We start from the raw sequence: 140,269 nt of genomic DNA, 5'->3' as shown, positions 1-140,269 counted from the left end.
TATAGATAACAATTTATTAATAGCGTTTCTTTTTCACTTATAAGTTCTGAAAACATTAAATGGAGACAAGAAATACACATCATGCCTGTTCTAAATAAACATTTGGAGCTGAAAATCACATCACTAACCAAACATGATAATTTATTTATTTATTTTTTTGATTTTTTTCCTTCTTTATAATGTCTTGATAACTAAAAATCATATTATCTCGTAATGTTTAAGAAGACTACGATATTTTTTGACAAATTTTATTTAACAAAATTTGACAAAATTAGTTTTTTAGTACACGATTATAACTTCTTTTTTCTTTTCAAATTATATCATATATTTCTTTCGACCATTAAAGCGTTGCTAGATATATATTGTCAAAAATTTATCAATAGAAGTTTGTTAAAAAATAATTTTCCCCTTTAAAAATCAATAAAATTCATTAGACCTTTTGCAATTATTCTATAGAAGTATCAACTTTTTCTCCATCATCTCTTCCACCTTTTGCACATGTTGGTCTCAAGAAACTCACTTCTTGTTTGTTACTTTTATGGCAAGAAAATGTGAGTGAAGATTATACGCAAAAACGTGAGGCGTTGAGGGAGAGTTGCCACAGTGCCCCCACGCAATCCTCACGCGCACCTTTCTCACGTGTTTCCAGTTATTTCACACGCAACGCGTTACACGCTTCTCAAAACCCTCACACGTGCGTGGTACCTTTCATTATTATTTTTTCTTTATCTTTTAAAACCATCAATAACCAATAATAATGAAAAAATAAATAAAAATCTTACGTGGGAAGACCCGTGTAGAATCGGCCAGGAAATAATAAAATGAAATAAAAGTGGAAAATGAAATCATGGGTTTTTTCCATTTACTTTTGTAAAAAAATAAAAAAAAAATTCAGAGAAGGAGTGAAAGCAAAATTTCTGGGAAGAAGGAGAGAAAACCTATCTAAACCCGCACAAAAATTAAAGGGAAGAAGAAACTGTGTGAGAGAGAGTTTGTTAAATGTAATTCTCGTGAGAAAAATATTTTTGAGAGATTTATCATTTCGCGGCTTCAGATCACAGACCTAGAAAAATTACGTGTTGATGCGCTAATTTATTATTGTTCATAAATGTGAGAGAGGATTGCGTCAAATCCTCTGTAATTTCGTTTTGCGTATAACTTTGAATTCGCATTGAGTCAGTGGTCCTTGAGGATACTCTGCGTCTGATTTTTCTGTTAATTTGAACAGAGAATTTTCGCGACTGGAAACGACGTCGCATAAGGCACTTTGCGCTTGATTGCAATATGCCATGGCTGAACCTTAGGGAAGCCTGTACAATGCGACCAAGGTGGCTTGGAATATAAAGGCATGTCAATTCATTTATTGTTAGGGTTTTTGGTTGTTATTCAGATTTTTTTTTTCATCAATTTCTTTGGTTGTACTTCTGTCCGAATTTTGTTTTCCGTGTTGCATCGATACTAGAACATTGGAGAGGTTGGATTACTTTTTGGCTGTTAATTCAGTGTATGTCTGTTTTAGGGTTTCTATTTGTCAGTTGAATGGATTTTGGGATTTGGAACAGATTTTCGCTTTTTAAGTCATTGGTTGACTGACTAGACTTACAGCATTTTTAACTGGTGGCAACTTGGCAATCACTGATTTACTTTTATTAATGATTTATATTCATGCTATTTTTTCTGTTTGTAAGTGATAGTTGTTAATGTGGTTTGAATTTACTTTCTAGATGACATCAGTACGGAGAGGAGTTTTCGCATGGAAGAACCAAGAACCGCAGTATTGAGTAATCATGATGTTCAAGAGGATATGGTGAGATACACAGGGTAATTGACAACCTGTCCTTTGTTTATTGCAATCAGTTATTCGTACACATAGTCTAAAGAGCAACCTCTTTTGGATCACATTATCTGATAAGCCAGATTTCTTCTTATGATTTTCTTCTTCTTCTTGTTTGATGGGACAATTGAACTTTCTTGATTATTCAACAGCTATATATGAGTATACTGTATATGCTCTCATCGTGGTGAATGACATGTCTTGGACAGTTGTTGCTTTCATTATGTTTTCCTCTCTTAATTACTGATGCAATATAAACATTGAAACCAACCAGCAATCTTCTTCCATTTCTACTATTTTGTGACGGTTGTTAATTTTTTAATTTGTAGTTGATGTAAAATAAAGACGAAGGAAGACATTTTGTGCATTAACTATCTCTTCTTGAAGCAAACTTATAGCATTGTCGTATGTTATTTTAATTAAAAAAAATGAAGAATGAAATTTATAATTTTTTATATTTGTTGTGAATTGTGTGTTTTGATAATTTTTATTTTGTAAAAGTGTCACGAAGTCATCTTTTTGTTTAGCTCAAATTTAGCCTTCTATCTCTACACACAAAAGTTCTGGTCACATTGATGTATGGCAAGGTGGGTGGTTCTTGCAAAAGACTGTCATGGCAGGACTTAATTCAGTTTTAGTTATAGGCCTCATTCTTCCTTCCACTTGAGATTTTAGAGAATTTAGTGAGCCTTACCCTGCTCACTGATGTATATATTGTATAAAAAGGAGAAGCCTACAAGGGAAGGAAGAGAAGGAAATAGGGTAAAGCCTATGACTCTTCTAGACACCGAAAAAACATATTTATAAAAGCTGAACAAGATAAAAGCATCATTTTTGTAACACTTCTGTTTAAAGAAGAGTCTAGTAATAGAAGATTACGTTTAGTAACCACTAAGAAATATGATTTAACCTAATTTAAGAAGTTCAAGTAAAACCGACCAAGACTGAGGCATTACCTCAGATGCTACTCTAATCTCAGCATGTATGAGAAAGAAACCTGATAAGAGTGGTAGGGATAAGAATTTCAATGATATAAATTATTTCCTGACAGGCCAATCAAATACACTTCTTTACGGTGTCCCAATTGAACATGATTCCAATGTGTTTTGTTTGGGCAAATCATCCCTGGTAGGGGCAAATTTGCACCCAACATAGAAAAAGTAGTTCCTGAGTATTAGATCGATAATGTGTTGGGTAATGTGTAGTGCAACTTTTGTGCTTGTGATAAACCATTGCATTTGTGTTTATCGTTGTCAATGTCATAGTTAAAGAGTAAAACTTTGACACTGGACTGTTGTAGTCTAAAAATAATCAGAAACTAGCAAGAGCTAAATTGTAAGTAGTGGTAATCTAAATTGAAGGTAATATTTTTTTAATCGTGCCTTGTCTAGTTTAGGTATCACTCGAAGTGATTTCCATGTGTTTTGTTTAGGCAAATTATTCCTCGCCAAATATGCACCCAACATAGGAAAAAAAACAGTTGCTGAATTTCAATAATATTTTAGATAGATAATACGTTTGGATAACATGTAGTGTAGCTCTTGTGCTTGAAATAAACAATTTCATTTGTGTTTCAATGTTTCAGTTAGTGTAAAACTTTGACATTGAACTGTAGTAGCCTTACTCTAAAAAGAATTAGAAACTACCGAGGGCTAATTGTAATTTGCGGAAGTCTGAATTGAAGGTTATTCTTTAAATCATGAGTTGTTTATTTTAGGTATCCCTCAAATGTGGAAACAAATTGGACAAACATTCTATGATTCAGAAAGCTGATATGAGACTCGAATCAGGGACTTGTAATGTTTGCTCAGCTCCTTGTTCATCTTGCATGCATCTTAACCGAGCTCTCATGGGGTCAAAGGTCAAAGAATTCTCTGATGAAAACTCTCGCTTAGGGGAGGGTAATCAGTATTGTGAGGCTGATGGGTCTTCTCCTGGGAGCAGAGCTTGCGAAAGATTGAAGCATGCTAGCGATGACACCAATTACAAGCCTAGTATTTCTTCAACTCATGATTCTCGGTCTGAAAATGCTGAGAATGGACAAGCCTTATCTGAGAAGTATCAGGATTCCAAGTGTTTAGAAAGTCTTGACGATATCACTTCTTGTATCAGTAGGACCAGTAATGCTAATTTAGGGAGTGGTAGGCAACAAAAAAATACAGACAGAGTAAATGTATCCTGTAGTTCGACTTTAGTTAGTCACTTAGAGGCAGAAGGATCTGGACACGGGCCATCTGTTGACATGTCTGGTTTGTTAGAAGGCTGTATGGAAAATGTAGATTCATCATTTACCAAAGAGAGAGTACCTATTATTGCTGCTGATGCAAAACCTGTGGCAGATAAGGAAAACCTAAATAATAGTACAGCCAAAGTTTCAGTGGAAATATGTCCGAAGTCAGAAGCAGATATGGGAAATAATGTTGACGTTGCTAAAGATGAAGATCGTAAATATTCAGCGCATGATGGACTGCATGAGAAGGTCGATGAGCTGATTAAATCATCTAGCAGGTCTGAACCTCAATCAGAAGATGAGGGTGATGAATCAGATGTTGTTGAGCATGATGTGAGTGCATTTTCTTTCATTATTTTAGTTTCTTTCCATCAAAAAGTAAATTCAACGGAGATGTAAATGGGAGAAGTAGAATGTAATGGCTTGAACTTGAATTAAGATAGATATGCATGTGCATAATCTTAATTATTTTCGAGGCTTGGGGTAATGGCAAACAATCAACTCGGTTTATAAATATTCCTCATTTTCCCTTTTATTCTCTTTCGTTACCTGTTTTTTTTTTTTTCGTTACACACTTCTTTGATGTTGCTCACTTTGCTTTTCCCCTTGTAATTGACTTGGAAATAGGTAAAAGTATGTGACATCTGTGGAGATGCTGGTCGTGAAGATCTACTTGCCATATGTAGTAGGTGTAGTGATGGTGCAGAGCACACGTATGCACAAGATCCTTCTATATTACCTCTTCTTAGCTTCTATAATATTTTACTAAATGGAGACTTAACATTATGGTATCTTTGAATCAGCTACTGCATGCGGGAAATGCTTGTCAAGCTCCCGGAAGGTGATTGGTTGTGTGAAGAATGCAAGTGTGCAGAGGAGACGACAAATCAAAGGCTGGGTAATCTTGAAGTTCTTTGTATACACCATTTTTTATTTGAAAAAAGTTGTGCATGGTATTTAAAAAGAGTGCCATGCCTTCTGTATCCTTTTTTCTCATGTGCTAACAGATTTGTGAAATTATATTTTGTGGTTTAGTTATTGAAGAAAAAAATCTTCATAAAGTTATTTCAGCTTCACAAATTTCTGGAAAAAGACCTTCTCAAAGCATGGAAATAGCTTCAGCAGCAAAAAGGCAAGCTCTTGAATCGAGCACAGGATCACCGAAGGCATCAAGCCCAAAGAGAATAGTCTCACTCTCACGAGAATCATCTCTCAAAAGCATGGATAAAGGAAAGATGAAGTCTGGGCAACAGATCCCCATGCGTAGCCACCTTGGTGGCGACAATGTAGACCTTGCACGGTCCCTTTCGACTGGCCCTCGGAGTCAAAATCCAAGGAGTATGGTTATATTTGACATCTACTGACTGAACTTCATTACTGTATTCTACTTTATTTTATTCATTCCTTATAAGCGACCTTGAATTCCATGGCAAACATATCGATGTCTCCAATTTCCTTGAGTTTCACCTTTTCATTTATTTATAGTATGATTTTTCTGTTTCTACGAATAGGTACATTGTTGAAGTCCAATTCATTCAACAACTTCAATTCCAAGCCTAGAATCAAACTTGTCGATGAAGTTGTTCCCCAAAAGCAGAAAGGGGGTGTCGAACATATTTCTAAGTATATTGAGACAGTTGCTGGGATGATGAGCAAATCAGTGTCATTCAAATCCTCACACTTGGGGCGTTCAAATACTAATGATTCAAAAGTTAAATCAATTTTTGCTAAACCTGGAATTGTTCAGGATTTGAAACCATCGAGACATACAAAAGAATCGGGTTCACTTGACAAGAAATTTCAACCTAAGATTGATCGACCTGTCATTTATTCAGCTACGGTTAGTTCTGTTGTTTCCACGTCAAAAGGTGATCATAAGCTTGCTCCTCATGGTGAAACTGCTAAACCTTATACAGTTGACAACAATCGAGAGTTTAAGGTCAACCAAGATGGAAAAGTACATTCATTATCGAAGTCTATGAATAATACAGGCAGTAGAAGCCCAGAACCTCAAGTTAGTTCAGGTGTGAGAGTGATCTCGAGTGGAGACATTTTATTTCAGTATATTATTGTAATATTTCACCTACTTTTAGCTGTTTTTCAAATTTCAGTTTTCTATGTAGTAACACCATTTTCTTTTAACTTTCTCTTATTTTAATTGTAGTAGGAGCATCCTGTGATGGATTTTTGTTCTTGGAACTAGGTGGACTATGTTTTCTGCAATGATGGTTTCTTATTTAGTTATTGTTTGGATTTTGCAGATAGAACATCAACCAGTGTTGATGAAACTCAACAGGATAGGATGCCTCGATCACAGGAGACTGTTAATCAGGTTGTCAGAACCAAAGATAGTTCTAGTGATCATGTGAGGTCAGGTGTTACTAATGCTTCAAAGAGTTCATTCTGTCGTAAATGTAAAGATTTTGGCCATGCTACAGAATGTTGCTCGATTAGTGGTACGCTGGAATTTGGTCCCGAAGCATCAGTCATTACTACAAGTAGTTCAAAAAAGGATATGCATAAGGGAAATAGATTGAAAGATGCAATACAGGCAGCTTTGCTTAGAAGGCCTGAAATACACAAGAAGAAAGAAGGTCCTGATGAAACTAACGAGTTTCCTACATCAAGCATTGGTTTCAAACGTGAAGTCAATTCTGAGAACCAAGTGTTGGTTTCCAACACAATGAAGAATAGTATATCTGCTGAAGAAACCAATGTGAAGCAGGAAATTCTTGAGAGTTCTTCATTTGAAACCTCTAAAGGTCCATCTGCTAATGATCCGAAGCAACTTAAATTTTGCCAAACTGATCTCTGCTCTCAGCTGAGAAAGTCAGAATTTGCTGGTCTCACTTCTGGAAAGCCTGTAGTGAGAGACTTGCCAAATAATGGAATGGCGATTTCAAGTGTTCTTTCGAAGATGTCAGTCATTCCGGAATATGAGTACATCTGGCAGTATGTAACATCTTGTGATGAGCTAGTTTGTCTTCTGTTTTGGATTGCTTTGTTTACTCTTCATGGTTTGCCATCAAATGTGTTTTATGAGTTTTTTTTGTTCATGCAGGGGTGTCTTTGAAGTGCATAGAAATGGAAAGCCTCCGGACTTGTATGCTGGAATTCAGGCACATTTATCCGCATGTGCTTCTCCCAAAGTTATTGAGACAGTAAAGAATTTTTTACCTGAAGTTTCCCTAAATGAAGTTTCTCGATTGAGCATATGGCCTGCACAATTTCATCAAAGTGGTGCTAAGGAAGATAATATTGCTCTTTACTTCTTTGCCAAAGACATTGAAAGGCAAGAATATGAATATCACTTCACTTGTCTGTTGACAGTAGGCATTGAAATGAAAATATAATTCTTTGTTTCCTATCATGTAAATTGTTTACCATTTCTAATAATTTTCTATTACAGTTACGAGAGACACTACAAGGGTCTATTGGATCACATGGTTAGAAATGATTTGGCACTTAGGGGGATGTTTGATGGTGTTGAACTTCTCATATTTGCATCCAATCAGCTTCCGGAAGATTCACAACGTAAGATATTATTCTGGACTCTTGCTAAACAATTCCTGAGATCATGGTAACTTAGTGAATGATGTGTATGGCTTTGGTGTTGGGTTGAAGTTTATGATTGCATTAACTATCAAGTTCTGTAAAAATTTCTTTCATGTGCAACTTCGCAATGTCTTTTACAAAGACAATGAGAATTGTATCTTACGAAAGAGTTTGCTTGCATCAGTTTTATATATATAATATAATATCAGCAAACATGTTTTATATTGTATTTTAGAGTTTTTGTAATAAATGATATTGCTATTTTTCGAACTTGGGTGTATTTATACCTGATGCCAGTTGATGACATCCATTCATTTTGAATCAGAATTCTATATATGTTGGAATTCTAAAACCAACTCATCTGGATGAAATAGACGTGAGAAGGTCGTAAGACAATATTGCTTTATACTGAATGTTGTTGTCGGAGGCAATGATTTGTTGCTCTAGTTGGCATTAGTTTGTTGATGGTGTTGTGCTTTGTCCTGTGAATTTTCTCCCTTTTGATCATCACTGGGTTGTGCTCAGTATGGGTTGTTTGGCAGTTTACTTGGCTGAAAGTATAAATGATCATCTATGTAACAAGGTTTTCCAATAAGAAATATCAACAGTTTAAACTGTCTCTGCAGGTTGGAATATGTTATTTTTTCTATGGGGTATATTTAGAGGGAGGAGGATCAGTCATTCAGATTCCACAAAAAGTGCATGTATTCCCAGTTTGAATGTGATGCCAAATGAGAAGGATTTTCCATCTGCCATTATGACTTTGTCTGAAACTTGGTGTTCACCAAGACGCATAGATGAAGAATCCATTGATCAAGGTCACAATATGCCATGTAAGAATTTTGATAGTAAGGGAACTGTGTTTGGCCAGACACATTTGGAATTGCAAGTAAAGTTAGAGAGACAAGATTCTAGAGTCAACACCAAATCTACATCTGGGACTCAGATCACCCGTACGCAATTGTGTCAAGAAATGAATTCCACTGGTTCGTCCCTGGTAATGTTTTTATCCTTATATATCTTGTTTGGTAGATTCAAGACTTTCTGTTTGCTATTTGACATAAATCCTTTTAAATTGTGATCTGATCTTGATATGTAGTAATTATAAGTTAGAAATGTTATTTTTATTTTCTGAATTATAGACTTATGTACTGATTAGTTTTTGATAATTGTTTTTGATGGTTCTACAAGGAAGTTAAGAACGCAAGTTGTTAATTATATACACTTGCCAATCATTCAACTATGATACACAAGGGGAGATTAAAAATAGCTATAGTAAGTAAAAGAAGAAAATACTGCTATGAGAGATGATGCTAACCACTTCTTAGAAGGAAAAAATGAAGTTGTAAATGTTTTATAAAATCTTAAGTCCTGCTACTAGTCATCTCGTTTTTTTAATGCTATTGGTATTTGCAGGGAGATAGCGAACCAGAGCATAAACGGTACATACAGTCTAAACCTCCTGAAGCAATGGGAACTAGTGTAAGTAGAAGGATTGTGGACACAAAAACTAATCCTGATATTTCTGGTAAGCAAGAGACCTCTTTGTCTTCGGAGATCCCTTCTGTCGTTTGCCAAATAGATACTGCAAGTAATATCATTAAGGATAAACTTTTAGAGTATGATGAGAATCAGCAAAGGCCTAAAAGGAAACAGTTGGGGAATGATCTCAATATTAACGAGGAGGCACCGGGAGAGCTTGATTTGGAAGAGGTCAACTTTCAGGTACCTACTGATAAAAAAATTAAGAATATAGATCTTTCAGATACAGTTCTGGATGCTTCTACAATTAGTTGTCGGAAACGTCCTTTGAATGAGGTAAATGGCAAATTGGAAGACAGAGAAAGTAGCAAGAAGCTGCAAACAAGTTTGGGTGGAGCTTTTGGATGTAACGATTCTGCTGGAGCCAGGGTCTCTTTTAATGGTAGTTTCCCATCACTAGTGAACAATCTTGGTTCCTGTTCTTCGGCTTGCGATGAGAAAATCATCCACGAGGACCTAGGAACGATGGAGAGAACCTTTTTTCCAGTGGACACTCGTAATAAACATAACTCGGGGATGGTTGTGAACAGAGATTCACTGAATGGGCCTCGTGAGTACGTGGACCAATTTGAAGTTGGGATTCCAAATTTGGAGCTTGCTTTGGGGGGTGAAACGAAACCGTCACACAAGGGTATGATGCCTTTCTTTGTTGGTGCAGTTGACAAGAAAATCAACCCAGAAAAGACTCCTGATATCGATATCGAGCGAGACGATGAGAACGTTGCTGCATCTCTTTCCTTGTCACTATCCTTTCCATCTTCAAGCAAAGAACACATGAAACCAGTTAGAAGAGATGAGACTTTGCCCGATGCGAAATCTCCGTTTCTTCTTTTTGGGAGATTCACGGACAAATAAATAAACATGCTGCGTTGCTATTTCTAACCATGTACATTATCTTGTTCTTGTTCCAGATGCCTTGGATAAAGCAGCCATATAGCACATCTCCAGTGAATCCCTTATACAAAGAAGAGACGTCCACCTGTTCAGGTACCCGGCTAAAATAAGCTTTCTTTTCTTTCTCCCCTTTTGTTAAATACTTGCTTTTGTACTTTCTTTTTGGTTTCAGAACGCATAGTTACGGCTGTTTGTGTTTGTATATAGAGAGAATTTCAGCCGTTATAATTTCAGAAATGTTACTAGGAACTTGCGGGTGGCTATTTTTATGACATGGTTTCCTTTGTTCCTGGCTTCATCACTTCTCTTTTCTCTTTTCATATTCCTCCTGCAGTTAGATCATGAATTTTGATTTTCTGTTTTGTTTGATTTTTTTTTGTACCATTCTTCTACTCTATCTTCAATAGATTTGAGTTTCTCTTGTCGAAGGAAATAAAAAAGAACAGGCAATTTGGACAAGAAAAAATCAAATTTGTTGTTTTCACTGGTCGGCAACTCTAAAACAATTAAGTGACAATTGCAAACAACAATTACATAGCATATATTAATCACCCACAAAGAAGATTTTCCATTGAAAACATTCTAAAAACTTGTAAACAATGTTAAAGATTACTAATTTGTTATCAAATAAAAATTGAACAAAAGTATAACAACAATCACAACCGTCTTTAACTAATTAGGTCGCAAGCAAATGGAGTTTGAATTGCATGACTCTATATGTGTGCGTTGATATTCTTAAGTCACATATATAGATTGTTCTACTGTGATTGATCTTTGTATTTATTTTTAACATCCTCTTCATTGACCGTTCACATGTGTCTACAAATTTGTAACTTAATAAAAAAAATTCATAATGATAATTATATATATATATATATATATATATATATATATATAATTTAATAACACCACACAAAAAAATTAACCTAATATTAATTTCATTGATGAATTAAGGTTATAAAGTATATTTATTCACAATTACATTCCATAATTTATGTATGAGAAAAAAAGACATATTACCAAACACAACTTTAGTTATATATATATATATATATATATATATATATATATATATATATTTTGATGGGAAGTCATGTTAAGACAATATAATTTTTAATATTTTTTATCAGCATAACTTTTAATGTGATTGGATCTGAAATTATGTTACTCGCTCATAATCTTAGTTCAAATTAAATAATAATAATAAGCATAATCATTATTGTGTTTGATCCGCGTCACTTCTCTCCTTTTTAGATCAATACAACTTTATCCGAACATCATGCTATACATGCATATTTTTTCACATCATATTATAAGTATGACTTATCCAATTTTTAAAATTTGTTTATTTTGATAATTTTATAATATATTAACATAATGAAAAACCCATATTTTAACATGATACATAGAAATATATAGAAAAGGTAAAAGAAAATATTATTAAAATGTTTAAACAGTGGTATTCACACCACTGTCTTTTATTTGTTACATAGATATTTGTGCCTCAAGCCCGTGTTAATATTATCCTTGGAAAGAAATGTCAGAAATACATGTGAATCTCTGCATTCTGCTGAAGCTTTTTGTCTCTTATCTGTCATAAATGTGACATCTTGATGACAATTTTCAGACAACTGGGCTCCTTCAATATCACGAATGCATTCTTAATATCTTCTAATGGGACCTCATGGCTCCATAGTTCTTCAAGAGGGAATTCCTGTAAATTACCAAATTTATCACTACCATAATAAAACATGCAAGAAATGATTTAGAAAAATAATCTACTTTAATTAATTAATTAATTACCTTTTTCTGGCTTTTGTCAACTACTATGGAGAGATCAGACCTAACTTTTAAGCCCCCAAAAACTGAACCTTTCAAAGTTCTACCCAAAAGAATGGCTATGAGACCCAATGGGACAGTAGGTTCTGCTGGTATTCCAACTACTACTGTTTTACCCGTTCCCTGCATGTACGGAACAAATAACTTTAAACACTAAATACAAAAAACTAAAAGAATATAACAATAGTACGTGTACAATCATCATGGTTTTTCAAGGAAATTCATACAAGAGTCACAATAACAATAAATGAGACTTAACTTATAAGGTTGACATCCTTAAGAACAATTTACTGCATGCAAATTTCACTTTGATTTTAAAAAGATAAATTAAATTTAAAATTCACATTTTAAAATAATAAACTTGGGTATTTGCTTTTATAAAGTATTTAATTTTATCATGTTTAACAAACAAAGGAAAACTTAGATTCATATTTAATTTCTTCCGGATCACGATTATGAAAAGATATTTGATGAAAATAACCATTTTTGTGGCTTCCAATGATTCGGTAAGCATAGGAGGAATTCCGGTGCACTCAAAGGAATAATCCACACCCATTCCACCAGTTGCTTCCTTTACCAATTCTGAAACAGATTTAGCAGAATCACTTGGATTTATGAAGTGGTTCATTCCAAAAGCCTCTCCTTTTTCCCTCTTCTTCTCGTTTTTGTCAATTCCAATTATCTTAGCTGCTCCCATAGCTTTGGCTCCGCTTATAGCCTGCAACACCATGTCACTTTCACTTAATCACAATTCAAGCTTCAAACTAAATCAGATAAAAAACTCAAAATCCAACACAAAACTTTATGCAGATTTTTATACCCCTAAACCAACAGCACCAAGACCCAAAACAGCTACACTGGACCCACTTTCAACCTTGGCTTCTTTCCAAGCAGCTCCATACCCAGTTGAAAACCCACACGAGATGAAACTGGCATGGGTTGGATCAATGGTTGGATCAACTTTGAGAACGTAATTGACATCACTAACCATGTATTCTGACCATGTAGCACAACTTAGAACATGGTACAGCCTCTGTCCTCTGATGGACATTCTTGAAGTCTCATCTGGTAGTAAACCAGTTAATCTCACAGGGTTTGTCAGACATAGATTGGTTTTTCCGGAAACACAATTCTCACATGTTTCACACTCGCCTATGTATGTAGGGATCACCACATCGCCCTCTTTAAGGGTTGTCACTTGGTCACCAACACTCTCCACAACACTGAGAAATTAAAACAAACACGTAATCGACAGAAGATACAACCCAAGAAAAATGAGCATGAAATCGTGAACATGAACATAACATGTTACACAGTGTGGTGTTTGTCGAGCTTACCCAACTCCTTCGTGCCCAAGTGCTCGAGGAAATTTCATCTGCGATCAATTTGTCAGTGGAAGAAAGATGAAGAAAATAAAACTATACTGTTCATAATTGTTTTAAAGAAAAAAAAAAAACAAAATCAGACTCAAACATGGGATTGAAGAGACTCTGACATGTGGGAATCCTTGAAGGCTTGTTATGTCTGTGTGGCATAAACTGGAACAGAGCATCTTAACTCGAACTTCTGTTGCTTTTGGTGGATCAACCTGTATCTCTTCTACTGTAACAGGTTGACCTAATCCCCAGCATATTGCAGCTACAATCCGAAAACCAAATTTTGTACATTCATAATCCAGAGAGATAGAGATTACGAGCTTTGCATAATTAGCAAGGTCACTCACAAGAAAGATGGAACAAGGTTGAAGATGATACCTTTGCATGTTACAACCTGCGGGATTCTTGACATTGTAGATTAAAACACAATCTCGTAATTAAATGAAACAAATGCTGTTCTAACTTCTTCTGAGGGTGCTGTCTTGCCCTCTTCTTTATAACACAAAAGGGAATAGCTGCCACAGAGACTTAGATGAAAAAAAGAAAAAGAAAATTATTTAGTAATAAATTTTTACTATTTTCTCGCATGTTTTTAAAACTTAAAAATAAAAAATAAAAACCACTTAAAAAAATATCACATAAAATCATAAAATTATAAAAAAAATTGTCCAAATTTAATAATTAAAATATATTGTCAATTAAAAAACAAAAAAACAGCTCAACACAGTTACTTTTCTGCTGCTTTTCTGCTTTCTGTTCGGCATAAGTAATTGTCTGGTGAGTAAATCCCATCCTTATCTTTGTTGGAGGTCTTTCGATTTGGACAAGAAAACTTTGTTGCATATAATAGCACAATATTTTTTAAAGTGTTAATTTTTAAGTTTTGAAATATAGAAAAATAAAAAAATATTTAAAAAATATCATTTTAAATTATAAAAAAATTATCAAAATTTAATTATTAAAATATCATTTTTTTTTCTAAATAATAATATATAAGTATATAATAAATACAAATTTTCCATGTTGATTTTATAAAATTAATTTAAGTTTAGAAACTTATAATATATAAGTTATACTTAAAAGAAAAGATAATGGAAATGGAAGAGTAAGGAGGACGAAATTTATATCAATTTTATTTATGATCTTATTGATATAATAAAAAGAATTATTATTATAAATTATTTTAGTTAAATTTAAATTATTATTTTACAAATTTACTTGTATTATTTTTAACTTTGTTAATTATATAACATTAGTATAACATAATATAATACTTTTTATTTTTTTCTTATTAAGGGATATATATATATATATATATATATATATATATATATATATATATATATATATATATAATTAGGAATATCCATGTTTGTTAAAGTTCTTCTCATGGTGATGGAAGAGTACACGTTTTTTTGTCGTAAATCCATGTTGATTCTTCTTTTCAAATGAATTAGTACAAATAGAGTACATCATCATCACCTTTCCATCTACAATAAATACATAGAAACATAGGGAGCATTAGCATTTATGAAAATTTATTGTTAATTTAACTAAGGTGATATATGAACATAATTTTATGATGTGTGAGAATTGTGTGTATTTGATTCACGTGATCATCAAGAACTTGTGATCATTTATGCTAAAATGAAAAAATAGAATGAATAGTGAGAAGAAGAAAAAGATTGATTTAAAATGGTTTATGAAGAGTGTACACATTTGACTTAGGTGATATGTGATAATTTGTAATGATTGTGACAGAGAAAATAATGTGTAAGATAAAGAGAAAGTGATAGAATTTTATTTTACAAAGTGATGTCTATAAATATTGATTAACCATAGTTATTCTTAAACAATCTTATTTAAAATTAAAAAAAATAATATAAAAATATTTACATATATCTATAAATATTTATAAATATACAAGAATTCTTAAATATTTCTTCACATATATCTAATAAATAATAGATTTATTTTTTTAATATCACGAGTAAGCCCAAGCATCACCCATTCCTCCACCAATTGCACTTTTTAGAAAAGAGTGGGTTTTAGTTAGGGATGACAACGGGTCGGGTCGGACATAGATAGTGTCTACCTGCAACACGACCTGCCATAAAAAAATCTACCCGCTACCCGTTTATTTATCTGCCGGGTATCAGCTTAAAAAATATTCGCGAATATTTTTAAAATCTGCAGGTACCCTTGGATATCCGATACCCGCAAATATTTAAAAAAAAGTATATTTTATAAATTTTTTAATATAAAATTATAAAAATAAAATATAAATTAAATTAAATTATAATTATAATTATAATTAAATTTAACATAATAAAATATACTGTTAATTTTAATTTTAATTAAATTAAATTTAATAAAATATAAATTAAATTTTAATTTTAATTTTTTTGCGGATAACGGGTACCTGTGGATACGAGTAGTATGATACCCGTACCCGACTCGTTTATAAGCGGATATTAAAGTACTCGCTACCCGCTACACGTGGATAATAAATACCTACATATAGTAACTATGCGTCGTAGATTTTATCCACAAATATCTGTAAACAGGAATATTTTTGCCATCCCTATTTCTAGTCTTCCCTTTACCTCTTCCCTGTCTCTATGCAAAAGAACAAAATAAGGTCCTTTCATTAATGGAACAAATCACGTGGGTCTCAACCAACAACTATAACTGCACCGAAAACACATTTATTTTATCATCAAATCAAATAACCAAACTGATGAGTAGAGAAATTATACACGAGAAAGAGTTTTAAATAAAAATATTAAAAATTATAATTATTCTCTTTAAAACTATGAGTTATATGGAAAAATAATTTAACTTGTCCTTTTATATTTATGTGGGAAAATTTGTTAATTAGTTTTGCTAGCAATACCTTATGAAAAATAGTTTAAGAGAGTATTGTTCTTTTAAAAAAGAAAAAATAGTATAGGACCATTTCAAATTTGTAAAAGTAAAATCATCCCAACCTTCCATAATTTATGTGTGAGAAAAAAAAAGACTTGTCGCAAAACACAACTTTAGTTAAATATGTATTTTTTTTTTAATTTGATGGGAAATCATGTTAAGACAATATAATTTTTAACATTTTTTTATCAACATAACTTTTAATGTAATCTGATATAAATTTGTGTTATTCGGACGTAATTTTAGTTCAAATTAAATAATAATAATAATAATAATTAAACATAATCATTATTATTATGTTCGATCCGCATCACTTATTTGTTTATGTAAACAATTTATAAGATCAATATACTTTATCCTAACATCATGCTATACATGCATAATTTTTCACAACATATCATATAAGCATGACTTATCCAATTTTTAATTTTTATTTTATTTTGATAATTTTATAAAAGAATTACAGTAATATAATAAAAAACAACCCATATTTTAACATGACATGATACATAGAAATACATATATAGAAAATTTAAAAGAAAATATTATTAAAATATTTGTGAAGCTTTTGTCTCTTATTCTGTCATTAACGTGTCATCGTGATGACAATTTTTAGACAATTTGGATCCTTCAATATCTCAAATGCTTTCTTTATATTTTCAAATGGATTTGAATTTGGATTTTCCTTTGAGTATTATCACTAATTTCTCGATCCGACTCAATCTTCAGCCTGATCCAACTCATCGATATTTGGTCTAGCCTAATTCAAACTTTGGTTTAGCTTATCTTGACCTTCGACCCTACCTACCTGGCCCAATTTTACTTTTGATCTAACTTGATTGAATCACACGTTTCAACCTTGAACTTGTGGACTTTTTTTATTAACGAATGAGCAATTTCACAATTTGAAAATTTCTATTTTTTTAGTGAATTTTAAATTTTACTGTTTTAATTATTTGAAATACATTTTTAAAATTTATCAATTTTAATTTTCTCCTCCAAACAAATAATTTTCCTTGAAAAAAAAATCAATTTCTCAAAATAAATTAATTATCTTCTTAAATTACTTTATCTAAACACATCATAAGATCTGAAGCATTAATATTGTTACGTGAAAATAGAAACAATATTTCAAAGCCGAATCTACCTCCATGAGCTCTTAACTCAAAATTTTGTTATGAAACCTCTTATAATCAGGATGAAGGACAATTTAAATATACATAACAAATGTAATAAATGGTACAATTGGTTTTTTATGCAACAATTTTTCATGGTGTGAATTTCGTATTCTCTAATGATATTGAAAGAGATAAAAGAAAATATTAAGAAAAGAAAAAAAAATGCAAAGCATAAAAGAAAATTGTTTTTTGTGAAGGAATAGACAAATGAAGATATATAAAGAAAAGGAAAAAGAAAAGCATTAACATAAAAACAACACTGTTCCTCGCTCGGCTATACAAACACAGACTTTAAGGAATGAAAGAGAATTATCAACATCGTCTTTCTTCCGCCTTTCGATAAAACGAGGGTTAAATATGTTTTTTTAGTGAAATTTTAAATTAATTTATTTTAAAATTTTGTATTATTTTAGTCATTTATTTTTTGAAATATGTGAATTTAATTTTTTTAATCAATTTTATTAGGTTTATTTGATATTTTATACGCATTTTAAGATTGTAATTAAGTTGTTAATATTGTTTGACAAGTTTTATCTTTAATTTTAAGTCAAATATTATTATGAAATGCGCTTGAAATGTCAAATAAACTTAACAATATTTGATTAAAATGACTAAATTCAAGTATTTCGAAAGATAAAAGACTAAAATGGTGCACAATTCCAAAATTAACTAATTTCAAGATTTACTGAAATGACCAAAAACATATTTGATAACAAAATTTTCAAACTCAAAAAAACAAACCATGAAATCTTAATTACAATCTTAATTATGGTACTTTAACATACATTGGAACAATATTCAATCTTAATATTATAAGATTTACATCGAAATATTTTTTTTATAAAAAATTAATATAATATTAAAGATTGCCTCAGATAAAATTAAATATATTTTATCTTTATATAAAATATAATTTTAAAGCTAAATATTTTTAAAAATTAATTTAAATTAAAAGGATATTAAATAATTATTTTAACAAAATATCTAATATGATAAAAAGAAAACTTTTAATACTTACGAAATTCAAAAGTTTTTAAAATAATACCATTTACCAACAATATAAAGAAGGTTAAGTGGGACCAATATTAATCAAAATAATTATATATACAAAAAATTTGCAATCGTCAATTAAATCCTTATAAGGATGTTGACAAAAAAAATCATTATCCCCAGCATCAATAACTTCACCTAATACTTTTGAGTTATTAAATACTATTTAATGTTAACTTTTTCTACTAATGATAATAATTGAAATATTTTATGAATTTTTTTTAATAAATTTAAACTGAGTTTGTGAAATGAAGTATTTAAAAAATAATCAGTTTAAATCCATTATTATTTACCTAAAGAATAATAAGATTCGTTCTATTCCCTCCACGAATTTTACCATGATGAACAACCGCGTCACATAACGGTAGAAAGCGCCATACCCAAAAAGCAAAAAAAAAAGAAAAAAACAGAAAAGGAAAAAAAAGAAAAACCTAATCGCGATCCTAATTTCGCAATTGTGGCATAGGAATGTCCTCTTGTTTTCTCTTTCACCACACAAATTCCCAATTCTCACTTTCTTTTATCGCACTTCTTTCAATCGGAAACTAGTTATTTTTCTTCAACATCAAGCGTGTCTGTAGTTGGTTGAAGCATTGTGGTGTTGGTCTGGTTTTGGTCTCCGAGGTTTGTGTTGGATTCCGATGAATTATGTAACAGAAGGTGCGCATGTCGACCACGTTTCCGTAGCACATGGCTGCTGCTGCTGACAACACCAACCCTCCAAAGGTATTATCACTAATCTCCAATTTTCAACTTTCCGTTTATGCTATTGCTGTATTTCATTCCTTGAAAATATTTGAGACTAAAGTTAATTTTTACCCAAATTTGTTGCTGGATTCTCTTAATTTGAAAATGGACACTTTTATTTGAGTTCATATGTGTTTCTTTTTTTTTTTTTCCTTGCACCTTTCCTACATTGTTTCAATTTGATGGCGGCGGAACCCTTTTGAGACTGGGTAAGAGGAATTACATATATCTGAGTAGAATGTAGTTGGGAGTTGAGAGGAAGGAAAATATTGAATAAAATTGCTGAATTGAGTACTGTATGTGTTTGATTACTATTTTGGTTAATAGTTAAGTTTCTGGCAGATTGAAGTTGTGGGTGAAATTGATATGGGAAGTGCTGTGGAAGTAGGTTTATGTGTTAGTTGGTTGCTTGGTTGTACTGCTTTGGAGCATTTTATGAGATATGTCTATCACACTATGCACCACGGTATTAGAGCTGATTTAGTTTTCTTTGCTTTCTTGAAACTTAAAAACTCTGCCACTCTCATATCTGTTCTTGAAACTATCTTACTGTGGCAATTTCATCAACACTGTGTGTGACAAATATGTTAGTTCATGAGCTGGAAATGTTTTTTTTTTGTGTTCTTCATTTAGGATTATTACAAATTGCTGGAGGTTGATTATGATGCAACTGATGAAAATATCAAATTAAATTACCGAAGACTCGCATTGGTTGGTAACCTATCTTTTTTTATAGTAGCTCCCACAATTCTATCTCCTCAAATTTTCAAACTGAAAATTATTTTACACAAGTTTCCTTACTATGTACACATGATTCAATACATTTGACAGAAATGGCATCCTGACAAGCACGGAGGTGACAATGCTGTTACTACAAAATTTCAAGAGATAAATGAAGCTTACAATGGTAAAAGATATACATTTAGTTTTTTCTTGTAAGCACTAAGCACATTATTTAACAAGATTTAATCTCCTGTCTTCCACGATCACCCTTATCATTACATATCCCAAAAATGGAATAGTTAGTTTTCTATCTTCAAGCGAATCACAATATACAAATGGTTAGAGTAAAAAGACAATTGGTTGTAAATACAAGGATTGTGGTCCTTCATTAGTTTGGACATGAACTTTCACCTTGTTGTCAAGCTTTTCTGCCCCTCAGTTTCGCTTGTTATGATACTACTTAAGTACTTCATTTCATTAGTTATACTCTTTTGTATCTGATGCCAACATAACTTTGTAAGCTTGCGAACTTAATTTACTCTTCTTGGTGATTGAAATGTTGAGAAGAAAGAAGGAAATCGCATATTCATTAACATGTTGATGACAACATTCAAACCCGAAACATAATTGAGGAAAACCCAAGTTATATTATATGTTATATGTACTTCCCATCTGTTTACCATTGACATATGATAAACGAGAATGCTATTTTATACATATGATATAGTGTAAATCAACTATCAACCACTTGAATTTATTTGGCAAAATGTGTTTAGATGAATGCTGAAATTTACAGGATTCTCAACTTGGCTACTTGAACATTACTAGCAAACTCAATTGATTCTGCAATGGGAATTAAATTAAACTTAATGAATAGGTCTCTTTGTGGTACTCTGTGGATTATTTTACTCTTAGTGCCACAAAATTTGACCTAGAGCTTTGTCTCTTCTGCATATGGTTACGGTGTAGGAAACAGCTAGCAGCTGCAACATGATAATCTTAGTTTTCTTGTTGACCATTGTCTTTCTTTTTTACATAACAGTATTAAGTGATCCTGCCAAGCGTTTTGACTATGATTTAACGGGGATATGCGAAATTGAAAAATATAGTTTACAGGTATGCAACGTAAACTATCATCTAATGTTAGTAGTCATTTACTTAAACTTGTTTGTGGTATATCATCTTGAATGATGACTGTTGTACTCACCTTATGTGGCCTTTTCTCTTTGTTGCTGCACAGGAATATCTTGCCAGATTTAAAGGCATGATTCTTACCTGCAATGGACTTGGTATCAACCAAACAGACAGATGGTAATGTTACATTTGTTTTTTCTATTCCCTGTCTTTGTGTTCTCCGTGGTTCAATTGTATGGGGGTGGGATTCACCAGCTACAATATCTCCAATGTAAACATAACATGGCCTGTTGCCACGAGGAATTTTAAAAAGAATTGAACATAAATCTGTTTCATGTGGAAATCTGCCTTACTGTAGACATCTGTATAATTGGTTCTCCCTCCGCAACCACTTCAACTTTATTTTCACTTAAGCCCAACATTCACCAGAGGCTCTAAAGTCAACACGGTCTTTTGGATGTCGATAAAGGTTTTAGTCACTATGTGGAACTGGGTAATGCTATTCAAGTGATCAAGCACAATTAACTAAAATCTGACATAGGATGTAATAAATTCAACATAGTTGTACTAGGGAGTGTGATAATTTTGGATGCTTCAGCTTTAGGTTATGAGACTTAGTGATCCAGCTCAGTCACGCATTACCTTGAACATTCAGTTGTTCAAACCGCGATAATGTCGCACTAATTTCTTATTTAAAAAATTTTCTTAGAAGCTATAAACAAGTTCATTTGAAATGGGAAGTTAGTGTTAGAGTTGACATTTGTTGAGCTTAATAACTGTAAGCTCAGAATTTCCTGCTGCCCAATTTGTGGACATTTTTTATTTCTATTCAATGTCTGCAATTTTATGTCAGCATAAACTTGATGTAGTTTTAACAAGGTTACAAGTATTCAATTCAACGGGGAACAGCTTTTGGAGAATTCAGGAGACATTAGCCTTCTTCTGTTGGATTCTGTCATACCACTATGTCTTGGGTCAAAACACTTTGAAACCCAAGCTTCTGGTTTTTCTATATTACCTCACATACCAACACAAAAGCCCTTATTCATGATTTATTAATAAATAAGCCTTCAAAACATCAATACGTTGAAATGACTTTTTTTTTGCATGAGCTGTTCACATCCTCGAAAAGCCTAATTCTGGTTTTTCATTACCTCTACCGAGGCCCCCAAGTGAACATAATAAAAATTTGTAAATGAACGTGTACTGTACTGTATCTGATGTCGGGTTTATTTGCTTATTCTATTCAAGTCTATTTCTACCTAACCTAAACTTAATTTTTATGCTATAATGCAGGTCACCCCAATTGATTGAAAATTTTGAATCCCTTGATAAATAAGGTTTGTCCTTCTCCCTGTTGCAATTTATTCAATTTCCCTTTATTTTATCACTGCAACTACACATATCTCTATAGATTAATGGAAGAACATATCTAACAGGCTTCAAAATCTAAATTTCATCCAGCGGAGTTACGAATAAGGATATTTAAGCGTAACCATGATCTTGATTTCCACCCCTCTCGGTTTCACCGAGATTTGAAACCTCCATAATTGACAATGCAACTCTGCTTGAATCATACACACTGTAATATTTAGCTACTTCAAGTGTACTTTTAGAATGAGCTGTTATGACGAACCTTTACGTCAGTGTTGTAGTTTTGTTTCATGCCTCTTAGTTTGTTGACTAGTGAACAATATACTCTTTTCTTTATTTGTATATTAAATCAATTAACTTTGTAAATGGACTTGGTATTAGTCAGGGTTAGAATTCTGAACCAGTGCATGCCCATATGAATAAAAAAGATCACTAAAATAAGGATCTTAAATGGTTGAATGTTTATTTTTTTTTATGGTGTGTAATACTAGTAAACAAAAGCGACAACCAAATATTCATATATGAAAGATAACGACTCTCAACCATGAAAATGTAACCCTTCAAATTAAAATAAGTTTCTGATTGGAGGTGGTGCCTATTGTTCTTGTCTTTGGTTTTGTTGGGGACCATTATATTTATCACTATGTTGTCCTCACCAACTACGATACAATTGAAAAAAATGCTGCGTAGGACTCTTTAACCTTTATCGTGTTAGATTTTTGTTTGAAGTAGGGTTGTGGAATAAATATATAATATATAATGTTTTACAAGTGAAATTCATTCTGTTCTTACAAGACAACAACAATTTTTTTTTTCTAAAGGGAAAAAACATCGATCATTGTTAGTTTTAGTTTTGGTCGTCAAGGTTAATCTTCAAGTATTGTTCAATAATTGTGGCTTGCTGTTGTCATGCTCAATTATTTGAGACTGCTTTTAAAAAACAATAAATAGTGGGATCACTTTAGCTATTGATTACATCGTCAAGATTCCATTGTTAAGATTCCGGTGAAATCAATGATACCGAATTAATATATATATATATATATATATATATATATATATATATATATATATATATATATATATATATATATATATATATATATATATATATATATATGTTTATGTTTAAAATATCAGGATTAGGAGATTCACTAACTCACTTGTTTATAAACTTAAATAACATTTTCATCTCTCAAGTTTATGATTTTTTGTGTACGTTTTCACTAATTTTTTTTCCCTTATTCTGATCATAATTTTTTTGTTTTTTACTTTGGTAATTGATATTCCATTTATTCATTATGAGAATGTCAATACTTGAATAGAACTATCGTGTAGTTTTTTCATTTAGTTCTCAATGAATTTTTATATTATTTTTTTTGTCCTCTAAAAGAAATTCATTATAGTTGTCTATAAATTTTTTGTTTGTTTTGGTATTTATCCTTTATTAACATTTTTAAGAAGTGAATTGTTCACTAAATGACCATTAAATGACATTATTTACAATACATTAATTAAACTTTTTTCTTCAAACAAGATAATTTTAAAAAAATATATGTATCAATTGTACTAAGTTATTGGCATAACTGTAAAATGTGTCAATAAATGAAAATAATAAAAAACAAAAAAAATTATGAAAGACCAAAATAAATGAAAAAAAGAATTCATTAAGGACCGCAAACAAGGGAAAAAAATGAGTACACGTTACTTAACCCAACCGAATGCATAGGTGTGTTTTTTCAATTGTTTTTTGTAAGGCAAAAAATAATTAACATAATAGAAACAATATATTTCCTGTTTGGTGAAGATTTCCACTTTTATTTCTTTTTCTTTTTTTAAGTTTTTCTCAATGAACAGAAACTCAAAAAGTTTGAAGATCAATAGGTATATGGTTTTTAACAAGAGCATAAAATGTGTCAATAAATGACAGTAATAAAAAATAAATAAAAGCTTTCTGAATGACCAAAATGAATAAAAAAAATTAGTAGGGACCCCAAACCAGGGAAAAATGAATACATGTCTCTTAACCCAACTGATATTTAATCTCCTGAAATCAGTAAACAGTAGGACTAAAATAAAAATAAGTTTTTTTTTTTATGAAGAACCCAAGAGAGAAAAAAATCATAAAAACCACATGCAAATATGTAAAAAATAATAATTATTCTGCATCATATCCTTCTTCTGTAGTGTTCGATGCGATATGTTCATTATCTTATCAGAGAGACAATATAAAACAATTTTCAGAGAAATTGTTTCTGCAAGGAACTATAATTTAATCAGAGGTTACACCATACACCACGTCTTTCAAAACAAATCAGTGAATCACACTTTAACCAGTTTATAGAAAAAAAATACCTCATCCTACTCAAAAATTCTACAGAAAAATGAATCAGCCATAACATCTCATACTTGTAAAACAAGGGTGTTGAATTAATCACACAAAAAGTAGAATCACAATACTTCAAGAAAACTTGTTTATCTTCTTCCTCTGCATAGAATAATACTGTTAATTATCAGTTCCTTTAGATAACCTTTAGTAATCAGAAGTCTTAAACAGAGTTAAAATTAAAATTACTCCATATTAGAAAGTTTGCAGCATAGGAACTGAATTGCCATAACTAAGAACTCAACAATAAACACAAAATTTCAGCCATGTAGATTCATATTCATTCCTCTCTGTTTCTCAGAAGCTTCAACTATTATATTGAGTAATATCAGTAGCCAGCATATTCTCGTAATCATCATCATCATCATCAATTCATCGTAGTATAAGCACACATTCCATTGGCATAAAATAAACACAAGAAGAAAGGGAAAGAAAATACAAGCATTCTCAATTTGTTTTCCACTTTGCAAAATGCAAAAACATAACATAACATGTAATAGTAGTTGTAGTAGTAGTATAGTCCCACCACTGATGAAGAGAGAAAATTGCATTTGATACACAGAACATGATCTAAACATGCAAAAGATTAACCTAATCAACCAGAAGGTACATAATAACACCACAAGGAGAAAAAACCCTTCCTAATTATTCATTTTAGGGTGTGTGGGTGAGAGAGATATATAGAGAAAGAGAAAGAGAGAATGGAATGAAACTTGTTCTAATTTGCGGCCAGGAAAAAGCGAATATGATCGAGAAAGGTCAAATTTTGAGGCCGATCCTTGCGCTTCACATAACCAATCGTCTCTTTCTGCGAATAACATCTCAACCCTCGTTTCCCGTTCTTCTTCCACATCTCCATCGCGTAGTTCCTGTGTGCATAATACGCCTCCCCGCACGTTACCTCCGCCACCGTCTCCCCCTCCGCCTCCTCCGCTTCCTCCGCCTCGCCCTCTCTCGCCGGAACTACCTTTATCGGGAGACGCTCGTAGTGGGCGCGTGATGTCCCCTCCAGTTCGTCCATGCGAGCGAGGCCGCGCGTGGAGACAGAGTAGAGCTCCCCGTGGACCGAACGACCCGACCCGGGAATGTTGAGGAGGAACGGGACCCGGTATGGCCCGCACACAAGAGGGTATTTTCCGGCGCTGCGATAGGTTCCGACGAAGGAAGCGTCGCCGGTGCGGATAAGGTCTTGAAGAAGCGGGTGGTTGGAGAATCCTCTCTTGAGGGTTCCGTAGGTGAATATTAACGTTCTCTCTCCGTCGCCGTTACCGTTAACCTCTCTTTCTCTTTCGGCCACCATATTTTCAGGAATTGAAATTGAGCCCGGAAGAGGAACAGAAGATTGAATGGTAACGATGTAAGATTCACAACTTCCCTCTTTTATAGTCCCATCTAAGTTTTTTTTTTTTTTCTTTACTCTTTTTTTAATATTCCTTTTTCCTTAATTTTTTTCGTGCCTTTAAATCAAGAATCTTAGGATCAAAATAAAATAAAAAAATAAAAAAATTCATGCTCAAATCAACGGTTATTCTGCTTTGACACACACACAAAAAAAAAAAACTTAAATATTTAATGTCTTCACGTATGTCCAATCAAATGTACTTTCATGCATTAGACAAATAAAAATAATTAATTATGGTGGCTTGTTTAATAAAAAATACAGAGTTTTTGAGAAATAGTATTTAATACGAGAACCTAATAAAGTACTTTTCTTTATCATCCTTTTGAAACTGTTCTGTCATTTAATGTCAAAATATAATAATTTAATCTAACCACACTTTAACTGACTCGGGGTTAATACATTTTTAATAAATAAAAATACAAAAGATAATTTGAAAATGTTTAATTACGATACTGAAATCTATAATGAAATATAAATTTATAACCTTTTTTGCATTTAAAAAATTAATAAGAAAATGCAATATATTAAATTAATCACTCTAATATTTCAATTTTCACTTCAGAATTAATATTATTTATTCCTATAAATAAAAAACTAATATTACTCAAATTAAATTTCAACTTACTAAAAAAACATTACTAACTTTTCAATCAATTCAAAAAGTATAGATTTTTATTTTAAAAAAAACTAATTAATTACAAATATATTATTCATTCTATATAAATATTTTATTTTTAAAAATTATTTAAAAAGAAAAACAAAGATTTGGAATTCAGTTCAACATATCCAGACATTTTTTTGTCAAAAACAGGTTTATTTGGATAAGTAATTGGGTTTTTGAACTTGACTATGATATTTTAATAAACTTTTTTTTGATAAGTTTGTTTTTTAATATACATCAAATTTTTTCTTCTTTTTTTCAAATCACATTAAACTTTTTTTATCTATTAAAATGTTGTCATGCATGCATCATCAAAATTTTATCAATAAAAAACTTTGTTAAAAAGTTTTTTTTTTTTTTTAATTTTCTTTTGCAAAATAGGTTTCGTTTGGAAAGAGAAGTAAGAGAAGTATTAATTAATGGGTATTAAGCTCTATGATTGCAGTAATTGAAGTGAAAGTGGTGGTGAGGTGCATGAACTCAGAAGAAGAAATCACATGGTTAGGCGTTTGGAATGTGGCACAAAACGTGGCAAAGGTTTCAGAATCGCTTTTTCTTTTCAAGAATCAGAAAGATAAAAGCAGGCACAGCTTTTTTGAAGCTGGAAAAGGTGTTCTGATCAAATTTTCTTTGCATTATTTGGTGATTTGCTTTTGCTTTTGGTACACAAACCGTACACAAAAATCCAAAACATAAGAACGGAATCCGTACCTGTACCTTTTGCACATGTGCCATATCTGCCTAATGCACTCTTCCCTATGTTGCGTTTTTTTAATATCTTTTTCTAGAAATCTTTGTGAAAAAAATTATTGATTGATTAAATTATCTTCTTTTTCTTATTATTAGTTTCACTTTTGGTCTTGTCGTTATTACTTTTACTGTTTGCAATATTAGTGTGAACCTATCAATGAAAAGAAATAATAAAATAATAAAGATTTTTTTTCTCATATCTGATTCCGAACTACTGTTTTAAATCTCAGCTTTTATGGCCTCATGTGTGTTTAGTTCGGCGATGAATAATTAATTTCAGGTGAATTAATTTTTAAAGTTAGTTATTTTTTATTTAATATGAACTTTTTATTTTTTAATTAATTTTGAAAATCAAACTAATTTTGCATTAGAAAATTAATTCTAATTAATTTTACATACGTAAAACCAAACATACTCTACAAATTTTAAAAATTTGTTTCCAAAATTTTTGGGAATATATACAATCCAGAAATCACTTGTATGAAAAATAAAATGTTATTTTGAAAATTTTGGAAGTGCAGGAAAAAATTGTGGGGTGCGGAATTTAAAAGCCATGAAGGAAATGCCCACTAACCCAACGGAGTGGGCCATCGAGTGAGGGGAAAAACAGAAAAATTAAATTAAATTTGGACTCAAATTTTAGCATTCGCAGCCCAAAAGCATGATCGTCCCAGCCCATAACAATCCATTGTATATACTTGAATCCATAGGCTAATCTAGCAATCTCGTTTATATCATCTATATTATTATTATTATTATTATGATTTGTCTATCTTCATTTAATTACATAATTTATTAAATTTAATATTTGAAAGAAAAAAGTTGGATTAAACGCATCTAAAAAAAGTTTTTTTAAATCAACGAACTAAAATTTACATTAAAAAAAAATCATTATTAGAAAAACAATTAACTGATATGAAATGAACATCTCTTCCTCATATTGGACGTATGATAAAACAAAATACTTTATTTTAACATGGCCTCTAAAGCTAAATATGTCAAGTAATTTTCATTCTACCAAATAATAACATTTGCATTATATTATTTAGTATATACATACTAACTTATCATTCTAATAAAAAAATAAAAAATTACACATTATATTTTTTGAAAAAAAAAACTTTTTTTTGAATTTTTTGTTATTAGTTTGATAGATTGAAAACCCTTAGAAAAATTAGTTAAAAAAAGTATAAATTCGGGTACCCGACCCGCAAAAAGTGAAACCATACCCACAATACACGGGTAGTAAATATTGGTCTTCTTCTCTTGTCTTAAGTCCTAAAACCCTACAAGTTAGTTCAAGAACTCGCCACTCAGCGGAAACAATCTTCTACGACCATTGTCCGCAAGGTTCGCAATAAGCATCGTATTCATTCACCAACGTCCATGCTCTCTCTGTTTTCTTTGTAATTCAACGTTTTTATGTTCATTTCTATTTGCATCTAGTTTAGGGTTTTTCAAGTCTTTTTTTGTAGTCGAAGGACCCAATGTTTGGGTCGCAGATTCATACTAGTTTTCCTCACCTAATAACTGTTTGGTATTTATCCATTTAAATATTTTTAGCTGCCTTGGTCTTTTCGCTATGTTATTGTTGTGTAATTTCTTCGTGCTGGCTAAATCTGCATTACTTAGTATACTCTTTGATGCTTAACGGAGCTGTGTAAATGGATGGCAGATGAATTTCAAAAACGTGAATGTGCCTAAAGTTCCTGGTGGGGGAATTGCTGCTTTGCTCAAAGTTAGCATCATCGGTGGGATTGCTGTGTATGGGGCTGCAAACAGTTTGTACAATGTTGAGGGAGGTCATCGAGCCATTGTGTTCAATCGCATTCTTGGTGTCAAAGAACAGGTTACTGCATAATTGCTTTGTCATTGGCTTTTTAATGATTGGGTTTTTGTAATGCAACTAGTTATGACTTTCTATGCTTTTTGCATCATCTTTAGTTCATGTCTGTAGTACTCTAATGAAAGTATTTTTCTCCCAAGTTCAGATATGGTGTCAACTGTCAACTTTGGAAATGAACTTGGAATCCCTTTCTTGTCTTTCTTTGGCTTTTGTAATGGCCTCCACCTCCGGGGTCGTTTGAATTCAAAGAAAATGCATTACCCAAGATTGATCTCGCTAAACCTTTATATTAAGATTCTATTAGGGTTTTTGTTCATGAATGTAAGTATTTTGCTATGTTGGTTCTGGGGCAGAAGTTTTCCTAGATTTAAGTTGACCTTCTTCTATGAAGACTTTTTATCTCTGGCAAACAAGATAAGATAATGCTTCTCCAAAGTAAATCATAAACTTTTGTTGAAAACCTGTGATTTTATGATATTCTTGTATTTGGGTTTTCTTGGCATCCTGATCCTGTAACACTTCTAGTGTATGAAGGGTTTCAGGCTTATGGTTGACTAATAATCTTACTGTCAAGCACGTACAGTGTCTATAACGTTGTACTTTTGAGGTTTTTATATTTAGACCGATAAACACTCAGTCTGTGTTTATTATATCTCATTTTGAAGAAATAGTCCTTTAATCTTTTGGTTCGAAAAATTTTAAACCTTAAGTTAAACCTAAAATAATCACTTCCCAAACACACAGGTAGACCTATAATGAATAGGAATTTTATTGCGATTAACATATGAATATAGCATGCCTCTTGAATGCAGGTCTATCCTGAAGGGACACATGTTATGATTCCTTGGTTCGAGAGGCCTGTGATCTATGACGTTCGTGCACGACCTCATTTGGTAGAGAGTACTTCAGGGAGCCGTGATCTCCAAATGGTAAATCTTTTTATCTGTTCTTTTTCTTTTCTTATTCTTGGAGATATGACATTTCAGTATGCTTGAATTTGTGGCTGCAAGGAGTCAAATAGGTTTTTCATTATCCTTTTTTTATTCATTTTTTTACAGGAATCATAGTGCTATGGTCTGTTTATATGAAAATCATTCCTCCTTCAGTGAGTTGTTGAGTGTTGGCAACTTGGCATTAAGAGTTTATGTCTTGTGTTGTTCATTGCTATCGGATACCTTACCATTTACTCATTTTCTTAATTCATGTTTGAAACACTTAGCTGAGTTTTTTTCGTACATTTCACCCACTTCCTCCTTGCATGTTTTGTTCTTCACTTAGTTCCATTATATTTGAACTATTACGCTCTATGACCATGATATTATAGTTTATGGTAGAAGAGTTAACACTAATTCAGAAAGATCATGACAATATATTGTCAGTGCTTACTCTATTGGCGTATGCACAAAATTAGTTCACTTTTATCTCCTTGTGTTTTTTGTCACGGCATACTTCATAGCACTTTGTGCTACCATTTATTTTGTCGTAGGTGAAAATTGGACTTAGAGTCCTTACACGCCCTGTCCCAGACCAATTACCGACAATTTATCGAACCCTGGGTGAGAATTATAATGAAAGGGTGCTGCCTTCTATTATTCATGAAACTCTCAAAGCTGTAGTTGCACAGTACAATGCCAGTCAGCTCATTACTCAGAGAGAGGTAAATATGTTCATAAGTTCGTTTCTCATTTACAACTAATTGAATGCGTGCTCTGTTCTTCTCCGTTGAAGTTTGTATTGTATTCTTAGGAATCTGGTAAATTTACCTTTTGGGATAAGTATGAAAACGAAATTATAACCTTATAGGCGGGACTGATTGTTTCTAGAACATACTGTTTTACAGACGGTCAGTCGAGAAATAAGGAGGATATTGACTGAGAGGGCCTCCCATTTTAACATTGCTTTGGATGATGTGTCAATCACAAGTTTGTCATTTGGGAAGGAATTTACAGCTGCCATTGAAGCCAAGCAGGTTGCTGCTCAAGAAGCTGAAAGAGCTAAATTTGTTGTTGAAAAAGCTGAACAAGACAAAAGAAGCGCTGTTATTAGAGCTCAGGTAAATTGAGTTGTCCCATTTTTACATTTGATTCGATTCTTAATATTTCTACGAGTGGCTTCTATATTTTTATAGTTTCTGAATCTGGACCAAACCATACGAATTCAAAGGAAGATTGATATTGTGAATGGTACTTGTATCTAGTTGTGAACATCGACACCAAGGAATATTAATAATTTTTTTTTCTACTCCCTTCAGTGTCATGTTCTTTATAAAATTATCTTCAATGGTCCTATCTATTGAAATTCGTTATGCATGAAGGATATTAAACCTCCCTCTTAGAAGTAATTCCTTTTAATATGATACCGTACTACTTTTTTCGACAAATGAATACAGACAGCTGCATTTACAACTTCATTGGCTATGTGTATAACCTATTCCTTCCCTTCTTTTTGACAAACAGGGTGAAGCCAAGAGTGCCCAGTTGATTGGTCAAGCTATAGCCAACAATCCTGCATTTATCACCTTAAGGAAAATTGAAGCTGCAAGGGAAATTGCTCAAACGATTTCACATTCTGCGAACAAGGTTTACTTGAATTCTGATGATCTCTTGCTCAATCTCCAGGAGTTCACTTTGGAGCCCAGTGGGAAGAAGAGATAGTTGCGAGGCTGAATTCACTTCATTACTTTAACCTCTTTTTCCTTGTACCATACTCATTTTCACCTGCATTTGCGTGTTATCAACTGTTCAAATATGAGATTCTCTGTCACAAACAGAAATGTTGACAAATTACATGGCCATAATCATTAAATGGAGCAAGCGAGATCGAGGAGGTTCAATCAGGTTTTAACCGTTTTCAGTGGTTCTGTTATTGAATAGTCTATCTTTGATATTGATTTTTCTGTGGCTCAGTGAGTCAGTTTTTATGAGCCACTGTTGACTTGATTTCTTGACTCTACCGCCAAAAATTGCATACTTGGCTGTAATTGTGGTGCTACAGACCCTCTTGAACAGAATTTAAATTTTGGTAAAAATGCAACTTATGTGGTTTACCTGTGGAATAAATGATGAGAAGAAACCAGAACAATCCAATTTTCAGAATGTTATAACTTTTAAGGGGTTTATGCTTTTTTCAGTGTTTCGAATGTTGAATTACGTAATGACAAGACAATGATTATGTTAATTAATTTGTCATATATTTGAGCATTAGTTAATGATATTTTAATGTTATCTTAAATTGTGTTCTTGAACGACAGCATCTATAACTGCATCGTAGTGCGTGAATTATGAATTTGATATTTTATTCTTTTTCAATTATAGTTTATTGGTTTAAACATATTTCGTGTTTTTAAGTGAATGATGTTTTATTTCAGTTCTTAGAAAATTGAGTAATATCTTGTTTATCTCTAATTCTTTTAACTATTAAAATTTTGAAGTTACGATTTTTTGTTTCTAAATCTTATATTAAGATGGATAAATTATATAACAATTTAGAAAATTATTAAACAGTAAACAGTGGTGAGATAAAGTGAATATTATTAGTCAAAAAAAATTAGTTATAAATAAAAATAGTAATTTCAACTCTTTCTTTCAAGGATGATAACTTAGCAATGTGTTTTATTCGGAAGACCCACTTCATAAAATGGCGTTGGAGTAATTTTTTAATTTTTTTCAAATGATTTTTCATTAATTAAAATTCATTTAGATCTTTCTACTTAGAGAACAATAATCACCTATTTAATATGTACTATACGAATTTTATAGTAGAAGTGCCGTCATAAAGAATCTCTAGTTAACATCTCTTAACCCGATATTGCTTAGGATTTAAAAAGCAATAAATTAATTTTGTCCTAAATATTTCAAAATTTATTCAAAACTACGCAAAATAATATCTGAAAAGAAATATAATGTACTGTGAATAATATCTGAAAAGAAATATAATGTACTGTGAATTAAATTTGATGTGTCTGAAAGTTTCATAGCTCTTGTTTGAATTAAGAACTTGAAAAACATAAGTTTTAGTGTGTGGTGTAAAGTTAACCGATACAGAGTTGTTGAATTAAAATCCTCTTATAATTGAAATAGCTTCCTTTGAAACTGAAAGTAGAAAATCTGTGAAAGGTTGATGGAGATGTTCTTCTGTAGCAGCCATTTTCCTCAACCTTCTCAAAACCCTTCTAATTTGCTCCTTCTTTCAGGTCCTCCTTCTTCGTACGTCTTTCTCTCTCTCTCTCTCTCTCTCTCTCTCTCTCTCTCTCTCTCTCTCTCTCTCTCTCTCTCTCTCTCTCTCTCTCTCTCTCTCTCTCTTCATTTTCCATTTCTAATTTCTTGTTTAAATTCTTACCAATGAACGAAGGAATGAATAAATGTTACGTTGAATAATGTTCAGTGGGAAAACTTCTCTGCTCTTTCAATTTGCATTCAATGTAGCACTTCACTCCCACAACGTCATCTTCATTTCCAACCGCCAAAGATTCGATTCCAAACCCCCTTTTCTTTCGCAGGTCACGTATCTCTCTTCTCTTCTCTCTCACTTTTTTTTTTCTTTTCATTTTTCCTAACTCGCTCTTTTCTGAATTTCAGGGAATTGATCCATCTTCTCATGTCTTCCACCGTATACAAATGAAGTATCTCTCCTACTTTATTCATTTCTATTATTTCATCATCATAATAATACTCAATTTTGTTTGCCTTTTGTTCGAGGTACGTGAATGATGATGAAGACATCAAGAAGTACTTTGCTGCCTTCCACCTGTATGATACATTGCCTGCAGCAGTTCTTATTGATGATTTTGGTGATTTCTTTGACGACAAGTAATTTTCCCTATTTCTGCTTTCTACCGCTTACCCTTTGAATTCCTTGTTTTGATTTTGGTTTCCGTTTCATCTTAAAAGGATCTGCCAACAACGATATTGTAATCCCCGCGGACGAGACATGGCCATGGTCAAGACTCTAGCCTTATGCCACAATGCAATTACTTTCGCAAAGTAAGTGTCCATTGCTATTATTATGTTAACAATTTCAATGAATATTACTGCAGACAACTCAACTCAACTCAGTATCAGATTTTTAACTTGCACATCACATAATATGATTGTGAATCTGTGATAATGAATAGGGTCTCTTTCTAAATTCTGTGGCAGTCAAAAAGGGTCTTGCAAGGTTGTGTTGTCGGATACTCATACTCACCAGAGAGACTCTCCAAGGTTTCATTTCATCTATAAGAAATGGATACAAACCACTTTTACTATTCAAGGTTAGCCTAGCTGCCTCTCGTACCAGGCCTTTGAAAACAATTAATCAATTCATGTGTTTTTTTGTTGTCATTGTATTGCAGAAGGGGATGTGTCTGGATCATTTATTCTGAAAGATAAGAGTCATTCACCAACCGATCACAACACAGCTGTGATCAAAGCTGCAAAGTACTCCATTGCTCTTCAATATCTGGTTTTTGAAGGAGTTGTTGAAGATGAAGTACAATAGATAAGTTACCTTTCCCCCACTTGGAACCGATTGATACATGTAACCGTGTTGTATATTCTCTTGGAACATTTAACAGTGATAATCAACAATAAACTGAACTTCGGAGCCTGCATCTTCATCACCAGTGTCAAATCTTGGGTTCTGTTGCATCGGTTAATTATGAAGATCAGAAAACCCTGGCTAGGTATCGTTGCTGCAAGTGTTTACTATTTCAATACATTAAACAAAAATGATTTGTGGACACTAAAATCTATTTGATATCCAGAAAGATGAAATATTAGAAAGAAAAGTGGAGGAATGATAGGTGATATGTTGTATGTCACAGGAAAAAATGAAAAATATTAAGTGTTTAGAATGAAAAAAATGTTCGTGCTGTTATTGTTATACTTTAAAACATCATGCAGGAAAACGCAAAACTTCAAAGACAATTATTGTTCATCAGAACCGGATTATGGTACCAAAATGCTGTTGCTAAAGTCAGCTTTAGAACGGTCTTAAGCAATTTTTTTTTTCAAATTATATTGATTTAGCATCATTTTTTTTTGTTTCTCTCTCCTAAAAAAAATATGATTTAACTAATTTAATGATTTGGAAGAACGAATTTCATTCAAATTAAAATTTGAGTTGAATGTATAGATTCAGTAAAACTGAGTTTATAAAATGAAATATTCAAACACAAGTTATGGTTTCTCATGTAAAAGTATTTGATGTCTCATTAACTAATAATGCACAACCAAGTACACTTACCTGAAAGTGATTGTTCACACCAATAAAAGGAGTAAATATGGTATTTCATTCCTATTTCTTATATATGCATAATCAAAGAAATCACATCTCAAACTCTTGTCTTCCACCAAAAGTACATTTTTAACACTATCATTATTTTCCAAATCAATGTGAACAAAAGGAAATTGGACTTTCTTCTTGCACCACCAAGAAACAATACAACATTGCATTCTAAAAACAAACCACCGATCTTATCTAAATCATTTCTTCTGTCTTTCTCCAAACAACCAATTTTTTCATATTTCCCATGTTGTTTGTCCATTGTGGCATAAATATATGTACATATTTTAAAATGTGGAAGTTATTATTAGTTACTAGTGAGAAACTGGTATTAAACTATATAAAAATTTAACAAATTGTTTCATCACAGAATAAACACTCTTAAATATTAAATATTCTGTTGGAAGAAAAGAAACTTTGCATGTGGACATGACTTGATTAAGTTTGGCAAAATTGTTTTGTGATAGGCAAACATGGAAGAATGAGTTTATAACAACGTGGATGTAAGATGAGTAATCTATTTCAAGAAAATAAATAATAAAATTTTATATATATATATATATATATATATATATATATATATATATATATTACATAATGTGAATGATTAATAATTGTCTTCGTATCAAAATAGTTAGTTTGGATTAAATTAATATTTATTTAAAGATTTATTAAAATCTTGTTTATGTTGTTAAACCTTTAAACTTGTATTTTCTTTTTTTAAAATAACTCTAAGTTTTATAAACAAAATTAAAAATCTATAAAAAAAATATCAATTGCTTTATTTGTTTGAAGATCATAATTAACTTACTATTATTATTATGGTGATCATTATTTGTATAAAAATGGTTGCTTTTAATAACATTGTTGCCATGCTAATCGTGTTATTATTTATATTGTAACTGTGATTATTACGATCGGAACTGGAGTTTCTATTACTATTATTATTATAATAATTGCCTCTATGAAATAGTAATTATTACTATTAAAATATGTTATCATAACAGTAAAATTATGACAATTTTTATGATCATAGTCACCATTGCACCTATATAAAAAATGTGCCTTGATGATGGATTAGCACGTGTTATATACTTGTTGTGTAGGTCTTCTGATTCAAACAAACATGAATATTTTCAAATCAGAAAATTTACTAAAATTAACAAAAATACACACTTTTCACTTCAAATAGAAAGATTATTAAAACAAAAATAAGTTTGATATAGATTTTTTTTTCTTCTTAAAATTACATTTTATGAATACCCATGTAATCTCATCACCATTTCAAACAGATACGACAAAATAAATTTTATGTCTAATAAAAGTTAGACATTATAGCAATGAGAAAAAACTGTACGAATTTTATTTAACCAAAAAAATAAGTCAAAGTCATATATATATATATATATATATATATATATATATAATTGTGCTGGATTATCAGAATAAAGGGCAATGCTTAATTCAAGCATGAAATTTAAAATTAATATGATATAGATTCAACTTTGCTCAATTATTGGACTGAAAAAACTATTGGAAGAAATTTGAAAGCTAAGGACAGTGTTTCTCTTATATAGGTATACAATTCAAGTAATTTAAATTATGATTTCGATTTTGTTTTACATAATAACATAAATGGATATTTATTACAGTATAATTTAAACATAAGTTATTTCTTAAATTGAATTATTTTGTGAGAAAAGTTTCCATCATTGTGTTAATACTATATAATTTAGGTTTTAAATATTTTACTTTTAACTTATGAACACTCGTTTCATATATCGTTCTATTTAAAATATGTTTTATGCATTATTAATTTTGAAAAAAATAGAAAAGATAATAAAAAAGAAAAAAAATAAGGGAAGGTTGGTCCTTAGTTTTCACTCATACTATAAATGAGATGATTTTAATAACTGCTTTGAGAATGTGAAAGAAAGGGATAACACGGTCCTCTTCTTTTATATGTCAATTAAATCTTCATGTGTGAAATTTGTTTGAGCTTTATGAATTTTTATGGGAGAAAAGTCTCTATGTATATTTTATTTATTTATATATATATATTTATATATATATATATATATATATATATAAATAAAAGCCTTAAATACAAACTATTTAATGTATCCAACAAGCAATTATGAAAGGTAGACAAAATGTTATTGCAAATAAATTTAATAGGGGATGGATAAAGTAAGATTTCAGATATTTTTAATTCACGTGATGTCGTATATTACTTTCGTTAAAACTTATTTATTAATTAATTAAGATAAAATTTCTTATGTTCACATTTTTTGTTTTCAAATAATTATTCTAAATAGATAACTCTAATAAACTTTTAGAAAATTTAATTCATCCACAGAAACATATCATTATAACATTAAATTAGTGGAAAGTCATCCTAACTCCATCTACTTCACAAAAACAAAGATTAAAAAACCTCATATATAATATATTATTGACTTAATATTTATTAATTTATAGTAAAAGGATATAAAAAAAAAGGATAGATAATCGTCTTAAATTTTAGAGAGGATTCAGTTTAATAAGAGGATCATTTATAATAAACAAAGAATAAAATATTTTGTTATATATATATATATATTATATATATATATATATATATAACTAATTAATAGAATTTGAGTTAAAATAGAAGATTTTTTTGTGTGCATATTTGATCATATATTTAGGAGTTGTTTGTTATCTAACATAATACTAGCAAAATTAATTTTATGTTATTTTGGACAAAAAGAGTTGCATACTAATTTTTGTTGTAACTTTTTAATAAAATAACTTGTTTTTAGTTAATTTTTTTTTAAATTAATAGTATAAATGTTTAATAAATACTGCATTATTTACTATCCAATCCACTAAGATGAATATCACGGAAAAGAAAGAAAAAAAATGTAGTCCAAATCAGGTTTAGGTCGAAATCATAAATATTCTTATTTGTATTTGAAAGTCAACATTACAAGATATTATATTAAATAATGTATTTTCTGACACCTTATAATTGTTTCATGATTAAAATCTAGATATAGTAATCATTAAATATTTATATTTTCAGAGATAGTTCAGGTTTTTTTAGTAAATCTTTCTCACTAATTACTACACTTCTGAAAAGATAATTAATAATCCTGTACTGTACTAATTATATTTGAATTTGAATAAATAAAAAAGGTAAGTAATCGAAAAATATATATATTATTTACTAATAAGACTGTATTGGAAATTAAAGACAACTTTTCATTTAAATAAAAATGATTTAATTTTTTGGCTCAACACACTCAAGTTATATCACTGTAATGTAATCATAAGATATTAAAAAGAATAAAATAAGTTCTGAGGTCCAAAATTAAAACACAAATATTCATTGTACACAACACGTTCTCATCACGGAATCAATTAAATGAAATTGTGATAAGATATGGTTGAAAGATAGTGACACTAAATTAAAAATAGATCATCATTGAATTACAAAAACTTCAATACCAATCAAGTATGACATTCCTACACAGTACAACACTTCAAATTAAAAAATCATCTTACCAAATCACACCAAGAACTCAAAATTTTCATTGAATATACAATAATTACATTTATAAATTTATATATTATTTTTCATAAAACAATTCTAACTAAAAGTTAAATTGATTCATCAATTCAATCCAAATAATATATATATATATATATATATATATATATATATATAATATTTGAACCTGTTTATAATATATGGTAATGATTGAAATTTCAAATTTGCTGAATAACAATTTCTACATTTCCTGTATAAAAATCTTCCATGATTTTAGTATTAAAAAACATATAAAAAATATTAAACAAAAAATATATATTTAGATTGTCGTTGATTTTCTAAGTAATATGTGATTATTGTAGGAAAATAATTATTTGCATAATATAAATATTATGATATATTGTATGAATATAGCATTTGGTAAATGTTCTTATCTTCAAGTACACACAATAGTCTTGTATCATTTAAAAATGAAAATAAAAAATTAATTATTTTTTAGTTTTCAATCTTTGTAAATATTTTCAAGGACAAAATGTGATGAAATTTTAAATTCTAAAACGGACGACACGATGATTAATTCTAAGAACACTGTATTGATACGTGGAGGACGATGTGACTCAATAAAAAGTGAGTAAAATTTATTTATTTAATATTGTATTTAGTTTTAAATATGACTAATACGAAAATAATTTGATCACAAAAAATAAAAAATAAAATTGGGAATAATAAATTAACGAATAAAACGGAAGGTGAGGTCACGACATGAGTTCCTTGAAGAAGACGCATCCTGGTAGGTCTGGGTTCGGAGCGAGGTTTGGAGTTTGAAGAAGTAGAAGAAGAAAAGAAAAGAAAGATAATAAGCACTTGGCACTTGCATAGCTTTACCCTCCATCACCCGCCACTACAAAACTATGCCCCCATTTCCTTCTTTCAACCTTTTTCCTTCTCTTTCTCTTTCTCTCTCTCTCAACTCTACCACTTCCTAACTTAGACAAAAAAAACTTCTCTTTTTCTCTTCTTCTTTTCACCTCAATTCATCACTTTCTTCCTTCTTCCTGTGCTATGATAGGGTAACTAACTCCCACCATAACACAAATCAACGCAACCCCAGAGGAATTATATATGGTCAGTACTCACACCACTCAATCAATGCAAAAATATCAAACATCCAACCACCCATTTCATGATGTTTTTTCTTGTTTTCATGTTTATGTTTTTTTTTTCTTCGATTGTCTAAAATTTACAATCTTGCTTCTGTTTCTGCTTCTGGGGTGTGGGATCAGAGAGGTTTCAATGAAGACCATGGTGTTGTGGGCGGAAAGGAAGAAGAAAACGTGTGGCCCTCGTGGCTACGGCCACTTCTCAAGACGAGTTTTTTCGTTCAATGCAAAGTTCACGCAGATTCCCACAAGAATGAATGCAATATGTATTGCTTGGACTGTGTGAATGGAGCCCTTTGTTCTGCATGTCTTGCTTCCCACAAAGAACACAGAACAATCCAGGTACAGTGTTCAGCTGAAAAGAAATTGTGTTGTGGTGTTTCGTGGCTCAATTTGATCGAATTATGTTGGGGTTTATGGTCCAAATTCAAGGATTTCTGTTTGTTTAATCTGATTTTGCAGTTTCTTCCTACATTTTTGGGATTTGAATCCAATCCCGTCTGATCGGTCCGAAATTTTTTTGGTTTATCGGTTACACGTGCCATTTAATGCTGAATTTGCGAACTTCCCAAGTCATTAAATCGCCATTTTCTTTTTTCATGGAAAAATTGTTTATCACTCAATTATACCGTCCATTGATTCTGTTCATTCAGATAGATAATTGTATTTATTTTATGAAATTTATGAATTTCTGTATTTTCTTTCACCATCTGATGAGAAGATTCTCTCTTATTTTCTTTCAAATTTTATGAATTTCCAAAGATAAGGAGATCTTCATACCATGATGTGATAAGGGTGTCTGAGATACAGAAATTTCTGGACATCACAGGCGTTCAAACTTACATTATCAACAGTGCCAAGATTGTGTTCTTGAATGAGAGGCCTCAACCAAGGCCCGGAAAAGGGGTCACCAATACCTGCCAAGTCTGTGATCGCAGCCTCCTTGATTCCTTCAGCTTCTGCTCTCTTGGTTGTAAGGTATTCATTCATACACATAAATCCAAATTTTCATCTATTAAAATGGAACTCATAATCCTGATTTCATCTTTGAATTGCAGTAGTTGTTAACGAAGTATATGATGAAGAATTGATTTCGTTTCAAAACTTTTTTAAGAAATGTTATGTGTAAAGTGGTACAATACAACCTTTGTAATTGTAACTACCTCCTACTTTTTTGCTGTATAAAGTATGTAACATTATGGCTGTACTTTTTATGCTTGCTTTGAAAAAGTAAGAAAAATGATGATGGATATGAATGAATGAATGAATGATGTGTTAGACTTTTAAATTTTCTTCTCAGATTGTTGGAACCTCCAAAAAGTTCCGGAAGAAGAAAATGTTAGGTGAGACAGAAGGGTCTGATGGTGAAGAATCAGTGAACGGCATAAGCAATGTAAATGGTGGCAGAAGCAAAATCCATAGCTTTACACCTTCAACACCACCACCAACAGTGGCTAATTACAGAACTGCAAAGAGAAGGAAAGGAATTCCACATAGAGCTCCAATGGGTGGAGGACTCATTATAGAATACAACGTTGTATAGTTGTATAGTGGTTTTTGTGTCAGTCACTCACCAATCAATATTTATACCAAAAAGATACAGCAGTTGTTACCACTTCCTTGGTTGGCACCATCACAAAAATATGCTGAATTATCTTACCTAGTTGCAATGCCTGTGCCCTGTCACTGAGGCCGGTGTTGGAAACTACTGCTCTATCTTGTTGTATAGGACAAAAACAATAGGGAGAAAAAGTTGTGTCAAAAAGCAAGTAATAATATAACATAGAGTGGGGGGTACTTTATGTTGGTGTAAGAATGGCATTTGGGTACTGCTATGTGATGCTAAATGTACATAGTGGCTTGTAGAAAGGAATTGTATAGCATCAAAATTAGACAATAAAAAAATATTGTGAACTCATGATGGGTATTAATTATATTCTCTTGGTTTGGTGCATGGCCATGTCCTTGTCCTCTCAAAGTTCAAAGTTTGTGTCTTGTTTGGCAGATGGAGGAGTGGCTAAAACTTTAAAGTGCTTAACTTAATTGCCTTTTTTCTTCTCTTTTGGTATGCTTTTGGAGCTTGACTTCTTGTCAAAACACTATACTGCTGAACTGTATAGCAACAACAAACACACCATATGTGTTGCTGTTTTCTTGTTTTGCTTCACGCCTTCTCATTCTTTCCAGTAATAATACTTTGACACGCAAAAGTTTTTTACACTCATTTGATACCATTCTTCACTCTTTCTTTGCTTCTACAGATACAAAAATTTACTTTTTTATGACTATTTTACTTCTACCATGTGTGTCAAAGTGTTGTTATGTTACTCTATTCTTAATTCTCAGATTTTGTGCAATGGTATTTTTGTATGTCACTTTCTTTTCAAGATGCTAAAAATGCACATAGCATATTTTACTGTCATGGAGAAAAAAGAAACTCAGAATCAGCTGCATGTCTTGTCTTTTTCTGTACTTAAATGCTCAATCTTACACCAAATGTTGCGACAGTAAATGTTTTTGTTAGGTTTGCTGTTATTTCTGAGAGAGTTTTGTTGGAATAATTTAGGTGTGAGCCAAAGTTTCACCGAATAAAATAAACAAACACTAAGAATAAAGACTCATAATATCATTGTCTTAAAGTTTTAAAATTTTAAAATTTTGAAATAAAAATGATGTCAAATACTTTATATATGTAAGACTAATATCATATATATATATATATATATATATAAAATCTCTCAATCATTATCAATTAGTATAACTAAATCATACGAAAAAAATAATCCATAAAAAACATGCAAGGGATGCACCAGTGAAAATTTTCGATGTTGAAAAATTCTTTAAGAGAGTTACTTTAGACATGTGAAAATAAGTACACAACTTGTATTGTAGTTCTGTATTTCTTCCTTGAGTTGTTTATTTGTTAGATCTTTTGTAATTATAGTGGATTCATTATAAAAAGTATTTGACACATTTTCTTTTCAATCCAATAAAAGAATTGTGATTTTGTTATAAAAACTTTAATTACATTATTTTTATCTGAATCATTTTCTTTTCAATCCAATAAAAGAATTGTGATTTTGTTATAAAAACTTTAATTACATTATTTTTATCTGAATCATGTTAATAGATAAATATATGTTTAGTTTTTAATAATTATATATGATGATTATCAAAAATAAAATTAACATTAATACATAAGAGAACTTCTGGTTTTTACATTGTAAATTTCAATTTTTTAATAATATTTTCAATATTAATTGCATAATTAACCTTTATTTTAATAAATACATATAACAATTGATAAACAACTTATTTACTTTAACTATTAATTAAATTTAAATAAAATAAAATAAAATTTTAATAAAATTTTAAGAAATGAACATAAGTTATATATATATTTCCTTTTGATGATGGATTCACTACTTTGAGATATTCTCTTATCATAATAGCAGATGCCCGTATATAATATACATCACATGGTTCATAAAGTGACACATGGAGAATACTACAACGTTTACGAATTCACCACTGAAGAAAAATCAAAAGATTTTTCTAAAGTGAGAATGAATTTAAAAAGGTGAAATGCATATTTAAAAGGTTTTGCCTATGATTCATCCTATTATTTATCCATAAAGGATTCCTTTAAATTAAGGAGAATATGTTCACGAATTAAATTACTAAAATTATGTCTTAAATGGGAATTAACTATAATATGCCTTTAGTTCATTAAATAATTAAAAAAAAAAACGCTTTCACTTGTTCAACATAAACCACCGTTAATTTCATATGAAATTTATTTTTCGTAGTTTTCTTATCTCGAGTTATTCTAGTCTAAATTTGAATATGTTCTTAATGTTTTAAAAACTTATTAAATTTTCGATAATTAGCGCGATTTTTCCTCGATGGAAAATTTTATGAAATTTTTATTTATATTATATTTCTTCTTTCAAACAATATTATTTAAATATTAAATTTATTGAATTTGACTTATTTAAAACTTTGTATTAGATTTACTACAAACAGAAAACAAAGAAAGTTCAAAATACCATAGATCGTGTATTCTTTAATTAACTTAGCTATGATGTCTTTGGGTTGGAATTAATGTTTTGAAAATCATGTTTAAATTAAATTTCTTTAGGTTGTAAAAGATAAATTATTGAAAGCGAAGAATAATAATGTTTCGGTACTTAGGAGTCGAGATTGAGAACAATTTAAATATTCTTTTTTTCTTCCATCTTCTGATATACTTTTTAAAAATTTCACATTTCAAAATAGATAATATCTCAAAAATTCAATAATTATTCTTAATAATTATGCCGGACGAACTTGGATACGAATAATCATGTAAAAATAAATTAGTTAAGTTTATAATTATTTTAGCAAAGAGGTATTGAATTTATTTGGCCTTAACGAGCAACAAAAGGCCATTGGTTTGAGACTTGACTTGAAAAACCAAAAAGTAGTTTAGTGACCGAAACTGTTTGGGGGTGAAAACACAATGAAATTAATAAATTGTTGAACCCTTTGATGATGATGTGATGCATCTACACCGAGAAATACACCTTTTTATGCAATCAAATAGTGATGCCAATTTGGATAATAACATTGTCTCAATCCATTAAACAACTTTATTCAACTTCCACTCTTTCTATATAACAAAATGTTAATTATCAAAACATTTATTATTCAAATTATGTGAATATAATCTGTATATGTAACTAACAAGGACAATCCCTCATTATTCATTGATATATGTAACTAACAATCCATAAATCGTATATAAAAAATTCGTATTCACAATTTAAAAAAGAAAAAGAAAATATTTCAACTCTAAAAATAAAATACTTAACATTAATTAATTTAATGTATTTTTAAGAAAATGAAAAAAAAATCCTAAATTAAGAATTGGACTTTCTTTCTGAAAAAAAAAATTATGTCTGTCATGAAACAAAACAGAGGGACAAATTCGGTCAGATCTGAATTGTAGCAAATAAATGTACTATTGAACAGAAAAATAAACACTTTGGTTTGTTCTTCTGTATTTAACTTCAAATTAATTTCCACCACGTGCCTCCAATTATTGCACATTCCTTTGTTTTCTCAACCATAAATTTATTTATTAATGAATCGAAAACCCTATTGGTGCCGTACTTAATTGAAAACATCGATAATAATATGGATAGTTTAAAATATGATACTCGTGAAATGAATGTCTTCTATGTTACTTTCTCTGTTTTATACAATTCATTTTTTTTAAGAAAAAAATGTTATTTTATATTTACTATTTTTTTTAAGATAACATAACTTTTTATTATTTTAAACATTTGGATGTTGTATTTTGAATGACACATTTATATATTTTCAAAGTTGATTAGCACTGTCAACTCTTTCGAGATTTTTTTGTAATATATATTTGTAATTGTGCAAAATATATATTTAGACTGTATAATTTTTACTTTTTAGAGTGATGAATTCGAAATTATTTATTTTTTTCCAACAACATTGAAAATGAATCATTTCAAAGTACACAATATAACACATAGCATTTTTTTTAATTGTGTAATCTAACAAAACTGTATATAAAAATACTTTTATCATTTTTTTTACTCCAGAGATATAAGAAGAAATAATCAGATTCACGAAGAAAGCACAAAAGATAATTTCTTTTTGCACCTTCATAATTTAAACTTGCAATCATATACATTATTATACTTTGAGTTGTTAGGATATGAATTTTATATTTCAGAATTATGTTTTATTTTATATTTTAGAATATATAATTCAAAATATAAATTTTTATGTTTCATGTAAATTTGAAATATAGTTTTGTATTCTGAATTATACAAATTGAAATTCATTTATATGTTAAATTATATAATTTTGAATGCATTTTATATTTTATATTTTAGAATATACTATTTAGAATAAAAAAAATCATGGTAGTGCATATTGAAATAATGGAGGTGCAAAAGAAATAGCTGTCTCAAAGCCAATACGAAGGCCCAAAACTTATATTTTAGGTCCAAAAGCAGGGGTCTCGTGAACCAAAATCACATTTGTTATTTGTTATTTTTGAGGGTCCGAATAAAAAAAAAAAACAACCAATTTTCATCTTTTATTTGTTTTTGCAAGTTTCAAATATAGAGTGGAATGAGAAGTTAATGAGAAATTGAATTTCAGAGTGAAGGGTTTGGTTGGAGGAGAAGAGAAGTGATTTTAGCGAAGTCGAAGAAAGGGTTTGTTTTGGTTCAGAATTGTTAGCTTTTGACGATATCATAGCTCTAAAACGATGAGAGATATTTGTCGAAACTTCCAGCGAGGCAGGTTATTGTTCTTCTCTTCTTCATTGCTTTGTTTGCAGTTTCAATTTTCGATGATTCATTAACATAGCGTTGTGATGTTGTTTCTGTGTAATTACAATGCGCAATTATTTCTTTTTATTTTCACTGTTTGTGTGCGTATCTTGTGGGGGCGTGATTGGGCTTTGGATTTTCAGCTACTGGTAGTATATAACTGTATAAATCTGAGCATTTACGTGTTACATTACAGTAGTAATCTATGTGATCAAATATGCTATTAGATTATTAATGTTGAAATTTTTATTCCTCCGTTTTGTGTCATCAGAAATTTTGAGAATGGGTTTTAAGTTGCCGTGGTTCATGTTTCAGCTGTCAATATGGAGAAAGGTGCAGATATTTACATGTCAACAACCAACAGAGAAAACCTAACGTTCAAGGGTTTGGAGGACAAAACGGTTCTCACCAACAGCAAAGTACAAATCCCTTTGGATTTGGGTCTGGTTCTGGCTCACAACAACAACAGAAGTCTAACCCTTTTGGTTTTGGCACTCAGAACAATTCCCAGTTAAATGGGGGGCCTCGTTCTGAGTATAAACCGAACCAATACAAGGTTCTCACTCTTTTCCTGTGTTTATACATGTTGAAAAGGTTTAATTTTTTATATTGTTAGGCATTATAATAAATCATACGACATTGGAGGTATTATAATAAATTATACGACATTGAAGCTTTTTGATATTTGTGGACTATTTTTGAGGGGTTCTCGATGCTACGTCTGCTTCATCTTCACTTTTAGTAAAATAATCTGATGTTTGTTCTTAGTATTGATCATTTACCTCTGAAGCAGCCTTTTGAAAATAAATGGAATCGGCAGTCGTCCAAACCCCAGAATGGTGGAAAATCTGATAACAACCCCCAACCAGTCGATCATAAGTGAGTATTTATCAGTCCATTCTCCATCTCATGAATCATGGATATTTTTCTTGATGTTGTCTCAAGTCAACATGAGGGACATGAGCCCTTGTACTTCAGAATGAGAAACATAACAAGTAGAGGTCTAAATGTCTACGAAGTGCATAAGCACTGACTAATGGTGCTTGAAAGTACCAAACAAACTCTGTAATCTTTGATTGGATCACTGGAGGGCTTTGCCTTTGATCAATTTTGAGGATGCAAATTTTTTGTTGCCTAGGCTCTTCTGCTCTTTTTTTTTTTTGCTAAAGTGTACAATCCTCTGCATATTTGTCTTTAAATAATTTTCCATTTGTTAAACAAGCAAAGGAAAATTGAGTACCATTGTTTTTCTTTTGTTGGGTTATGTGATTTCTTTTGGAGAATAGCTGATCATCTCTAGTCCTTTTTCATGCTATCTAGTTAATCTTTTTCGATATAAAAAAAAAGGTCTCTATTGTATTTCTTTCTTTTGCCTTATTTTTCTATTGTATGCATAATATTATTGATATACTTTACTTGGTTGATGTAATTAAAGATGCACAGATCCTGAGAACTGCAAGCGCCAGATTGCAGAAGATTTCGAGAAAGAGAAACCAATTTGGATACTTACATGCTACGGTCATTTCAGAGGGTATATTTCTCATACATGATGGTTTGAAAACACTAATCAAACTTTTTACTGAAGATAATATATATTTTTAACCATGTACAACACTATCACCTAATGCAGAATAATATAGAAAAAATTCCATTTTGCTTGAAACCCGTGTAACTGAGCTATGTTGCTAAAGAATGTTGAGTATTATTTCAATTCATCCAATGCAACACTAATAAATGGACCAGTAATCATTGAATACTTCCTCATCCAATATTTGAAAATTCTTTTCAAAGCTACTGTCCATATGATTAGCAAGATCTTAATAGGAACGTTTTCCTTATGCATTACAGAGCTTTAGATGATAGGGTTTCACATGGAAGGTTCACATGCATGATTTCACTTATTATTTAATTTTCTGTAAACTGCAGTTGAATCTTCTTTAGTTACTAATGAGTTAGGCCACTGTCCACCTGGATTACACTAAAACATTTCCTCAGGAAATTTGCAGTTAAAACGATAATACTGGAAAAAGAGATTCTGGTGTAATTGTCACTCTTGGAAGAGAATTTGCTTTAAAGAATCCTAACCAGTGCTGTAATAAGATAACTAAGTATAGATTTTGACCTCCTTTGGTGCAGTGCTCCTTGTGACATTGTTGGTGATATTAGCTTTGAAGAATTGCGGGCATCAGCTTATGAGGATGCTAAGCGTGGGATGAGCTTGCAATCAATAGTAAGAAATCTGACGTAACATGCCTTTAACCCCTTTCTCTCTCCTCTCCCCTGCACATTTTTGGAAGATACCGTGTTCTCTATCTAGTTAATTGCTTTAATTTTCCATATGACATTTCACTTTGACAATTTGTATTGAAGAAGAGCCTCCTTTACTGAATCTTTTGTGTTGACATTTGTAATTACAAGGTTAGTTGTGCTCAAATGTATTCTGTGTCTAACCTGAAAATATGACATTGCAGGTTGAGAAAGAGAGAAATATACTGAAATCCAAGATGCTTGAGTTTCAGAAACTGCTTTCTGAACCTTACCAAAAACCAATAAATTCTTCGCTCGACATTCAAAGACCCCAATCCATGGGAGCCAATGCAAATCTGTTTTCAGGAACATCTCAAAGTAATGGTCCTTTGTCAGTCTCAAGCTTTAGCCAACTGGGTACTTCAATGAATATGGGTTTTGGAAGGTAGGATTTACTGGCTAGAAAATATTTTCCTCATTTTTGGTTGCTTGGTGTTTGAAAACAACTAAACAGAATCCAAAATAAACTACTTGAAGTTGAATGAACTCCATTGGAGTGTGGTTTGTACCCTATAAGGTATTGATGAGACCTGATAGTTTGTCTAATTTGCATTAGACCTCTACTGACACCCTTTTTTCTAGAACTCCTGTCTACTGTGTGTTCTTGTTTAGGATTGTGTTGTAATTGCCAAGAGAATGGAGAAATGCACAAGAGCTTTTATTAATGTCGTATAAGGTTACAGTTTTGTAGATGCTGTTTCAGGCTAGTTGGATATCAGTTTTTAAGGGCACTAGAGTGTCCCAGGTCTTGAAAATTTGGTTTCTGTAAACTTTCCGATAGTGGCTATGTTGTTACATAGGTATTACTTGTGGAATTGGGTATGGGATGTTGTTGGTATACAATGGGTAAGATGCATATCTGCAATCATTGCTTCCCATGCACTGATTATTCTTCATCTTGTACTTTCCTTGTCATTGCTAATATATTTTTTTTCTTGCTTTTGCTTTTGGTCTAATCTGTTTGGAACTATGGTTAGGCCATCTGCACCACCAACAAACACTCTGGCACAGCCTAGTTTTTTTGGAATTGGAGGTATATATTTGGTGTATTTTTTATAGTGTTATGACTATATGTCTTTTGTTTTTCTTGCTCATATATGTCTGACTGTCTGCTATAATAAAAACTAGGAAACTCTTTGGCATCCAATACAGGAAACCTAACCACCAGTGGCTCCTTCGGTATTCAAAGCAACCCCCATTCTACACCAGTGGATATGACAATGTTTCCGGGTTCAACTCAGCAAACACCAGCCACATTCAATAACTCTGGTCCCAATACAATGTTTCAAACAACATCAGATGTCCTGTTGTCGTAAGTTCATAGCGCTTAAAAAGTCCTGAAAGGCAGTTGCCATAATTTAATCACTGTTTAACCATATTTCAAGGTACATCGTTTTTAATCATGTGGAATTAATAAATGACAAAGATTGATTATAATCTGGCCAGTCAATCATTATTGTTTTCATTGAAAACTTTTCAACTTGTTGCATCTTCAGCTTAGTCATTCATTTTCAGTTTAAAAAAAATTGTGAGCTTGAAAATTTCAATTTTATCCATGTCGCATTATTATTCTACTTGATTTAATAATGTAGCAGCAGTAAATTTTTGTGACAAGACTCCCATGATGCTTTCTAATTTATTTATTTTTAAATGATTATGATAAACTTTTTGATTTAAGTAAAACTATTGAATATTTCATCTGGTACGTTTATAAATATTTTTATGAAGAGATGGATAAAAAGTCTCTGAGCTTTTGGGTTCAGCAAAGGACTCAGCAACAAAAGGTAAGAAGTGATGAATGTACCAAGCACCCAATTGCCTCAGGAGGTCACTCCAACTATTCTAATTTTTATTAAAACAGACCAAGTTGCATCTATTGTAATTGTTATGATTTGGATGAAGCTGACTGCATAACCCAATGATAAAATATATTTTGTCAAGCCATATATGTTACAGTTTGTAGATTAGAAAGTTTTTAATGCCAATATCAGTGCTTGTATCGGTTGGATCTTCCTTAATTTTTATGAAACAATTCCCCAGTTTATACTAGTATGTGTCTTCTTGGAAACTTCACCTTTATTCATGCATTTTCTGAGGTTGTCTCTATTTCTTCGAATGCAAGTTTCACAGACTTTTGCTTGAATTTTTATGGTCGTTTTCTATTCTTGCAGAAAGAAGTTACAATCGGAGAATGTGTCAGGAGATGTCAGTATTTGGTTAAAAGAGAAATGGAATCCAGGAGAGGTAATACTATAGTCTTCTGCTTTACTCTAACTGATAGGTTGATAAGTGCTTATGTGCTAACATTTGTTCGTTTTCATTTTGATTTTGTACTGTGTCTGGCAGATTCCAGAAGAAGCTCCTCCTGATTCATTGGTACGGTAGACATTTGTGAATTGGCATCTGAAACATAGGAACCAATGCTGCGTTCCCACTTGGCAAGATTTTGGTTTCGTGGTTGAACTATATATAGATCAATAGCATGTTATAGATCAATATTTGGAATTCATTTGATATGGATTCCACTCCTGTTATGTATCTTTTAATGCCATGGGTATGCCATTGTGTTTGCAAGAAACCTACTATGCAATATCTTTTTCTTGTAAAATAGCAGTAATTACACTTTTTTCAAATGAAAAAAAATTTCTAATTTTTTTTCTTTTACAAGCAGAAGTTTTAAGCAACACATGGTGCATTAAAATTTAATGTAGTTGTAAACTCAAGAGACAATCATTTTGTTTGGTAGATAAGAAGGGGGAAGGAGGGAGAGGGGAAGAAAGTTAATTTTATTAATTTGTTTGAAGATGAGAATTACGTTTAAAATCTGATGGAAATATAACTAATGCAATTACAAATTAAAAAACTTAAGTAGAAGACAAAAAGATAAACGAAAACTGTCTTCTCCAACTAAGGAAAATTGATCATGAAATAAGAACAAACACCTTTTATTTAGCGCATGCATCTCTACCAAATTCAATGTTTTAGTCTCAATAATCATGGCGATAAATTAAGGATGCAACACAGACAAAAATAATTATAAAGATGGCGATACAACACATCTATGTACCCTGTTAGTAATAACGATGAAGACTGGAAGAAGGGCCTAAGTAATTGAATTGCTAACAGAGCTAATCTTTTTACAATGAGTATTTACAGGGCTATTCTTTTGAAACATACTGATCAAAGGAATACAATAAATTCGTGAAAAAAAAATTGTAATTAAATTTCAAAGTGCCAACTCTGATTATACACTGGAAATATGATCAGTGCCAACCGAAGAGGAATCAAGTTGAAATTGAAAAGACTCAGCCAATTTGACTGCATCTGAAATTCTAAGGCGTGTTCCCTGTTGTCCAACAACAGTAGCAGCAACATTTGCTGCTAATGTGCCTATACCTCTCAAATCTGATATACCTCTTAAAATACCATATAGTATACCAGATGCATATGCATCACCAGCACCACAAGTATCCACTGGAACACATGGAGAAGGAGGAATATATACAGCTTCTCCTTTTACACCTATGTAAGACCCTCTAGGACCATCTGTAACAGATACTAGAGGAACAAAGTGGCTCAGATACCTTGCAGCTGAAGCAGCACTTTCCTTTGCTTCAAAATTACAAAGAGCTCTGGCCTCATCACCATTTGCAAACACTAAATCCACACTGTTCCCAATGATTTCCCTGATGAATGGAAAAATACACCAGTTTTACAAAAGCATACATGTGTGTGATCTAACACCAGTTCTGGTTAATTGAATTTAACTGGCTCCTACAGGTTTCATGATACAGTTTAGGCGATGGTCTTACCAAAAATCATCAAAGTGTCTTTCAATGCAGGAAACATCTGAAGCTGTTATTGCAACCAAGGCACCATTGCTTCGAGCTTTTTCACATGCTTTGGTTATTGTTTTAATAGTATCAGGAAGTTCAAATAAATACCCTTCAACAATCAGTATGTTGGTCTTGGAAACAGCACTAGCCAAGGATGCATCATAGTTAACAGTTGAAGATGTGCCCTGATACCAGAATACAGAAATATTTTTAGCAACTTCACCATGTGCTTTGTATAATCAGCAAGGAAGAATAAACACTATAAATTGTTGTTAATATATTTACTTATATAAACATCTTGCTATAGAATCCTTAAATTTATCTTAGTATCCGTTTTGTAGCATACTGAACCTGATATGCAAGCATTGTTCGCTGAGCATCTGGAGTTGTGAGAACTATAACTGTTCCAGTTGTTCCATCTTTGATAGGCTCGGAAAGAAATTGCACATTTGCTCGGCGCAATTTTTCCCTGTAGAATTAAAAGAAAATGTAAACAAACAATACATTCATCAAATCTCACTTGCCAAAACAAAACTGGCGGAATCATTAAATAACACAAAAACTATGTGTCAAAGATGAGGACACAGTTCAAAGGGATTATGTGTGCGACTACACTGCATGTTTTGGAAGAAAAAAATGAGTACTTCACAGTAATAGAATATTTAATATACAGGGATAAAAAATATAAAATTTTGCATGGTTGATTCCATATACAATCCCTCTTCCCCTGTATTATCTTTTAAGCTATCATTATATGATCTACTTGTGGGCTATCTTTAGAAAGTGCACATCTCAGATACCAAAATCCAGCCAATGGAACGCCTCTGATTTGAGGAAGAACAAAAACATAATTACCAATCCTGAATTGTGATCAAGAGCACCTGACTATGAAACCCGGACACACCTCATCAATGAGGTGTTCCGTGTCGGACATGTATCGGACACTGACACATGTACGATACTCGTATCAGTTAAGTGTCCAAATTGAAAGACATTTTTTTGTCTTTGAGATGATTTTGGCATGACTCCAACACAATGTTAATAACCACACATTCAATGATTTTCTAAAAAACTCATAAAATTGTAAACTTATCACATAAGTTTCTATTATGATCACTACTACTACTACATAGGATAGTGTATGGTTCAATTACTACCATTATGATATTATCAGTGCAAATAATGAAGACAAACCTGTAGAAACCCCCCAACAGATCACTCCCTACACTACCGGTCATTGCCACACTTATAGCAGGAACTTTGAGCGAACGACTTCCAAGCCTTGCAAGAGCAACTAGGGTATTAGAAAGAGATCCACCAGCCGCAGCTTTATAGCTGCACCCATCCATAGCCTGCAAAACTCTACCTCTTTCCTCGTGATTTACCACTTTCCGCGTTCCCTTCTCTAACCCCAACTTCTTCAGAAAATCATCATCAACCATGCCAGAGAAGTCCACCTACAAGAATTTCCAATAAAAAAACACCTTCAATAATCATTGCTGTTGCCAGAAAAAATGAAATAAACAATCGTGTCCATAGCAACAAGACAATGAAGGTATAAGCCATATGAGCAAAACTAAAACTTTGTACGTTTTTCTGGTGTTACTTTCTGATCATAATTGAAGTTTGACTCGGTAATGACTTCAATACAAACATTGATTATTAGCTGACTTGTAACGCCAATCATAAAACCCCAATTCTGATTCGTCAACAAACTGAAAACACTAGCATTATCTAACTTCTATCACGGCATAACCCATCATAAAACAAGAACAAGGAAGATTATAAAATTTTAGCAGATTGAACCGTTTCTCACAAGGGAACAAAAAACACAGAACATACACGAAACAATTCTTAAATACAGGAACAGTATATATACAGGGTGTGCAAATTCGTAGAGTTTAACCGCAATTATGATGAATAAATGGAGCAGAAAGGAAAAGGGAATCACCATGGCTTGACCGAGACCCAAGACATCCCATCTTTCAGGCAATTCTAAGGAGCTAAGACTCTCTTGGCCTTCTTCTTCTTCGTCGTCATCGCAACTAGCCTTCATGGGTTGTTGTTCATCATCTTCTTCAATACCACTTCCATGTTGTGCACCATCGGGGACTCCAGGCCCACATCGGGCGGAAAAAGAAGCGTTCCTTCGGCAGCATAAGATAAATTGGGGAGTTGGGGCATTTGAGAGTTTTGGGAGACAAAGGAAAGAAAGGTGTGGTGTAGGAAAGAAGAGAGAGGGGGAGAGGTGAGGTGAAGAATAGATGGGAAGAAGAGAGAGAGGCATGGAAAATTATTTTGGTTGCTTTGTTCTGTGTCTGGTCTCTGAAGAGAGGGAGAGAGAGACACAAACACAGAGGAACCAAGGTTAAGGTTTGGATGTGGTGGTAATGTTGAGAGACACGACACAAAGATAAGGAGAGGAAACTAACCAAAACCAAAAGAAGGAGGAAAGAGAGGGAGTGGACAACTCAAATTACGGAACCACCCTCCTCAACGTAACTTCCTACGGATTCTAGAATCTCCAGGTCCCACGTAACATCTCTCCACCCTTTCCAAATATAAAGAAAATAATAATAATAATGGAGTTTTTATTTTTTTAATAGGATTTAATATGATATTTTAGTTAAATCGAAGATGTGATATGTAAAAAATATGGATACCTTGTCAAAATTTAGAAAATTTATGTCATCTTATGTTAATCTGTGTTAATGTTGGGTTGGGTTTGTCTGGACTGGAGAGATTCATGGATTTATTTTAAGGGATTTGAATTAAGATGATAAATTTGGGAGGAATTCAAAATTGGAAGAATGGAATAAAAAAGGAAGACACCTAATAAAAATGTCTTTTATATTTTTTATTATAAATTATTATTGAAATTTAAAAAGTAATAATTAATATAATAAAATTGAAAAAACAAACCATTTGAATATATATATATATATATATATATATTAAATCTTGTGAATAATTGATGATAATAATAGTAACAATAACAATAATTACTGTCATTATAATATTTGAATATTTAAAATAATACGTAAATATTATTAATAAAATTTATTAAATCTTGTACATAACTAAAATAATTATTAAACCATGTATGTAATTAATAATAATAATAATAATATTAATAATCATATCAATTATTAACTAGCATAAATATTAGTGTTATGTGTACGTACTTTTAAACATTTATAAATTATTTAAAAGGTGTATATAATAATTAAAATTAAAAAGTAAAAAAATGTGTATATAATTATAGATATATAAATATAGATAAAATATTATAAGTAATTTTATAATAAAAATAAATAAAACACAATAAGTAGAAAATATTATAAGTAATTTTAATTAAATTTGAGAAAAGTTACTAAAATGGTAAAATAATAGATAAGTTTATTAATGAATAATTATTTGAATTAAAAAAAAATAAACACGAAAACGATAAAACTAAAAAACTATTTTTTTTTATTATGAATTGTTATTCAAATTTAAAAAATAATAATTAAAAATATAAATTAAAACAAAATAGAATATATATATATATATATATATATATAACTATAGATTATAGATGCATATTTATAAAAATAATAATAATAATAATAATTATTATTATTTTATAAGTCTTAAGAATTTGATTAAATCTATAACAATATATAAAGGGGATTCTCCTTTTTGTGTTCACTTTTCAAAATACCAATTTTACCCTTTAAATATAATAATTTATTAAATTTTAAAAATTGACCGTTACTTTTACAAACCGTTTATAAAATCATATGTCTCTGCTTCTTCTCCTCTTATTTATTTATCAATAATTATTCTTTTATGTGTTCTGATATATTTCACTTTATTTTAATAAATATTAATGCATAAACACAGACGCGATAACACTTATGTTACGCTAGTGATAATAAAAAAATCTGATTATTAATGTACACACTACAAATATAATGAATAAACAAACCAAACAACAGAAGAAAATAATAATAAAATTCATGACAATTTTTTTTAAATAAAATCAATATAGCATTAACGTAAGATTAGAATTATTAACTGTGTATACAAAAGATATAAGTATAAATACTTTTGTGGATTATATAATAAATATTTTTTTTTATTTTGTACATAGTTATTTTTTTAAAATATTTTAATTTAAAATTAATTAATTAAAAAAATAAATGAATGACATTACAATATCATATTATATATATATATATATATATATATTAATTAGTAATGATTATAATAATAATATTAAAACTAATAATAATAATAATATAATTTTAATTTGTAATAATAATAACAATTACAATTTTTATATTAATTTTAGTCATAGGAGTAAAACTATAATCTAATAATTTTATTTAAAATATTTTTTAGGTATTACATTTATAAAACTTTTAAGAGAATCTCATAACTCATAAAATTCACTTTCAAATTCTTTCCTATCTACTTTTTTTATCCCTTAAGACAAATAATGTTATATCCTCCATCACCATTCACTTACTTAAATAGTATTAAGTCAATTAAAAAAAAATATAAAATCAAATAAAAAACGAATCAAATAGTTAAATCATATATTTTCAATAATAGTAAGAGTGGATCGAAAAAATTAAGGGATAACTTTAGGTAATTCATTTGTTTAATATTCATATATTTATTTGAACGGCAGAGAAAAATACATTACCTATGCTTTTCGGACTTGCCACTTTAAATATAATTTTAAATTTCTTTAATTTTATAATTTGCCATCCATGATATAAAACAAACTTATGAGTTTGAATATAAAATGTTACTTAATGAAGTTGGGCAAAGATAAAATTAAAAGTTTTTATCATACAAAGACAATTACTGTTGAAAATATTCAAAATATTTGAACAATGACTAATAGAGTGAGCAAACAGTTCCCAATTTGTTTTGACCTATCACCACGAACCCTAATTCGGAATTTGATTCTCATTGCAGGGATCTGAAACAAGAGATTCTAATATGATCCACTGTATTGCTGGTTCAATTGTTGAAAGGCGAGTATGAATTAATTTCGAGATTGAAAAATTTGAGCGAAACAAAAACAGAGATGTACCTGAAGAAGCCGTTGTGGAGTGAAACAACAGGGAAAGGAGATGGAAATGCAAAGGTAGAAGATGACGGTGTTGTGAGCGAGGTCGGAAAGTCGCTGCAGCAGCAGAGAGTGTATAGAGAAGTCACTCTCGCTCTCAGAACGGGACTCAGAGACGCACGTGCCGAATTCTCCTTTCTCCGTGTTCGCGCTCTCCGTTCCATTCTCAAGTTCCTCCGTTCCGTTGCGGAGGCTGAATCAACCATTGACCTCTTTAATCAAACCCAATGCATTCCCCAACTCCAAGGTCTGTTTTATTCAGTTAAACATTCATTTTTAAATATGTAATAATATATGTCTTTGATCCATGTATTACTAGTGTTTATATACTAACAGAAAATTCAGTATAAAATAGATTTTATCTGGATTTTGGCTCCCAGAAGGTAATTAATGACACACAAATATCTTCTCCTATAACTTCAATAATTCCAGCTTAAGAAGTTTAGCTGAAAATCTGGATCGCCCATAACAATAATCTTATCACCCCTCGTGTGCAAGATGTTTGAAAAGTAATTCCATGATCAAGAAATAACTCTTCATGCAACTGATTCCCGAGTCAACCCAAATCAGTATCAAACAGATATTGCCTGCATTTTGGTTACTAAATGGTAGTTAATGATACAAAACTATCTTGTCTGATATAACCAGCAATTTTAACTAAACTTTAGGTTGAAAATAATAATAGTGATGATGATAATATTATCAATATTTTTTTGTTCAGTGCCATGTGGTTGTGTTTGCAGTGGTTCCGGTTTTGTTTCAGCACTCGCTCAAAGAGAGTGGGGATGAATACAATGAGAGTAAGGTAGGTGACTTGAGCCATATATTTGGTGTGGAACCAATGAAGGTGACGAGTCCATCTACTGATGCTGAAGTTGCGCTTGCTCTTAGAGTATTGGAAGGGTGTTGTCTGCTTCATCCAGAGAGTACAATACTCGCCCATCAAAACAATGCCATTCAGGTCACTTTCATTGCTAATTTTTCATGTTTTCCATTCTGTGGCTATAGATATTGTGACAAGTGACTTTTCCATTTCCATAAAAGTTTTATGGTTTTTTACTTCAGTATTTTCAGTTCTTTAATTTATTAAAATGAAAGACTCTTAATTCAAAGATGGCAGATGTGATGTTCGCCTCAAGGAAAGGCACACACAATCTAAAAAGAGAACAACCAAATTGATACCGTAATCCCCTCTTTTCCCTCTTATGAATGGTCTTGTGCTGATTACTTACATCATCAGCACAATCAGCACATAGCATCAACACAAGCCCTGTTATTGCCCACATGATTTTCTTTATCATGTGTTTCAATGTCTTCATGGGAGAAGCACTCATCCCCTTCATATATCTAAACCTCAATTTTTTAAAAAGAACAATTATCCCTTCAATTTCTTTCCACATTCATTGATACCCTCTGGTAGCATTAGTTAAAATGAAAGGCCAAATAACAACCTTTTCTCGAATGAAATCCAAATGCAAAATGAAGTTTTTATCCTTGGATTTAAGCGTGGCACTGCAATTGTATGCAAACAAAGTGCGATGCATGAATAGCACACGTGCACAAGACAATCCTTCTCTCTCCCACCGAGGCCTCCAATCTTAAAAAAGATATGAATGTTTAGATACTGAGTTATATATTTAAAAATTGCTGTACTTTTGTAGGTTTTAATGAATATATTATCCACTCGTGGAGTATTGGAGCAAGGTGCATGCTTAGATGCTTTAATCTCGTTGATGGTGGATTCATCATCCAATCAAATGGTAGCCTGGCACTTTCCTTCACAGCAGTTACAAATATGTATCACTTTTCTGTAATTTGAGAATTAACATCTTGTTTCTTTCTTTTGTCTTCAATTTATGCTTTAAGAACTGAGTTATTGCTTCGACAGTATTTGTTTTTATGTGAGGAAAAGTTGCAAAATAATTTGTCAGCTGTGATTGCTAATAAAAAGGGGAAAGAGTAGTGCTTCAGGAGTTTGCTACATCATTTTCTCTTCCATTCTTTTCCAATTTATAAAAGCTTTCGATATCTGAGAGTCTTCGCTTGGCTGATAGGATTTACTGATTGATGTTCCACTAGATGTTTAGCAAAGTTTTCTGTCTGCTAAAGAATGTTTCTTTTGTTATTTGTTTTTTTTTAATATATTTCTCTTGATAATTACCTATCAGGATTTCGAGAAATGTAATGGTATTATGGAAGTTGCTGACCTTCTAAGAGACAAACAAGTGGATGAAAATCTCAGGTACCGCTTCTTCATAGTCTTGTTCATTTTAATGCTGTATTCTTCTGATAGGCCATGCTTGTTAGTTATTCCTTCTTATTTCTTCAAGCTATTAGGCATAGACTTGATACATGGTATCCGAACAAGGCATCAAAATTTATAATTTAGTGAGTTTCGATCATATAGCGTATATCTCACTTCATTTGGTAAATGCAAAGAATATTCTGAGTGAACATGACATGTCAAAATTTGGTGGAGTATAGCGGTAAGGCAGTTAGAAAGCAAGCCTGTGGCATAGAAGAGATGAAAGCAGAAACTTTTAAGTAAAACTTCTGTCCTTAACACCTTGAAAATGGCACAAACCTTGATCAAAAGGGATTAACTATCCATCAAACTTCCAAAATATCAGACTTAGTTAGCAAATTAAACCAGGCAGACAAATTGAGTGTTTGGAAAACAGCACAGGCATGTTACTCGAACTGCTAAGCTATCTCACAAGGAGGAAGAGGTGACTATTGTTTACAGAGCACTATTGTATATCCTATTAAGTATAGCCCTGTCCTAGTAAGACATCCTAAACATTTCAAAACAATTGCAATTTAGGAAGAAAGGTTGCCAATAAGAAATTGGGAAACACATTTATTGATGAAAACTCCTGAAGTATCTAAAGTCCAAATAAAATAATTAAAATAATGAAGGAGATCTTGTATCTTAGGTTAAAATGTGGAGAGTTTTTGCTGCTTCTCATTGGTCATGTGAATGGAAGAGATTCGCCTCCTTTGGCAACTATACATGAAGATACAAGGCGTCTTCTGGGGGAGAAATCAGCCTCCTTGATATGGGCAGCCAGTCAGTTTGGCTCAACACTGGATCCAGAGCAGAGACTAACAGCCCTCCAGATCCAGGCTCGCAGGGTCCTTGAATCGTTAGACTTGTACTGAATGTTAAGGATAACACCTTCAATTTTAGGCAATTGAGAATGTGCTCCATGTTGTTTCAAAGTTTTGTATGTATATTCTCCTTTTTTATTGCAATGATAATTGTTTTCACAATGTGGTTAAGCTTTTGATAGACCTTAAAGTTTTTTGATTTTCTTCTACAGCAACTAATGAATGAGGGAAAAAAGAGTGCGAATTATCCTAAATTATTAATATTTTATTATTATTTCCAAACAAAATTTATACATATGATTTTCAAGTGGATGAAAATCTCAGGTACTGCTTTATTCCAGTCTTGTACATTTTAATGCTGCATTCTTGTAGACCATGCTTCTTAGTCCTGTAAACTTGTGTTGCTTTACCTTCTTATTCTTCAAGCTATTTGGTAGGGCATCGAAATTTCTAATTTAGTGAGCTTCGATCATATAGCATTTATCTCATTTCATTTCTTAAATGTAAAGAATATTCCGAGTGACCACGACATGTCAAAATTTGATGGAGTAGAGCAGTTCGGCAGTTAGAAAGCAAGCCTGTGGCATAGAAGAGATGAAGGGAGAAACTTGTAAGTAAAATTTCTGTCCTTAACTCTGGAATGCCACAACCCTTGATCAGAAGTGGATAAATTATCAATCTAACTTCCACAATATCAGACATAGATAGCAAAGTATACCTGTAAATCAGGCACAAGCATGTTACTAAAATCTCACAAGGAGGAAGAGGTGACTATTGCTTACAGAGCATTTATGGCACAAAGAGAAATTTCGTGGAAAGGGTTTTGTGTGGCCTTCCTACAAGTAACCAGCACTATTGTATATCCTATTAAGTATATCCCTGTCCAAATAAAACATCCTGAACATTTCAAACGATTGAAACTTAGGTAGAAGGTTTGCCAATAAGAAATTGGGAAACACATTTACTGATGAAAACTCTTGAAGGATCTCAAGTCCAAGAAATGAAGAATGCCATGCAAATGTTACCTCACGGCACATTAGAAATAGTTTTCTTCTCTTTTGACTGCTTAGTTTACACAAAAGGAGTTTCTGCAAGTTAGAATGCACTGTAAATTTGTAAACCTTGCTGTGCCATACTTTTTTCCGATGAAAAATTGTTTGGTTTTTAATGATGTTTGAAGTTTGTGATGTGGTGGGTCTGAGTCTGGAGATAAGTGAATTAAAATAATGAAGGAGATTTTGTATGTTAGGTTAAAATGTGGAGAGTTTTTGCTGCTGCTGACTGGACATGTGAATGGAAGAGATTTGGGTCCTTTGGAAAGTGTACATGAAGATACAAGGCGTCTTCTGGGAGAGAAAACAGCCTCTTTGATATGGGCAGCGAGTCAGTTTGACCCAACACTGGAAGCAGAGGAGAGACTAACATTCCTCCACAACCAGGCTCGCAGGGTCCTTGAATCATTAGACTTGGACTGAATGTTAAGGACAGCACCTTCAATTTTAGGGAATTGGGAATGTGATCTTTCTTGTTTCTAAGTATAGTATGTATATTCTCATTTTTTTGTATTGCAACTAGTCCGAGATCCGTTTTTTATTTTATTTTCTATAAGTTGGTTAAATTTTCAATAATAAAAATAATATATATGTGTAAGAAAATGTTTATTATCAACAATTAAATATATTAAAATAATGGATATTCTCATTTTTTTTTGTATTGCAATAACAATTGTTTGTACATTGTAGCTAAGTTTTATGATTTTCTTATACAGCAACTAATTGATGAAGGAAGAAAGGGTACGAATTATACTAATTTATTAATATCTTATTGACTTAATTAATTTGTAAGTCTTTTAATAGACTTTTATGTTTTTTCTGGCTATTGAGTATTTAATTTTTTTTCTTTTTTTTCTTTTCAATTGAGTTTTTATCCTTCAATCTCTTTTTTCTTTTGTATGTCATTGTTATATTATTTTATCATGCTGTTTATTTCTTTCTTAGCAAGTTAAGAAGTATGGAATTTTGTAATTAATATAAAAGGATATTTCAGACAATATAAAATGATAAATTACTTTTATTATTTTAATGTGTTTTACCAGGCATTATTACTACCAACCTCACACGAAATGCACCGGCCTTAAACAATAGTCAATAACTAAATTGGTCTTAAAACAAAAATCAAGAACTATGATCATTTTAAAGAATAATTTAACCTAAGCATGAGATACAGTATTCATTAAATTTAACATATGTCATTTTTATAATGTTGAATGTGTATTTTCATTATTGATGAATAAATAATTATTAATGAATAAATAATATATATTTTAATATAAATTCCAACATGTATGGTTAACAATGTAATGAATGGTCATAACTTAAAAAGAAGATTAAACTAGTGATTCACGTCGTTGTTGTGTGAGTAAGTAGTGTAGCAACACAGACACATTTCTTGCCCCAAATCGATAGCCATGAACTCTTTTCTTGCAAGCTCGTATGCTTCTTCTCCATTGCTCCCTCTTTTCCCACACTCTTCCAGAACTTTCAGACAACCTCGTTTTCACTCCAACTCCAATTTTTCTCCCATGGTTGTCGCATGTTGCTCCTCTGCACCGTCACACAGTGGATCCAACCCTTCTCAACAACCACTCCTCAACGACCAAACCCTACACACCGAAGTTGCAACCCCTCAAACCCCTTCGTTTCTTTCGCCCCTTCCCAAACTCACTTCCTCTGACCAAGCCTTCTTTCTCCTCGCATTCATCGCTTCCACGGTATGATCCTTTTTTTTTCGTTTTCGGCTACACTTTTTTTTTTTTTTTAGGTTATTCTCGCTCTAAATATTCTCATGAATTAATTGATACCGTAATCTGAGTGGAGTGTTTCATCAACTCGATTTGAATTAAAATTGTTGCTCTCTGTCTGAACATGTTTTTAGTATCGTTTCTGCAGACCTCAGTGGCATTCGCTAGCCTTGTTTTTGCTGCTGTTCCAGCCCTATTTGTAAGTTGTCTATCACATTGCTTATATTTATAGGTGCACTATGTATAAACATTTTTGGTTGCAGTTTACTGTTTATACTTCAAATTGAGAAGAATTTTAATTGAACTTCTGTTCAATCAAATTTTATTTTATTTTTTTTTGTCCATTAGGGGAGCATTGGATTTTAGATATTTTTGTTGAGTTAGTTAAACACGTAAAATGGATTTGGAATCTGCATATGATGTCAGTTCGACTGCAAAGCATGCTAGGCTCACTCATATTCCGATTTAGATACCCTTTTTGCGTGACTTATGTCTCAATTGATGAATGTTAATGTAAGTTAATCTTTGGTTTTTTATTTTTATTCTGTGGTGGAAGATCTTCAACTTCTGTTTCATTTAATAGGAACTTAACTTGCCTTATTGGCTATGCCTAGTCAATTTGTCTCTGCAACATTATATTTCCTTCGTGTTGTTTTGTTTTTCTCATGCTATGATGCCTAGACTTATCATATGTCACACCCACTAAATTGTCGTAATTGGATAATTGTTAAGCATAAGCAGACTAAAAATACTCATATACCATTTTTCTATATCTTCCTTAGGCGATGAGAAATGCTGCAATATCCCTTTCAAAGCTGGCTGATACAGCTCGTGAGGAGCTCCCTAGTACCATGACTGCTATTAGGCTTTCTGGGATGGAAATAAGTGATCTAACTCTAGAACTAAGTGATCTAAGGTAACAATGTTTACTTTGCTTTGACTCCATTATTGCTGTATTTCTTTCCATCTTTTCTTTTTCTTCTAAATGTTGGTTATCTTTTTGATTATTAACTGTACATCGGGTGTGTTGGGATAAATTCAGTTGAACATAACCAATGTCCTTCTCAATTTATCGATATTGTAGCTTGATAATTTTTGTGCATCAGAAGGTGTGAGTGAACATTTAGTGCCTGTGGAATGGCAATTCAAACACACACATAGTAGTTCTGTTTTGTGCTACTTTTTGTGCCGCAGTCCTAGAGTATCCTTAAATCTGTGCTCAATCCATTATTACAGTACCATTCAGGCAGACCCGGAAGTGACGTATATTCATTCGAAGTGTTTTTTTCTTTTTCTAGTTTTCTACTTTGTTTGAGTTACTGGGTGTTGTAAACTCGTTCTTAAGAGTTAAGATTGTTTGTGTTGTTTGCTGTGACAATCTGTTCACCTTAAGCAGTTCGTATTTATACTTCAAAGACTTATCAATTGTAATGAAGTGTGGACCAAGAGGTTTCCATGCCAGTGATTTGAACAATTTTATACGATTGTTTCATTCGTTGTTGCTTTGAAACAACCATACCTGGATATTATGAACTTAAATTGGCAAGAAATTGGACCCAAACCTAAAACTTTTTCCTTCTCATCCTGTTGCTTCATGCAAGACTGGTAATTCTTATGATTGGTTTATTTTCTGAAGTTTAGCTGGCATGGGAGAGATCCTTCTGAATCCTTCAGTTCCATCATTGGAAGATGTGGTTGGTCCTTCACCCAATATTTTGTTAAGTATGCAAGTGAAAAAGGCTGGCATACGTTGTTCAATATGATCAATAATAACTCAATAAATTTTTTCAGAAAAGTAAAAGAATTTTGAACATTTGGCAACTGGTAATGATAAAAGTAAACGCCCTTTTATCATGAAAGGAATTTCACGCACTATTATTGGGTTCAATTTGTGAGAACCCCCACCCCAAATAAGTAGGACCCACAAAAAATTCACCGAATAATAAAAGAGTGTTTAAAAGACTCTGTAAGAAATGCTAGTGTTCCTCTTATGAGGAATTGGTTTTCAAACTCAGCATTTCAGCGACATATCTAATCATATTTTTTGGGAATCAGCCAGGAAGTAGCAGATGGAGTCAACGCGTCAGCTCAAGTTGTGCAAGCAGCAGAAGCTGGACTACGACAATTTAGTTCAATGGCACGACAACAAACCGAGTGTATGTATACCATGTTTGCTGGGATTTCTTTAATTTTTTATTTTCCATTTTCCCCACTTAATCTTAACTACAATAGGTGTATCAGATCACAGAAATAAAAAATTGGGGTAGGCAACCACACTTGAATGGGTTGAAACGTTATGTTTCATTTTTCAGAGGATTTCTGTAAGGCACTCAGGTGTTAGCCATTGAATAATACACTCCCACACACAAATCAACCATCAATCTTTTCCCACACTAGGAATTTGAATTCCATTTAACGGCTTAAAGCATTGAATTATTAAGTAGTCAATTTTCTTTCGAGCAAGCAATTGGAGCACTTGTTGAATGGGGAAACTGATAAATGGGATGATATCAGTGGAATCTTGACTTTGTTCTTTGTTAGTCTGATTATAGTTGGGTTGAATACAGCCATGATCCAAGAGAGGGCGAATTTGCCCGAAATTTCTTTGCAACCTGCTGTTGCTGGAGCTGCTAGAAAGACTACTAGAGCAGTTGGCCGAGCCACAAAGAACTTGTTCAATATCATTTCAGGAAGGCAAGGCACAACAGAATATGATGATGATGACGGAACTTACGTCTGAGAAATCTGGTTAGTTCCACCGAAATGTTTCTACTGTGTGAATATTCCATTTACTTAATGCACACCACCCAAATATAGTGTAGGAAAAAGGATACTGTAAATTCAACCGAGAACTATGTGAACAATTGAGATCTTCTGTCGTGATTTCTTTGATAAATTTTTTATTTTGCTTTTGATCCTTAAAGCTTACTTCCATTAAATGACACGTGGTCGGGTAAATTAAACTGATACGTTCTTCATTTTGTTTATTCTTATAAATGTAAGACTATTACTGACATTTGACTTGAATAATCTCCTTCTCAAACATTCTCAAACATGAAGAGTCTTTTCTACGTTACACTTTTTTTTAGTGTAAGCATTTTTTAATCATTAGTATTTTAGTAGTGATCTTTAATTGTCTTGTTGTTTTAATGTAACAAAGACATATAAAAAAAATACTTTTAATATAGAAAATTCTCAAATCTACGATTCAGCGTTCATTTCATATCATACGTGAATAATAATAAAAGAAAAACTCTAATATTAATTATTAGATTTTCTAAAAAGTGATACCAACAAAATTTACTACCAATATATCAAAAACAAGTAAACTAAGAAATTTTAAAGTAACATAATGCAAAAAATAATGGTTGAGGAGTATATATCAAAATCACATATGAGTAAATAAAAATATTTAAGCCTGATTTATATAAATTAAAGAAAGGTTTGCTTGTCACAGTACTGTTTTTATACTAGTTACCTCACGTTTGTAAATTTGATTGTTTTTTTTTTCCTTCTAAATTGATTACTAACTTAATTCTCAAACAAGTAGTCATTTTTTTTTAATTTATAGGAAAAAATGACACTAAATTTTGTCACATTTTAAAGCATATTTTTCAATTTTGTTATAGTTGATTTTTTTTCCATTCTCACTAATATTACTCCCCCCTATCTCGTTCTCAACTATAAATTAAAAAAAAATGTCTCTGTTTCTTTTCATTGATATTAATTAATGTACTTATTTTTAAAATATCAAATATATTAATATATTATGTAATCAAAACAGAGAATTATTTTGAGTGTTGAATCATAAATTCAAATTGACCCTATAAAAGATAACTCTTGTAACTTTATATTACCTATATTGTTATTAAAGAAACGTAAAAATATTTTGTCACTATAGACTAAATTACAAATTTCCTCCCTTTTTAATACTTAGTTAAAAATTTTAGTCTCTTTTCAAAGTTTACAAAATTCGCCATTTTTATTGAATCATAATTTTCAAATGCATTTTCTTTTTACATTTTAATCAATTAAATTATTTCTAGATAAATAGGTTAGGAATAAAGAAAGAGAAATATATAAAAATTGAAGTTTGAAGCGTGAATCTCAGATAATATGAAGATTATGATGGCGGACAAAAAATCATGAAATGAAAAATTAAAATTTAATCTAACTTCAGATAAATTATCCTAAAAAAACTCTCCCTATAGAGATGAAAAGTTTTATTTCTTCACCAAACTTTTATATTTCAGAAAACATTTTTATTGGTTTCTTCCTAAAAAGAAAATATTTATAAAGTGGAGAAGGGTATAAAACTCTTCATCTTCCTTTTCAATGTTGAGTTATTGTTAACGTTGTGAATCTGTGAGGTGTGTGAGGAAGAAGATGGAGAAGGAGAAGCAGAAAGAATTGATATTATCAAATTCAAAGGTTTGTAAAAGGTGTAAACAGAGCTATGACCCAAATTCCAACACTTCATCCTCTTGCCGTTTCCACACTTCTTTCTTCGTTTGTCGCCGTCACGACGATCAAAAGAGGTATTCTTTCATCTACCAATTTCACCTCTCTTTTTTTAGAGCTCCAATTTTTATTCATAATCCTATTAAATTCCCTTTTTTCCCTCTTCCTTCTGAAAAAAAAAGGGTTAATTCGCGTTATGATCATCATGTTCTTGTATCAGGGTTTTAGGATTTTGATTTAATGTCATGTTTTGTCACCTTTTTTCATGGATTGCTTATTTGTCATGTATAGATGACATACCATTTTGCATTTAGGGCAATTTGTGTTCATCTTCCCGACACAGGACATGCAGAAGCTTGTGACTTCATCTTAGCACTGCCCAACAATTTTTTTTGTTACCATTTTTTTGTTCATACCAATAATTTGAGAACAAGGCATAAGGTATCATACCTAAGTTTGTTCGTTTTTTGTTGAGAAATGAAAATTCATCAATTCAGGTATCAACATGGATACTCTAATATCCTCTGTCAATCCTTCCTTTTGCACATTGCAATGAACCCTCAAGCCCCTACCAAGTTTGCTTACGTCTTCATTGAGGGTCACTTCACTCATTTTTGGCTTAAAATACTGTTTAGAGGAGAAAGAAAGATAAACTTGTTTATGAAATAGGATTGAGAAGGTAGTCATGCAGCACTCAGAAGTTTCATAGTGTTTTTAGAAGAAAAACTCTGAGCAAAGTAGTGGTTATAAGCCACAATTTAAGCAAAACAATGTAATGGAAATTTCTGGATTTTTGTTGTCGTTGCAGATGACGATTTACACAAAAGGTATATTTTCTAAAAGTGTCTTGGCCTGATTTTTTAAGACCATAAAATTTTAAGAATAATGGATTGTGTTACATTCATTTCTGCCAGTAGCATGTTGATGATGGATAGAAGCCCCAGTTAGGAGAGTTGTTTTGATGAAGGATAGCCTTATGGCCAGATGTAGATGAAGATAACAAAAATGTTTTAATCAAAACCATGAAACTGTTAAGAACTTCGGGGTAAACGGTTTTGTCTGTGAACATGATTCATAATAAACCTCTAAAGCATCACTTTATACATGCAAAGGCTTTAAGATTTCATTTAGCTGAAACTGAGTATGTTTATTTCACCACTTTCCTAGTTTCCTTCTTTTATTACAATTTACAACAGTCAATAATACTGAGTTTGACAGAAACCTTCCAACATTGTGAAAGTTTCTGATATATCTTCCTTTCTTGGTTATTTTTAAAACTTTCACATTGGTATATTCACTAAACAAAAATCTTGACAATTTTTCTGACAAAAAGTATAATTTGTCCAAGAACATAGCCACTGTGTAACGAATTCTCGGATCCTGTTTGTTGTTGGAGTTCCAGGGGCTTTTAGTGGTCAAAATCTTGTAATCTCCACAAATTTCTCACTTATGTTGTAACCTCAAATTTCTACCAGGCACAGGGGGATTCACATGTCAGACATCCTATTCACTGTACAACTTTTTATGGTAATTTGCAAAACACACTCCACACAATGAACTTCTGTAAATGCTTGTACTTTCTCTGTTTCAAAGTCCGGAGTTTTGTTACTCGTTCATTGTATTCATCATATTCTTACGTGGGTGTTTAAGCTCCGGCACGTAAATCAGGATAGTGCTCAGAGGAATAAAAGATTCTAAATCTTGCAGCAAAAAATCTTAAATAAACAAATCACAATATGCCAATGTTTTACTTGGACAACTAATGTTGGAAGATGCTTATTTGTAAGTTACAAGAAGGTAACATAAATGGTATTTTGAGAACCAAATTTTTTTTACACCCATTTCATACTGATCTTTATTACTTTTCACTATCTCTTTTTTTTTTTTTACAAATACAAAAAATTATTTTTTATTACTATTACCCTTTCATTGTCAAATGGTGTCAAACAAATTTTTTTCAAATGAGAAGTAATGAAGTTTTAAGCTGACCAGATCTTAGACTTGGCTTCACCTTATCAGGTGAATGTGAATGCCAGGCTGGTGACCTGGAAATTTATATCTTTTCTACTTCAATTATCAATCCATTCCCATATTCTGTAATTTATTCTTTTGTTAATTATGAAGGTACTATGAACTGGGCCCGGATGATCCACCTTATGCTGCAAAGTTCTATGACTGTTGTGGGGCTGAAGACCCTGAAGCTTCTGGTTGCACAACCAGCTTTCATGTCTCTTATGACGAAGACTGATGTAATTTCTCACTCTTACTAGTTAGTATTGGACAATCTACTATCATACTTGTCACTTTTTAACCATTGTAAGTTTCCAGATTCTTCATCTATACTTTATTTTCTGTGAGACAAACTGAGTTTGATGATAAACTTTTCTTCATTTCTAATTTTTCATCTGCATAATTGTTTCATTCATTCCTTGTAATGATTTTCAAATTACTTTTCACCATCGCTAGTGGCCTCCTTTCATGGGCTAATTGGGACCATACGAATTAATTTTTTATGGTGGTCTTCAATTTTTTCAATAAATTACATTTGCCTCTTATCTTTTCTTTATTTCTTTTGATATTCAGGGACCTACAGGAAACTCCTTACTTGTTTTAGTATTACATTGACTCTCTCTTTTTCTCTCTCTCTCTCTCTCTCTATATATATATATATATATATATATATATATATATATTACACTAACCCTTAATGGTTTGAAGAATATTAAAAAAAACAATGAGGATTATGTGCAATCCGAGAAATCCTTAGGAAGTATCATTGTAATTTCTATTAGATTTTATAATCTTTGTTGTCTCTATTCCTGTCTTATTATAACAATGATATGATTTATATAATTTATTGTATCTATATATTTTTCTCTCTCTTGATGCCATCTACCATTTAGTTTCCACCCACCATTTTTCTTACAGTCAGATGCTACTGAGGCTGGCCTCCTTTTAAGGAATTGTACCTATAAGGAGCCCTTCTACACGGTTAGGTGTGTTCTGCTTCTTTTAGTTTATTTAATATATTACTAATATTGATGCTGCCCAAATAAAAGGGCAAAAAATCCAGGGAACTATGTTCAGTAATGGTCAACAATAGCAGAAAACTCCATGAGTCAATAATGCAGGGAACTATTTACTTCCTTTATTTTCAAGTTGGCTATAATTGATTTTTATAGAACTACTCATAAATGTGTGATGGTTATTGAGATCTACATCCAAGTCATTTTGTTAATCAATGAAGATTTGTTGTTAATATATTGGTTTTTTTATTCGAGATATTACTGCAAGATAATATATATACTTAAGTGATTAAATTAATCCATCCAGCAAGGAATTCATAAGTATAATAATGAACAAAACTATTTTTGTTTCAACATTTAATTAAATACAGTCTTGCAAGTTTATTTAAAATAAAATGAATAATATATAATGTTTGAGATAATTCACAATTTATTTCAAAGAAATGTACGTTACTTTAAGTGCACTCAACCCACTGTCACAAAGTAGCATTCTACTTTTAGCATGAAGACTTTTTTGCTTTTTTCCATCAAGTACTTCTGTAGGTGTAACCCTTAAAGTAGGAAAAGTTATTGTATAACATGGTACCACAATGTGTTTATTAATATATTCTATTCAATTTCTATGTTACACAGGATTAAATGTTTTTATTTTTTAAGTTTGATGTAAAATTAAAATTTGTTTTTATTTCAAGATATAATATGATTTTTAAATTTTAAATATAAATAGGTATGCATTTTTTTAATTTAACTGTTAAATATTTTAGATATGTTAAAAGAATGTTTTAGGATGATTTTTGAATTCTTTACTCAAATTTTGGTAGGTTTTGGTTTAAATATCAGTTTGAAACTCAGTTTAAAACATTATTTAACAAATTAAAAAAATAACGTCATTGCTTTAAAAAATTGTATTTATTATTTTAAAAATTTGTGATCAAAATTTAAAACATTAGCAAATTTTATTTTCACTTAAAAATTTAGGGACTTAGGAACTATGAACATAATTAAGGAGTAAATTTTTGACATTTCAAATGCAACTAATCTAATCTATTTTGGGTCATGTTTCACGTTTTATTACTTCACATACTCGAAATTCAAGACACAGAATAAACAAACAATAATTTGAGCTCCCTCAGCTACTATTCAAATGCAGGAATTTTGACAACTACCGAAGTGAATTTTTTTTTTCCAAGAAATGTGATGAAAACAAGAAGAATAAAAGAGGAACTGGTCTGACATTTTGCATGTGACAAAAATGTTTGGGGAGATTATTAATGAAAGCAACTGCAGTTGCAGCAAAACAACCAACTAACGTGTTTGTTTGTAATGAGTAGCGTTGGCGTTGTCTATTTAATTAAAGTGAAAATGAGAGTTCTTAGAGATGCTAGCAAAAAAAACAACATTGACTGTTCTGTGCTTGATTAATTCATTCAAGTTTAAGGATTTTTTAGGACAAACCAAACAAACAATATTACTCATACAACATGCTCCCCACCTCAGAATGATGATGTTACATGTTTTCTGTCTGTCTTTGTGCCTATCTCATCTCCATTTCCCAATTACAAATCTCATCAATTTTTTCCATTTTCATTTTCATTCCTCTCCCCATGTGCATGCCAGTTGTCTCAAACTTCCTATGCTAGCTTCTCACACTAATAAAAGTAAGGCTTAATCGGTCGGATTATACCTAATTAAGACATTTTTTAAAAAATTAGAACTCGATCAACACTTTTTTTTAAAAAAGATACCAAATTGATATATCTGAATAAAATTAACTACTATCCAATTAATTAAATATAAATTTAGATTCTCAATTAGGTTTTTTTTGGTATTATTTTCATATTATATCTTCAAAATACATTGATGAATACTATTTTTGATATTCATACTTGATGAAAAGTTATTATGTGATTCAGTTAAAAATTACTCTATGATTGTTATCTGAGAAAATTTTTACTTATGGTAAGATTATTACTTGCACAACCATAACCTTTTTTCAATGTTAATGATGTCTAACTAGACTGCCAAAGATAGGTTGTTGTAATTTTCGTTATAATGTTTAAATAATAATGAGTTGCTTTTATGGTTTGTATGATGGGTGAACAACTGGGCAGAAGAGAGAAGTTACTGCATAACGCAATTAACATTATTGGTTGAGACATGTCATGTGATTGATCATGTGGATGGTATACAAACAATGACTACTAACCTAATATCAATATTTATTTTGTTATCAACTTTGCACGAGTTAATCCAAATTTAAATTCTTCGGTATATTCAATAGTCTTATATTATTTAGATTTCAAGATCAAACATATTTTAAATATTCCTTCTACTTTTGATGTGTTTTTTAAAGATAAAATCGTGACAAAATTCTAAATTTTAAAACAAAAAATAGATAAAAAATGCGATGATTGACTCTAATGATATTTCAACATACTTGATATCTAAACATTAACAATATTTATAAGAATGAAAACTCTCATTATCCTCTGCTGAAAAGCTTATTTTGAAACAGTTAATAAATTCAAGTGAGAGATAACACACACAAAAAATTACCAAAAAATTGTATTTCCTATTGCCAAATCTATTGAAATAATTTGATCAAGTTTATATATCTATATATAGTTAAACAGTTATGATGATTGCTTTAAGAGTGAAAATGGGGTTAAACCTAAATCCAGTGTTTAAGTTGAGTAAACAATATTCAACCAAACGTGATGCTGCTATTTTGTCAGATTTGCTACTGAATCGCAACAACTAATTAGCATGCTTTCTGCATTTTTCTTAAAAAAATGAATATGTTCATACAAAATTATGAGTTGACCCAGACCTTAATCTCAAGTTGCACTCAAAATAGGCATCTTTGAGATGCATGCTTATGTGTAAAGTCAAACAAAGTTTCCACACACAAAATTATATAAACTTTGTGTTTTTTCTTATACATATGTGCAAAGAACATTACATTTTAATTTGTTCTGCATTTGTGACAAGACATAAATCAAAATTCTTTCAGCAACTTTCTGAAATTTATACACAAATACTACAAGTTGTGACGCAATTCAAGTAAATCATGTTTGTTCCTATGATTCACTTTATTTTACACGTGACCTTTTGTCAAAAATATATATATTATAAATATTTTCTTTATATAAACTAATGCCTTTTACCCGTTTTGTCACTCTCAAGGTTTTTATAAAATAGTTGTAGAGATTTTCAAATTCGGTATTAATAAAGTTTTTGGCAAATATACTGATGTAATTATGAATTTTTCGGTTAATTTCTTTTTCGTGTGAAAGAAAAAGAAGAACAATAAGATAAAGTTACATTTTTTATAGAATAAAATATAAATTATAGCTAATAAAAGGTTTACGATTATGGTGAATATTTTTTTATCAATAGTTATTAACTTTCTTTTTAAAAAAGTATACATACTAAAAAAAAAGTATATGTATAATTAATCTTCAACATTGCGGCCAATGATGAAAAACATTGAAATGTCATTATCGACAGTTGTTTATAAATAGTAACTAAATAAAAAGCGACTTCAAATTATGACCTTTAATTTAATATCGTCATCAAATTTTCTTTATATAAAAAACGTATTATTGGAATCATCACCGACAAACTGGAAATAGTTTATTTGTAAGAAAATAATCACCAATTGGATATTTAAATATGTGGAGTGAAATTAGCATCACCGATTCAATTTAAAGTTGTACCTAATTTTTTTTTTATATTTTATTTTAAAAATTAGAAATTGAAATGAGTTTTGCCACATCCACAAGATAGATAGATAGAGGATTATTGGTTGCTAGTCAGTTTCTTACCCTCCATACCAAAGTTGATCTCATGCCAACTTTTATTTTAATTATATAAAAAATAATCAAATTATATTCTCAATAATTTTGTGTAAAAAAATAAATTTTATTAATACAGTTACTAAATTATAATTTGATGTTATTGTGATTATCTATTTTAAAGTATCCATTTCTTTTAACTTATTTATCATTGTAAAACTAATTTTAATTTGTTAGAAGTCTTACATCGATCAGAAATAAGGTCAATTCACAATATATAAATATGGTGTAAATTTCATTTTACAAGTCAATTTTATAAGGTTGAATTAGATTTAAAACTCACTTCTAACATAACTATAAGATTAAGGTTCAATGAGTTGAAAATTAGAATGAGACATTGAAAAAGAAGATTAATGGAATGAACATCTAAATCCATCAAAGTAATTAATCTAATTAATTAGAAAACTCCATTTTGTCACTTATATGTAATTTCTATATATTATCATATTCAAAAGATAGTACTCATTATGTTCCCTTTTTAATGATAAGATTTTTGACAAGAAAAGAAGATTTTTATGCTATTTTTTCAAATGTATCTTTAATTTAATAAAAATAGAAAAATTAGTTATAACAACCTATAGCGAAATGTAATACTATATATTCATGTTCATTAAAATAAGAATACATTATTTATGTTGGTCAAAAGTCAGATTTCAAAGAAGAAAAATAAGTTCTTAAATAGTGAAAAATTACCTTTTTTATGTCAAATTCAATTTATTACTTTTTTTTAAGGAAGATAAATGGAACAAAACAGAATCCCTATTTAATATGCTAATATTCTTTCATCATTGATGCATAAAACCACGTAAGAGCTAACAAAACACTTATGATGTCTGTCATGTTTATATATGCCATCATAATAATAGACCAGGTTTCTCTTATAATAATAGTTTTTTGTAATCTCAAAGTTAAGTGCAAAAATTAATAATCTTTACAAGTGCAACATCAATAATTGATTGAGATAAAAAAAAAACATATTAGATTAAGTGAATTTTCAATTTCATGAATTATTTTAAAATTGTAATGAAAAGAAAAAAAAAAAAGTGAGTGAGTGAGTGATAGATAAAGTTATAGCAGAGTGTATAATGGTAACAGTAACAGTGTTACTTTTGTACCTTCGATCACTGCATCCCACATCGGAAAGACGAGACCAGAGAGCAAAAAACGGTTAACAATAAATGAATGAATGTGAGAGAGAAAGAGAGAGAAAACAGAGTGTGTGTTTGTACACTCTGGACTAAAAAGAGAACCAGCTCAAATTATTTGGTTTCTCCTCTGTAAATTCTCTCTGCATCTTTTCCTCACACTCTCATTCACAAACTCAAAATCTTCAACTTAAGCAAATCTAATACTGTTTCTTCTTTTTCTTCTTTCGTACAATGTCAGAACTCTACCATTTTTAACTCTGCAAACGCATCGCCTTTTTGCCTTTTCTTCTTACTCACACAACTTCTGCCACCATGGCTTCAAAATCTAGGTGAGTCAAACTTTCTGGGTTCATGAGATTTGATCTGGTTTTGTTTTTTTTTTTGTTTTTGGTGAATTGTGATTGCTGGCCGCTTGATGAGGTTTGATCTGGTTATTATAACTTGCAATTACGGGGTTTTCTCCATATTTTTTTTCCAAGTTTCATTTTTGCGAGTGTTCATCTGATGGAATTTCGGTGTTTCTATGTAAACTCTGTCGGCAGTTCGAAGTTGGGTTTCACTTCTTTTTCGTAGTTGCTGCTTGTTTTGGCTTCATTTTGTGTAATTGTGTTGGTTCAGGGTTATTGTACATCACTGTTTGTGTCTTTATCTGCTGTTCTCGACCTAATTTTTGTTTGGGTTGGTAATGATTATTGATGCTCAATTTGGGGTAAGAGTTGCTTTATAGTGTCGTAGATAGTTAGATCCATCTATTTGGATTCATCGCATCATTTTGCTTATTTAATCTTGTACTGTGTGTTCTGTTAAAAGCATTATTGACCTGGTGTTTGTTTTCATTATGAATTTGCAGACCCAATCTATCTGAAAATCCCAGCAAGGGATCAATGGTGACTACTAGAATCAGTAAAGGTAGCAAAGTAGTGTCCAAATCAGAATCCGAGTCACAATCCCCTTTGCAAAATTCGCGACTTTCTGTGGAACGATCTCCACGATCTGTTAATTCAAAGCCAACGATTGAGCGCAAATCACCAAGACCTTCCGCCACACCACCTGATGTAACTTACAGATTGCACTTATGTTCCTCTCTTTCTTTGAGATTTCGGTCATAATTTTCTGTATTACTAAATTGTTGACATTAATACATGGCTTTGCCTTGTTTTTTGTTGGAAAATGCTGAGATGTTTCTTGCATGATTCCTTAAAATTGGTTCAGAAAAATATTTTATATAATCTAGCTTTCCTTTTAAGAGTATCTGGATTTTGATTTGTGCCTGTGTATTCTTGGTTTGTCAGAAGCAACCCCCTAGAGCTGCAAAGGGTTCAGAGTTGCAGAACCAGTTGAATCTTGCTCAGGAAGACCTAAAGAAAGCAAAGGAGCTTCTCATTCTGGCTGAGAAGGAGAAGCTAAAAGCAATTGATGAGTTGAAAGAAGCACAGAGAGTGGCTGAGGAAGCAAATGGCAAACTCAGGGAAGCATTGGTGGCTCAAAAACGTGCAGAGGAGAATTCTGAGATTGAGAGGTTCCGAGCTGTGGAATTGGAGCAGGCTGGTATTGAAACTGTGAAGAAGAAGGAAGAAGAATGGAAGAACGAGATTGAAAGTGTAAGGAACCAACATGCTTTGGATATGGCTGCTCTTCTCTCCACCACGCAGGAGCTTCAGCGGGTTAAACACGAACTTGCCATGACTTGTGATGCAAAGAACCAGGCATTGAATCATGCCGATGATGCAACTAAAATTGCCGAGATTCAGGCAGAGAAAGCAGAGTTTTTATCAGCTGAATTGTTGCGATTGAAGGCCTTACTGGATGCAAAACTGGAAACACAAGCTGGTGAGAATCAGGTTATATCGAAACTGAAAGCCGAGATAGAGGCTCTCAATGAAGAACTTGAAAAAGCAAAGGGTTACGCTGATAAGTTGTCAGAGAAAGAAAGTTTTATTGAACAGCTTAATGTGGAGCTTGAAGCTTCAAAAATGGCTGAATCTTATTGCCGAAGCCTGCTAGAGGAGTGGCATAAGAAGGTTGAGGAACTGGAAATGAGAATTGAAGAAGCAAACAGACTGGAGAAATCTGCATCAGAGTCTTTGGAATCCGTGATGAAACAGCTAGAAGGAAGCAATGATTTGTTGCACGAAGCCGAATCTGAAGTTACTACTCTTAAAGAGAAGGTGGGGTTATTAGAAATGACAATTGGGAGACAGAGAACTGATGTTGAGGATTCAGAACGCCAACTTCGTACGGCCAAGGAAGAAAGTGTTGAGAAATCAAAGGAAGTTGAGGCTCTGAAATCTGAAATTGAGAAGGTTAAGGAAGAGAAAGCTCAGGCTTTGGACGATGAAAAACTTGCTGCTTCTAGTGTGCAGAGCTTATTAGAAGAGAAAAACAAACTCATCAGTGAACTGGAAAATTCTAGGGATGAAGAAGAAAAGAGTAAAAAGGCAATGGAAAGCTTAGCTTCCGCATTACATGAAGTATCTGCAGAAGCCAGAGAAGCCAAGGAAAATCTACTAAACATCCAAGCTGAACGTGAAAGCTATGAGGCTCAGATTGAAGATTTGAAGTTAGTATTAAAAGCCACTAATGAAAAATACGAGTCCATGCTTGATGAGGCACGGCACGAGATCGATGTTCTTGTATGCAGCATTGAAAATTCCAAGAGTGTGTTTGAGAACTCCAAGGTTGAGTGGGAGCAGAGAGAGCATCATCTAGTAAGCTGCATAAAGAAAAATGAAGAAGAGAAGGTATCTCTGGAAAAAGAAATAAAAAGATTGCTTTATCTGCTTAAAGAAACCGAGGAAGAAGCTAATATCAACAGGGAGGAAGAAGCTCAGTTGAAGGAAAATCTGAAGGAAGTTGAGACTGAGGCAATTCAACTGCAGGAAGCTCTGAAGGAAGCGACGGCTGAGAACATGAAATTGAAGGAGAATTTATTGGATAAAGAAAATGAGTTGCAGAGTATGTTTGAAGAAAATGATGAACTTCGGGTAAGGGAATCTGAATCTATCAAGAAAGTGGAGGAGTTATCTAAGTTGTTGGAAGAAGCTACAACCATAAACCACACAGAGGAAAATGGGGATGTTAGTGACAGTGAAAAAGACTATGATTTGCTTCCCAAAGTAGTTGAATTTTCCGAAGAGAATGGACATGTAGGAGAGGAGATTTCAAAGGTAGAAAGCATTCTCTCAGAGAATCAAAAGGAACTGAAACAAAACATACCAGAAGAAAGCATCGACAAGGCTGAAAATATTGCATCTCCGAAACCTGAGGAAGTGAGTGAAAAACTGAAGGAAGAAGAAGAAGATGAGAGGAAAGAAAAGGAGGATTCAGTAGAAGTTGAATTTAAAATGTGGGAGAGCTGCAAAATAGAGAAAAAGGAGTTCTCTCCAGAGAGAGAAGCAGAACCAGAATCATTTGAAGAGGAAGTTGAGTCAAAGGTAGAAGAAGGTGGTGAGAGTTTTGATAAGATAAATGGAAATGCAGTGACAGAGAACATTGATGAAGGTGGTGGGAGTCCACCACCAAAACAACAACAACAGCAACAACAATTGAAGAAGAAGAAAAAGCCTTTACTTGGCAAGTTTGGGAGCCTGCTAAAGAAAAAGGGTGGTGGTGGGAACCAGAAATAGAACAGTATTGAACTGTGGCATGGGAGGTACATTGAACATTCAGTTGTTTGATCATGTTTGTATGATTTTTGCTTCTCAGAATAGATTTTTTATTGGATCACGAGGCTTGTAATATTGTTTAGGATTTTTCGCTATTTCCTCTTTTGGATTGTGGTTCTGTCCATGTTAGTGAGAAATTGTATGTTATGCACACTCCCTTCTCCTCTGTTCCTCCCTTGCCCTCCTATCTAGATTTCATGAAAGGAGTGGCAAGCTGGATTGTATTTTTACATCATCATCCCAGATTCAAATCAAAGTTTGATATTTCATTCTTTTTTTATGCTATTTCCATCTCTTTCCCATACATTGAAATTGTAGTTAGTTTTTTTCTTCAAAAAATTTGACTTAGTGGTAAAAGATTATAAGTTCAACTTCTTCTATTAATAAATTTTGTTCCGGTACACCGATAAGTTTCACATCTCTAAGAAGTCGAGGTCAAGTGAAGTTTAATTATTCGAAGTTTAAATATTTCTATCTCTCTTAAACTTTCGAGATACCTTTGAAAGACAAACCCGTAACAAAACTCAAATATTCTAAAGCAAATAATATATTGGGAATGCAATCTTAATTTGATAAATTTAAAAAAAAAGAAGAGAAGTTGTGAGTTTCTTTACTAACAACTAACATTATTTGATAAAAGAGAAAGAAACTCATTTCTTATTCTGAAATATTTTTTCAGATAAATAAGAAAATGCAAAGAAGTACACATATATCACTTCTCTAATTAAAATACAAAAGAAAAAAGAAATAAAGGTTTCAAAATCAATACTCAATTTATTAAAGTATTCTTTACACGTTCTTAATGAAAATCATATAAAGCAATTGTTTAAATAAAAACTATGAAGTGAATAAAAAAATCCATACCAAATTAGAATATTTATAGTATAGATATTAAATTTTTAACAACAAAAAAACTCAAAATTTAAAATTTTATTTACAAAATCAAAAAATTTGACTTTGATAAGCTCCTTGGAGTAAAGGGTATAAAAAACTTAGTTTTAACTCAAGCACTTGTAACCGATATTAATTAATGAAAAACAACATAAGAGCATAAAAAATAACATAAAATTCATTTGCAAAAACATTAGAAAATTGAATTTTGGTTAATCGTTTAATTTTTACTAAATATTATTAAATTGACCTACCAGTTGGAGTCTAAAAGTTTTCTAACACTTAATTTAATAAAACTTACTAAAAACTAGATAAGACACTTATTAAGGTTAAGTTTGATTAATCATAATTAAAAGTTGAGTCAACATCATTAATTTATTCTTCAAATTTTTGTGATATGACACTTACCAAATTACCATGAGGTAAAAGTTTATTAACTCTTGGACTTCAACTTGAGTTTAAAGTAGAGAAAACTTTAATTTGTGTATTTATTTTCTTTTAATAGTTATAGTTTATTAATTTCTCTCTCCTCTCTTCCTTTACCAAAAAAGTCTTTAAATTCTACCTCAACCCTACAACTTTCCATGGTATTTCCATGATATTTATTCGACTAAAATAACATATTTATCAATGATAAAAAATTTGTTAATAATTACCAATAATTATTTATTGATATGTTTTTTTGTCAATATTTAAATATTGTGATTTGGTTTTTATTTTTATCTTTCCTTCTTTGTTGTTAAAATTTTCATCGATAAATATTAGCATTTTTTTCCTGTTTCAGGAATATTATATGAAAGTTAATAATTTCTTAAAAATATAATGTCTTATGAAAACTTGACGTGTGGAATTATTGATTTTTTTTTCTTTGAATTAGTTATTGAATTAAAGAATTAGCTATAATTATTATTATTTAGTGAAATTAGATGACATAGAGCAAAACTTAATTAAAGATTCAAAGAAGATTAAGTTTACGTATGCAAAAATTATAGTGAACTATTTTTTAAAAATATTAATATAAGAAATGGACAGACTTACAAAATTAAGTAAAATACTTATTTTAACACTTAAATATTAATTTTTTTGTTCAAAGTATATAATTCTTTGATATATAGTATTGTAAAAACACAGCATAACTCATAAACATAATAATATAATCATAAAAATAGACGATACTTTAAGAAAAAGTTGATGTCTGACGTCATAAACACCAATCTGCCACCCTTATTTCTGACTTTGAATTTGTTCAATTTTCAACCATTCATAGCATAAGTACTCTTCCATTCATCACAAATATTGTTCAAGAATATATATATATATATATATATATATATTTATTTATTTATTTATACTACAAAATAAATTACAATCTGCATGCTGCATGAACCTATCTACGATAAAATGGAACCTTGTATGAAGATGAATCCATCTTCCATTTCATAGGAACCAAACAACTATTTCTAAATGAACACCATGTGTTGAATGATAATTCCTATTATCGCAGGTGGGTGCTACTGGTTGCAATCTTGGCTGAAAAATAGGTATGGAAAAATCAGTATATTATAGATAAATTTAGAAGAGAAAATAAAATAAGCACAAGTGGAGCTAAAAAAATAGTAATCGTGACACAAAAGTTACTTACTCTATGAGATCTTTCCAAAAAGCATCAGTTACTTCCTCATTGATGAAATCTCCCCACATTTCAAAGGTGGTTGAAGTGGAAGAAGGGTCAGAAAATTCATTTGGGGTTACCATGTTCTCCATTTGTTTAACAGTTGAACATTCGGGTGAGGCTGAAACCAGATTTGGAAGAGAATCTAAAGGTGTTGAAAACGAACAAAGTTGTTCATCAACCTTTTCAGATTTCATGCAACTTCTTCTGTTGCTTCCTCCATTATTCATCGGGTTATTATACTCAGTTGGTAGAGATTGCTGCTGAGGAAGACCTTCAAAGTTTTGAAACTGATTCTGAGAAAGAAACCCAGTTGAACAACTATTGTAAATGTTTTGGAGCTTGCTGCACTGATCCAATCCCAAAACTTCATCTGGCAGGGATGATCCAAAAGGATTGAGAAGGTCCAAGTTTGAAGCAGGAGCAAGGACTTGAAGCATGTTATGCAGCAATTGGAGTTTGGCTAGTTCTGTGGCATCTGATTGCAGCCTTAGAGCATTAGTCTCCAAGGTGTTTGTGAAAATGTTTGTAGCAGTCAGCAACTGTTGAAGACTTGATAGAAGATTAAGATGATCTGATCTTGGTTGATGAGTGACTGGATCCAACCCCATTTGCAGAAGCTTTTTCTTCAAATGAGTGTTCCAGAAATTCTTGATTTCATTATCAGTCCTACCTGGTAAATGACCTGCTATAGCTGACCACCTAATCATTGAAATAATGCACACACACATAAAAAAAAATGAAAAAGTAAACACAGTTACATCATGTTTTTCATTCTGATTATGCATCAAATGGGACTAAATGAATAGTGATTTACTTGTTGCCAAGAACTGCATGCAAATTGATGATGAGTTGCTGTTCTTCCTCAGAGAACTTTCCTCTTTTGATATCAGGTCTCAAGTAGTTTGTCCATCTTAGCCTGCAACTTTTCCCACACCTGTTCAATCCTGCAAGTTTTGGAAGTGCTCTCCAACTTCCATGCCCATGTTTCTGAATGAAATCCACCAATATATTATCCTCTTCTGGGGTCCAAGGACCCTTCTTCAAACCACTTTCATCACTGCATGGTGCTCTTCCCATCATCACACTGCATAAAAATGCTGACAATAAAACAAAACATTGTAAGAATTCATTTCCTTCTGTGTTAGTTTCCTTCAAATGAGAACAAAAAAATTCAAACCTTGTTGGATCTAGTAATGAAAGTATACAGTATACTCTTGGAAGGTTGATATTTACCAGAGAGATGATTGCTATCTATATATATATAGAACATGTTTCAAAGCTTGTTTACTATGTTATGATAGAAATTTACAAGTTTGTCCCATGTTGTACATAAACAAAGATAAGATAACGACCCTGAATGAGAGCATCGAATTGTAGTGTTTAATTTCAAAGGGTAGACGAAAACATAAGTCATAAATTTTAATTTTTTTATCAAACAGTTTATGCAAAGGCTTTTCCTTTGACGACCCAAATTTAGTTTTTTCTTCCATCTTAATTAAAAACTGATAATTTGCATCAGCAATCTAACTGAAAAGGAGAGTTTCATATTTATATCAGTTATTATTATTAAATTTTTCAAAAATGGAGGAAAACATAATAGGGTACGCATTTATTATTGCCCAAAAACTTCATTAATATGTAGCATGTTCTTCTTTCCTTTAGTTTGTCTTTCCCTTAATTACTTTGAGGAGCATATGCATGAGAGTAGCCACGTCAGGTGTGAAGTTTGACTCAAAACGTTAAATTAAGGGAAGAAAATAAAATGATTTTTTAATGATTAAATCTCGACAACTTTGTTCCACAAAAATTTGAGATGAAATTTTTTAATTGATTTTTATTTTTTTTATTTTCTTAATTTTTTATATTTTAACTAAATATTGATATTTTGATACCATACTTTTTTTATTATCATTTTACATTATTTTTCATTATTATTTATTTTTTCTTTGTTCTGTAATTATAAAAGTTAACTTTTGTTATTATTTATTTATTTTTATTTTAGAAATATAAAAGTTAATTTTTTTTAAAACTATTTTATTTTAATAAGATTTATTAAATGATAAAAAAAATTATCAAAATTTAATCGTCTGAATATCCAAAAAAAAATAGAAGGAATAAAGGGATAAAACATGCAGATTTTCAACGTGAGATTGGCTTGTCCAACAAGAACAAGGCAGAATGTGGCACATACGTATGAGAATGGACACCTTCTCCATATACTTTGCACCAACAAGGGAAGCAACAAACTTAAACTACCAACGAGGGTAGGTAACCACGTGTCAGCATCTCAGCAACTTTCAACCTCACTTTTCATGTCCCATATTCAAAAGAAACCTCGCTCTGAAAACATCGACCATCTATGTATTCAGATTACTTCCTTCGTTTCATTTTGTACGCTAATTAATTATATGCAGTTCTTCTCTCGGACCCCAACAAAGCCCTAACGAATTTGTAATTTCGTGTCGATGTAAAACAACAATAATGTATAAAACCAAAAAACAAATCTATAAAACGTTAGGATTGTTAAATTTTTTATTTGAAAAAAACATCAAACTATATTAGTGAAATCTTTGTTTAACTTAATGCTTTTGTGAATCACGTAACGAAATTTAGATACACTTATTTCTTTTCACCTTCCGAATATTCTTATTTCTTTCTACTTTCCAAGACATTTTTTAAGAACAAAACTGTGACGAAACTCAGACGCAGATAATACTTCAAAAAGTTGGGTCAGAATCGAAACCATATTAGCGGTGCAATAACATATATTAATAATTTACTAACTAGTGAAATAGTTATATTAATGCATTATATTCTATTAATATATAGCCACAAGCAGTATTTGTATTAAAGATTTAATTTTCTTATATGTCTAAGCCATCAATTTTACCTAACAATGCCTAACACGTTAATTAATCGTAAGAAATAATAATTATGAAATTAAATTATTACCTTATAATTGAATTATTTCAAAAGAAAAATACACAAGATTTTTTTTTAAAATAATTATGTAACTACTGACTAACTTATTAACCTTCACTATTTATATATGCATGACTCAAATTAATTTATAATTTTTATATTTAATAAAATTGTTGTGAATGGGAATGAAAAATGAAAAGTAAAGTGTGTGTCTTAAATGGATGAAATTGATTGAAAGAGAAGCATATGATAGAAGCTATAGTGCTAATTATTCAATGTTATTAGGTAACAATGAAAGCAGTGAAGATTGCGTACGTGTGTTCATTCCACCACAATTTTCTTAGCAATAATCATAATCACTGCACAGTCAACTCCTAATTAGAAAACATGCATATAAGTAAATAGTGAATTTTTTTTCTCTCTAATAGAAGTAGACTTTAAATTTAACTCAACTTTTGATTTAAGTTTATTTGTATAAAAAATTACACTTTAACTCATGTTTTGATTCTCATCTTTTACTTTCTGAGATGGTTTAGTGTGAACTATTGATTCTTTCCAACGAAAAGATAGTAGTACATTAATCAATAATTTACACTAAATCATGTCAAAAAATGAGAGTCATAATATTATTGTCCTACTTATATTGATGTGTGACTTTCAATACATTACTATCGTACCGAAATATATACAAATCGAACATGAAACTAAACGTTAAGAGATAAATTAGACTTAAAGTTATTTTTCTAACAGTAATATATTTTACTTCATAATTTTTTTAAGATTAGGTAAGTGAGAATAACAAAAAACTTAAGAATGCTTTATTATGGCGTACTCAATTGCAACTCTTTATAAACATTCACAACAATTCTTAAAGTTAGAACTATAACATTGACTAAATTTCCATTTCGTACTTAATTTCCTGTTTAATGTTGTATAAAATTATCCGAATACGAACAACGTCAAAGTCCTCGTTTTTTCATCTGTAATACCAAAATGTTTCTCAATCTGAATCATCAAAATCATAACGCAACACAAGTTTTGGCACCATTCTATTTTTTTAAAGGCTTAGTTGGTTTAAACTTTTTGATTTTATATTGAAACTAAAGTTATATATATGCAACAGAAATTTTGGCACCATTGCAACAGTTCATCTTCCGTTTACCAAACAATGATTTTTTATAATTGAATCCGGTTTTTGAGCATTGAAAAAACTTACTCCCTCATGGGAAACAATTCATCATAAATAATTGGAGCAAGTAACTAATAAATATCATATTTCATGTACAAACTGAGTTGGAATAATTAACAAAAATATTTTTCAAATTTCAATTGAAAAAACGTTTCCATGAAATTCATATAATTGAGTGTAAAATAATTGCTCAGTTAACAAACATCTACTATGTATGCATTTACCAAAAGAAATCTATCTAGTAGGTTTATTATAACAAGTATGACACATTGTTGCAATAAGATTGTGATTTTTTGTATTATAATAAAACGAAATATATAAGTATTTGTTGAGTTAAATGAACAATTTACCTTATAATTTATATTTATAAGAATTTTTTATATTTTTTATATTTTAATTTTAAAGTCATTTAAGAATGTAAATAATAGTTGTCAAAGAAAACCTCTACTCCTTTTAAAGAATGATCTAATCCTCTGACTTATTTGACCACTTCGAATATTCAATGCATTTTTTAAGAAACCAAAGACTAACGTATTGAAAGAAACGAGAAATTAATAGTAAGCTTAAAAGTTAAAAAAATACAAAAGAAGTTTATGAGATAGACGTGGGGAGAAAAATACAATATTAGATATTTTAGAAATAAAAATTTAAGAAAAATATAAAATTATAAAAAGAGGGTAAATACAGTTATTAATGGATATAATTATTGAACAATTTATAAAAAAAAAATGGTTTATACATACTATTACTAATGGATATAATTATAAAACAACCGCTTTTTACAAGTATTTGTAATTTTATACATTTCTTTGACATTGTGTTGTGGTTAAGAAATTATTATTACTATTTTATTTTATTAATTAATTATGCATTCTCTACTATATAATATTTTAGAAGGTGAACGAAAAAACCCCACAACAAACTAAGGATCTTCTTTCATATGTATTCATAATCAATTATTTAACAAGAATGATTTCATGTAATATACTTTATATTCATAATGTTTCTAAAAATTTAATTAACTAATATCAAAACGTGGTTAAGATACACAAGTCAAACCATTTAATAAAAATGTTGCTTAATTATTTAAACTGAGAAGTCCAATCCTTTAATTTATCAAGGTATGTTACTAAAATAATGTGGAATTGAAAACTCCAAATCTCACAATATATCATATATAATATAATATTAAGATGTTGAACCAACCTCTATTGTTTAAACACAAATAACAAAATGTGATGGTATACATATTTTTTAGTAATAATTAGATTGTCTTGAATATAAAAATTGTAATTGAAATTAGTTCAAAGATAGATGTAAGATTTTAAAATGAATTTTAGAAAAAATAAAAACAAGTGGATGGTGAAAGAATTGAATCATAAGATGTAGTTGTATTATTTTTTGTTCTAGAGACATTGTACAGTGGTTTATGATATCTGAGGAACAGAGAAAAGTGACATCATAGTTATAATAGTCAATTTGGTGGGTTAAATGGATGGTGGAGTTTGCCGGAGAATTTTCTGCAACATTACCTCATTATCTATGGTTACAAGCTACCTAGTTTTTGTTTTTAATCTTTACTAATATTTTATCTCATTCAAGTAACTAATTAATCCTTTTTTCTAAATGGAAAACTTCACAACAACATTGACAAACATATTTGTTACTTGTTCAACTTGATTTCTCTCTTTATGTGTCTGCCACATATATATTTATTCAGTTGAATTTAAAATATAATTAAATATATTTTTAATTTTAGAATTAGAATAAAATATATTAAAATTTAGGATTAAAAATATTTTTATAATGAGAAATTATATCCATTATTTTTAAATATATTTTTTGTCTCTTAACTTTAAGTAAAAATTGAAAATAGTCTATCTTCGAAACTTTGGACTAATTTAATTCTCCAATTTTATAAATATGCGTGTTTAGTACTTTTAACCTAATTTTGTTAAGTTTATTTAACATTTTTAAACGCATTTCATGATAGTATTTGAATTGTTTACATCTTTCAACTCATTCGTTTCAATGTTAATGAGTTGAAACAAGAATGAGTTGAAGATGTAAACAACTCAAATACTATCATAAAATGCGTTTAAAACGTCAACTAAATTTAACAAAATTTGGTTAAAAGTACAATATAATTTTTAAAAATGGAAGACTAAATTGGTTTAAAGTGTTTAACGGAAACTAATTTCAATTTTTATTAAAAGTTAACAGACAAAAAACATATTTAATCATAAAATTTATGATATAAACGCTCATTTTCAAATTTGGAGACTATGAATATATTTAATATTTTAAAATATGTGATAATTTTTGGTTAGGGAAAATAAATGGATTAACGTATTAAGATTAGTAGAAGAGATTGGTTGTGGTTTAGTTGTTTAACTTATTAGCCTAACAAAATCTTGGACCCGTCATAAGCTTGATTGTGGTAAGAGTTGGTAGGTAATAGGAACAATTTGTCAAACAAAAAGATTTACATGGAGTTAATGGCTACATTGATTTATGAAGTTGAAGGTTTATTAGGTTAATTTCTAAATATTTATTTCAAAAAGGTGTCTTTTATTCCTACATTTAATTTATTTCATAGTCTTACATGCCCATTTGACTTTTTATGTTTTGGTTAGATAAGAGAAAGTCAAAAAGGAAAAAAAATTGTTTAAATTAAGAGAAATAAGTGAAAATAAAAAAGAAACTGTAATTGAAAGTTTATAAGTGATTTAATTAATGAAATAGAATAAATTAGTTTAATACATATTTAAAAATAATTTATAATTTTTTAAAATATTGATGTAAAGGTAATTTTTTGAATATAAATTAGTTAAAATAAAATTAAAATAAAAATAAAAAATTAATGTCAAATCTTAATAAATAAAATGTTATATTTTAAATAATACGCTAAAACGGATTACTTTATACAATACAAAAATTAAATTTATTAATTATTTTATTTAATTATGTTTGTATTTATACCTAATATATAATATATTAATATACTAGTAAAATAGTAATAATATAATTATAATAAAATTATGTGATGTTAACATAAATAATATTAAAATATTCTTAAACATAATAAGATGTTGGATTATACCGAAAATCTCATATCAAATTATAGATAAGAATGAATTAATAATATATAATTGAGTCTAAATGTTATTTTATAAAGTGATTCTGTAAAGTTAAATTAGTTTGAAGTATTTTTTATGGTATGAGAGTCATTTAAGCATGTCTTTACGAGATTGATTGATTGTTGAATAAACAAAGAAATTGTTAAGTTATTATAGGAACATTTAGAAGTGAACTGAGAAATTGTGTTCATTACATATCTTCATTTGTTTTTTAATCTTTTCTGAACTTGTTTTTTTTTTAAATGTTTTAGTTAAGTATGTGCACAAGTTCATAAGCTAGATCGATCTATAAATCAATACATGAATAAAAAATAATTTTTTAAATTTTAAAATATTTATATATTTGATACTTTTAAAATTTTGGTAAATTCATTTTGACATTTTTAAAATAGATTTTGAAGATTTGTCATTGGTTGTGAACATTTTCTTTCAACTCTATGTCATTGTTTGCTTTTACAAAAGGAATCAGCCATAAAGGACACATCAACTTTTTAAGTTTATTTTCCAATACATAATAGAATGGCATATTTGTAATTACAAAAATGAAAACCTACAAATTAATTTATACACTTTTTACCAACTTAAAAACTTTTCACTGATTTATGACATATTTTTACTAAATTCAAATAATATCATATCCCTCTTTATTTTTATTTTTTATTTTTTATTTTTTTCTTTCATTCTTTGGTTTTCACCTCCTAATCCAAATAAATAATAAGGGTTAAATTGATTATTTTCCCACCAAGTTGTTGAAAAGACTACACATGATAAATGTTTAATACATCACCAATTGGCAAATGAATAGGAGTTTGTCAAGTACTAAAGTAGTTTACGTAGATAAGATACAACGGAAGAAAAAATATTAAAAAAAGTGAAGAAACCAAGAGGAATTTGGATTTAGAATTTTTTTGTTGTTGAATTTTTTATGATGATGATATCCTTTGTCTTTTAATGTATATTAATTTTAGTTTTTTGAAATATATTAAACTTTTTTTAGTATTTCAACTTATATATTTTAAATTCAGCGGAAGATAGCATAAAAACAGAGGAAAAGGACGAGATAGATAAATCATTAACGTCTCGACTTTAAATTTAACTTAATTTTATAAAATCAATTTTTGTTTATGTGAAGTCATATATATAATAATAGATAATTCAATAACAATTTTATAACAAATAATATTATAGATCCAAAAAACTTAAATATTCTAAAATCATAATAAATTCAAAAAATAACAAATATCATTATAATATATTTCAAACAACTCAAATATATTTTAAATTTAATTCAAATTAAAAAAACATTTTAAAATAAGATTTATATTCACTTATATAAGTCTACAGTAAAAATAACCGGTTCTCATTTTAGATAATAAATTTCTGATCTAAACATAAACACACCATGATATGAAGAGATGAATCAGAATGCAAATTTTGGTAGTTTTATTGATGAACTAAGCAAGGTCACAAGATTGAGCTTCATTTTCAGTGACAATTATTTTTGGAAAGAAATGATGATGATGATGACTCTAATTTGGTTGTTTGGAAGGTTTGTTTTTGTTGAGGTAAGTGTTGGCAAGTTCAGCAATGGTTGCGAGTGGCTGAATAGAGACAAGTGAGGCATTGGAGGCATTCTCTTCCTTCAATTCATACTCGATAATAGATTTTATTATGCTTGAATCTTCACCTTTCTCTTTCACTTCAAAACGCACCCTAAATAGAGTAAACCCTAATTCCAAGTACCCTCCTTCAACCACCTCTGCTTCCTTTATGCGATTCTCGTTATCAATCTTCGTGAATTTCTCTTTGTACCCCCTTGGCCCAGGCACACCTATGTTCAAACTTCAAAAACAACAAAATCACTCACACATTCATGGCTTTATTTCATACTAGCCTTCGTCAAGAAGATACTAGTTACATACATGTGACTTTGAACCAAATCCAATATAAAGAATTCAAACCAATTTTAATCAAATTCTTAAAATAATAGATTTATTATGCCGTTTAACTTTATCATTTTAATCAATATAAAACTCTAAATTATTTTACATTACATGAGTGAGTGTTGCGGGTGACAACAATTGTTTCGTGACGGAGTAGAAATAGTGTTTGGACTCATACGCTCTTAAGTAGAAAGAGTTGCGTCCTGACTAATAGTTATAGCTTTTGGCCAAGTGGTAAGCTGGTACTTGGACTTATACGCTCTCAAGTAAAAAGAGTTACGTCGTAGTTAATAGCTATAGCTTTTGATCAAATAATAAACAGAGTTACGTCCTAGCTAATAGCTATAGCTTTTGATCAAATAATAAACGTTTAATCCAACAATTAGTATCAGAACTTAGATCATAAGTTCGATTCAGTAATTATCCTGTGTCGGAGACCGGATGAACCGAGTCACGGTCGAATAATGTATTAAACATATGTTTTGGGATTTTCAATGCATAAACATAAATTAAGAAATGGAAGGAGACGATGAGAATAAAGAAAGATAGGAGTGAATGACCTGGTGCAAAAGTTAATTTGAGGACAGTGCCAACCCCACCATCTCCTTCTGTAAGCTCCACACTTTGAAAGAGGTGTGGAAGTTCTTTTGCAACTAATTGCCCAATTCGAAGGGTACCAAACAGATCCCATGCCTCACTCGCAGGCACGTGCAGTTCCAGCTCATGCTCAAGTTCTCCAAACATCTTCTTCTTCAATCTTTTCGATTTGATTTTCCAATTTTAAAGATTCTGTGTGTGTGATGAAGACAAAGCGTGGAGGCTTGGAATCTCGCACAATGTTTGGGTTTTTGATGCCATTATTTGATTTTAACGCCACGCTTCTTTTTTTCTTGTTAGGCAATAATTGCAGGCCAAACGGGATAAGTTTTTTTTTTTTTTCGAAAATACATTTAGCTGTCGACACGTGCCTTACTTAAATTTATAATTTTGAGAAATTTTATGTTATATTATTGCACTTTATAATGTAAAAGAGAATATTATCACTTATTTTTTATTTTTTTTTATTTTTTTTACGTAATTTAGTATAAATTATTGATTAATATTATTTTTTTATTAAAAAATTAATTAATTCACACTAAAACACATAAAGAAATAAAAATTGAAAAATGGAAGTTATAATATAATTTATCTATCATGTATTTACAAGTTTTGAATGGATAAATTATTTATATAAGTTTTAATTACTGTGTAAATAATTTTAATTAGAGTTTCTTAAAATTGAATTAAAATTTTTAATATTTTTGAATATATATATATATATATATATATATATATATATAGTTGATTTAACGAGTATTAATTAATCTTAATTTTTATTTACTTTTCAAATTTTAGTTTTTTCATTAATTTAAATTATTGAATTGATTTTTCTTTTGCAATTGTATTATCGAAAGTTTTACATAGCGACAATTTTTATTTTTATTTATAATATTGTTTTTCTTAATTTAAAGTTAAGAAATGAAAATTAATTAAAAATATAAAAAACAATATAATAATAAATTATATTTTAAGATTGAAATATGTAATAATAAAAAAAAAACTGATAAAAATAGAAAAACATTAACATATAAGAGATAATAAGAAATTACAAACTAGTTAAACTAATTTAAAATTTATGAGCTCTTCAAATAAATTATTTCGAAGTAATTACTAAATACTAAATACTATTACACAAAACAGTCTTGTTCACCTAACTAAACACGTTCTTGGTCGTGTTTTCCTTTCTTGAAAACTTATGAAGTTTATTTTATTTTCCCTTAATAATATCACGTTCGTTTTTATTAATTTTTTAAAGAAAATTATATAAATCACTTTATTTCACTTCTATATCGTAGAACTGGGAATTATATTCTATATGAGATTTTTTTATTGATTTTGCTGTCAAACAATCAATTATAGGATATATTTTAGTACTTTTTTATTCTGGCATATTACAGCAATTTGTGCTTCCAACCTGAATATTATTTAAAATGGGTTTGCTTCAAATTAAATATGAAATTATTATCACCCACTTTTTGTCCCTGTTATCTAAACTCTCTTGAGAAAAAAATCGAAATCAAATTATATCAGTCATACAAACGTTAGAAACGAATTTTATTTTTTTGATAATTTATTACAGATAAAATTTATTTATTCTATAAGTATTTTTGGAAAAACAAATAAGGTAGTTTTCTATAAATTAAAATTATTTTATAGAATAGCTAGTGTAAAAGTTTTATAATTTTTTCAAAATTTTATTTTTAATTTGTGACAAAAATAATTTTAATCTATGCAAAACGTAATTTAATTTTGTTCATTTAATATTTGTTTTCTAAAAGCTTTTGTGAAGAAGTCTATTCTGATAAATCAAGAGAACATAATTAAGTCTAAAATTTGATATAACTATTATATTATTTATAAGAACTTATAATGGTTAATTTATGTGTAATTTAAATAAAATGTATTTAATGACATAGAATTTATGAGTTTTACTTATATATATATATATATATATATATATATATATATATATATATTATAAAAAATAATTTTGTTGTAAAAAAATAATTTTTTTATATCGTCTATATATTAGAATCAACATTAAAAAAAATCTGTTTTAACCATAATAAAAAATATCTATTATATAAGTGACTATTTGGATTTGAAATAATTCTTATAAATGCAAAAAAAAAAAAAAAATTAAATACAATTCCTAAAGTTGAGTTTAAAAGGGTACAAAGTTGTTTATTCTCTATCAAAAGCATCTACATGCATTAGTATCCATGTTTATATAAACCTTTTATTTAAGTTTGATTGTGTGAGAAGGAATGAAGCTCACTTTTTTTCTTTTCAAAGGACATTCTAACCCATTCAATTATTTTTATAATTATATTAATTGTGTTATTGGCCTTCATACAAACATAGTACATGACTTATTGCATTTAATTAAATATTTCCTTCAAATCACTCTCATTCATCCACATATTTCTTGATTTAATGGTTACCAGAAAAAAAAAGGAAATATATATAAAGCAACATGGTTGATATAACAAAATAAGATAAACAATTAATTTAATTTAATTTAAACTAATAGTATATTAAAGTTTAATGTGTTAGCCTATCGAAAATTTCCTTTGACTTATTTTTTCTTAACAGAATAAAATACAAAAGAAAAAAAAAAGTCTTCTTGGAACATAAAAAAAAAAAAACCAATTAACATTAATTTTACATCTATAATAAAATGAAAGATATTTTAAGAATGAAGTTAGTAGAGTTAGGCGTAATTATTGTGTAGATGTTTGAAAGTTGGTAAAAAGTGAATAAATGGAAGAAAAGTTTGGTTTAAGAAAGAGGATACATAGGCTTTGTATCATAAAAGTAGAGAAAGAAGATACTAAAAATGGTAAAGGAGTACAGTGATGTACCAAAATTTGCTCTCTTTACAATTCATCACCACCACCCAATTACGTTTATCTACCTTTGGATCATAAATAAATAATTCATGGTAATTAGTTAAAAACCTATAATCATATATTTTAAAGTTTGAAGAATTAAAATGTATTAAAATTTTAGAAAATGATGAATTTTAATTTTGTGTAAGGTATTAATAAGAAAATAATGTAATTGTGTTAAAATAAGTGTTAAATATGTTTTTGGTTTCTTAACTTTATGTAAATTTTGAGATTTGTTTATTTCAAAATTTTGAACCAATTTAGTCATTCATCTTTCGAAATACGTAAATTTATTCATTTTTAATCAAATTTTGTTAAGTTTATTTGATGTTTCGTATGCATTTTAGGATTGTGTTTGAGTTATTTATACTGTTTGACACATTTTTGCTTTAATGTTAAGTCAAATACTGTTATGAAACACGATTGAAATATCAAATAAATTTAACAAAATTTGATTAAAAAGACCAAATTCACCTATTTCGAAAGATAAATGACTAGATTAGTCTAAAATTTTAAAATGGACTTATTTCAAACTTCACTGTTAGATAAGGAACCAAAAACATATTTAATCCTTAAAATAATTATATTAATTTATTTTTAAAATTTGACAACCAAAATATATCAAAATTTTGAAGAAAATAAATTTTAATTTTGTGTAAAGAACTTTAAAATATATTTAACCTTATTCCGATCCCAATATGAAATAATAAAATTATTATTAATTATCATGCATCTCAAATATTTAAACTGTCTTAAACTACAAGTTTAAATAATATGAACCTATTGGATTATTGGGTTAGATGTGATAAAAACAAACCTTATTAGATTTTTTTTTTTCAATCATATATAAAAACGAGAATGAATACGTACTTATATCCTTTCTATACCTATTCTCGTACTCAACGTAATATTAATTTCATCTATATCTTTTAAATATTTATATCTCATATATATATATATATATATATATTATAGATATGACGATAAAAACATAAATGAATCAATTTTTGAAAAAAAAAATAATAATAATAAAACTTTTCTCCATCCCGTGTGTTCCTTAATTGCGTATCACTATTAACAAAAAGAATTTTATTTGAAAAGCTCTTCTTAATGAGATCAAATGTCGTGTTTTTCACACTCCAAAATCTGAATTAACTAAGCTTGTTATGAAGTGTATTTTATTGTCCCTTAATAATATCTCTTTCTTTATTTTTAAATTATCTAAATCACTTTATTTCACTTCAATCTCGTAGAATTGGAAATAATATTTCATGAGATTTTTTATTGATTTTCTGTCAAGCCATCAATCATATGCATATTTCAGCACTTTTTTTTTTTATTATGCGCATATTACAGCACTTTCATGCTTCCAACCTGGATATTACTAAAAGTCTGTTGCTTCAAAATTAATATGAAATTCTCATCTTTGATAATGTTCTAAATTTTTTTATGAAGAAGTCTATTCAGAAAAATTCAGAGCATATAATTAAGTCTAAGATCTAATATGAATATTATAATTATTAACAATAATTCAAGAATTTATAATGGTATATTTATATGTAATTCAAATAAAATGTAGTCACTGACGTATAATTTGTAAGTTTTAACAATATGGAACGTTAAAGATTATTTATTAGTATTCTGGAACATTTAATAAGTCTCGTATCTTTTAAGAGTCGAGATCAAACGCAGTTTGAATATTTTTTTTTTATTATACTTTTTGATAGATTTTTTAAGGATAAAACTGTGATGGAGTCTACGTTATTACAAAATGGATAATATTTATTAATTGAGAAATGATAAAATTTTTTTTTATAGAAAAATTATGTGACTTGATTAGAAAAATGAAGCATAATATTGTTGTCATGCCTTTACAAATCGAATATATATTTGCTCGAAAATGCTCTTATAGTTTACCATGTTCTTATAACACAAAAATACGATTATTTGTGTTATATATAACTATTTTACCTATTTTTATATACGTATTTTAAAAGTAAGCAAAAATATCTACACGTGTCAGTAGTCTCATGTTTGTATAAAGCTTTTATATTGTGGTGAAAATGATACAAGTTTGATTCTGTAAAAAAAAATGAACCTCAAAATTTTCTTTTCAAAATACATTCTCACGCATTCAATTAATTTGTTGTAATTATTATAATTATGTTATTGATATATGATATTTATTATTTTTACTTTTGTTGGCTGATCTCAATTGAAATAATCTCACTTATTACCTTTTTTTATCAACAAAAAGATTTGTATATAAAATAATATAAGAGTATACTATAAGAAGATATACAAAAGGATAACTCCATTATCATCTTTATACAAACATAGCACATGACTTATTACCCTTAATTAAAAATATTTCCTTCAAATCACTTTCATTCATTCACATATTTCTTTATTTAATGGTTAGCAAAGAAAGAAAGATATATAAAGCAACATAGTTGATATATACAACAAAAGAAGATAAACAATTACTAATTGATTTAATTTAATTTAATTTATTGATTTATTACCTTTCAAGACTCTCGTAGAATGTATTTTACTTATCCAAAATTTCTTTGACTTATTTTTTTCTCAGCAAAACAGAATAAAGTAAAAAAAAAGAAAAGAAAGTCTTTATTTGATGAAGACAGAACTTATAGATTTTTTAAGAATGAAGATAGAGCTCAATAAATTTTTCCATAAGGAAAAATCAATTGATGACACTACTTTACAATTCAAAGATTAAATATGTTTTTACTTAAAATTCGCCAAATAATTTAAATTTTGATATAGTGTAATCTCTATATTTTAAATTGAGTAGATATAATTTTTTTTAATCGAATAACATTAATTTTTTTGCATTTGTTAAATGCTTCCGAAAACTAACATTCGAGTTGAATTATGTTAAACGGTGTAAATAACTTAAATATTAATTTGAAACATATTTGATAATTAAAAAGAATTATCTGAATTAGATTAAAGGAATATATTTATTATTTTTTAAGTTTTAGAACGAAAATAATTAAAATTTGAGACATAGATTAATTCCAATCTCACGTTGAATTTCAGAAGGTAAAATCATATTTAACCTTTTAATGATATATATATTTTTTTAAATAAATGATTTGGGTTGAAAGATGTAAAAATTACACCACCCTGGTCCAATTATTGTGTAGATATTAGATTATGTTTGAAAGTTGATAAATAAAATGGGTAAAAGACTTGGTAAAATTGAATATATGGAAGAAAAGTTTGGCCTTAGAAGACAATGCATAGGGTTTGTGTCATAAAATAGTAGCCAAAGAAGATACTAAATATGGTAAATGAGTAAAGTGATGGAAGCTTGATTTCCTTTTCCAATTAGCATGTACCAGAATTTGCGTTAGTATGTGTTCACAATTCATCACCAGCACCCAATTCTCTTCCACGTTTAATTCCCTCAGCTACGCACCATTATTAGAAAAGAGTGTTTCATTTCTTCATACCCAAGTTTTCCTTTCACTCACACAGCACATGTAAATTTAAGAATATCTTCTTAATCAGATCAAATGTTGTGTTCCATTTCACACTCCGAAATCTGAATGGCCACTCCTAATCCGACATGTCCACCACCCATGAAGGCCACCTCCAACGGTGCCTTCCAACACGAAAATCCTTTGGATTATGCGCTTCCCCTTCTCATCCTTCAGATATGTCTCGTCGTTGTCTTCACCAGGTTTCTCGCATTCATTCTCAAACCTCTCAGACAACCCAGAGTTATTGCAGAGGTTATTGTAAGTTTTCTGTTCTTTGCTTGCTTAGTTAGAACAAAAAGGTTTGATTTTTATGGGATTTCGTTCGTTAAAACCTCGGAATGAATTGCCATCATGGACGTTTGAATTGTTTTTGTTGTGATTCATGAAAAAGTTAACGTGGGGTTGGTGAATCTTGTTAATGCAGGGAGGGATATTACTTGGGCCATCAGCGATTGGGAGGAATGAGAAATTCCTGAACACGATTTTCCCTAAGAGAAGCTTAACTGTGCTTGAAACTGTGGCGAATCTGGGTCTTCTCTTCTTCTTGTTTCTGGTGGGGCTTGAGCTTGACATGCGTTCCATACGAAAAACTGGTCACAAGGCCTTGGCCATTGCAGTTGCAGGAATCACATTACCTTTTGTTCTTGGCATTGGCACCTCCTATGCTCTTCGAGCCACCGTATCCAAAAAGTCTAATCCAACCTCGTTCCTTATCTTCATGGGTGTTGCTCTCTCCATCACTGCATTTCCCGTTCTTGCACGCATCCTCGCCGAGCTCAAACTCCTCACAACTGATGCTGGTCGCATAGCAATGTCTGCAGCTGCTGTGAACGATGTTGCAGCATGGATTCTGCTTGCTCTTGCCATAGCTCTCTCTGGCTCTAACTCATCGCCTCTTGTTTCCTTGTGGGTCATACTCTGTGCTGCTGCTTTTGTCCTCTTTGCTATCTTCGCCATAAAACCCTTGCTCGCAATGATGGCCAAGCGTTCCCTTGAGGGTGAACCAGTGCAAGAGATTTACATATGCATCACCCTGACACTGGTCTTGGCTTGCAGCTTCATCACTGATACCATTGGAATTCACGCACTGTTTGGGGCTTTTGTTGTCGGCATAGTCATGCCCAAAGATGGTCCTTTTGCTGGGGTGCTGATCGAGAAGGTAGAGGACCTTGTGATGAGTCTGTTGTTGCCACTCTATTTTGTGTCCAGTGGTTTGAAAACTGATGTTACAACCATAAGAGGAACACTTTCTTGGTGTATGCTTGTGCTTGTTATTTTCACTGCTTGCTTCGGAAAGATCAGTGGCACATTCGTCGTGTCACTGTTATGTAAGGTCCCTTTTAGAGAAGCCTTGGCTCTTGGGTTTCTCATGAACACCAAAGGCTTGGTGGAACTCATTGTTCTCAACATTGGCAAAGATCGCAAGGTATACATAGCAAAATCTTGCTCATCTGATTCCAAATAGCTTCATATCAGACATCATTATCAATTTTTACATCCTAATTCTGACATCTTAGTTCAGACATCGTAGTTCAGATCAAATATTATTATAACTTTGACATCACCGAATACCCAGATCAAATATTATTATTTCTTGTGAAAATGTGCAGGTACTGAATGATCAGACATTTGCAATCTGTGTTCTGATGGCACTGTTCACCACATTCATCACAACCCCAATAGTGATGGCAGTGTATAAACCAGCTCGAAGGGGATTACCTTACACGCACAAAACAGTTCAACGCAAGGATCCAGACACAGAGCTAAGAGTGTTGGCATGTTTCCACAGCACCTACAACATTCCCACCTTAATCAATCTGATAGAGTCATCTCGGGGAACCAGAAAGCGAGGAAAGTTGTGCGTGTATTCCATGCACTTGATGGAACTCTCGGAGCGACCTTCAGCCATAACAATGGTTCACACGGCACGCAACAACGGCATGCCCTTCTGGAACAAAAAGCACGACAACAAAGACCAAATGGTGGTTGCATTTCAGGCCTATGGCCATCTAAGCAGCGTCAATGTCCGCCCCATGACAGCCATATCCGCCTTCAGCAGCATGCACGAAGACATCTGCACCAGCGCGCACCAGAAGCGAGTGGCACTCATTCTCCTACCTTTTCACAAACACCAACACTTCGATGGCACAATGGAGTCTCTGGGAAACTCGCTGCGTGTAATGAACGGCCATGTGCTCAGCCGTGCTCCCTGCTCTGTGGGGATTCTGGTCGATCGTGGACTCGGAGGTACGAGGCAAGTCCAAGCGAGTGATGTGTCGTACGATGTTGTTGTCGGGTTCTTTGGAGGAAGAGACGATCGTGAAGCACTTGCGTACGGAATGAGACTCGCTGAACACCCTGGAATCTCACTCACTGTTGTAAAGTTTGTAGCTTTACCTGGGCAAACATTCGCGTTCGGTGCGAAATTGGTTGGGATAACAGCGAACAAGGACAAGAAGATAATAAACGTGGCTCAGGGCACTGGTAGTGACGAAGATAAGCAAGAGGATGAGAAATTTTGGTCGGAGTTCGTGAGTGTGAGATCGAAGAACACGGAATCGATAACGTACGAGGAAAGAGTGGTGGAAAGCAAGGAAGATTTGAAAACAGTGTTGAGGGAGAAGAATCGGAGCAATCTTATTTTGGTTGGTAGAATGCCGCAAGTGGCACCATTGGCAGAGAAAAGTGATTGCCCAGAACTTGGTCCCATTGGAAGCTATTTGGCTTCTTCTGAGTTCTCCACTCTGTCTTCGGTTTTAGTGTTGCAGCAGTATAATCCTGAAACCGATGTTTATCCTATGGTTATGGAGGTTTCTGATTACAAGGATATGCCAGAAAAACCAACGGGTTCAGGTTTGTCGAGTTAAAAGTTGTTTCTGGGTGTTTGTCGTGTTGTAAAACTGCATGTACAACGAAAATTTAGAATAAAACAAACATAGTTCGGTGTTCGACTCAAATCTGTTTGGATCATTTGTTTCTTTACGTTCTCTGCTGCTTCTTGAATGCACATTTTAGATACTGAAAATAACTTTTAAAACGCTAGAAAGGTGTTTAATTCTTGTTACAGATATAAAATGATGATCAATGTCACACTAAATATATGGTTAAAATACATCTAATACGTAGAATGATAGTTTGACAAAAAAAAAATTTAACAAATTTTTCTTTTGAAGCCAAACTGTCACAACTTTGTCAAAATAATTGTTAAAAAATAATTTTCCATTTAATATATATCTGAGGGAATTAATTTTCATCTAAAATAATTGTGTGTTTGGTTGAATTAATTCACTAACACAGAGATAATAATTAGTTTTTTTATTCAATGTGAAATTTTTACCTTTTAATTAATTTGAAAACCAAACATACATTAATTCTATGTTTAGAAAATCAATTTTAGCCATCATTCTGACGTAAAACCAAATACGTCTAAAAATTTGAATTCTCAGTTGGATATTGAATTTTTTTATGTATTGTTTTATTTATTGTGTTTTCAAAATACAATAATAAATACTGATTTTAATATTTTAAAATATATTAAAATAAAATTTAATATACCTATGCTCAACAGAAACCACTACAAAAACCCACCAAAGAGCAAAGATTTTGAACTCGTCATTCAACCTTCAACTCTTTGGATTTTGAAATCCTAGAACTTCTTTTATTTCCTCAACGGGAAACAAAAAACACCCAAAAAATAATAATTAAGGAATTAAACTTATTGGTACCCAATGCGCTGAAATGAAATGTTGATGTTGTTTTGTTCTTGATATGAGGCCAGTTAATGTTGCACTTGAAAGAAACGTTCTCAGCTTTTAAATGCAGAAACATATATACCCAGTTATTTCTCAATACAATCGTGTTTTGTGGTTTAAATGATAATGTTTGGATTTGATGCGACTTTTTAACCCTAACTATCTAAGCAAATAATTATTTTTTAAAAGAGATTTCACAACCTAATTGTTGTCTTAAATTTTTGTAATGATAAAGACAAAATTATTCTTTAATTATTCTTTTAAAATGATTGCGGAAGAACACCAAGAGAATTATTCAAGAAAAAAAAATTATAAATAAAAATTAGAGTATTTTATTTTATTTCTTAATTATTTTTTTCATCGATCGCGTTTAATCAGAATATGTATAGAATTCAGTGATGCTGTAACTCACATGTTCAAAAGTCTTCAACTTCTATGACAGTGCTTTCAGAAATAGGCATTTGGAACATGATTGTGGAATGAGATTTCTATGTTTCTATATACCTTTTTTCTATTTTGGTCATAGTAAAATATCTTTTAAAATGTTTTTTGTACTTTTTCATTTTGTTTTACTTTTTATGATCTATTTATGTTTCTAATATTTATAATATTATCCATTTTAAATCAATTAGTTCATTAAAAAATAGTAAAAACTAAAAGAAAACTATTTATATATTACAAGGAGAAAAATAAAATGAATATGCTATAAGGACTAAGATAAATAAATTTAGAAAATGAATATATATATATATATATATATGTATAATATTATTAAAAGTAAAAAGTATAGTTAAGCCTAATTTAAAATTGTTTCTTAACTTGAATCTAGGTGATTCAACATTTCGCTTTGTTTGATTTGATTGTGTCGTGTCATTTACTTAACTTTGGTGTGTTCTGATCAATGGATAACAAGAGTAGAGTTTTAATCTTAGAGTGAAAAAAAAAATGGTAATAACAGGTTAACGTGTATATATTTTTTATTGACAAGAGGTTACGTGTAGTTTCTGAGAATATATCTGCAACAGGTGTGAGGTTATTGACAAGAGGGAACAAAATCGAAACAACTGATGTGGCAGTTTTTGAGAGTACATTGTTGCTGATATGCTTATCTCACATCATCTCCACCTAAATTTATATGCTATAAATGAATAAATAGATTTTACATCAAAAGGAGGAAAAGGAGAATAGGAAAAAAAAAGAAACTCTTAGGTAAATAACCATAATTGATTCAATTAGGAAAACTTCAAACAACATCTTCTCGGGGAAAACATTGATCTCTGGCATAGGATTCAAATAATTAACCAGCGGTTAGTTGCACGACCCTTCAATTGTTACTTTCTTTCATGATTTTGTTTATAATTAAAAGGAACAAATTTAAGAATGTCTTGTTGTAAGGTAGATGATTCCATATTTTTGGAATTGTTACATTGTGGATCTGGTAAGAAAGAATCTCTAATCAATTCATGTTGGCATGTAAAAGTCCATGCCATTTTTTTTGTTTCTAATTTCTAACATTTTCGATGAGTTTATCGATCTCTGAGATTCGTGTGATTTCCTTCAACGTTGTGGGAATTCTCATTTTTCATCATACAAACAGTAGCACAGTTGGAATATTTGAGGGCAGGAAATAGAAAACTGAAAACAAGAAGACGAGTTGTGTGTGTATGGTGTTTGTTCTTTTCATCATTTCCTCCAGAAATCATTGCAATCAGAAAACGTGAAAAAAACTGAAATTAATGGGAATATGAATGTGATGTGAGGACAATCTACTTAACTTTTACTGTTGAAAATGCTAATCTATTTGTCTGTTTAACAGATGAGATCGGTGAAAGTGAGTAACATCTCTTCAGGTGCAACCGAGCAAGATTTGAGGGAATTTCTTACCTTTCCTGGAAAAATTGAACATGTTGAAATGCAAAGGTTTGTGTACACAATATGAATTAAATTTTGGTTAGAACATGCAGCATATAACATCTCTCAATTTTTCAGTGACAAGGGAAGTTCCAAAGTTGCGTATGTCACCTTCAGTACTCCAGAGGGAGCAGAAACTGCAGTTCTTCTCTCGGTAGATTCATTCTCATTGCCTTCTGTCTAATTTTGCTCTCTATATTGAAATATTAATGTTTCAACAGTTAATATTCTCTATTTGACAAATGCTTGCTAACACCAAAACAATATGCACCTCTTTCTTTTATGGGAAAGCATGGTAATGGTAACAGTTTGATTATTATAGTAGAAGTGGCAAAATTAATTTCATGTTTAAGAGCTGACATGAAACTTGTGTTGGTGTCTCCAGGGAGCAGTTGTGTGTGGACAGTCTCTGAACATTGAATTGGCTAACGATTATCCTCTGCCTTCATCGACTGAATCTCCAGTAACTATTCCCTCTATTTATCCCCAATAATCTCCACATAATATGCTGTCAAAAGTTTTAACTTATGACTTTCAATAAATTTGGTATTCTATAATATGTTGACAACCATGTTAGACAATTTATAGTGTAATGATTCTGACCTGTAACACAGATTGGTAACGCTGAAAGTGGGGAATCTGGTATGAGAAAGGCAGAGGATGTTGTAAGCACCATGTTAGCCAAGGGCTTCATTTTGGGTAAAGATGCATTGTATCGAGCAAAATCCTTTGATGAAAGGCACCGACTTACTTCCACGGCTTCAGCAAAAGTTGCTTCTTTGGACCAGAAGGTGGGATTTACTGAAAAGATCAGTGCTGGTACAGTTATAGTGAATGACAAGGTGAAAGAAATGGATGAGAAATTTCAAGTCTCAGAGAAGACTAAAACTGCAATTTCAGCAGCTGAGCAGTCGGTGTCCAGTGCTGGATCTGCTATAATGAAGAATCGGTATGTGTTGACTGGGGCTACATGGGTCACAGGTGCTTACAACAGGGTTGCAAAGAAAGCAGAGGAAGTGGGACAGAAAACTAAGGAGAAGGTTTTGGCGCAGAATAATCAAGGAACCACCATGTCGGAGGAACCCACCACACCTGATCAAACCTCTAAACAGGCAACCACAGTCAATGAACCCTCAAAACCTGAACCTCAACAGGCCACCACAGTTGATCAACCCTCAAAATCTGAAACTCAGCAGGTCACCACAGTTAATGAACCCTCCAAACCTGAACCTCAAGTGGTCACCACAGTTAACGAACCCTCCAAACCTGAAGCTCAACAGGCAACCAAGGATGGTCAATCTGCCAGTCCAGCAAAATCTACTGCCTGATCCTATGATTTGCAAATGAATATGCGTGAAATTTGGGTCATATATATGAGCTTATTAGAGTATTTTTGGGATGTTGGATGGTAAATGTCCAATAACCAACTGGGTTGTAGAAATAAAATAAATCTGGAGATCCTCAGTGTAGTAATTCTTTTCTGAGACTTCATGCAGTCAAATATATACCCTATTTACTTCGTCCTGAGGAAATACGGTTGCGTCCATGTATCTTGTTTATTACGCTAGTTACTAATAGACTAATAGTTGCATGTATCTCCCATGAGAATCTCTCTCTCTCTCTCTCTCTCTCTCTCTCTCTCTCTCTCTCTCTCTCTATATATATATATATATATATATATATATATATATATGTGTGTGTGTGTGTGTGTGTGTATAAGTGGATCATTCAGAATGAGCGCTCCTATCTAGGCATTTGCAATAAGATATGCTGACAGCATGGCGGCTGTAAAATGCTGAATGCGTCAGAGATTTATTCAGTCACAAGTTCATAAAGAAAACAACTATTTAAATTGCTTAATACTAAATCGTATCATTACATCACAGCTTTCCCTAGTTTGGAAATGCATTTGACATCGTATACAAATGAATTATTGATGTAAATAAATGCTGCAGTATGTGTGCTCCACAATCACGTCCCGGTATAAAATAGGCCAAAGACTTCAAGAACTCAAAAAATGTGTTAGGATGACGTCAATTTACTTACTGATGTCTCTCCAAAAACTTCTCTATTACGACGGAGAATGCCGCAAAGCCAGCACAACCAACACAAGCTGCCTTTGGACCACCTAGAACCACGTCACAATAAGGGAAACTTTAACATACGTTATGAAGGAATAAAAGAAGGTTGAGAACAGGTTCATAAAAGGATTTGATTTTCTATTCGTCGTTTGCCGGTTCATTATCCTTTTAGTATACCTCTCTCCCCTCTATTCCTTTCTCATTCCACCTATCACTCGTTTCATGTCCCTCCCAAGGTTCTACGGTCACAAGATCTATTGAATTGGTTTCTACCAAAGTGTATTATCTGATTTCCGGATTTTATCTACAGCACAAAAGAACATTTAACGATAAAACTACTTTGAAAGGTAATAAATAGAACAATTTTAAAATAGCCGTGTGTATAGAGGGGATTGTGGCCAAGGCTCCCCAAAGAAGAAAAACCTCTCATGTGCGTTGGGTCAGGGGCACCACCTTATGATCTCCAAGGATGCCATGTTCCCTGGTTACTGCACTCCTCTACAGGGAGGCAGCGCTGACTTAGGCAACTAGCCTTTCGAATTGGTATGTCTTTTGAGTGTAGGGTGGTACTGTATAAATAGTTTCAAGATTGGGCTATTTGTAGGTAGGTTTCCAAGTATCAGAGTAAACAAGCACCAACTTGCATTACATACACATCACTATCGCCTACCATCTTTGTTGGCCATTCCCAGAACCCACTCATCAACCCTCATCCTAAAACAGTAAGGACAAGTTCCTTCTACCTTGCAGCTAACATTTCAGTTGAGATGAGAAGAAATATCCGTTTCTGTGAAGTTAAAAGTTCAGAGCAAGGGATTCAAGCTTCAAAGAACCAGAACCAATTCTTGAAAATGAATCATCTATGTTTAGGAACTGACAAGAAAAATCATTTTATGCTTTATTTTTATTATAGTAGTTAGTTATATTAAATTCTTGGTATCTTCGGAAAAGGATTTGAATTGTAATATATAAATACTACAAAATCATTTTTCAATGATTATTAAATTCTGTTGTGAAACAGGAGTTTAGTGACAATAAAAATTGAGGTTGTGATCATTTTCAAAAATAGTGTGTGGATGCAAAGCATAGAGCACTGTAACGAACATCAGCTCTTGAAAATCAATGATCCATTCTTCAACAACCAAGCCTTGTTCCCACTAGGTGGAGTCATCTACATGGATATGATCAAACAACACCATAATATTTTGTAATGAATAATTTATATAGACAAATTATTGACTTCAAAATTTTTCTTAGCCTCTGCCTCCAGCAATTGTCTTCTAAATTTTTCATAATGGAAATGCCTATAGTTTTTCTAAGTCTCTGCCTCTAGCATATGAGCTATCTCCATCTGACCTACTGTCCTTACGAGGGGCTTCTTCAGGTCATCTCCAACATGCCCAAACCACCAAAGTTTAGTTTCTCATTTTTTCTACAATCATTTTTATACACAGTATTTATTAATGATATATCTGCAAAAGTAAACCACTTCCAAAAGTGCATCCTTTTTTCTTCCAAGGAACCCAGTATCTAAGATAAAAACCAAACATATAATAGCAAAGTGCAATCTTGCGGTATCACATTTATGCGCATAGGTCTCTAAGTCCCTTTTATACAAGCCTTGCCAGCCCATTTATGCAGTTCCTTTGTTAAATTAAGAGAAATAAAAACACGATAAAATGATAGAATGTGTTACCTTTTGCTGATATTGCACCTCCAGTTGCACATCCAGCAACTACGGTATTTGTTATGTCATGTTTCGCTCTAGCCTGAAAAAAAAATCAAGGGCCCACGTGGTAAGAAGAATGAGCCTCATATTGTAAACATATATTTCCATTCCTCAAATGATCAAATCCATTAGACCTTCTCAACAACACATTCAGCAGCTGAGAATACAAAACCCATAACAGCAAATGCTTTGGCTGAACTCCAACTCCTTCTCCCCATCTGCTTTGCTTGATATATAAGTTGTTGTCTGCCAGTCATTTCCTCTTGCATCAGTGGGTTGTCCAGTGCTCCAAGAAATAAACCCATGAAGATGCCAAGTCCACCGCCTAAAAGGAACATCACATGAATCCCAAGAAACTCAAGTTCATTCAATGACATATTCGATGCGGTGGTACTCCTCGAATTGAATATGTTGAACGTAAATCATGCGAGCAAAAAAGGTCATTAATGGACTGAAACAGTAGCCTAAATCATATAAAAAACCTATTGGGAATATTAATCTACTTGCCTCACAGACAATGATGAAGCATCAGCATAAAGGATGATGAGTCAAATTATGGATAATCCTAAATTCCATCTTAGAGTTTCCATCATACAAAGTACCTAATAGGTACTAGTGGAAAGAACATCCTAAATGAAGCTGAAATCTCATAAACACACTACACTTGAACAATTGATGGTATAAAGACCATATTCATTTCAGGAAAATCAATTCAGTTAAACAGAGGAGCAAGAAACAACACACAGAGGTATGCATTAGAAAAAAAAGAAAAAAAGGTAACGAATGAATGGCATACCCATGACTCCACTGACGACACTTCGCACAGCACAATTGTTCCAAATGTCTTGACCACGGATTTCCTCAACCGAGGGCAGCCTTATGGGCTCAATCTGAGGCTTCTCTGCTTCTGCTGAGTTCAAAGAACCGTTTTCAACTGCTTTATCTGAACCATCAGCCATTTGTAAAGCTTAACCAGAGAATATGCCAGAGCTGATTGAAATCCGCACAGATGCTGTGTAATCAACGAAGAAGTAAATATTTCATCACTATTACTACTTCGTTATGAAGCAAAACCACACAAAATATCTATCAATGATGCAGAATAAATAGGCTACGACATCGAATCATGCAGAAAATTAAAATTGCAAAACACTATTTCACAGATGCTATGGTAAATAACAAATACAAGTAAGCTTGAAACAATGAGAGAGGAAGAGGAAAAAGTACCAATTGGCGGAGACGCCCAGACAACGGTGGAGGTTCGCCGTGAAGGGCGTAACGGCGGCAGAAGGTTCTCCGGTCTGGAAGAAGTTGAAGAATGGTGTAGTAGGATGCTGCCCGTTAGGGTACTAACCTATTTATACATAAACGCTCTAAATATATATATATATATATATATATATATATATATATATATATATATATATATATATATATATATATATATATATATGATTTTAATTTTAATATTTTCTTATGAAAAAAAAATATTACTTTAAAATATTTGGCATTTCATAATGACTTCTTCTACTCTTTAATTATTGATTATTAACTATAGTTAATTTAACATCTTGTGAAAAAAATATTAATTAACATTAACAGTATTATAGAAGTAAGGTAATTAAATTAATTTTAGATACCTATTTTAATTAGTTGATGTGATTACTATTTGGTATAAGCAAGGTAATTATATATATATATATATATATATATATATATATATATATACCCTTTCATTCAATAATTTATTTCAGTATTGTATTCTTATTACAAAATAATTGTAATTTGGTTGAATGTTTTCTTTCATGTATATTAAATTGATGTTTTGGTTTTAAATTCTTGTGTTCTTTTTTTTTTCACTTACATACATTGTGTTTGATAATACACAAAAGAGAGAAAATTGAAAATTGATATTAATTTAAAAATTATGACTTAATTGGAGTTTTTAACAGTGAATAAAGTATCATATTCATACACAAGGGTTTCAAATGATAATAGTACGTACAATTATCATGATTAAAAAATATTAAATAACTTGTACAAATAATACCAATAAATTACAATCATATCATTGTATACAATACGAGAGAACTTTACCCTTCTAAAGTAAGGTGATAAACAATAAATAAATAACCATTTATTTCAATTATTATACTTTTAAATATCAAATTCTAATAGAAAACCTACCGACTAGTAACTCACAACAAATTATACCCATTAAAACTTTACTTTTAAATGTTATTTATACATTTGGATTGTGATAATATATATATATATATATTAGAAGTGATCAAGACGTTAATTTGAAAATTATTAGTTTTTAAATTGAAGTTATTAATAAAGGTACAGCATCATATTCCGAGTCTTAAATAATAAACTTCGTGATTAAAAGAAAATGAGCAAATAAATAAAATAAGTGTCTTAGCCTTCAATATATTATGTTAATCTTTAATAGACAATTAACATTTTTTATATCAATTTTTTATTCACTTATTTGTTAAGAATATATATATATAAAAAAATATAAATTTATTATCTAAAGATTTTAACTTGAGTATATCATATTCTAATATTTCATACGTGCACATTCACAATTTATTTGTGTTAAATATTTCCCCTAAAATTTTGTAATTTACAATTTCGAGTGAAAATAAATTACTCAACATAAAACAGACACATGATCGTTAATTAATTTTATGCATAACAAAAATGTGATCCATACAAAGGAGTCAAATCAGAACAGGGGATTGAAATTTGAAGGGTGTTTCTTTCTTCATGTGGTAAAAACTTTTGAGAATAGTATTTTGACGTCATATTTTTTTTATTATTATTATTTTTTGTTATTATTTTATATTGGTATTTTGACATTATATTTTTTTTACTTGATACTGTGACTCGTTATTATTTACTCTTTTTTTTAAATATAAAAATTAACTTTTATTAAAATTATTTTATTCTTATAAGAGTTGATAAATGATAGTTAAATGGTGTCAAACATTTTTTTTTTCAATTTTGTAAGATCACTCTTTTCAAAATGCAACATTCCAAAAAGAAGAAATAACGAAGACAAAAAATTAAAATTTTCTGTGTAACGTGTTGAAGTTTTCCCTCAAGAAAAATAATATTGAAGCCTGTTTTATCTTTTTGTGATGATTTTATCTAACGTAACGTACGAGGAATCATATCAAATTGGAGCTTTGGACTTATAATACGAGAAGGCTGAAACTCCAAGGAACATATCCACACACTGTTTTGTCTTCTTCACCCACATCAACAAAACACCGAAATTCAAACCCTTCTCCTTTGGTTTTCACTCTGTAACCTTCAGTGCAGTTTTTTCTCTGCAAATTTTGAGGCCACTGGTGAAGGAAAAAAAAAATGAGTGAAAATCTGATGGGAAGAGTGAACGCTTTGGGGGAGCGTCTGAAAATCGGTGGAGCCGAAGTGGGTCGGAAGATGAGTGCTGGAATGAGTTCTGTGAGCTTCAAAGTGAAAGAGTTTTTCCAGGATTCAACCCATGCTGATAAGCTCGTTGGGGAAGCTACCTCTGAGACCCTTCACCACCCTCACTGGCCCATCATTCTTCATCTCTGTGACTTGGTCAATGGTGATCAACTTAACACTGCTGAAGTGGTGCGTGCAATAAAGAAGAGGGTTGTTTCCAAGAGTCATAGAACTCAGTATCTGGCTCTGGTTCTGCTTGAAGCACTGGTCAAGAACTGTGACAAGGCTTTCTTGGAGGTGGCAACTGAGAGAGTCCTTGATGAGATGGTGAAGCTCGTTGATGACCCTTGCACTTTTGTTCATACCAGGAACAAGGCTTTGATGATGATTGAGGCATGGGGAGAGTCCACCATTGAACTTCGCTATCTTCCTGTCTATTCACAAACTTACAAGGTACTTTCACAACTTTACAATCCAAGTTATATCTATGTTCAATAAAGCCCAAATCTTGATTTGATACTATGTTTAATTAGTCGGATGATATTATCACTTTAAAGTGTTTAGATGTGTCAGTTTGGTATCCGCTTTTAAAAATGTGTGAATCTAGTCCCAATTTTTAAAAATGTGTTTTAATCTAATAAGCAACTTCGTTCAGATGTATCAGTTTGGTACCCAATTTTTACTGATGTAACATTTTTCTGATGCAGAGTTTGAAATCAAGGGGGATTCGATTCCCTGGTCGTGACAACGAAAGTTTGGCTCCAATTTTCACTCCACCTCGTTCTGGCACTGCTCCAGAGGCAGATGTGAGTCTTGAACATCTTATGCAGCACAATGTACGAAGTTTTTCGCCTGTTGCTCCTTCTCGTTCCGCCACTACTTCAGGGAGTGATGTCAGTCTTGCAAATCTGATGCACCATGAAGTTCATGTCAAAAATCTTACTTCTCAACAAACAGAGGAAGCTTTTGATGTTGCGAGAAACAGCTTTGAGCTTCTTTCTACTGTCTTATCTTCTTCAACGCAGAAGGACGTTGTAAAGGTATATTCTCTTTTTGTTTTCGTTGCGGCAATGTTCAAAGACCATGCGATCTTAGTTCCTTTAGGTTGTGTTTCTAGTAAGTTACTATAATGCTGAAACCTGTTCCTCAAAAGCACATCCTTTTAGTGACCAACTTGTGTGTGATATTTTCAGGATGATTTGGTTACGACATTAGTACAACAGTGCCGACAGTCCCAGATTACTGTCCATAGAATCATTGAGACTTCATGGGACAATGAAGCGCTGCTTTGTGAGGCCTTGAACATAAATGATGAGATTCAGAAGGTTTTGAAGAGATATGAAGAAATGATGAAGAAGAAGAAGAAGCATGAACCTGAAGGTGATGAGGCACCACATTTTAGAGAAGAGAAAGCCCTGGTTAGAAGAAGTGGAAGTTCAAGAAGTGGAAACAGAGGAAACCAGGATGACATGTTGGATGATCTTGATGAGATGATATTTGGGAAAAGGGGTGGTTTTGATGAAGAACAATATCCAAAGAAACAACATTCATCAACAAAAGATGATCTCATCTCCTTCTAAGTTCACGCTACAACAGAGTTTCAATTTTTATTACAACACTACGTTTGATTTTGTTGGTTCTGTTTTCGTTTTATATATGCTGTTTATGAACCAATGTCTGATACCTTTCTGTTTTTTTCCTTCTATTAGTATTCTGTGAAACTATCGTTAATCTCAAGCTTTAATATTATAATTATAAAAAAAAAAATCCACCTAGTACAATTTTTCATATCTATAAAAGTATTACTCTAAAATGATAAATCATGACATCACTGTTCCTGGCTTAATTTGATTTGATTTTCAATAAGAAGTCACTCAAATTAAACCTAGACAATCAATTATAATTTGATTTAATTTAATTTAATATAAAATTTAAATTAAATCAATTACTATTTCACAATCGATTATAAATAAAAATTTGTTCTTTGTTTTTAGATATCTTATACTGTTATTATTTTTCAATTTTCCGTATGTGATCTCTAAAACAAAAATAGAATCGAGGTATAATTAGTCGGATAATACTCACTTGTATTTAAATGTATCAGTTTGGTATTGTTTTTAAAAAGATATTAATTGAGTCTCAACTTTTGAAAAGATGCTTCAATTAAGTCTTTTTTAAGCAAGAAATTATTAACACAGTATTGATATTTAAAATGACTTACAAAATTACAAAATTAAGTATTAATATTTATATCAAAATTTAGTGATAAAAGTCATAGATTAAGTTAACCGCATTAATAATTTTTGTCTGAAAAACACTTGATTAAGACATTTTATCAAAAATTAAGATTAAATTGACACATTTTTAAAAGTAAGTACCATCTCATTAATTAAACCTAGAATCAAACAAATATATATATATATATATATATATATATATATATATATAATTCATATATTTTAGGTTAAATTATACTTTTAGTCCCCATTTTTGTAGCAAAATTTGAATTTGGTTCCTCAATTATTTTTTATCTCAATCTGGTCCCTATTTTGGGAAATTTGACCCAATCAAGTCCTTTCCGTTAGTGGTGGAGTAACGGTGTTAAATGGGGTGCCACGTGTCAGCTTCTGGATTTTTTGAAATTTTTTTTATTTTTTATTATTCTTTTTTTGTATTTTTTTTTTGAATTTTTATTAATTTTTTTGAATTTTTTTAGAAAATTAAAATTTTGCCACGTGTCAAGCTGACATCGTGCCACGTGTCACTATTTGGGAAGTGTCATTTTCTCATTCTCAATTTGGTCCCTGTATTTTATTTTTTGTCTCAATTTAGTCCTAATTTTTGTAAAAATTATGCAATTTCGTCCCCCTCCAAATTGAAAAAAAAAATTATAAAATGTTATACAAATATTTTTATTAAATTTGATTTTTTTTTATTCAAATTGATATTTTTATTATATATTTTCAATAAAATCAAGTTTCTTTAAATTTGTTTCACATTAAATTTTACTTAAAATTGTTTTCAAAATTTAAATTTATTTGTTTTTTATTGTTACATAAACTAGTTAATTTTTCTTAAATTATATAATTGTTATTTTTATACTAACTAAAACATTTGTATAGAAATTATTGAATTTTACACATTTAAAAATATGCAATTATTTAAAATATAAATTCAAATAAAAAATAATATTAAAGTATAATATAATAAAATATCAATATAATTTATGAATTTTTTTATTAATATTATTTTCTATTAACAATTTTAAAACAATTTTAAATAAAGTTTAACGTAAAATATAAATTAAAATAAACTTAATCTTGTTAAAAATATTTACTTAAAATATCAATTTTGATAAAAATATTTGTACATATTTATATAAAAATTAAATTTGGTTTAAATTTGGAGAGGGACAAAATTGCACAATTTTTACAAAAATTGGGACTAAATTGAGACAAAAAATAAAATATAGGGACCAAATTGAAAATGGGAAAATGACACCTCCCAAATAGTGACACATGGCACTGTCACTGCCACGTGGCACGATGTCAGCTTGACACGTGACAAAATTTTAATTTTTTTAAAAATTTTTAAAAAATTAATAAAAAATAAAATAAAAATTCAAAAAAAAATTAATAAAAAATTTCAAAAAATTTCAAAAAATCCATAAGCTGACACGTGGCACCCCATTTAACACCGTTACTCCACCACTAATGAAAAGGACTTGATTGGGTCAAATTTTCCAAAATAGGGACCAGATAAAAAATAATTGAGGGACCAAATTCAAATTTTACTACGAAAATTGGAACTAAAAGTATAATTTAACCTATATTTTACAAAGTAAAAACTAAACAAAGAGATGAAAATTAAAATACTATTTAGACATACACTGATGAAAGAACATTAAGACAAGTATGGAGAATTTGAGAAAGATTCTATCTTGAAGTTGTTGTTATACATTAGTTATGTTGTGTCTGTAAATTTTTGCGTGCAGTGATCGAGCGTAACAATGGCCGGAAAGTACATTCCACGATCCAAATCGCGAACCACTCTGTTCCTCTTCCTTCTCGCTTTCTCTCTCCTCTTCATCCTCTTCTCTCTCTCTCCTCTCCGCTCTCCCTCTCTTCCTCCCACCAATGTCCGCGTTCCCGATGCCGAAACTTCCTTCCTCGTCTCCCTCGACCGCTTCCTCGCCGCCACGCCATCCTCCGTTGCCGACGACACCGCGCGCGCCGGGCAAGAGGATCTCGTCGACAAGCTCGACGACGCCGTTTATCGCTCCGAGATGGACAGGCTGTACACCGATCCTTACTACCCGCTCTCCCTTCCCCTTAGGGTTTACGTCTACGACATGCCCCCAAAGTTCACCTACGATTTGCTCTGGCTCTTCAAAAGAACCTACCAAGAAACCTCCAATCTCACCTCCAATGGAAGTCCCGTTCACCGTCTCATCGAACAGGTTCCTTCCGTTTCTCCTCGCTTTATTCCCTCACCGTTTTGTTGATCTGTTAAATTGCGTCGGTTGGTTGTGATTGCGAATGCAGCACTCCATTGATTACTGGCTCTGGGCGGATCTCATCGCACCCCAATCGAAGAGGCTCTTGAACAGTGTCATCAGGGTTCACCGACAGGAGGAGGCTGATTTGTTTTACGTTCCCTTCTTCACCACTATCAGCTTCTTCCTCATGGAAAAACAACAATGCAAGGCCCTTTATAGGGTGTGAGTGCTCTTCTAATGCTCTCATTTTTTTTTTCTTCACTTTATGTTACCTTCTTTCAGTTATATGCATTAACCACCAATTTGATTCTCCAACTATTGCTTCCTACACAATAAAACCATATATAGCCCACAAGTTTATTCAATTTTACTAACAGGTTAAGAACTAATTTGAAAGGTTTTTCAATGTATAGGAGATTATATACAATATGTTACTTAAAGAATTAGTATTTGGGAGAGAGGGTAATACTTCAGGAGGAAAATGAGAGTTTATTCCTTGACTGATAACAATACTAGAACCTTGTTTTTCTGGTTTTTGATGGCTGGTGCAATGTGGACAATTATGCCTGATGTTGGTGTGGATGTAGGAAGCTTTGAAGTGGATCACTGATCAACCTGCATGGAAGCGCTCTGGTGGTAGAGATCACATAATCCCTGTGCATCATCCCTGGTCTTTTAAGTCTGTTCGAAAAGAAGTGAAGAAAGCAATATGGTTGTTGCCTGATATGGATTCCACAGGGAACTGGTCAGTTTTTCTAACTTGCACACAACTTTATGAATTCAATGTTATTGTTTGTTGGAAGTGGCATCCAGTGATCTTTTTCCTCTTTCAGGTACAAGCCAGGACAGGTTTTTCTGGAGAAAGACCTGATTCTTCCATATGTTCCCAATCTTGATTTATGTGATGCCAAGTGTTTGGCCGAGATAAATCCTAAAAGAAATATGTTGCTTTTCTTTCGGGGCCGGCTCAAGAGAAATGCGGTAAGCATATTGTGCGATGCCTGGTTAATTTATTGACTGGCAGGTGGAAGATTTACAAGTTCTATCTGCATATGTCTAGTATCAGTATATTTTTATGGTTTTGTCAACATTATAGAACTGACTTTAAGCAACTAAAATCAGAATCATGGTGATGCAGAAAAAGCTCCCCTTGTCGCCAGAAATAGTTTGAATTTTTTTGTCAAGAAAAAAAGGTTTTGTTTCTTTGGAAATTCAATGTATGATAGATGATTTCTTTCCCGATAATTTCTGTTCACTGTTAGTTTAAAATCAGCCTTAAGAGCTTATATTGACAAAAGTATATTGTGATTGTTGGATGTGTGATATGTCCTTTACTCCTTAATTACATAAGGAAGGCCTTGTTTCATTTGGGGTAGAGCTGTGACTGGCTAATGGGTTTTTACTGCTAGTTGTTCAATATTATACTGTCTGAGCTGGAAGTTGGATCATGATTTACCCTACTTCTGTATGCAGCATTCTCAAATTTTTTGGTCACTTCCATGGCTGCATGTTTTTATATTCTGAGTTTAGTTGCTTTCGTTGTGATCTTGTTTCAGGGAGGAAAGATACGCTCTAAGCTTGTGGCTGAATTAAGTGGGGCTGATGGTGTGAGTATAGAGGAGGGAACAGCTGGGGAGGGGGAAAAGAAGCTGCACAAATTGGCATGCGCAAGTAATATAAGTTCACCACTTGGATAAATGAACTCTGGTTACTTATCTTGTTGTATTTATTTGCTTGCCTTGCACATCGTCAGGTCTCTATTTTGCCTAAGCCCTGCCGGCGACACTCCATCCTCTGCTAGATTATTTGATGCTATTGTTAGTGGATGCATTCCAGTTATAATAAGTGATGAGCTGGAGCTTCCTTTTGAAGGAATACTTGATTACAGGAAGGTGTGTATGTATGCATTTATATCATGTATTTGATTACATTAAGAACCTCATGACTTGTTATTTTTTTTTTAATAGGAATCTGCCATTATTTTTTTTTTCCATGTATGCAGATAGCATTGTTCATTTCCTCCAATGATGCCCTAAAGCCAGGATGGCTTTTGGATTATTTGAAAGGCATTAAACCTGCTCGTATCAAAGAAATGCAAAAATATCTTGCCGAGGTTTGTAATTCCCTTCATGTAGAATTTAATTTAACTGATTTTCATTTTCTAAAATTGATTTGTGCATTGCCTTTTTTGCTTGTTTGATTGATGTTTTCCTTTTTCTTTTCAGTATTCAAAGCATTTCCTGTATTCTAGTCCAGCTCAGCCATTGGGTCCTGAAGACTTGGTTTGGAAAATGGTTTGCTACTGTTTGTTTTGCTATATAAGTTTCTGTTCCTATTATTCTTTCTAGGTTCTTTGTTCACATAATGAACTTAAGCTTGGGTTTAATCCTGAACTTGCTCATCGAGTGGTTTCTTCCAGGGTAGTTTTGTTTAGTTTTTGAAAAAGAACACAATTACGCCTTTTTGTTCATTTGTTCTGTAGTTTTTTGAGTTTATTTCTGGACGCCATATAATTAATGAAGTGAAATATGACCAGTAAGAGAAAGGTGGCGATCAGAATATGTGAAGGTTTAATATTGACACACTTAGCTGTGACTTTTGTTTTCTAGAAGTTTTATTTTGCTTTTAAAGCTGTGACTATAGCCTTTCATTATCTAGACTTTATTAGGGTATGTGTGAACAAATTTCTTCATAAGCACTTCTAAAAGAGAAAAATAAGAAGAAAAACCCTAAATGGCTTTGTCTTAAGTTATAATTATATCATACACAAGTTAAAAATAAGAATTTAGAGAAATTATGAGAAAATTTGTACAATTTGGTTGGTTGGTTGTACAAACTTAGATTTCTATAATTCTCTTGACAATTCTTAACTATTTGACAATTTTTCTCTATGTTTGATGCTACAGATGGCTGGGAAGTTGGTGAACATCAAGCTTCACACAAGAAGATCTCAACGTGTAGTGGAAGGATCTAGAAAACTGTGTACTTGTGATTGCAGGCCTTCCAATAAAACTGCTTCAATTATTTCTTGAATCACTGTTTTTTCTTTATAATTGTATTATCTGCAGTTTTGCTCATCCCTTTTTATTCGTCCCCTGCAATTGTTTTTGTATTCTTTGGTTGTGGCTAGTTTGTTGTATAACTTGGATAGTACTTGACGGAAAAAGAATTTAAATGGCAATCAAATATCATAATTGCTTGTAAGTTCTTTTTGGGTCTTTCTTCCTGCACCTCCAAAATTTCTTCTACACCTCCAAACTTTTTTTAAATTCCCAAAAAATCCTTTGACCATTTAAGAAAATTTGCAGACACCATATCTTCAAAATTATGTCGATTTTCGAAAATCAAAATATATGACTTTCGCAAGTCAAAATATATCACCGAAAATCGATTTTCGGAAGTCAAAAATAACTTCCGAAAGTCAAAATGTATCACCGAAAGTCGACTTCTGGAAGTAAAAAAAATTCTCGGAAGTCGACTTCCGGAAGTCAAAAAATATTTGACTTCCGGGAAGTCAAAGAAAAATTCTCCGACTTTCGTAAGGTGAAAAAAAATTTTTTTTGAATATTTTTATATCTTTTCAGAATTTATATTTTTTAACTTTTAATGATTTTTTTAGTTTATTATTATATTTATTTTGTATGTTTTCATATTTCTTAAAGTATAAAAAATATTAATATCTATATATATAATTTTATTTCTATTTAATATAATAAAAAATAAATATAAATATAAAAATAAGTAAAATTAAAATAATATTAAACTTTAAATTAAAAAAACAAAAAAAAAATTCTGCTTCATTTAATTTTATTTAATATTTAAATTCATTTTAAAATAATAAAACTTTAAATTAAAAAAAAGAAAAAAGAAAATATATATAAAAATATATATATATATATATATATATTCGTTTTTTTATATTTTAAATGTTATTATTTATATATTATTTATATAAATATGATTTTTTAATTGTTTTTTATTTTTATTAAATTTTTAATAAATTATATAAAAAGAAATTTAAATTTAAAAATATAAAAATATATATAATTGAAAAAATTTTAAAATATTTAAAATAACAAAACTTTAAAGTTAAAAAAATGAAAAAAAAATATATAAATATATATACACGAGAAGTCGACTTCCGATATATATATATATATATATATATATATATATATATATATATATATATATATATATATATATATATATATATATATATATATATATATATATATATATATATATATATATATATATATATATATATATATTTATTTATTTTTCATTTTTTTAACTTTAAAGTCATCTTATTTTAATTTAAATTATTTTTCAAATTATTTTTTAATTTTATTATATTTTTTATTTTTTATTTTTTAAAGTAATTTTTTTAAAATTTATATGTTTGATAATTTTTAATACGTGTTTTATAAAAATTGAAATAAAATAAAAGATAGAAAATATAAATTTAAAAAAAAATTAAAAATGTTTAAAATTGATTAAATTTTACTTACGGAAGTCGACTTTCGTAATGTTTTTTGATTTTCGGAAGTTGACTTCCGGTAATGTTTTTTTATTTTCGGAAGTTGACTTCCAGTAATGATTTTTGACTTCCGGAAGTCGACTTCTGGTGATATATTTTGACTTCTGGAAGTTGATTTCCGGTGATATATTTTGATTTTCGGAAGTTATATATTTTGATTTCTGGAAGTATTTCTGGGGGTGTGATGTCTGTGAGTTTCCTTAAATGGTCAAAGGGTATTTGGGAAATTTTAAAAAATTTGGAGGTGCAGAAGAAATGCTTGGAGGTGTAGGAAGAAAGACCCTTCTTTTTTGATGACCAAATTTGTCCGTGCTAAAAGCCCAACACCCACTTAATCATATATAATTATTATAAATAATTAACATAACTAATTTGATTTCATTGTTTACAAAGGTGATTATGATTTGTGAGACTTCTATACTGATTTATAACCCTTTATATCATGTGATAGTTTTCACTTTTTTTTAGAGTTGGCATTGGTTTGAAAAATGTGTTACGAAATTTTAAGAGTGTGCAAATGGACTTCTAAAGTTTTCTTCAAAAATATCTCGTTAATAAAAGTAATAAATATTAAGAAGACTTCGTTTTCAATAGGACTGAGTAATAAATTCACAAGTAATAGTAAAAATAACAATAACAATATTAATATTTTTTGTTAAATAATAATTAAAAGAATGGTTGCAATAAATTATGAAATAAATCAATCTCTTTCATTGTATTAAGTAAAATAAATATTTAATAATTTAACTTAAAACGTTGAAACAAATCCCAAAATAAATAAATAAATAAATAGAAATCGTGGATTATATATTTACAACTTCATTAATGTATTAATATCAATTAATTGATAGAATAATTAATTAATTGACAAAAATTCTTTGAAAACGACTCATATAAGTGTTTAATTATAATTATAATCATAAATACTTGTTACAAACGAATGGACTTAAAAAATTAAAAGGAGTTCAAGTCTCAAAGTCCAACTCAATTCTCAATTTATAAGCATAAAACTTCAAAACGTTGGGCTAGATGTAACAAAGGTTTCAATTTTAATTATAATTAGTTTGTTTAATATTAATATATTCATATGTTAATTAAAATTAAAATTTAATAATTTAACCAAAACTTTGAAACAAAATATAAATAATTAAATAAAAAATGTTGATTACAAATTCACAAATTCATTAATATATTAATATTATTTTATATTAATAATAAAATAAATCATGTTGAAACAACCTCTAAATAAATATTAGTTCCAAAGGCATGGACGTGTAAAATTTGAAACGATTTCGATTGACAAACTCAAAACACAAATATACAAATTCCAAATTAGAAACGGAAGCACTCAAAAAATTCAATCCATTTATGTTCACAAATCACGACGTCATCTTCAATTTACAATAAACCACAACACAGAAAATAAATTAATAAACACAGTTTTAATTTATAAAAACTATACAACTAAGCAGTTAAAAAAAAATGTAACTGGCTTCAAATTTGTTTGACCACATCGTATAATTAATGTCAACACAGACTACATGATCCAACAAATTATTCTATAAATAATAAAAAATAAATAAGCAAAGACAGTTTCAATTTATACAAACTTTTGAAATAATGATATCAAAGAACAGACATGTAGATGGTCTGAAATTTCTTGTGAACATCAAATTATATCTACACTTAGTAAATTCTGAATTAAAATTAAAAGATGTAAAAAAACAAAATAAAACTGTAGCATACAATTATTGTACTATATTTGTAACTGTCATAATAAATTAAAACTCACGATAAACTAAATCCTTAAAAAAGATGTTACGAAGAAGTTGATTCAATATTTAAATAATGGAATGAATTAATTAATTAATGGAAACATTTGGCTATATAGTTAACGTTATTTCAAACACGATTCATTAGTTGAAGTAATAATAAAATGCACCAAAGATTTCTATTTCCAATACAGTAAAACACAGAATTTGTAAATAAAAACTAATAACAAATATACTAATAGTAATAATAATTAAAAAAGTAAAACTTAAAAAATAAAAAATGTAAGTGGCATGAAAAATTAAAACTCATGATAAATTAAATAAGCCAATAAAATACTTGTTACAAAAAGGTTGATTCAATATTTAAATAATGAAATAAATAAATGCATAAATTAATTAGAATTAATTAGTGAAAACATTTGAAAATAGTTAATGTTATCTCAAACAGAATCGTAATAGGTAAAGTAATAAAATGTACCAAATGTTTCTATTTCAAATCCAAATTTCTAATAAATCAAACACAGAATTTGTTAATAGAAAGTGATAATAAATATAATAATAGTAATAAATTAAAAAAAATAAAATGTACCTTTCATAATAAATTAAAACTCATGATAAACTAAATCCAAAAATAATACTTTTGTTACAAAAAGGTTGATTCAATGTTTGAATAATGAAATGAATTAATTAATTAAAACACTTAACTATAGATCATGTTATCTCTTAGAGAATTACGATAGTCAAAGTAATAAATGCACTATTTCCAATAGAATCAAACACAAAATATATAAATAAAAGCTAATAATAAATATAAGGAAGAGTTAGGTATATTTGTAGTCTCTGAACTTTGACACATAAATTTGTTCATGTTTAAAACTTCGATACATTCTAGTTACTAAACTTTAAAAATGAATCAATATAATCATTTTAACCCAATTACATTAAATTTTGGTTGACTTGTCGAACGTCTCATGTTAGCATTGGAGTTGTTTACACAGTTTGACACATTTCCGGTTTAATATTTATTGTAAAATGCATTCGACACCTAAAAAAAAGTTAACATAATTGAGTTAAAATAATTATATTCATTTATTTTTAAAGTTTAAAAATTAAAATATATTGAAGTTTTGGACATAAATAAATTTCAATTTTAAATCAAAATTCAAGACTAAAAACATACTCAACCCTAAATATAATAATATTAATAAAAAAATTGACCTTTTTATGTTTTTTTAATCTATCGTTATAATTTAATATTCGTTGTAATACAAATATTGTTTAGTTATAATAATTTAAATCTCCTCCCACCAATCACAAAATTATGATTTGAGATATAATAATAAAAAGAGAAATTTCCTTATATTTTAAGCACATTTCATTCAAAAGATCAAGTATAAATATGATTGGTCTTAGTGTAATCAAAATATTAGAAAAACACTTCATACCAAATAATATTTCTCCTATGGCTTTTCATTTCAATCAACATTTTTTATTAGGAGTTCTAATTGTAGTTTTGGTTCTATCTTCAGGTAAATTGTAGATTAATTTCATTTTTGTATCTTAAATTCCATCATAGAAAATATTATTGTGTTTTGCAATCTTATTTTTTTCATGTATTCACAAGATGACACTCATAGATTTTTATTTGTTTGATATTGAAAAGTAAAAGAATAAATAAAAAAAATAAATGAAAGAAAATTATTATAATAGAATGATATTTTTTCTTTTCAGGATTTATCGGTACAAAATCACTCTCTACAGAGGCAGCAAGAGTGGAGCGTGACCCACCAACGGATTGTAATGGAATAAGATGCACGGTAGGAAATGACCTATGTAAACTATGCTGCCTCGGACAAGGATCTAAGAATGGCGCATGTGTCCCGCGAGAAGATTTTTTTGTTTGTAAATGTTAAAATTAAAAATTGAAGTTACAAAATCTTATCAATTTTCATAAAAAAACTAAATAAAAGGCATGCTTTAAATATAATTTTATTACAATGACAAATAATATATAGGAGTTTTGAGAATAAATAATTATAAAGTAAATTCAATATTAATGATGATCTATTTTAAGTTTTATCAAACTAATCCTTAAAAACTTAAAAAGAGGAATTAATTTCATTCAGGAATTACCGATAGATGAAGATAAATTTAATAGTATATAATTATTATAAATAATTAACATAACTAATTTGATTTCATTGTTTACAAAGGTGATTATGATTTATGAGGCTTCTATACCTATTTATTGTAAACAATCACCGCTGGTTATGATTTTACACAACTTATATTATAATTTTAAAAAATTAAGAAAAAAATTAATTTTACCGCATAGTAATAATCTATAATTAATAAAAAAACGTTTCATACTACACCCATAAATACAGATCATTACAGTATAATGAAATCAAATAAACTGAAATTTCCATCACTACATTCACGAAAGAAATTAAAAACACAAACGACGAAGAATCAAATATCCAATCATCAGATTCAAAGCAAACAGGGGTTGATGTTAGAATTAATTGACGAATTAATTCTATTAGTGACTCATTTGAAATATTATGATGGGCCCAATTGTGATTTAATAAAATATAAAGACTTATTGGTTATTATTATGGGAAGTGATAATAAAATAAAGATAAAGATAAAATAAAAAAACCAACTTGATGGACGTTGGTTTATAAAAGGAATTGGGGTTCTGTCTCTGGCCATAAGGTTCTTTTCACTGTAACCCATCAAGTACGTGTGAGAAGAGAAAGAAAGGCAAAGAGATAGATTGGGAAACGCTGGTTGAAGAGCACACAAGATTATAAATTGAAGAACGCATATTCACAGGATCTCTCATGGATCAAGGTTAGTGCTCTATTATGATTTATCGTGTGAGAATTATAAATCTTAAAGATCCTTAATTAAGTTTTACATGTGGTATCAGAGCAAGATTGTAAGATTTATGATTCTCCTATTATGTGATGGTTCTCCCTTATGATGTTTTTCCCTAATGCTATAAACCCTAATTTAATTTTATCCCAAATCATGATGAACTCTAATTATTACTCAAGGGTTTATAATTTAAATGCTTTATGAGTATTTTTAAATTATGTATGAATTCTGCTGCTGCCACAAACAAGCTGTGCCATTATTGTTATTGTGAAGTTTGAAAGTTGTTTAATTTGGAATGAAAATATAATGGACAGTTACGTGGTATTGAAAAAACTGATGAAAAAAAACTGTTGCATGAACGTGAATAATGTGTGAATGCATGAGCCTTCAAATTTGGAGTGAAAATTGTTACGTGAGTGAACGTGTGAAAATTGGAAGTTTTCCAATTTCATAATATGTGAACCGTGTAATTAGTGGTTTTGTTAAATTATGTTTATTTATTTATTAAGATTAAAGTGTAATATTTTTATTGGTTTATGTTACCAATAAAATAAATAATATTAATTATTTTATTTATATAAATAATTAATATTTTAATTTTAATTTGCAATAATATTTATGTTTGTTATTGTTAAATTAAAATTAATGAAGATGCTATATAAAGTTTATAGCAATTAAATGTATGTGTATTTATTTATTTGAAATTAAGTATGATAAATTTTGTTAGTCACCAAAGTGGCCAAAATTTTAAAGTTTATATGATTTCAAATTATTAATGTTTTTTATTTTAATTACCCATAGTATGGATGCTAAATTATGAATAATTAAATTTATGGGTTAATTAAAATTCATTAATTATAAGACATTTAAGGATCGCCCAAAGGTTGATTAATTGTTCTCATAATTAATGAACATGATTGTAGATAATTTTGTATGCGTCACTAGTTTTATTTATATACCCAAAGGTAGTAGGTGATTCTAGTTGATGCATATTTTAATTATCAATAATGTTATAATGTGATTAGCATCATTATGTTTATGTTTGTGTATTAGTGGATCTCCCAAAGGAGAACATTAGTATGCATAGAATGATTGTTTATATCTGAATCTGTTTTTACGTTTAGTTTTATGACTCAAAGCATTAATGTTAGGCATGTGTTAATTGCAGTCTCTGTTTCGGTATCTTTATACGCGCATGCTTCGTCTGTTCCAGTCTTTAATGGGTTGAATTTCCCTGACTGGAGTGAGCAAGTCCAATTTCACTTAGGTGTGTTGGATCTTGATCTAGCTCTTCTAGTTGAAAAGCTGGCTGCTATCACGGATGCTAGTAGCAATGAAGAGAAAGTCCATTACAAAGCTTGGGCAAGATCAAACAGACTTAGCTTAATGTTTATGAGAATGAGCATAGCAAGTAATATAAAGTCAGCTCTTCCCAAAACTGATGACGCAAAAAAATTCATGAAATTTGTGGAAGAGCGCTCCCAAACTGCTGATAAGTCTCTCGCTGGGACACTGATGAGTACGTTGACCACTATGAAGTTTGACGGTTCGCGTACTATGCATGAGCATGTGATCGAGATGACAAATATCACAGCAAGACTTAAGTCTTTAGGAATGACAGTGGATGAAGGTTTTCTCGTGCAGTTCATTTTGAACTCATTACCGTCTGAGTATGGTCCGTTCCAGATGAACTACAACACCATGAAAGACAAGTGGAATGTGCATGAATTGCACAGTATGCTAGTTCAGGAGGAGACCCGACTGAAGAACTTAGGAAGCCACTCTATTCAATATGTGAAGAATCAAGGAGTTGTTGGAAAGAAAGTTGCTAAGAAACATGGAAAGGGTAAAGGACCACTGAAGATTGACGAGTCCTCAACCAAAATCCAGAAGAAAAATGACAAATGTCATTTCTGCGGGAAGTCTGGACATTTCCAGAAGGACTGCATAAAGCGTAAGGTTTGGTTCGAAAAGAAAGAGATTTCTTACAACCCGAACCATAAACCCAAATGAGAAGTTTGTCTTCATGGGCAATAAAGAGAAAGTTCAAGTGGAAGCGGTCGGGACTTATCGTCTAATCCTCGACACTGGATATCACTTAGACCTTATGGATACTTTTTATGTACCTAGTATCACTAGGAATTTAATTTCTTTGTCTAAGCTTGATATTGCTGGATATTCTTTTAAGTTTGGGAATGGTTGTTTCAGTTTGTTTAAGCGTACTTTTATGATTGGATCTGGTACACTTTATGATGGTTTATATAAATTGAATTTGGATAATTTATATGCTGAAACTCTTATGACTTTGCATCACAATGTTGGCACTAAACGTAGTTTAGTGGATGAACGATCTGCTTACTTGTGGCATAAACGTTTGGGACATATTTCCAAAGAAAGAATGCAAAGATTAGTAAAGAATGAAATTCTTCCGGATTTAGATTTTACTGATCTGAATGTGTGTGTGGATTGTATTAAAGGCAAACAAACTAAACACACAAAGAAAGGATCCACGAGAAGCACTCAGCTTCTTGAAATCATACACACCGATATATGTGGTCCGTTTGATGTAAATTCTTTCAATAAAGAGAAGTACTTCATCCCCTTTATTGATGATTTTTCGCGTTATGGACATGTCTATTTACTGCATGAGAAATCTCAGTCAGTAAATGCCTTGGAAGTTTATATAAATGAAGTGGAAAGGCAATTAGACAGAAAGGTAAAAATCGTAAGGTCTGATAGAGGTGGTGAGTATTATGTAAGATATGATGAAAGTGGACAACACCCTGGTCCATTTGCTAAGTTCCTTGAGAAACGTGGTATTTGTGCTCAATACACAATGCCAGGCACACCACAACAAAATGGTGTATCAGAAAGGCGTAATCGAACCTTAATGGATATGGTTAGGAGTATGTTAAGTAATTCATGTTTACCCGTATCATTGTGGATGTATGCTTTAAAGACTGCCATGTATTTGTTGAACAGGGTTCCTTGTAAAGCTGTTCAAAAGACTCCTTTTGAGTTATGGACGAATAGGAAACCCAGTTTGAGATACCTGCATGTTTGGGGTTGTCAGGCAGAAGTAAGAATATACAATCCGCAAGAAAAGAAACTGGATGAAAGAACAATCAGTGGATTTTTCATTGGTTATCCAGAAAAATCAAAGGGGTATATGTTTTACTGTCCTACCCATAGTACAAGAATCGTTGAAACTGGAAATGCTCGGTTCATTGAAAATGGTGAAACCAGTGGGAGTGAAGCTTCACGAAATGTGGAGATTAAGGAAGTTAGAGTACAAGTTCCTATAACTAGTACTTCTTTATCAAGAGTTGTTCCACATGTTGTAGAAACTCACAACAATCAAGAAGAACAACAAATTAATGATCCCGAGGTTAATAATGAACCGATAGTAGAACAACCACAATAAATAGTATTAAGAAGATCTCACAGAGATAGAAAGTCTGCTATTTCGAATGATTATGTGGTTTATCTACAAGAGTCAGAAAATGACTTAAGTATTGATAATGATCCAATTTCTTTTTCAGAAGCCATTAATGGTGATAATTCTGATAAGTGGTTAGATGCCATGAAAGATGAGCTTAAATCAATGGCACATAATGACGTATGGGACTTTGTGGAATTGCCAGAAGGATGCAAGAGAGTTGGGTGTAAATGAGTCTTTAAGACTAAGCGTGACTCTCAAGGCAATATTGAACGTTACAAGGTCCGTCTTGTTGCCAAAGGTTTTACTCAGAAAGATGGCATTGACTATAAGGAAACATTTTCGCCTGTTTCTAAGAAAGATTCTTTTAGAATTATCATGGCATTAGTAGCTCATTATGATCTTGAGTTGCATCAAATGGATGTTAAAACTGCTTTTCTGAATGGGGATTTAGAAGAGGATGTCTATATGGACCAACCGGTGGGGTTCGCTGAAGAAGGAAAGGAGCACATGGTGTGTAAACTTAAGAGATCACAAGGATTGTTAGGTTTGTCTCAGAATGCATATATTAATAAAGTTTTAGAGAGATTCAGAATGGATAAATGTTCAGCATCTCCTGTTCCAATACAGAAAGGAGACAAGTTTAGTCTCATGCAATGTCCAAAGAATGATTTGGAACGGAAACAGATGGAAAATATCCCTTATGCATCTGTTGTTGGGAGTTTGATGTATGCTCAAACCTGTACGAGGCCAGATATTAGCTTTGCAGTTGGTATGCTTGGTAGATACCAAAGTAATCCAGGTCTGGAGCATTGGAAAGCTGTAAAGAAAGTTTTAAGATACCTACAAGGAACAAAGAATCACATGCTTACTTATAGAAAATCTGATCACCTTGAGGTGATAGGTTATACAGATTCAGACTTTGCCGGCTGTGTGGATACAAGAAAGTCTACATTTGGTTATGTGTATCTTTTAGCCGGAGGAGCGATTTCATGGAAAAGTGCGAAGCAGTCTGTCATTGCTGCATCCACCATGGAAGCTGAATTTGTGGCATGCTTTGAGGCCACAGTTCAGGCTAATTGGTTGCGGAACTTTATTTCAGGACTTGGAGTAGTTGACAGTATTTCCAAGCCGCTGAAAATTTATTGTGATAATTCCGCAACAGTCTTCTTTTCTAAAAACGACAAGTATTCTAAAGGTGCTAAACATATGGAGTTGAAATACTTTGCCGTTAAAGAAGAAGTTCAGAAACGTAAAGTGTCAATAGAACATATTAGCACAGATCTTATGATTGCTGACCCTTTAACAAAAGGGTTACCGCCCAAATTGTATGCTGGTCATGTAAAGAATATGGGCATTATGTCTACTAGTGAATGTTAAATGTTGAATGTTAATGTTTTTTAATGTTTATGTGACACTTTGAGCTCCCTAATGTATAAATTTCTGAAATCTGTGTTTTCTTCTTTATGTTTATGCATGCAAATTATGATGAAGAAAACAAATTATGTTATGTTATTGCTTTGTAAAATGACATTATGTTTGAACCCATTATGGACTTCTCGTTTTTAAGGTCATATTAAGGAGAAAGGGATGATATAGTAGTACATGGAAGGGATCATGTCGATCAAATTATGTGTGACCGCCATGACTCTTATTATTTCTGTATCTTTAATTATGAATAATGATGGAACCAATTTATGCAAGGTCTTTTATTGCGCATTATGTTTATGTATTAAATCACATAATGTTATGACATCGTATGAGTCAAGTGGGAGAATGTTAGAATTAATTCTATTAGTGACTCATTTGAAATATTATGATGGGCCCAATTGTGATTTAATAAAATATAAAGACTTATTGGTTATTATTATGGGAAGTGATAATAAAATAAAGATAAAGATAAAATAAAAAAACCAACTTGATGGACGTTGGTTTATAAAAGGAATTGGGGTTTTGTCTCTGGCCATAAGGTTCTTTTCACTGTAACCCATCAAGTACGTGTGAGAAGAGAAAGAAAGGCAAAGAGATAGATTGGGAAACGGTGGTTGAAGAGCACACAAGATTACGCATATTCACAGGATCTCTCATGCATCAAGGTTAGTGCTCTATTATGATTTATCGTGTGAGAATTATAAATCTTAAAGATCCTTAATTAAGTTTTACAGTTGATCCAAAATGAGAGCAACAATTCATTTAGCACACAGTAATATACAAACAGCGAGATGCGTGTGGACATTAACGAACTAAAACACTTTATATTTGGATAAGAGAGAAGAAGAGTACCTGTAGATTGAAGCAGAAGTACAGATCAAAGAAAGTAGAAGAGGAAGAAGCTCCAAACGGAGAGACACAAGAGAAGCTGAAGGAACAGCTCCGCCATGGCACAGAGCTTCATCTTCTTCTTCATGAAACGCTCTCTCGCCAATTGAATTTTCAGGTCATGGATTTCTCTCTCCCACTTTTCCTGATATCAATTATCAATTGATGAATTACTTAGAGAGAATCAGAGAGAGAGAGAAGGTTTTTACCTGGTGGTTGGAGTTGGAGGAATTGAAGGAATAGAGAAGGAATGCAGCTTTTGCGCAGCGACGTAATGCCGCTTCTGATTTCGCACTCTTCTCCATTTTCTCTGTACTGTGCTTACGTTTCCAAATCAAAATTGCCGCCAATACTAACAAACTTTCTCTTCTTCATTTCTTTTTAAGTTAAATACCCTTACCAGCTAAATAAGTTAAATATTTTTTAACAAAATAATATTTAATTTATATTCGTTTTAAGATAAACATTTATACTGTGTGAAATCCTTGACATTCATTAATAAAGCAGCGATCAGTTCTTTTATTTTATTCAAAAATATAGTGCTAGCTAAACTTTAAATAAAAAATAAAAAATAAAAAATGATTTTTTATAGAAAATAAATAATTAATTTAATTCTTGCATTTTAAATATTTCATAAAAAAAATAGGTTGTCACTAGATTATGAATTGTATAGTAAAAATAAAACAAAGTTATATCTTTTAAAAAAACATTTTAATATAAATTAAATAGATAATAACTATGAATAATACACTTTAAAGCATAAAAACAAAATAGTTAACTTTAAACTATAACAAAAAAAAAAAAAAAACCCTGTTACTACAAATAGGATCTTTCTCGTAATAAATATATCATAATAATTCATTAATACGATAATTAATAAATATACCAAAATAATAAATTAAATCGAATAATATATATTAAGAAAATGCTACTACAAATAGGACTTAGTCTTTTGAGATCTTTCTCGTAATAAATATATCATAATAATCGATTAATATGATAATTGACTTTGATGGAAGAGTTTTGAATGAATTATATTGAATAACTTTTTGAACTTTCTTTCTTATAATGTTTCAACTTTATCTTCATCTTTCTTTGACAAAGTATTTCCTTTATGTGATAATTTTCTTTTTAAATATTAAGGTTCTAAAAAATATTCTATTTTATACTTTTCTACAAAAATGTTGACAAAGTATTTATATATATTATGAATTATATATATATATATATATATATATATATTTATTTATTTATTTATTGTCTGTTTTTACAAATCTAACTTAGTATATGTTTATTGTATGAAATGTAGGTTTATGAACTTCATTTATCTTTACAATTTATCCATTGTTCTTGCTCCCCATTATACAACATTAAGTTTAAATCAAATAGTAAGTACTTACCATTTATATTTCAATAATTTCTATATAATTATTTTCAAATGTTCAATTCTTTATTATATAAAAATGTTTAATTATTTATTACTAATAATATATAATATATTTTCTTACATAAATTATTTATTTTGTTTAACATATTTAGTATTTGAGATCATGTTGTACAAATATTGAATGAGAATATCCAAATGCTAGTAGGAACAAACATATCTACACAATGGACTCTTCTTGGAATTTCTCCAACACTTTTGAGTTCTATACCTCTCAATGCAGTAAGTACATTTTTACCTAAAAATGCTGATAAGAAATTTACAAATTAAGATATGTATATATAGACTTGGGCCATGCATGAGAAAAATATTTATTTTTATAAATTAAAAAATAAAAATTATATTACAATTAAAATTTATAATAAAAGTGACCTAAAATTTTATATTATTATTTAGATTTATGATAGACAATATATAATATTTATTTTGCCACTTATTTTTTTTTTACATTTTTGATTTCATATTTTCAGTTATCTTCATGTACCTAAAAGTAAAATGAAAAATTTATTATAAAAGATCAATTTTAAATTGTTTTCAAACACATCTGATATTAAAAGGATAATTGACTTGCAGGTGTATATGAATGGAGTTAGAAAAATGCATTTTCTTTCAGGTTAATGAGATTAATTAGTTATTAATTTGTAAAGTTCGAAGGAATTTTAAGTGATTTAATTATTATTACTTTAGGATAATTAAACTAAACAATGCATTTTTCTTTTCTTTTCGTTATAAATTTACACTTTGAATTTGAAGAAGCATTTTTAGAGCCGAATATTTATTTTTTGGTATTCGATTTTGTTCTCTGGTCGTTGTGAGAGGTAATGAATATTCCGTTAAAACAATTATTATGTTAATAAAGGGTATTATATGGTTTTAACGTACTATTTAGTTCTTTTGGACTTTTCATTCTTTTCTCTTTCGTCTTCACTGGTCTTTATACGTTCCGAACTCCTACAAATCTTTGAAGTATTTTTTGCATGGACATCGGTTATTCTTCTTTTTTTACTTGTGCATAGTTGTTTTCGATTCAAGTAAATAATAACTACATTTACATGTAGACATTTTTGTTAAGTATATATAAATAATAAAATATAAATAAGTATACACAGTTTTAGTATGAATTAATGGTAATTTATTATTTGATATAATTACTCATAGAATTTATATTATTGATAATCGATAATTATACGATTCATTACCTTTTATATAATATTTTGTATCAATTATTTAATTTATATTACTAAGAGACACAAAAAAATTGTTTTCTCTTCTCTCGTTCTCTATTTCTTTCTTTACTTTTTCTCTCTTGATAGTTCTATTTTATAACAAGTTTCAATCTATACAAACTTTTGAAATAATGATATCAAAGAACAGACGTAGAAGGTCTGAAATTTCTTGTGAACATCAAATTATATCTACACTTAGTAAAATCTGAATTGATGTTTTGTTGTGATTCCTTTAATGTTTTGTTGCCATTTATTTGATGTTTCAGAGAGTCTGTTGGCGGCTTGACATTATCTGCAAACTCCAGAAAATTTGACAGAGATCCACAGATGGCTGGTGCAAATGGATCTTCATGTGCAATGATTGGATGTGATGAATCTGGTGTGGATATTCGTCCTTGTGAGTGTGACTTTATAATATGCAGAAGATGCTATATAAGTGCTATTAAATTCGGAGATGGAGTGTGCCTGGGATGCAAAGAGCCTTACAAAAACACGCTTTTTCCCTCAAGTAGAGTGTCTAAAATGGAAACGAAGGCTACCTATGGTTATGGCAATGCTTTTTGGCCAATGGATTTGATGAAAAGACCCTGGAGGCCACTCACTTGGATACTCGAGATACCCAATTCTGTTCTTTGGCCATATCGGTAAGCATACTTTTGTTTTCTTTTGTCTTAGATTCTTCAGTAAAAAAACAATTTGAATCAGTGATTAAGGTACTTACACTAATCATCTCTGTTCTAACCACTACATTGTTTGTGTTGTTGCATTTGATTACAGTCTAATCATATTCATTCGGTCGGTTGTCGTGGTATTATTCCTGATATGGAGAGTGAAACATAAAAATACTGATGCAATATGGCTATGGGACATGTCTGTGGTTTGTGAAATATGGTTTTCCTTTTCTTGGCTTCTGAATCAACTGTCCAAGCGCTACCCAGTAAATCGTTCCACAAATCTTAATATATTGAAGGAAAAATTTGAAGTGCCAAGTCCCAACAATCCTACTGGAAAGTCTGATCTACCCGGCATAGATGTCTTTGTCTCTACTGCTGATTCTGAGAAAGAACCACCTCTTGTCACTGCAAATACCATCTTATCAATCTTAGCAGCAGATTATCCAGTTGAGAAACTTTCTTGCTATGTTTCTGACGATGGAGGTGCCCTTCTGACATTTGAGGCAATGACTGAAGCCGCCAGCTTTGCTAATGTGTGGGTTCCATTCTGCCGGAAGCATAATATAGAGCCTAGAAATCCTGAATCATATTTCTATTCGAAGAGAGATCCCGATACAAACAAAGTGAAATTAGATTTCATCAAGGATCGTAGAATGGTGAACCGTGAATATGATGAGTTCAAAGTCAGGATCAACTCTTTGCCCGACTCTATCCGGCGCCGATCGGATGCTTTTCATGCAAGAGAGGAATTGAAGGTGTTGAAATTGCATAAACAAACCATGTAGATAAACCTGTAAGGATTCCAAGAGCCACATGGATGACTGATGGAACTCACTGGCCAGGGACGTGGATGAATCCTTCATCTAAACACTCTAAGAGCGATCATTCCAGTATAAACAAGGTATTAAACACATTGTTCCAATGGGCTTACATGGCAAGTGTCAAGTTTATTCTTTGATAGATGGAAATGAATAATTAATAGTTGATGAATGATGCAGGTGATGTTGAACCCTCCAAGTGATGAACCTCTTCTTGGTAATGCTGACGAAAAAAAGCTTATTGACTTGACTAATGTTGATATCCGTCTCCCCTTTCTTGTCTATGTTTCTAGGGAGAAACTTCAAGGCTATGATCACAACAAAAAAGCCGGGGCTAAGAATGCCTTGATTCGAGCCTCGGCCATCATGTCAAATGGTCCTTTTATACTCAATCTTGACTATGACCACTACATTTACAACTCCAAGGCATTGAGGGAGGGCATGTGCTTTATGATGGATCGTTTTGGTGACTGCATTTGCTATGTTCAGTTCCCACAAAGATTTGACGGGATTGATCCTTCTGACAGATATGCCGATCATAACAGTATCTTCTTTGATGTCAACATGAGAGCATTTGATGGACTGGTCCAGTCTCTGTAGGAACCGGTTGCCTTTTCAGAAGAGTTGCTCTGTATGGTTTTGATCCACCTTTTTATAAAGAAAATAATCTGGCTGCTGTAGTTGCTGCTTAGGCAGAAGAAAGAAGAATGCTAACATCTCTGCAGAGAACCGGGCACCGAGAATAGGTGATTCTGAGAAAGAAAAAGAAGTAATGAATCTATCAACGTTTCCTAGAAGGTTTGGAAACTCAACTTTCCTCATTGACTCGATCCCAGTGGCAGAGTTCCAAGGCAGGCTACTTGATGATAACCCTACAGTGAATGGACGCCCTCCTGGTTCCCTCACCACACCGTGCAAGCGTCTTGATGCATCAAGTGTGGCAGAGGCCATCAATGTGATCTCTTGCTTGTATGAGGACACAACTGAATGGGGACAACGTGTTGGATGGATCTATGGATCGGTTACTGAGGATGTGGTTACTGGTTATAGGATGCATAATAGAGGATGGAAATCAGTTTACTGTGTTACCGAGAAAGATGCATTCCGTGGCAGTGCCCCCAGCAATCTCACTGACAAGCTGCATCAGGTTCTTAGATGGGCAACTGGGTCGGTTGAAATATTTTTCTCAAGAAACAATGCATTTTTTGCCAGCCCAAGAATGCAGTTTCTCCAACGGATTGTATATCTTAATGTTGCAATCTATCCATTCACTTCCTTTTTTCTTGTTGTCTATTGCTTCCTCCCTGCACTTTTCCTTTTATCTGGCCAATTCATTGTTCAAACTCTCAATGTTACTTTTCTTATTTATCTCTTGACCATGACGGTGACTTTGTGCACGGTGGTTGTACTTGAAATGAAGTGGTCTGGCATTGAGCTGGGAGTGTGGTGGAGAAATGAGCAGTTTTGGTTGATTGGAGGAATAAGTGCACATCTAGCTGCTGTGCTGCAGGGTTTGCTAAAAGTGATAACAGGGTTTGAAATATCTTTCACCTTGACATCAAAATCCATTGGGGATGATGTTGATGATGAGTTTGCTGATCTCTATAGCTTGAAGTGGACATCCTTTATGATATTACCCATCACAATTATGATGGTTAACCTGATAGCATTAACAGTTGGAGTTACCAGGACCATAAGCAGTGTGACACCTCAATGGAACAATCTACTAGGTGGTGTATTCTTCAGTTTTTGGGTCTTGATCCATCTCTACCCTTTTGCAAAAGGTTTGATGGGAAGGAAAAAGAAGATACCTACCATTGTTTTTGTATGGTCAGGTCTCATAGCAATCACAATATCACTCCTTTGGGTGGCCATCAATCCCCCTGCTGGTACCAACCAAATCGGTGGTTCATTCTCGTCCCCATGATGCCTCATTCTTTTTGCAGGTTATAATTTTTTGTTGTTTAAAATTAGTTTTTCCTCTTTAGTTAACAACTGAGTTTTTCGTGCTGGTGAATTTTGTTAAGAAAATTAATACCACACTGGAAATATTTGATAGTGACTGAAGATTTGTTGTAGTCATATATATATATATATATATATATATATATATATATATATATATATATATTACTGACAAAACTTGTATAGCTTTCTTGAATGGTTCTTGTATATCTACACTTAGTAAATTCTGAATTAAAATATGTAAAAAAAACAAAATAAAACTGTAGTAAACGATTATTGTACTATATTTGTAACTGTCATGATAAATTAAAACTCATGATAAACAAAATCATTAAAAGAAATGTTACGAAAAAGTTGATTCAATATTTAAATAATGGAATGAATGAATTAATTAATGGAAACATTTGGCTATAAAGTTAATGTTATTTATTTCAAACACGATTACATTAGCTGAAGCAATAATAAAATGCACCAAACATTTTTATTTCCAATACAGTAAAACACAGAATTTGTAAATAAAAACTAATAACAAATATAATAATAGTAGTAATAATTAAAAAAGTAAAACTTAAAAAATAAAAAATGTAACTGCCATATGAAAAATTAAAACTCATGATAAATTAAATCACCCAATAAAATACTTATGTTACAAAAAGGTTGAGTTTTTTTTTACTGAAATGGTGTAATTTTTTATCTAAATTACCAAAATAGAAAAAATTAAATAAAATTATCAATTTTGATGTAAGTCCTCCCGTCCATAACATATATGCGATTCTTTTTTTATTTTACTCAAATCTTTACATAGACACAACATCAAAATTTCAATTTTCCAAATAAGATTCGTGTACATAGGAAATACTATATGTATCTAAAAGTCGTGAGTAAAACACATAATTTTCAATTATTTTTATTTTTTCAATTTAAAAGTTGTGAACTAACGAAGTCGAAAAATTTCTAAACTAAAGCATTGCACGTTGATGATGACGTTTTTAATATATATATATATATATATATATATATATATATATATTCTTTGGTTACCAAATATTTGACTTTTAAATAAATGTCATCTCGGATAGTTTTTTTCAAATATTTTATTAATATAAAACTGACAATAATATTATTTATTTTATAACTTACGTGATTAGAAATAAAATATTTACAAAAAATAAATTTTGACTATGACAACCCTTAATTTATGTAAGATAAATCATTATACAAAAATATCTCAGTAATATATATATATATATATATATATATATATATATATATATATATATATATATATATATATATATATATATATACTATCCGCTTATTCTACTTTTTAATAAATGTTATTTAGGACAAATTATTTTAAATATTTTATTAATATAAAACTAATTGTGGTATTTTTTTTTTCTTATAACTTACCTTACTAGAAATAAAATATTTACAAAAGTCAAATTTTAATTATGATAGCCCTTAATTTATGTAAGTTAAATAATTATATAATTTATTTTGAAATTAATATAAAGTTGATGAACATTATATAATTTCTTTAAAATTAATATTTTAAATTATTACATTTGATTAATTCTATGAAAATAAATGAGAGAAAAAATAGAGATAAAAAAAATGAGACATGTGATTAATAGTTTTGTATATTTATAATTTTTTTATTACATATTAATAAAATATTTGAAATAATTTATCCTATCACATCTATTAAAAAGTACTAGAATATTTGGTAAGTGAAGGGTATATATAATAAAAATGTCATCAATACGCAATGCTTTGGTTTCGAAAATTTTTAGATCCGTTTTGTCAATTGATAACTTTTGATTCGAACAAAAAATAAAAATTGTAAGTTTTCCTCACGATTTTAAATACACACAGAGTGTTTAATGTACACAAATCTCATTTGAAAAATTGAAAAAAATTGAAATCGTCTTTTATGGATAATGATTTTGGCAAAATAAAATAAGAAATCGTGTATTTTATTGACGACTTATCAGAATTGGTAATTTTTTTAAATCTGCTCAGTTCGATAATTTACCTAAAATGTTGCACCATTTTAGTAAAAAAACGAAAAGGTTGATTCAATATTTAAATAATATTAAATGCATAAATTAATTAGAATTAATTAGTGAAAACATTTGAAAATAGTTAATGCTATCTCAAACAGAATCGTAATAGATAAAGTAATAAAATTATCAAATGTTTCTATTTCAAACCCAAATTTCTAATAAATCAAACACATATTTTTTTAATAAAAACTGATAATAAATATAATAATAGTAGTAAATTAAAAAAAAGTAAAACTTAAAAAATAAAATGTACCTTACATGATAAATTAAAACTAATGATAAACTAAATACCTAATTGTTACGAAAAGGTTGATTCAACGTCTGAACAATGAAATGAATGAATGCATTAATTAATTAATTAATTAAAACATTATCTCTAAGAGAGTTACAATAGTTAAAGTAATAAATGCACCATTTCCAAAAAAAATCAAACACAAAGTATATAAATAAAAATTAATAATAAATATAATAACATTAATTAAAAAATTGAATTTATATATTTTTTAATGTATTGTTATAGTTTAATATTCATTGTAATACAAATATTATTTAATTATAATATTTTAAATCTCATCCCAACGATCACAAAATTCTGATTTAGATATAATAATAAAAAGTGAAATTTTATTATTATTTTAAGCACATCTTACTCATCTCACTCGAAAGAGCAAGTATAAATATGATTGGTGTGGTAGTTTAATAAAAAATATTAGACAAACACTTCATACCATATAATATTTCTCTAATGGCTTCTCATTTCCATCAACATTTTCTATTGGGAGTTCTAATTGTAGTTTTGGTTCTACCTTCAGGTAATGTGTAAATTAATTTCATTCTTGTAT

General features: G+C 30.7%; 20 protein-coding genes and 1 pseudogene across 37 annotated transcripts; 15 read left to right on the top strand and 6 right to left on the bottom strand.

Moving 5' to 3' along the window:
- Positions 1–873: 873 nt before the first annotated feature.
- LOC114169861 lies at positions 874–10,353 on the top strand. Of its 7 annotated transcripts, none has more exons than XM_028055209.1 (13): positions 874–1,110; positions 1,229–1,346; positions 1,735–1,807; positions 3,552–4,397; positions 4,692–4,777; positions 4,868–4,962; positions 5,100–5,402; positions 5,576–6,088; positions 6,326–7,016; positions 7,126–7,356; positions 7,474–7,598; positions 8,246–8,616; positions 9,036–10,353. In XM_028055209.1, exons 3-13 carry the CDS (start codon positions 1,754–1,756, stop codon positions 10,014–10,016), a joined length of 4,296 nt encoding a protein of 1,431 aa, XP_027911010.1. In that variant the 5' UTR covers positions 874–1,110; positions 1,229–1,346; positions 1,735–1,753; the 3' UTR covers positions 10,017–10,353. The 7 variants fall into 7 exon arrangements, with proteins under 7 accessions (XP_027911010.1, XP_027911008.1, XP_027911009.1 ...); XM_028055207.1 differs by having other exon boundaries at positions 874–1,137; XM_028055208.1 differs by having other exon boundaries at positions 874–1,137; positions 1,725–1,807.
- A 1,116-nt stretch (positions 10,354–11,469) lies between these two features.
- LOC114169679 (alcohol dehydrogenase-like 1) lies at positions 11,470–13,816 on the bottom strand. Its single transcript, XM_028054940.1, has 7 exons — positions 13,649–13,816; positions 13,390–13,532; positions 13,232–13,269; positions 12,715–13,117; positions 12,376–12,612; positions 11,859–12,017; positions 11,470–11,769 (listed from the first exon to the last, which is right to left on the bottom strand). The coding sequence occupies exons 1-7, from the start codon at positions 13,680–13,682 to the stop codon at positions 11,650–11,652; spliced, it is 1,134 nt and encodes a 377-aa protein (XP_027910741.1). The 5' UTR covers positions 13,683–13,816; the 3' UTR covers positions 11,470–11,649.
- Positions 13,817–18,805: 4,989 nt separating this feature from the next.
- LOC114169680 (chaperone protein DnaJ) lies at positions 18,806–22,807 on the top strand. 2 transcript variants are annotated; one of them, XM_028054942.1, is made up of 7 exons: positions 18,806–19,152; positions 19,807–19,884; positions 20,005–20,080; positions 20,939–21,012; positions 21,137–21,207; positions 22,327–22,370; positions 22,495–22,807. In XM_028054942.1, exons 1-6 carry the CDS (start codon positions 19,117–19,119, stop codon positions 22,367–22,369), a joined length of 378 nt encoding a protein of 125 aa, XP_027910743.1. In that variant the 5' UTR covers positions 18,806–19,116; the 3' UTR covers position 22,370; positions 22,495–22,807. The 2 variants fall into 2 exon arrangements, with proteins under 2 accessions (XP_027910743.1, XP_027910742.1); XM_028054941.1 differs by having other exon boundaries at positions 18,807–19,152; positions 22,470–22,807.
- Positions 22,808–25,216: 2,409 nt separating this feature from the next.
- Positions 25,217–26,157, bottom strand: LOC114168396 (putative gamma-glutamylcyclotransferase At3g02910). Its single transcript, XM_028053189.1, has one exon. The coding sequence runs from the start codon at positions 26,088–26,090 to the stop codon at positions 25,509–25,511; it is 582 nt and encodes a 193-aa protein (XP_027908990.1). The 5' UTR covers positions 26,091–26,157; the 3' UTR covers positions 25,217–25,508.
- A 2,681-nt stretch (positions 26,158–28,838) lies between these two features.
- Positions 28,839–32,571, top strand: LOC114169644 (prohibitin-1, mitochondrial-like). 2 transcript variants are annotated; one of them, XM_028054886.1, is made up of 6 exons: positions 28,839–28,953; positions 29,279–29,452; positions 30,262–30,378; positions 30,936–31,106; positions 31,290–31,502; positions 31,906–32,571. In XM_028054886.1, exons 2-6 carry the CDS (start codon positions 29,279–29,281, stop codon positions 32,101–32,103), a joined length of 873 nt encoding a protein of 290 aa, XP_027910687.1. In that variant the 5' UTR covers positions 28,839–28,953; the 3' UTR covers positions 32,104–32,571. The 2 variants fall into 2 exon arrangements, with proteins under 2 accessions (XP_027910687.1, XP_027910689.1); XM_028054888.1 differs by having other exon boundaries at positions 28,917–29,009.
- An 853-nt stretch (positions 32,572–33,424) lies between these two features.
- Positions 33,425–35,305, top strand: LOC114169645. 2 transcript variants are annotated; one of them, XM_028054889.1, is made up of 7 exons: positions 33,425–33,654; positions 33,833–33,947; positions 34,027–34,070; positions 34,147–34,257; positions 34,339–34,431; positions 34,588–34,700; positions 34,782–35,305. In XM_028054889.1, exons 1-7 carry the CDS (start codon positions 33,569–33,571, stop codon positions 34,925–34,927), a joined length of 708 nt encoding a protein of 235 aa, XP_027910690.1. In that variant the 5' UTR covers positions 33,425–33,568; the 3' UTR covers positions 34,928–35,305. The 2 variants fall into 2 exon arrangements, with proteins under 2 accessions (XP_027910690.1, XP_027910691.1); XM_028054890.1 differs by having other exon boundaries at positions 33,560–33,654; positions 33,800–33,947.
- A 4,790-nt stretch (positions 35,306–40,095) lies between these two features.
- LOC114170630 lies at positions 40,096–42,362 on the top strand. Of its 2 annotated transcripts, none has more exons than XM_028056150.1 (4): positions 40,096–40,373; positions 40,532–40,750; positions 41,171–41,386; positions 41,688–42,362. In XM_028056150.1, the coding sequence occupies exons 1-4, from the start codon at positions 40,371–40,373 to the stop codon at positions 41,949–41,951; spliced, it is 702 nt and encodes a 233-aa protein (XP_027911951.1). In that variant the 5' UTR covers positions 40,096–40,370; the 3' UTR covers positions 41,952–42,362. The 2 variants fall into 2 exon arrangements, with proteins under 2 accessions (XP_027911951.1, XP_027911952.1); XM_028056151.1 differs by having other exon boundaries at positions 40,100–40,373; positions 41,709–42,326.
- Positions 42,363–46,516: 4,154 nt separating this feature from the next.
- LOC114168360 (zinc finger CCCH domain-containing protein 46) lies at positions 46,517–51,645 on the top strand. The gene is made up of 10 exons (XM_028053144.1): positions 46,517–46,735; positions 47,080–47,320; positions 47,558–47,643; positions 48,200–48,295; positions 48,901–48,994; positions 49,236–49,456; positions 50,049–50,104; positions 50,200–50,383; positions 51,243–51,315; positions 51,418–51,645. Exons 1-10 carry the CDS (start codon positions 46,701–46,703, stop codon positions 51,454–51,456), a joined length of 1,125 nt encoding a protein of 374 aa, XP_027908945.1. The 5' UTR covers positions 46,517–46,700; the 3' UTR covers positions 51,457–51,645.
- Positions 51,646–52,105: 460 nt separating this feature from the next.
- Positions 52,106–55,339, bottom strand: LOC114170568 (uncharacterized sugar kinase slr0537). The gene is made up of 5 exons (XM_028056076.1): positions 54,859–55,339; positions 54,102–54,364; positions 53,259–53,376; positions 52,884–53,092; positions 52,106–52,757 (listed from the first exon to the last, which is right to left on the bottom strand). The coding sequence occupies exons 1-5, from the start codon at positions 55,192–55,194 to the stop codon at positions 52,316–52,318; spliced, it is 1,368 nt and encodes a 455-aa protein (XP_027911877.1). The 5' UTR covers positions 55,195–55,339; the 3' UTR covers positions 52,106–52,315.
- Positions 55,340–57,769: 2,430 nt separating this feature from the next.
- Positions 57,770–62,914, top strand: LOC114170009. 2 transcript variants are annotated; one of them, XM_028055471.1, is made up of 5 exons: positions 57,770–58,279; positions 58,776–58,993; positions 59,694–59,792; positions 60,201–60,274; positions 62,393–62,914. In XM_028055471.1, the coding sequence occupies exons 1-5, from the start codon at positions 57,991–57,993 to the stop codon at positions 62,616–62,618; spliced, it is 906 nt and encodes a 301-aa protein (XP_027911272.1). In that variant the 5' UTR covers positions 57,770–57,990; the 3' UTR covers positions 62,619–62,914. The 2 variants fall into 2 exon arrangements, with proteins under 2 accessions (XP_027911272.1, XP_027911271.1); XM_028055470.1 differs by lacking the exon at positions 62,393–62,914 and adding an exon at positions 60,969–61,320 and having other exon boundaries at positions 57,991–58,279.
- A 617-nt stretch (positions 62,915–63,531) lies between these two features.
- Positions 63,532–66,866, top strand: LOC114168552. The gene is made up of 5 exons (XM_028053426.1): positions 63,532–63,913; positions 64,092–64,142; positions 64,726–64,859; positions 65,999–66,099; positions 66,511–66,866. Exons 1-5 carry the CDS (start codon positions 63,611–63,613, stop codon positions 66,681–66,683), a joined length of 762 nt encoding a protein of 253 aa, XP_027909227.1. The 5' UTR covers positions 63,532–63,610; the 3' UTR covers positions 66,684–66,866.
- A 1,335-nt stretch (positions 66,867–68,201) lies between these two features.
- LOC114168822 lies at positions 68,202–71,625 on the top strand. 4 transcript variants are annotated; one of them, XM_028053785.1, is made up of 3 exons: positions 68,202–68,481; positions 70,529–70,653; positions 71,333–71,625. In XM_028053785.1, exons 1-2 carry the CDS (start codon positions 68,330–68,332, stop codon positions 70,650–70,652), a joined length of 276 nt encoding a protein of 91 aa, XP_027909586.1. In that variant the 5' UTR covers positions 68,202–68,329; the 3' UTR covers position 70,653; positions 71,333–71,625. The 4 variants fall into 4 exon arrangements, with proteins under 4 accessions (XP_027909586.1, XP_027909587.1, XP_027909585.1 ...); XM_028053786.1 differs by lacking the exon at positions 71,333–71,625 and adding an exon at positions 70,988–71,006; XM_028053787.1 differs by lacking the exon at positions 71,333–71,625 and adding an exon at positions 69,880–69,931 and having other exon boundaries at positions 68,281–68,481; positions 70,529–70,801.
- Positions 71,626–76,420: 4,795 nt separating this feature from the next.
- Positions 76,421–80,374, top strand: LOC114168669 (WEB family protein At3g02930, chloroplastic-like). Its single transcript, XM_028053570.1, has 3 exons — positions 76,421–76,764; positions 77,286–77,490; positions 77,728–80,374. The coding sequence occupies exons 1-3, from the start codon at positions 76,748–76,750 to the stop codon at positions 80,059–80,061; spliced, it is 2,556 nt and encodes an 851-aa protein (XP_027909371.1). The 5' UTR covers positions 76,421–76,747; the 3' UTR covers positions 80,062–80,374.
- Positions 80,375–82,362: 1,988 nt separating this feature from the next.
- Positions 82,363–83,902, bottom strand: LOC114168670 (transcription factor MYB53-like). Its single transcript, XM_028053571.1, has 4 exons — positions 83,844–83,902; positions 83,481–83,763; positions 82,634–83,365; positions 82,363–82,521 (listed from the first exon to the last, which is right to left on the bottom strand). Exons 2-4 carry the CDS (start codon positions 83,744–83,746, stop codon positions 82,503–82,505), a joined length of 1,017 nt encoding a protein of 338 aa, XP_027909372.1. The 5' UTR covers positions 83,747–83,763; positions 83,844–83,902; the 3' UTR covers positions 82,363–82,502.
- A 7,431-nt stretch (positions 83,903–91,333) lies between these two features.
- On the bottom strand, positions 91,334–92,717 carry LOC114168663 (S-norcoclaurine synthase 2-like). The gene is made up of 2 exons (XM_028053563.1): positions 92,421–92,717; positions 91,334–91,748 (listed from the first exon to the last, which is right to left on the bottom strand). Exons 1-2 carry the CDS (start codon positions 92,602–92,604, stop codon positions 91,447–91,449), a joined length of 486 nt encoding a protein of 161 aa, XP_027909364.1. The 5' UTR covers positions 92,605–92,717; the 3' UTR covers positions 91,334–91,446.
- Positions 92,718–98,772: 6,055 nt separating this feature from the next.
- LOC114170524 (cation/H(+) antiporter 19-like) lies at positions 98,773–101,767 on the top strand. Its single transcript, XM_028056020.1, has 3 exons — positions 98,773–99,118; positions 99,285–100,286; positions 100,471–101,767. The coding sequence occupies exons 1-3, from the start codon at positions 98,927–98,929 to the stop codon at positions 101,725–101,727; spliced, it is 2,451 nt and encodes an 816-aa protein (XP_027911821.1). The 5' UTR covers positions 98,773–98,926; the 3' UTR covers positions 101,728–101,767.
- Positions 101,768–103,793: 2,026 nt separating this feature from the next.
- Positions 103,794–106,130, top strand: LOC114170544 (binding partner of ACD11 1-like). Its single transcript, XM_028056042.1, has 5 exons — positions 103,794–103,919; positions 104,429–104,532; positions 104,602–104,677; positions 104,909–104,986; positions 105,138–106,130. Exons 2-5 carry the CDS (start codon positions 104,429–104,431, stop codon positions 105,849–105,851), a joined length of 972 nt encoding a protein of 323 aa, XP_027911843.1. The 5' UTR covers positions 103,794–103,919; the 3' UTR covers positions 105,852–106,130.
- On the bottom strand, positions 104,315–109,686 carry LOC114170545 (mitochondrial import inner membrane translocase subunit TIM22-4-like). 4 transcript variants are annotated; one of them, XM_028056046.1, is made up of 6 exons: positions 109,561–109,686; positions 109,130–109,345; positions 108,468–108,658; positions 108,301–108,373; positions 104,635–104,716; positions 104,315–104,501 (listed from the first exon to the last, which is right to left on the bottom strand). In XM_028056046.1, exons 2-5 carry the CDS (start codon positions 109,290–109,292, stop codon positions 104,637–104,639), a joined length of 507 nt encoding a protein of 168 aa, XP_027911847.1. In that variant the 5' UTR covers positions 109,293–109,345; positions 109,561–109,686; the 3' UTR covers positions 104,315–104,501; positions 104,635–104,636. The 4 variants fall into 4 exon arrangements, with proteins under 4 accessions (XP_027911847.1, XP_027911844.1, XP_027911848.1 ...); XM_028056043.1 differs by lacking the exons at positions 104,315–104,501; positions 104,635–104,716 and adding an exon at positions 106,351–106,651; XM_028056047.1 differs by lacking the exons at positions 104,315–104,501; positions 104,635–104,716 and adding an exon at positions 107,717–107,993.
- Positions 109,687–111,584: 1,898 nt separating this feature from the next.
- Positions 111,585–113,453, top strand: LOC114170656 (TOM1-like protein 1). The gene is made up of 3 exons (XM_028056178.1): positions 111,585–112,230; positions 112,485–112,817; positions 112,971–113,453. Exons 1-3 carry the CDS (start codon positions 111,712–111,714, stop codon positions 113,355–113,357), a joined length of 1,239 nt encoding a protein of 412 aa, XP_027911979.1. The 5' UTR covers positions 111,585–111,711; the 3' UTR covers positions 113,358–113,453.
- A 2,234-nt stretch (positions 113,454–115,687) lies between these two features.
- Positions 115,688–119,479, top strand: LOC114168428 (probable arabinosyltransferase ARAD1). The gene is given in 10 exon segments (XM_028053228.1): positions 115,688–116,236; positions 116,322–116,495; positions 116,863–117,020; positions 117,109–117,256; positions 117,832–117,907; positions 117,910–117,946; positions 118,029–118,167; positions 118,278–118,388; positions 118,501–118,569; positions 119,182–119,479. Coding segments are annotated over 10 exon segments (1,488 nt in total). The 5' UTR covers positions 115,688–115,786; the 3' UTR covers positions 119,308–119,479.
- A 14,759-nt stretch (positions 119,480–134,238) lies between these two features.
- On the top strand, positions 134,239–137,402 carry LOC114169173 (annotated as a pseudogene).
- The last annotated feature ends 2,867 nt before the right edge of the window (positions 137,403–140,269 follow it).

Source organism: Vigna unguiculata, chromosome 11, assembly GCF_004118075.2.
Source record: "Vigna unguiculata cultivar IT97K-499-35 chromosome 11, ASM411807v1, whole genome shotgun sequence".
Taxonomy (NCBI): Eukaryota; Viridiplantae; Streptophyta; class Magnoliopsida; order Fabales; family Fabaceae; genus Vigna; species Vigna unguiculata.
The sequence above is the reverse complement of the archived record's forward strand: the minus strand, read 5'-3'. Positions and strand labels throughout refer to the sequence as shown.

Excerpts from the sequence above, each read along its gene's own strand:
- LOC114169861 (XM_028055209.1), top strand. The coding sequence starts at position 1,754 with ATGGAAGAACCAAGAACCGCAGTATTGAGTAATCATGATGTTCAAGAG. Across the intron at positions 7,357-7,473 it reads TTTGCCAAAGACATTGAAAG|TTACGAGAGACACTACAAGG; the intron begins GCAAGAATATGA and ends TTTCTATTACAG. Across the intron at positions 8,617-9,035 it reads ATTCCACTGGTTCGTCCCTG|GGAGATAGCGAACCAGAGCA; the intron begins GTAATGTTTTTA and ends TGGTATTTGCAG.
- LOC114169679 (XM_028054940.1), bottom strand. The coding sequence starts at position 13,682 with ATGTCAAGAATCCCGCAGGTTGTAACATGCAAAG. Across the intron at positions 13,270-13,389 it reads GCCTTCAAGGATTCCCACAT|ATGAAATTTCCTCGAGCACT; the intron begins GTCAGAGTCTCT and ends AATTGATCGCAG. Across the intron at positions 12,613-12,714 it reads TTGGTGCTGTTGGTTTAGGG|GCTATAAGCGGAGCCAAAGC; the intron begins GTATAAAAATCT and ends ATGGTGTTGCAG.
- LOC114169680 (XM_028054942.1), top strand. The coding sequence starts at position 19,117 with ATGGCTGCTGCTGCTGACAACACCAACCCTCCAAAG. Across the intron at positions 19,885-20,004 it reads ATTACCGAAGACTCGCATTG|AAATGGCATCCTGACAAGCA; the intron begins GTTGGTAACCTA and ends TACATTTGACAG. Across the intron at positions 21,013-21,136 it reads TTGAAAAATATAGTTTACAG|GAATATCTTGCCAGATTTAA; the intron begins GTATGCAACGTA and ends GTTGCTGCACAG.
- LOC114168396 (XM_028053189.1), bottom strand. The coding sequence starts at position 26,090 with ATGGTGGCCGAAAGAGAAAGAGAGGTTAACGGTAACGGCGACGGAGAG.
- LOC114169644 (XM_028054886.1), top strand. The coding sequence starts at position 29,279 with ATGAATTTCAAAAACGTGAATGTGCCTAAAGTTCCTGGTGGGGGAATT. Across the intron at positions 29,453-30,261 it reads TTCTTGGTGTCAAAGAACAG|GTCTATCCTGAAGGGACACA; the intron begins GTTACTGCATAA and ends TCTTGAATGCAG. Across the intron at positions 31,503-31,905 it reads GCGCTGTTATTAGAGCTCAG|GGTGAAGCCAAGAGTGCCCA; the intron begins GTAAATTGAGTT and ends TTTGACAAACAG.
- LOC114169645 (XM_028054889.1), top strand. The coding sequence starts at position 33,569 with ATGGAGATGTTCTTCTGTAGCAGCCATTTTCCTCAACCTTCTCAAAAC. Across the intron at positions 33,948-34,026 it reads AACCCCCTTTTCTTTCGCAG|GGAATTGATCCATCTTCTCA; the intron begins GTCACGTATCTC and ends TCTGAATTTCAG. Across the intron at positions 34,701-34,781 it reads AACCACTTTTACTATTCAAG|AAGGGGATGTGTCTGGATCA; the intron begins GTTAGCCTAGCT and ends ATTGTATTGCAG.
- LOC114170630 (XM_028056150.1), top strand. Across the intron at positions 40,751-41,170 it reads AAGAACACAGAACAATCCAG|ATAAGGAGATCTTCATACCA; the intron begins GTACAGTGTTCA and ends GAATTTCCAAAG. Across the intron at positions 41,387-41,687 it reads TCTGCTCTCTTGGTTGTAAG|ACTTTTAAATTTTCTTCTCA; the intron begins GTATTCATTCAT and ends ATGATGTGTTAG.
- LOC114168360 (XM_028053144.1), top strand. The coding sequence starts at position 46,701 with ATGAGAGATATTTGTCGAAACTTCCAGCGAGGCAG. Across the intron at positions 47,321-47,557 it reads ATAAACCGAACCAATACAAG|CCTTTTGAAAATAAATGGAA; the intron begins GTTCTCACTCTT and ends CCTCTGAAGCAG. Across the intron at positions 49,457-50,048 it reads ATGAATATGGGTTTTGGAAG|GCCATCTGCACCACCAACAA; the intron begins GTAGGATTTACT and ends AACTATGGTTAG.
- LOC114170568 (XM_028056076.1), bottom strand. The coding sequence starts at position 55,194 with ATGCCTCTCTCTCTTCTTCCCATCTATTCTTCACCTCACCTCTCCCCC. Across the intron at positions 53,093-53,258 it reads GAACAATGCTTGCATATCAG|GGCACATCTTCAACTGTTAA; the intron begins GTTCAGTATGCT and ends TTCTGGTATCAG. Across the intron at positions 52,758-52,883 it reads AGACACTTTGATGATTTTTG|GGAAATCATTGGGAACAGTG; the intron begins GTAAGACCATCG and ends TCCATTCATCAG.
- LOC114170009 (XM_028055471.1), top strand. The coding sequence starts at position 57,991 with ATGTACCTGAAGAAGCCGTTGTGGAGTGAAACAACAGGGAAAGGAGAT. Across the intron at positions 58,280-58,775 it reads ATGCATTCCCCAACTCCAAG|TGGTTCCGGTTTTGTTTCAG; the intron begins GTCTGTTTTATT and ends TTGTGTTTGCAG. Across the intron at positions 58,994-59,693 it reads ATCAAAACAATGCCATTCAG|GTTTTAATGAATATATTATC; the intron begins GTCACTTTCATT and ends GTACTTTTGTAG.
- LOC114168552 (XM_028053426.1), top strand. The coding sequence starts at position 63,611 with ATGAACTCTTTTCTTGCAAGCTCGTATGCTTCTTCTCCATTGCTCCCT. Across the intron at positions 63,914-64,091 it reads TCGCATTCATCGCTTCCACG|ACCTCAGTGGCATTCGCTAG; the intron begins GTATGATCCTTT and ends TCGTTTCTGCAG. Across the intron at positions 64,860-65,998 it reads CTAGAACTAAGTGATCTAAG|CCAGGAAGTAGCAGATGGAG; the intron begins GTAACAATGTTT and ends TTTGGGAATCAG.
- LOC114168822 (XM_028053785.1), top strand. The coding sequence starts at position 68,330 with ATGGAGAAGGAGAAGCAGAAAGAATTGATATTATCAAATTCAAAGGTT. Across the intron at positions 68,482-70,528 it reads CGTCACGACGATCAAAAGAG|GTACTATGAACTGGGCCCGG; the intron begins GTATTCTTTCAT and ends TTAATTATGAAG.
- LOC114168669 (XM_028053570.1), top strand. Across the intron at positions 77,491-77,727 it reads CTTCCGCCACACCACCTGAT|AAGCAACCCCCTAGAGCTGC; the intron begins GTAACTTACAGA and ends TTGGTTTGTCAG.
- LOC114168670 (XM_028053571.1), bottom strand. The coding sequence starts at position 83,746 with ATGATGGGAAGAGCACCATGCAGTGATGAAAGTGGTTTGAAGAAGGGT. Across the intron at positions 83,366-83,480 it reads CATGCAGTTCTTGGCAACAA|GTGGTCAGCTATAGCAGGTC; the intron begins GTAAATCACTAT and ends TTCAATGATTAG.
- LOC114168663 (XM_028053563.1), bottom strand. The coding sequence starts at position 92,604 with ATGTTTGGAGAACTTGAGCATGAGCTGGAACTGCACGTGCCTGCGAGT. Across the intron at positions 91,749-92,420 it reads CAAATTAACTTTTGCACCAG|GTGTGCCTGGGCCAAGGGGG; the intron begins GTCATTCACTCC and ends GTTTGAACATAG.
- LOC114170524 (XM_028056020.1), top strand. The coding sequence starts at position 98,927 with ATGGCCACTCCTAATCCGACATGTCCACCACCCATGAAGGCCACCTCC. Across the intron at positions 99,119-99,284 it reads GAGTTATTGCAGAGGTTATT|GGAGGGATATTACTTGGGCC; the intron begins GTAAGTTTTCTG and ends TTGTTAATGCAG. Across the intron at positions 100,287-100,470 it reads ACATTGGCAAAGATCGCAAG|GTACTGAATGATCAGACATT; the intron begins GTATACATAGCA and ends GAAAATGTGCAG.
- LOC114170544 (XM_028056042.1), top strand. The coding sequence starts at position 104,429 with ATGAGATCGGTGAAAGTGAGTAACATCTCTTCAGGTGCAACCGAGCAA. Across the intron at positions 104,678-104,908 it reads AAACTGCAGTTCTTCTCTCG|GGAGCAGTTGTGTGTGGACA; the intron begins GTAGATTCATTC and ends TGGTGTCTCCAG. Across the intron at positions 104,987-105,137 it reads CTTCATCGACTGAATCTCCA|ATTGGTAACGCTGAAAGTGG; the intron begins GTAACTATTCCC and ends CCTGTAACACAG.
- LOC114170545 (XM_028056043.1), bottom strand. The coding sequence starts at position 109,292 with ATGGCTGATGGTTCAGATAAAGCAGTTGAAAACGGTTCTTTGAACTCA. Across the intron at positions 108,659-109,129 it reads TGTCGTCAGTGGAGTCATGG|GCGGTGGACTTGGCATCTTC; the intron begins GTATGCCATTCA and ends TGTTCCTTTTAG. Across the intron at positions 106,652-108,300 it reads AGGTGCAATATCAGCAAAAG|GTGGTCCAAAGGCAGCTTGT; the intron begins GTAACACATTCT and ends ACGTGGTTCTAG.
- LOC114170656 (XM_028056178.1), top strand. The coding sequence starts at position 111,712 with ATGAGTGAAAATCTGATGGGAAGAGTGAACGCTTTGGGGGAGCGTCTG. Across the intron at positions 112,231-112,484 it reads TCTATTCACAAACTTACAAG|AGTTTGAAATCAAGGGGGAT; the intron begins GTACTTTCACAA and ends TTTCTGATGCAG. Across the intron at positions 112,818-112,970 it reads CGCAGAAGGACGTTGTAAAG|GATGATTTGGTTACGACATT; the intron begins GTATATTCTCTT and ends TGATATTTTCAG.